The sequence below is a fragment of the Eubalaena glacialis genome, chromosome 3 (genome assembly GCF_028564815.1).
Source record: "Eubalaena glacialis isolate mEubGla1 chromosome 3, mEubGla1.1.hap2.+ XY, whole genome shotgun sequence".
Classification (NCBI taxonomy): Eukaryota; Metazoa; Chordata; class Mammalia; order Artiodactyla; family Balaenidae; genus Eubalaena; species Eubalaena glacialis.
Window position 1 is genome coordinate 99,175,796 of NC_083718.1, and position 120,021 is coordinate 99,295,816.

The window sequence follows — 120,021 nt, forward strand, 5'->3', positions numbered from 1 at the left end:
CTAAAACCAATTCCAGATGGATAAAAGAGTTACCTGTAAAAAATAAACCTATCAAAATGCTCTAGAAGATCGATGGGTGAATTTACAATCTTGGGTGCAAAGATATTTCTAAGTACAACATAAATTTGCAAGCCACACAGGAAAAGTGATGGATTGATCTACATAAAAATTTTATTTTTTTAGTATTTATTTATTTAATTAATTTATTTATTTGGCTCCATCGGGTCTTAGTTGTGGTACATGGGATCTTTAGTTGCTGCGTGCGGGGTCTTTTTAGTTGTGGTGTGGGGGATCTTTTAGTTGCGGCATGCCAACACTTAGTTGCAGCATGGCAGCATGTAGGATCTAGTTCCCTGACCAGGGATCGAACCCAGGCCCCCTGCATTGAGAGCGCGGAGTCTTAGCCCCTGGACCACCAGGGAAGTCCCTACATAAAAATTTTAAATGGTGATATCTATCAGTATTTTAAATGCACAAATACCTTAGACAGCTATGTCCTCAATAGAAATTTATATTATAGAAATATTTGTGTAAGTTTGCACAGGTATGTACCCAAACAATGCAGCATTATTTGTAAGAGCAGAACTCTGAAGATGAGTGATATATAAATTACAGTCCACTGTATGATAGGACACTATGAGGCCAGGTAAAAGGAGAGATTTGAAATGAAGATGTTCCCTTTGCGTAACACATGTGCACACATATCCTTACATTATCCAACGGTATACAAAGATTACATTATTATTTTCTTAGGTCAAAGGGAGTTATCTTGGTGGGAAGATTATGATGCATTCTTTTTCTTCTTTGTAACTCTCTGACTTAGAACTTTAAAATTTCCCGATTTCCCCTTCCTCCCCGCCAAAAAACAGAGATAATTTTTGTAAGTATATATTTATTTTCTCTTAGAATGTTCATGATTATTTTTGTTTGCTAATTTAAACATACATTATTCAGAATTATACAAAATTGTGTTCTTCAGAAGTATCTAGCAACAGTATATGCTGTGAAATCATTCTATTCCTATTAATGACTAAATTACTTTACATATAAAAGAAGTTATGAATTTCAGTTGAAAGAAAAACTGCACTTATAGGAAATCGTTCTATCATACATACAAGTTCACAGTTTTTACTTTTACAACCTTTTCATTTAGAATCATTCTTTCCCAAAACACTATACTTCAGCATTAGACAGATAAGTATCTAATAAGTAATTAGTATGTACATAGGTGGCTGTGAAAAATTACCCACAACTGTAATATACTGTTCCAAAGCTGAAAATATTTCCTTTTAGAAAGCATTTTAACATTTCTTCTCATCATCTACAAAGCAGCAACAATATTTAAATTAAAAATGGCAAATCCAATGATATGCAATCATAAACAGTCCCTTAAGAAATATACTTGAAAAGTCATTATTCCTTAAAATATTTACATTTTTTAAATTACATGACAGCCACAATGTCTTGATCTACTTTAGTTGATCAAATTAATAAGAATCTCCAAATCCCTCCCCTGCTAAAATGCTATTCATCTTTAATAAAGGAGACTTTATCCTTGGGTTTATTCAGCATCTTTATATCATCCAACAGCTTTTTGGGTGTTAAAATATGCGTGGAACCTGGTAGAGGAAAAGAGAAATTTTCAGAGGCCAGCAGTTAAATCAATTTTCCTTGGCTAATTATATTGTCCTGTCCTTCAAATATGCAAAGTGCAGTAGCTTGGGGCAACTTAACAAAATTTCTATAGGATGCCTTCCTGAAATCTGCCTAAACTACAGTATTTCAATCCTTCCTCTTCATTGAGCACACTCAGTAACCCTTCAAAAACACCGCCCACTCCTAGTGCTTTGTCCACTTTGTGCTATATATTGATAAATTGAAGACCAAAACTGGAGGTTAATCTGTCCTCCTGACAAAACAGCAACAGGCACTGTGAGTTCAGTCATAGAGAACTGTTAAGCAGTGCCGCAGATCGAGGCTTGGTGTATAAATGCGGCACCTCCACGAGTCAGGAGAGTTTCGGTATCAGTGGCTTTGACTGAAATTCTTAAAACTAAATTCCATACAGGCCTGGCCAATGTCAGGTCCACAGCCAGAAAAAATTTCAAAATATTTCTGTAGTAGAAATGTATGTTTCAAAAATTATTTAATCACGAGGGCAAGAAAAGGATAGGATGTAATATTTTAAAGGATATATTCTTTATGCAATATTTAGAATATTATAAAGAATATATAATACATTATATAATATATATTATAAAGAATATTATAAAGAATATAATATTTCTGAAGCTCATTCTCTCAAAATCAGAATTTTAATTAAAAAAATCAAAGAAGTCAACCAGGAAAAAACTCTGGTACATCAGATAAAACACACTATGATTTAAAAAATATTTTTTTGCACTCAACAATTTAGTTCTAAATGTAAATTACAAGATAAAGTTTTACATATATATTTTTGCATTTAGAGTTTGTTTTAAAAAAACAGAAAAGAGGAAAACACAAGTCTTACCAATAATAACTTCACAGGATTTATGTGCCTGAGATACTTCATAAGCACAACGCATTTCAGAATATGTAATTCCTCCGATTACAAAAATAATCAGCTTAGACCCATTTTTTCGATCCTCTAAATAATTAGCTCTGGGTTTCTGCCGAGCACTAAAAAATAAACACAAACATGTTAAAAATATTTCCAAAGCCATACTGCTTGTAGTCTTTTAAAAGAGCCCAACTCAAGCAAACTCAAATTTGGCACCAACTGCATTGATTTTAAGGAAATGACTTAACTATGGTATGACTGGAGCACCAAGGGCCAGGCAGGACAGCCCGACTTTAAGTTCAATTTTGATCTACAGAGTTTGAACAAATGGCTCATAATCTAGCTCAGCACTTTTACCTATAAAATACAGCTAAGGCCCTGTCTTATTTATTTCAGATAAAGACATAGTATACCTGAAAAGTCTATGACTTCCTGAAGTTAAAAAAAGGGGAGGGTGGCATTGAAACAATAGGGTTTTAAAGACATAGAGGGGGTTGGGGAGGCACAGGTGCTGCTTTGGAGCTGACATGGTACCGGAACGCCCCTTGCTGGAACTCTACTAGTAAAGTATGATTATAGGAGATATTGAACACATATCTGCACTCCTGTGTTCACTGCAGTATTATTCACAATAGTCAAGATATAAAAACAACCTAAATGTCCATCAATGAACAAATGGATAAAGAAAATGGTACATATGTACAGTGGAATATTATTCAGGCTTAAAAAAGAAGCATATTCTTCCATTTGCAACAACATGAATGAACCTGAAGGATATTATGCTAAGTGAAATAGGCCAGACTCAGAAAGACTGCATGATCTCACTTATATGTGGAATCTAAAATAGTCAAACTGCTCTTTGGTCTCGGCGGCAGAAGCGAGATGACGAAGGGAACGTCATCATTTGGAAAGCGTCGGAATAAGACGCACATGTTGTGCTGCCGCCGTGGCTCTACGGCCTACCACGTTCAGAAGTCAACCTGTGGCAAATGTGGCTACCCTGCCAAGCGGAAGAGAAAGTATAACTGGAGTACTAAAGCTAAAAGACGAAGTACCACCCGGACTGGTCGAATGAGGCACCTAAAAATTGTATACCGCAGATTCAGGCATGGGTTCCGTGAAGGAAAAACACCTAACTCCAAGAGGGCAGCTGTTGCAGCAACCAGTTCATCTTAAGGACTTCAATGACTAGTCGCGCAATAAATGTTCTGGTTTTAAATAAAAAAATAAAATAAAATAAAATAAAAAAGCCAAATTGATAGAAGTGGAGGATACAATGTTGGTTGCCAGGGAATGGGTGGAGAGGAAAAAGAGGCAATGTTGTTCAAAGGGCACACAGTTTCAACTATGCAAGATGAGTAAGTTCTAGAGATCTAGTGTACAACATGGTGACTACAGTTAACAAAACTGTACTGTATATTTGAAATATGTTAAGAGGATAGATCTTAACTTAAGTTTTTATGCCACAAAAGAAAGAAAAGAAAAAAAAAGGAAAAAAAGAAAATGGTAATTATGGATATATTAACTAGTTTGTGGTGATTTCCCAATGTATATGTATCAAAACATCAAGTTGTATACCTTAAAAATATACATTATGAAGTCAATTGTAACTCAATAATGCTGTTAAAAAAAAAGAGAGCCACCTGAGTTTCAACTCTGATTCTGCTTCTTTTTAATTCTCTATGATTTTTAGCAAGTTACTTAACCTCTCTCTAAACCTAAACGGTTGTTTTCAAGATTAAATGAAATAATGTACAGAATACACTAAGTATGGAATCTGGTACTAGGAAAGCACTAAACAAATAGAACTACAGTTTCTACTACCTCCCCCCTTAGATTGCTCTAGATCTGTGCACTGGCCAAGATAGCAGCCACTAGCCACATGAGGCTATTTAAATTTAAATTAACTAAAAATTCAGCTTCTCAGTCATGATATGTGGCTAGTGGTTATCATACAGGACAGTGCAGATATAGGACATTTCCATCACTGCAAGAAAGTTGTATTGGGTAGCACTGCCCTAGGTCATAGAAATCACTATTTTTGTTCCCATACCCCACTGGTAAAAATTCTGAGTTTTTATTTGAAAAGTAAATAAATATTTTAAAATAAACACGTACATCTATTAAAAATATATATTAGTTTATAAATTATATATGTGTACTAGTATATACTAATAAAGCTTAATTTGTCCTTTTTCTAGTGTAAAAATAATACCCAATAGATCATCTTATTACCCGCTTTGGAAACCATACACTAGATGACCTCTAAGACCCTGCAATGTAGGATATCACAGTAAACTTTTTTTAAAAATAAATTCATTTATTTATTTTTGGCTGCACTGGGTCTTTGTTGCTGCACGCGGGCTTTCTCTAGTTGTGGCGAGCGGGGGCTACTCTTCATTGCGGTGCATGGGCCTCTCATTGCGGTGGCTTCTCTTGTTGTGAAGCACAGGCTGTAGGTGCACGGGCTTCAGTAGTTGTGGTTTGCGGGCTCTAGAGCGCAGGCTCAGTAGTTGTGGTGCATGGGCTTAGCTGTTCCATGGGATGTGGGATCTTCCCAGACCAGGGCTTGAACCCGTGTCCCCTGCATTGGCAGGCAGATTCTTTTTTTAAAATAAATTTATTTATTTATTTATTTATTGGCTGCATTGGATCTTTGTTGCTGTGTGCGAGCTTTCTCTAGTTGCAGCGAGCAGGGGCTACTCTTTGTTGCGGCGCGCAGGCTTCTCATTGTGGTGGCTTCTCTTTGTTGTGGAGCACAGGCTCTAGGCACACGGGCTGCAGTAGTTGTGGCATGTGGGCTCAGCAGCTCCATGGCATGTGGGATCTTCCAGGACCAGGGCTCAAACCCGTGTCCCCTGAATTGGCCGGCAGATTCTTAACCACTGCGCCACCAAGGAAGTCCCGGCAGGCGGATTCTTAACCAGTGTGCCACCAGGGAAGTCCACGGTAAACTTTTAATAATGTTCTCAGTCTAGCCTTTTGGATGGTAATTTCCATCTGCCATCTTAAGGAATGACGAGGTAGTAAACAACAGAAATAGTAAAGAGACTTAGTAGCTGGTTTTGAAAGATGAAACAGGAACAAGATACACTCTTGGTTCCCAAACAAAATAAATCAAGGATATACTAAAAGTACAACCTTGGTTTAAAAACTTTCCAAAGAGAGTGAAATAAAGTAAGAAAGCAAAAGAAAAGGAAGTAATATTGCTCAAAATGATTATGTGATTGTAATGATTTTTAAATTTCTGAATAGCAATTTTTGGACAATAGGATTACATTTAATTTGTTTCACATAAATGTGTAAGACACTGTGCTAGTGTTTTACACTCTGAAAGACACATAAATAATGATTAAATCCCTGTATCCTGAAAATCTCACTCTAGAAAGCACCTAGAAGCATTGGTTAAAATAAGAGCAAACATCTTTTTAAAAGCATAGCTGAAAATAGACAAGTAAGAGCAATCTTCAAGGGCCAGCAGCAGTAAAAAGGAAACTAAAAACTAGAGTGGTAAACTGAGTTGAGGCTTGCTCTGCCTTATAGTGTTAGTCTAATCTTAGCAAACAAGGGGTCTGGGTGTTTCCCTGTTTAATGAACACAGAAGACAAAGTCTTGGATATTGTGCAAGGTAGAGATGGGGAGGTGACACCCCTGCATAAGGTCAGGACACCCTCAAAAGCAAGGGGAGATGACAAAGAAGCTTCTTGCCTGATAATTCAACACAGGCCTGTCTCGTGAGAGCTCTAATTTACACTACCTTCATAGGCTGGGGAACCCGAACTGAGAAATTAACACACAAAAGAAAAAAGTCTCTAACCTTGGCAGAAGCAAATGCAAAACCTCTCTGAAGGTACCCACTCTCAACCCTGGCTACTGAAATAAGCTCAGAATCCAAAATTATGAAGCACACGAGGAAATAAGCAAGCATAAGTGTCTGCAGAAATGAAAAGCAGTAAAATTAGACCCCAAAGAATGTCAGATGTTGAATTTAGTAAAAAATAGTCTAAAATTAAGTATGTTGAAAATGATAAATGATAATAAAGTAGAACAGAAAGCATGACAAAATAAGAACAAAGAAGTCCAAGCATATTTGAAAAAGAAACAAGGAGAACTTCTAAAATAAAGGAAAAGTAAAGTCAATGAACATAGAAGCTCAAAAAGTATAGACATTTATATAGTTTACTCAGCAGATTAGGCACAAATTTAAGAAAGAACTAAAGAATTGAAAACTAGATGCAAAGAAAAATTTCCAAAATGAAACACAAAAAGTAAAAGAAATATTAAAACTTGAGAGATTACGAGGCATGAAGATAAAATGAGATGTTCGAATAAAACCAAGACTGCAGAAGTGGCAATATTTGAAGAATTTATGAAAGACGTGAAACCTCAGATTTTAGGAAACACACTGAATCCCAAGGAAAGAAATAAAAATAAACCCTCAGGTAGACACAGCATAGGGAATGTACAGAATACCAAAGACAAAAAGCACCAGAGAGAAAAGGCAAATTACCTATAAAAGTACGACAAAACTGTCAGAAAACACCCCATCCCCATACACACACCTTTCCAAGAGCTAAAATGGAAACCAAGAAACAGGAGAATAACATTTCAAAGTGTTGAGTGAAAATTACCATGAGCCTAGAAATTCAAAGCTATCATGTAAGAACAATGACAAAATGAACACATTTTCAGACAAACAAAACCACAGAGACCCTACCACCAATAGACCCACACTGAAGAAACTACTAAAGGATATATTTCAGAAAAGAAAACAAATGAGCCCAAAAAATGGGATGCAAGGGACTCCCCTGTGGTGCAGTGGTTAAGAATCTGCCTGCCAATGCAGGGGACACAGGTTCGATCCCTGGTCCAGGAAGATCCTACATGCCACGGAGCAACTAAGCCTGTGCGCCACAACTACTGAGCCTGCGCTCTAGAGCCCAAGAGCCACAACTACTGAGCCCACGTGCCACAACTAGTGAAGCCCACGCACCTAGAGCCCATGCTCCACAACAAGAGAAGCCACTGCAATGAAAAGCCTGTGCACCACAACAAAGAGTAGACCCTGCTCGCTGCAACTCCTGCGCGCAGCAACAAAGACCCAACGTAGCCAAAAATAAAATAAAATAAATTAATAATAAAAAAAGGGATGAAAGCAGAAGTGGTGTGCAATATATCTGGTTACTATGCACACACAACTAAAAAAATAATAATGCTCATCATTAATTTGGGAAATAAAAAAGATATAAGGTGAAAATAATAAAGAATTAAGAGAACATTTAAAGGGTGCGTAGTTTGAATTAAGTTGTTCTAAAGTTCTGTATTGTTCATGAGAAGGGCAAAGATACTAATCTCAGACTTTGTTGAGTCAAAGAAGTGTACTAAAATTCTAAGGATAATAGCTACAAAAGCACAAAAAGGCTATATAACTTCCAAGCCAGAAGAAAAGGGAAAAATAAAACTAAAGAAAAAGTCCTCAGACCAAGAGAATCACCCTAGAGAAATACTCAAACACACATAAATGTACAAGAATGCTCATTGCATATTGTTTGTAATGGTGCCAGTTTTGACACAGCCTAAATTTCCATTGTGTGGAAAATACATGAATAAACTGTGATACTCACATAAGAATACACCAACCAGCAGTGAAAATTTATGCATGTTATCAATTTGGGATAAATTTCACAAACATAATGTTGAGGGAAATTTAAAAAGGAAGTTGCAGGAGGACACATACAAGATGACACCATGTATATTAAGATTAAAAACACAGTCAAAGGCAACTTGTGGTCATGGTGGAATAAGATGGTCAGAAGATTGCCCTCCAAGAAAACAAGTATAAACCTGGATGAAATTGTGGGGGGGAAAACCAGTTCAGGTCACTTGGAAATCAACCACGGGCAAACAGCAAATTGAGAAGCATTTACTCTTAAAAAATATGCTAGCATATTGGTAAGAATGGTGGTAGTGACTACGTGACCTTCTAGCCTGAGGCTGCACCCAACCTGCACTGTTCTTCCAACTCAGTCAGCAAAAACTATAGCTTTACTGACCTGAGGCTGGCTGAGAGAACCACCAACTTTACTGCCTGAGGTGGAAGACTTGACTCAAGGTAGGGAGCAAAGGGAGTACAAAATCCTGCAGCTTTGCTAGTTAAAAACGGCAGACCTGGTTTAGAACAGGAAGACCTGCAGCTCTGGTAGTACAACATCTTGGTCCCAGTATGGGATAGGTGGCACATCAGCCAGAAATTTAATGGGGAAATCCTGAACGTACGAAAGCCAAAGAAGACAAAGACAAACTCTCCCCACATCCTTAGCTGACTGCCAAATTATGCCTGTGCCAGGACAAGCCAGAGGAAGCCCAGGGAAAGAATAGGAAAAAAAAGAAAGGGGGGTGGTGGTGGGGGGAAGACTCAAGAACTGACTCCGACTTGTAATGCAGTTCTTAACCCACACTCGGATTGATCAGCAGATGATGGAAGGCATGAGGTGTCTAAACACAACCTCTGCCCAGATAACTGGCCGACCTCTAAACTATTCAGACATAGGGCAACCACTAGGAACCAAGCAAAAAAATTCAATTTAAAATTACAAACCCCTGCAATGACATCAGTGGCTAAACTGCAGGGGGCAGTGATCCCACAGCTTAAGTCCATACAAGTTACTAAAACAAAAAACAATTTAGAGTTGCTACAGTACAGTATCTAAAAGATCCAACTTTCAACCAAAAATTAGTAGATAACGTAAGAAAACAGTAAAGTGTGACCCACACGTTGGAGAAAAGCCATCAATAGAAACTGACCCTGAGTGAATCCAGATGTTGCATTAGCAGACTTCGAAGAATCTATTATAAATATGATCAAATAATTTAAAAAAAACCATGCTAGTACTATGTTAATCAATGGGGAATTTCAAAAGAGAAATGGAAACTAAAAAAGAAGCAAATGGAAATTCAAAATGTGAAAAGCACAATAACTGAAATGAAAAATTCACTAGATGGGCTCAATAGCAGATTTGAGATGTCAGAAGAAAGAATCAAAGAATTGAAGATGGATCAATAGATATTAGCATATCTGAAGAACAGAAAGAAAAAAGGTGGAAGAAAGGTAAACAGAGCCTCAGTGACCCATGAGACAAAGTCAAACTTTCCAACACATGAGTAATGGAGTTTCAAAAGAAGAGGGACAGAGAAACAGGCAGAAAAAAAATTTGAAGAAACAGCAACTGAAAACTTCCCCAAATTTGATGAAAAATATTAACTTGTACATCCAAGAAAACTCAACTACCCCACGTAGAATAAACACAAAAAGAACTCCGCCTAGACACATCATAGTTAAACTGCTAAAAGCCAAAGACCCAGAGAAAAATCCTGCAAAACACAACTCTATAATTTAGAATACAGATATATGTAGAAAATGTATAAAGATACACAGGTGAATGGTAAACACCAAATTCAGGATAGTGAAGAAAGGGAGAATAATAAAAATCAGACAGTGATATATAGGAAGCTTGAACTGTATTTATGATTCATTTGTTAAGCTGGGCACTGAGTATAGGGTATGCATTATAATATCGTCTACAGCTTTCTGAATGTCTCAAATATTTTATCACAAAAAAAAATCATCAAAAAGGATTATGTCCTCTGCTAATGTGAAGGAAAAAAAAGATGAGTGGAGAAATTCTTCTCTAGTTTCATGAAAGTTTTTTTTATAATAAAGGCGCATTTTCATACTGCTTATCTGGACTCATCTAAAACAGGTTACAGTTAAAGAAAAACTGCCTTTTAAGTGACTATATGCTTCAAGAAGAGTTACCAATATAGGAATACCTGTGTACCTTTTCAGTTATTAGTCTGTAATTTCATAGTGAAAATTTCACTGGCTTTCATTTATAGGTTTTACCTTACAGCTCCTGAGCCATTCCATACTGCTGGACACTGGGAACAATATGGCCACTCTTTTGAATCTAATCTATTATCGATGGCATCCTAGGAAAGAAAAGAATTAAAACCATCAAGAAAATATTGTAAATTCCAGGATTTTGTTTGTTTTACATAAAACTCAAAACTTGTGTTTACAATTAAGGAACATAAGGATATATATTTAATAAAATAAGGTTAGCCCTCTTTTTGAAACTCACAAATCTCAATTGCTACAAAAATTAATGAAATCATTTACTTATTAAACTAATATTTATTGCATGCCTGTTATTTCTTCATCTGGAGGGTTCCCACTTTGGTGTGAGAATTCCAGGTACCTTATAAGGATCTTTATCTCTAGAGTGCTAGGAGTTCCTTTTTTTCTTAAATAAATTTATTTATTTATTTATTTATTTAGGCTGCGTTGGGTCTTTTGTTGCTGCGCACGGGCTTTCTCTAGTTGCGGTGCACGGGCTTCTCATTGCGATGGCTTCTCTTGTTGCGGAGCACGGGCTCTAGGCACACGGGCTTCAGTAGTTGTGGCACACGGGCTCTAGAGCACAGGCTCAGTAGTTGTGGCGTACGGGCTTAGTTGCTCCGCAGCATGTGGGATCTTCCCAGACCAGGGCTTGAACCCATGTCCCCTGCATTGGCAGGCGGATTCTTAACCAGAATTCTTAACCAGATTCTTAACCAGAATTCTTCCCTGTGCAACCAGGGAAGCCCAGTGCTAGGGGTTTCTAAATACCATCTTAATCCTGACACACCTCTTAGGCTACTGCAGTCCAGGCCTTGCCCTTCATAGCGGTGGCTCTAAAACAGAATGTGCATCCTGGCCTAGGTGTATTCAAGACAAGCCAATGGGATGAGAGAGGCTTTCCTTTTCATTTTTAAAATTTTCCTTCTTTTTAGGGTTAATATTTTATTATATATTTATGTGTAATTGTATATACTGTACACAGAGTGTTTTATCAATACAGAATTTACATAGTTTATAAATAATCATATACTCTAGGCTCCTGATCACATCTATTATGATTAAGTGTGCATGATCAAGAAAGTTTAGAGACCACTGCATTAGAGCATGGTTGTACAAATGGTATCAATAAGTAGGAATGGACACAAGGAATGGGCACAAGGTACTCAGCAGTCCTAGAATATTTCAATAAAACTGCAAGATGTGAAGAAACCAAGTTTCAGGAGAAACCCTGAAGGCCGTAGACTGCCACTGAGGTAAAAGTGGATTATCTGAATTTAATATGCAAATCCTTGTTAAAGGGTTTGAGAAGGTCAATTCTTATTTTTAAAATACTAGCAAAGAAAAACTACTTAGTTCTATATCCTTGTTATGGATCAGAAAAAAAAAAAACCTTATGCTGCAGAAAAAAAAGTCTAAACTCTTTAAACTTTTCATCTATATTAAGCATGTGTGAATGACACAGAATTAGTCAAGCAAAACAGAAAAATCATAGGAATAAATTGTACACAATTAGTTTCCATAGGAAAGTAGAAATTAAAGTTTAATAAGTTAAAAGCAAATTGGAATAAATAGAACTATCTGATTATAACTGAAGAATCAATGTCATGACTTTATTGAGCTCATGTGATTTTTATTAGTTCATTTTCTAATTTCCTATAATTGAATATTACTTTCTAAAAGTTAACAGTACTAAAGGCATCAGCCATCTGTTGACTATAAAAGCAAACTATAGTGAGGTTTACATTTTTTTTTTTAACATCTTTATTGGAGTATAATTGTTTTACAATGGTGTGTTAGTTTCTGCTTTATAATAAAGTGAATCAGCTATACATATACATATATCCCCGTATCTCCTCCCTCTTGCGTCTCCCTCCCACCCTCCCTATCCCACCCCTCTAGGTGGTCACAAAGCACTGAGCTGATCTCCCTGTGCTATGAAGCTGCTTCCCACTAGCTATCTATTTTATATCTGGTAGTATATATAAGTCCATGCCACTCTCTCACTTCGTCCCAGCTTACCCTTCCCCTTCCCCGTGTCCTCAAGTCCATTCTCTACGTCTGTGTCTTTATTCCTGTCCTGCCCCAGGTTCTTCAGAACCATTTTTTTTTTTTTTTAAGATTCCATATATGTGTGTTAGCATACGGTATTTTTCTCTTTCTGACTTACTTCACTCTGTATGACAGTCTCTAGGTCCATCCACATCACTACAAATAACTCAATTTTGTTTCTTTTTATGGCTGAGTAATATTCCATTGGAGGTTTACATTTTAATCACAAATACATTTCCAAGAATACTGGAGTCTAACACTTTCTAATAGTGGTCATAAACAAATGTTATTTTGTCGAACTTTCATTCAACTAATTTATATTTCTGCTACATATAGTTATTTCAAACAGAGTTTTTTTCATAAAGCATGTGTGTGCTTTTTTTAAAAATATTTATTTTGAGTCAGTCAATGGTATGAATTTGCAGTCTTTAAGGAGAGACTCTTCAAGAGTTTCCTCTCCTCCCTTGACACCAGATACAGCCTTCTTTTGTGAACTCTCCCAGTACTGCAGATAATTCCTGACCCACAGATATGCTCAGACTCACAGATAAATATACAAAGAGTAAAAAAGATTCTACAGAAGGGCACTCAGGGTATAAATAAAATTTAATGAATTTTACCTCCAAAATATCTTTGATAAAAGGTGTCCATCGAGAGAGCTGAAATGTTTCTTCTGCAGACCGATCCTTTCTTAATGGTTTGCCTTGTTGAGACTAATATAATTAGAGGAAAAAATTAAAAATCAGTAATTTTATTTAGTGATATTCTCTTAAGTTTTCTAACAAGATGTTTAATTTACAACAAACACTATGCTGCATTTGACTTAAAACTAAGAGTGGAAAAGCCTACTCAAAAAATCTGAATAGGTGTGGTCACGTAACTTCACAGTATTTCGTGCATTAATGATAAAATTTATGATAGTATCAGAAAATATGTTTACTCCAAAGTGCTTATATAAAACTCGATGGGAAAGAGTGAGATTCTATACAGAGTTCTTCAAATTCTGCTATAAATGAATCATAAAAAGAAAAGCATAAATAGCAAATTACAACAGAAGCTGTAAGATATAAATTCACTAGAAAAATGTACTTGTCCAAATTACTCATATATGGAAAAAACATGAAATTTTTAATATTTTACTTACCAAATCAACAGAGTAAAATTAAGAAGACTGTCCACATGGATTCCCTCATAAGAAAACATATTTAATGCAAATGACCACACATGCATATGTATAAGTATATACAGAATGTAAAATTTCTTACGGGAGGGACAATGGGAACACCAAGGTAACTCCAGTTACGAATCATGTCACTCTCATTTTCTATCTTTACATTCTGGATCAACCTGTCCAAGTTTTCTTCCGTAGTTCCTTAGATAAGTAAAATATGAGTGCACAGTCAAATAATTGCTACCATAATCATTTCCAGGTTTTAGGTACCCAAGAGTAAAGCTTTTTTAAAAAAAGCAAACATTTAAATTATATACCCTTCAGTATGCTCCCAATTTCACATTTTTCCTTTTATTTATCTTAACCAACTTTAGCCACTACTTTTGAATTTTCTAAGATTCTCTTATGATCAAATAGTAAACCACTTATTGTAAAATGATTTTAGAGCTGGGTATTTTAATATATTCAAGAAAATAAACAGTCTGCATTACCATTAATACTGAATATATAAAGTAGGATTGCTCTTATTTTATCATAATTATCATGATTTTTGTTGAGTAGAACTGGAAGGAGTACTCGCATAGCATCTTTGACTTTCTGTCCTTCTGCGTCGGTTCCAAGTGCCAGGTCCTTAACGAAAATGAAATACAGTCAGTAGTCTATGATCCAAATTCATTTTTCAGTTAAAAAAAATCTATTACTAAAACTTGCCAAATTTTAATGGAACACTGATGCCTTTTCACAGGAAAATGTGAGTATCACTCGTAAACTAATACTGTACAAAATGTAAAAAGTCAAAAAATAATTCAGAGAAGAAAATCATTAATCTAAACCTTTGCTAATATGGTAGACATGAGCTGCATGTGGCTACTGAGCACTTGAAATGTGTCTAGTCTGAATTAAGATGTGCTCTAAGTTGAAACACCAGATTTTGAGGACTTGTTTGTGAAAAAAAGAATGTAAAATATTTCAATAATTGTTTTATATTGATTACATGTTGAAATAATATTTTGGAGGTACTGGGTTAAATCAAATATATTAAAGTTAACCACACTCATTTCTTTTTACCTTTTTAATGTGACTACTAGAATATTTAAAATTATACATGACTTGCATTCTATTTCTATTAGACAGCACTGATCTAAATAGTTTTGGCATTATAGAGGAGGCTTTAATTAAACGTGCCTACACAGTACTCTGCAGGATGCTGCCTTAAATGCTGCACCCACTGAAAAAGGCCTGCCAACAGTGCTACCCTGAATTAATGCTCCAAACACTTAAATCATCCCATTCAACCAAAAATGCATAATCACAGATTAGGAGGGACTGCTTACTATGACACTGTGTAGCTACTTGTTAGCGTTGGTAAGGAATGATGTATTAAACCAAGTGGGTGAGTCTCCTTCTAAAAGAGGTTCTGTGATTTAGTGCACTGTATTGAACAAAAAGTTAGATTTTACCTTACAAAGTTAATTCTGGAAATCTATCCTGAACATAGGTATTTCTGACTCTGCACATACCTGTTCAGTTTTGCAGAGCTTTTCTATATTAGGCTTGAACTTATTCATGCAATCTTCTGCTAAATTAAGATGAACAACTTGCTGAAAAACAGAAGAAATCAATCATTTAAAGCATCTTCATTTCTTTCTGTGTAACTGATAATATTAAACTTTTGAGATGGGCCTGAAGGAAAGTATGGGCTTAGGTGGGAAGGAGGTACCATGTAAATCAAGGGAAACATCTCGGGAAAGGAAAAAAGTGAAAATTACCATGATCTACAGGGGATAATCAACAGACCACAAAAAAACAGAATGGAAGGGTTGAATTTGTGTTAGGCTTATGAGTAGTGAAAAATAAGGTGAGAAAAAAATAGTGAAGTCCTTAAAGTCAAGCAGAAAAAGTGTGAATTTATGTTATTGATTCTTGATTAGGGAGCAATATGATAAAAAATATGTAAATATTATTCTGATAATTACTTGTAAGAAGGACTGGAACAGCAAAAAAACAAAACTTTACCTGCCCACACAACTTTAATTGCTCTTAAATCTACTGATATATAACTATTAATTCAGACATCCCTGGTGGCGCAGTGGTTAAGAATCTGCCTGCCAATGCAGGGGGACACGAGTTTGAGCCCTGGTCCAGGAGGATCCCACATGCCGTGGAGCAACTAAGCCCGTGCGCCACAACTACTGAAGCCAGCATGCCTAGAGCCCACGTTCCGCAACAAGAGAAGCCACCACAGTGAGAAGTCCACACACCGCAATGAAGAGTAGCCCCTGCTCACCACAACTAGAGAAAGCCGGTGTGCAGCAATGAAGACCCAACGCAACCAAAAATAAATAAATAAAATTTAAAAAATAACTATTAATTCAACAAACCAAGTATAACAACAACCACTTGTCAATCCAATGTTGACTTTTCTTATTAAGTTGATAAATATTAAACTTTTTCTGTTTGGCTATTCAAGACAAAGATATAAAAAAATTTAAGCTGGATCTGAATAAATCAAGAGTATATACAGAGAGAACTCTATTGGGGAGCTTAGATATTTGGGGTATTTCTCAGACCTAAAGTAAGGTTTTAGCGGACAACTAACACCAAGTATTCCATGACACCCACTGCTAAACCTGACTACAGAACTGGATGGACTAATAAACTAAAAATGATAACATATCTTATATACGATACTGCTTACCTTAGTAATCTGTTTACGGAAATGGGGCATCTTTTTCATCAGTTGGGCAAGAGCACTAAGTGATGTCTAGGAAAAATAAAACATTTTTTAAAACAAACTTATGATTCAGTTACTTTTATATAACAACTTCAAAATCCTGTAGTTTTAAATATTTATTAATTTACTAAATATTTGGCAATTTTAAAAAGAAAACAAATTCAAGAGGTTTCCAGTTGCAGCCATGATAAAGTAACTGATATAAAAATTATCCTCCCTCCATAAACAGAAACAAAATTGGACAAAATAAAAAAGACAACAGCTTTCAGGCAAAGGATTTTTCAAAAATAGCTCAAAGCTAGGTTACTTGAGCAAAGGAAAGCATAGGCGGTGATCCCTGCACTCATCGTGGCTCTTCCCTGAAACATTTTCCAAAACACAGTGAAAGGAAGTAGAGTTTAAGTAGGAAGCAAGTCTCTCTGGGCACAGGAAAAAGAGATCAGAGTTTGGGGCTACTGAGGTAGGGTTTGGGGTCCAGGGTTAATAGAGAAAAGAGCCAGTCACAACATAACTCAAAGACATGTCAAAGGGTTGCCTTAGCATCCCTGGCCAAATACTAAGCTGCACATGTACAGGGCATAACTCTGAAAGGCCTAGCAGAGAACAACTGCAGAGATTTCAGAGGGGTCTTGATGCAAGACAATATTGGCATTCTCTGATCCAGACAAAGTAGACAGTTCTAAGTGAACATCCCAGACATTTAGTCCTGGAAGGACTGTATCTTCAGACTAAATGCAAAAGTGAAATACACTCAACATAACAAAAGCCTGACATGAAGTCTCAACAGAATCAAGGTTATTCACTAGCAAATTAACTGCCTGCCAGAACAGAACTCAATACTCTTTGTAGACAGAACATCATCAAGAGCCTTTGCAACACAGCATCCACAATGTCTAACATACAGTAATATATTACTGGACATGTAAAACAGGAAAAAGTGATCGATACTCAAGTGATGAAACAGTCAATAAAAGTAGACCCAAGATAATCCAGACGCTGGAGTTAGCAGACAAGGACTTTAAAATATCATACTTATGTTAAAGAAAACAGGCAAAAAGATGAACTAAATGGATGAAAAGATGGAGTATTTCAATAGAGAATTATAGACTTTATTAAAAAAAAATTCAATGGATGTCCTAGAATTAAATGCAACTTTGAAATTAAAAACACAACAAATGACTCATACATTGTGGGTGAGACTGTAAAATGGTACAGCAAATTAGGAAAACAGTTTGCAAGTTTCCTAGAAAATTAAATATACATTTACTATATGACCCAGCGATCCTACTCTTATTTATCCAACTGAATGAAAACATCTGTTCACACAAAACCTGAATGTTCACAGTGGCTTTATTTGTAATCGTCAACAACTTGGAAAAAACCTAAATGTTCTGCAACTTGTGAACAGATAAAACGTAGTATATCCATACAGTGGAATACTACTCATCAATAAAAAGTGTTGACGCTCCTGTTACATGTCACATGGATGAATGTCAAGTGCATTATATTAAATGAAAAAGCCATATTGTATTATTCTATTTAGCTGTCATTCTGGAAAAGGCAAAACTATAGGAACAGAAAATAGATAAATGGTTCTGAGGGGATCAGAGTTGAGTGGAGAGGTTGCCTACAAAGTGGCACAAGGCAACTGGGGGGGAGGTGTTGATGGAATTGTTCTATATCTTGGTTGTGGTTATATGAGAGTATACATTTGTCAAAACTCATGGAATTTTATACTATAAAGGGGGAACTTTACTTTCTAATGCAGTTTAAAAAACAGTATGTTGAATGGGTTTAACTGCAGACTGGATACAACAGACAAAAGCAGGGGACTCAAAGTCAGGTTAATACAAAATATTTAATTAAAGCACAGAGGAGGAAAAAAGTGGGAAAATAAGGAACAGAATAGAAGAGACGTAGAATATGGTCCAAAAATCTAAAACACAAGTGAATGGAATCCTAGAAGGAGAGGAAAGACAGACTAGGACAAAATCAAGAAGTGAGGAAATAAGGGCCAAGAATTTTACAAATATGAAGAAAGTTACCAACCCAGTGATTCAAGAAGCTCAACAGGGCTTCCCTGGTGGCACAGTGGTTGAGAATCTGCCTGCCAATGCAGGGGACACGGGTTCGAGCCCTGGTCTGGGAAGATCCCACATGCCGCGGAGCAACTAGGCCCGTGAGCCACAATTACTGAGCTTGCGCGTCTGGAGCCTGCGCTCCGCAACAAGAGAGGCCGCGATAGTGAGAGGCCCACGCACGGCGATGAACAGTGGCCCCCACTTGCCGCAACTAGAGAAAGCCCTCGCACAGAAACGAAGACCCAACACAGCCAAAAATAAATAAATAAATAAAAATTAAAAAAAAAAAATAAAAAGAAGCTCAATAAACCCAAGGAGGATAAATACCAACAATAACACATCATAGTAAGGCATATTATGGTCACATTGCTAAAGATAAAGACAAAAATCTTTAAAAAGACACTTTATCTTCAGGAAATTAACAGTAACATGACAGCTGACTTCTTTAACAGAAATGATGGTAGTCAAAAGGTGACATATTGAAATCTTTAAATTGCTGAAAGGAAAAGAAGAACTGCCAACCTTGAATTCTAAATACAGCAAGTGTCTCTGTAAAACCTGTAAAACACAGATATCCTTAGATAAAAACAAAACTTGAGAGAAATCATCCAGCCCAGATGGAAACACTGAAGAGCAATAAGGAATAAATAACAACAGATTTCAAATTTACGTGGATAATATAAAAGTCTATTGAGAATTTAAAACAAAAATAACATCCTGACTTTATAACACATGTTAAAGTAAAATATATGACAACAACAGCACAAAAGAGGAAGGGAGGTAAATGGAGTTAAACTATTATAAGGTTCTTGATTTCTTTAGGACATGGCAAAAGTATACTTTAAGGTACACTGTGATAATATAAGGATACATTTTGTAATACCCATGATGACTACAAGAAGGACACCAAAAGGTAAAACAAAAGTTTATTTTGGAGACAAAATGGAATAGTTTAAAGAAAAAAAAAAAAGGACGATATATAAAGAAGGCAGAAAAGGAAAAGGATAAAATAAATAGAAAACAAATAAGATGGTAACAAATTCAACTATATCAATAATTACATGAAATACAGATGGACTTAAACATTCTAATTACAAGATAAGGATCGTCAGACTGAATAAACAAACAAACCTCAACTATCAATACAAACTCTTTTTAAGAAGCACACTTTAAACATAAAGGCACAAATTGGTGAAAATAAAGGATGAGAAAAGATATACCATGTAAACACTAGCTAAAATAAAGCAGGTAAGGCTATATTAAAATCAGACAAAGTAGAGTTTAAGTCAAGAAATATTGCAAATGAAAAACAAAATGACATTTTGTATTGATAAAAGATAAATTCAACAGAAAGATAACTATCTTAAATTTATAAAGACTATAATTAACATGGCTTCATCAGTTGATATCACTTTGAAAGTTGACAAGATTCTAAAAAAAATAGACTAATTCACAGCCATAAGCGATACCATTCTCAGTAACTGATATAAAAAGCAGATAAAAAATGAGTAAAGAAATAGAATATTTGAATAACATGATGAACCAGCTTGATTTAATTGACACACATAGAATTTGTATTCTTTTCAAGTACACATTGGGTACTTAACCACAATAGATCGTATGATAGGTCACAAGTCAAGTCTGAACAAATTTCAAAGGACTGAAATCATACACGGCACATTCTCTGACCACTATATAGTTAAATTACAATTCAATAACAGAAAGACAAGTAGAAAATTCCCAAACTCTTTGAAATTAAAAAACATATTCCTATATAACACGTGAGTCAAAGAAGACATCACAATGAGAGTTGGAAAATATTTTGAGCTGAATCGAAATAAAAATAGGTTATTCCAAAACTTGGGAAATGCAGCTACAACAATGTTAAGAAGGAAATAAATAAATATATATAGTAAGAGAAAAAAGGTTGAAAATCAATGCTGTAAACATCCAACTCAAGAAGTTAGAAAAAGAAAAACAAGCCAAAGAAAGCTGAAGGTAGGAAATAAAAATGAGTAGAAATCAATTCAACATAAAACTAACATACAGTAGAGAAATCAGCAAAGCCAAAAGTTGGTTCTTTGAAATACTAATTATGTATATAGGGCATATTAATAGTATATAGGCTAAAACACAAATTAACAATATTAGGATTAAATAAATAGAACACAGCTACAGGTTCTACAGACACTGAAAAGATAATAAGAGGATATTTGAAAATGCAGATGTAATAGACAAATCCCTTAAAAATGAACATCCCAAAACTGATATAAAAAAAATTAAAAATCTGAATAGTTCTGTAACTATTAAAGAATTTGTACGTAAAGACTTCCCCATAAAAATGGAAAACTCCATGCCCAGACTGCTTCAGTTGTGAAGTCTTCCAAGCAATGATGAGACAAGTAATAACAACCTTACACAAACACTTCCAGAGAATATGAGAGGGAAAACATTACAACTCATTTAAAGACCAATATAATTTTGCTGCCAAAACCTGACAAGATTATCTCACTCACACACACACACACACACACACACACACACACACGAATTATTACAGGGAAATACTATTGTTCATAAACCTAGAAGTAAACATTCTAAGCAAAATATTAGCAAATAGAATCCAGTGATATAGGAAAAGGATAAAGTATCATGACTAAGTGGAGCTAATTCCAAGAATGCATGGTTGGTTTAATGTTAGAGAATCAATGAATGTAACTTATCACATTAACAGAACAAAAGAGGGAAAAAAATTTCAATAGGTGCTGATAAAGCATTTGATGAAATCCAACACCTACTGCTGATTTAAAAATCAAACCAAAAAAAACCTGTTGGCAAATATGGAATAGAAGGGAACTTCTTACTCTGACAAAGGATGTAACTAAAATAACCTAAAACTACCATAATACTCAATGATGAAATATCAAACACGTTTCCCCTTAGGTTGGGAATGAGACAAGGATATCCTGTCACCAGTTCTATTCTACATTATACAGCTAGGAGGTATTAACTACTAAGAAAACTAGTTTAAAAGGTATACAGATTCGAAAGGATCAGGCTAAATTTTCTATATTCGCAGATACTATTGTGCAACTTTCTGAAATGATAGAAATGTCCTATATCTTGATTTAGGTGGTAGTTCCACAGGTATGTGTGTGTATGAATACATATATATGTATGTAAAAAGTTATTCAGTATACACTTAAGATTTGTGCACTTTACTTAGGTAAATTATACCTCAATATAAAAAACCTAACAAGAATGCATTAATGCAATTGGCTAAATGGCCTTTTAAAAATAAATTTTAATGGAGCAAGACAGAGAAAATGTTGCTAACTGTTGAGGCTAGGTAATGGGTACATGAAAGTTTATTTTCTCTACTTTTGTGTATGTTAGAAATTTCCCAAAATGGAAAGTTAAATAGATAAAAAATTTTACACAAACTTTAAAATTCACCTTCATCATTATCTTGAAAGTTAAATAACACTCTTACCTTTCCTTCCGTTGCTTTCTTTGTTGATGAAATTTCTTTCATAAGCTTGGGAATTTCCCTGTCAAATTGTGAGAGAAGTCTTTAAATTTCTAAGGTGTAATTCTTTACAAAATATTTTAAGATTACAAAATGTACTATCATGTATTTAGTATTTTAAAAATGTAGAATAAAAATTAAAATGAGTTCACATACTCTAACACAACTGCAATATGCCGATGTCGAATTCTGACCCAGAGGTCATCATCTTCTTCAAGGATTGCCTCCTTTTCTTTCCCATCTGTTTTATATCTACAAGTAGAGAGAAGTATGAACTTTTGGATTATTTTCCCATCCAAAAAGCGAAAGAAACATTTTTATAAACAATAATTTTAAGATACAGCTCAAGAAACTGAAGAGTACATCCACTATTTTGGAGGATAATGAATACATACTCAAAACTAAGGCATATTGCTATCCATACAATAAAGATCAAAGTGCTATGTCTACCAAGACCTTTTTACTTTCAACGTTAGGTTTAGCTGTCATTATTATAGAGTTTTATCTCAGCAAAGTGGTATCTTAGAAACAAAAATTCAACGTTCCACAATCAACTTTAAGAACAAGAGTGAATACACTAACAATTTGTATTCTAGTTGCTCAAAACACTACTTTGACGTTCTAATAACCATCAACTCAACTATCAAACATCCATTAAGAAAAGAAATGTCACCCCCTAGTGTAGCCTATTAAGTACCGAAGGTGTTTCAGAGTTGGTACAAAATTCACAAACATATATCATCTGTTTCTATACTCTTCCTTAACCCTATAACCACATCTCCTTTAAAGAATGGGAAAGGAAATGAGAGAAAAACTAGTGTAGCCATTAAAAACCTTGATTGCTTTAATGAGTTCTACTGAACTGAGAGGCAATTCAAGAGGTTCATGAAATTACTCAAAATGGGCTTCCTGACTGCTTCCCCAAATATAATTCCTCGCTTCTCTTTTTATGCAAATAGCCAGCCTCCTTCCATTTGTGGCGCTGGAAAATTCAATCATCCTTGGGACTGTCAACGTCCTGAGCCAAGATCAGAATGGACAGCATTGAGCTTTCCTAGCACTGGATAGCAGACAATAAATGGAGATTTCTGCTGTATAAATATAATCATTTCTACAATCCCCCAAATTTCAGGCCCCGTCTATAAAACCATCTACCTATTTGGTCTTAATTACAGATGTCCAAAGGCAGAACGACTGTGCTTAATTACAAGACTGCACTAAGGACAGAGGCCTTTTTGTCATTTAAAATGCCACTTTGTACTTCTTTAACCTTTGATTTATAAACAAAGATTAAGGTAGCAGGCCTGACAATACTAAAAGATGATGACAATCCTAAGAGTACATTTGAAGAGGTGACCAAGATGAAGAACACAGTCTGGATACTTAGAAGTTTCTGCTCTGCATTATTTCCATTAAAAATTGGGATGGAGCACAATCCACAGGGAGTTCGTGCTTCCATCTAGTCTTATCGCTGGACTTTTTTGATTCATTCAAAAAATCTCTGACTTCTTTGTTTTTGTTTTTAAATAAGTCTCTCCACTACTCTTAAAAAATTAAACCTTGCTTCGCTTGCCAGCAAACCTAGGGAGATAAATTAAAAAAAAAAAGTGCTAGGTCAGAAATGTCGGAAACTTATGTCAATAGTCTGGAACCAAATTCTTAAGTGCCATCAGTTTAAGTCGTTTCTAAATCTCTTGAGCAACGTAGGTTTAGAGACCTAAAGGATAAGAGAGGTAAACAACATGCTTTCTGAAAATTCTGAATAAACTGCTTAAAACTACTTTTATATTAGAATAACTACTTTTATATTAGAAAAACTAATTTTATATTAGAATAACTACTTTTATATTAGAAAAACTACTTTTATATTAGAAAAATGTTGATCTACGTCATCTAACATTAATACAAATAACAAAGAAAAACTCAGAAGCCAGGATTTGACCAGAATGCAAATAAAATTACAATAGAAAATACAAAATTAGTTTAACAATATTTGGTTTAAGAAAAAATATTAAGTATTATAATTGGCACAAGTTTTTGGATCTTTTTAATTAAAATTACTAAATTAATTTAAACATAAAATTTCAGAAAACTAATTTTCTTTTTCATTACTATGCTCAAAGCAGTAAATCTTAGCTGAAAAATGCCAATTTGGATTTAGAAATTATGATATCAAATAACATGTTATATATATATGTATATATATGTGTGTATATATATATACACACACTCATAAATGATACACAAAGGTACAATAAAATGGTTCCTTAACAGAAAAGTGATTTCATTTTTTATTTAGCTACTTGATATTACTTTTAAAGTTAATATGCTTATATCAGAGTTAAGTCAATAATAGGTGCCAAATTGGTAAGCCTGTATCTATTCTCAGTAACCATCCTAATTAGGTTCCTAGTCTTCTAATCTTTTTAAATACACTATGTTGACAAGACACACATATAGATAACTTTTGGATGTGTGATTCAGAATAATCACAGCCTAACCAATTTGAATATGGTTTCCACTTCAATAAATATAGTAGTGGGCCTGGTATTTACTGAAAAGTACAAATTCCAGCTGTTTAAAATCTGTTTTTGTTGTAGACACAGTTAAGGAAGCAAATACACTGAAAAAGCTTCAAAGCAGTTAAATTACACATTAACTAACAAGGTCAAGATATTTTTAATAGATTATGATTATAGGGGTAAGAGAAGGATAAAGTCTCTGAAGAAAAAAGGTTACAGGGGCTTTAGATTTCTGGTGCCTGCACGAATCATTAAATGCTAATATCCTATCCTGTTTGTATATGCCCTATATATTCCCTTCAAGTTATACTTGCTTGTATGTATCATTCTCAATCGGCAGTAGATCATATGCCATTGCCTGAAAGGTCAGTTCATGCAGGACAGTGGACACAGGATCAAAGCCACGATCAATTATTATGAGCTGGGAATGAGTTTTACCCTGGAATAACAAAATAAAATTATCTTAAGAAACTTCAATTTCTTTGTGTGAACACATTTTTAGTATCTTAGAAAACAAAAGCAGACTTTTCATAAGTTCTGCCCCATTCCTAAGAATGTGAAGTTATATTAAAACAGAAAAATCTGAGTGGTATAACAGGGAAGAAAATAAGACTACAAAACCAAAAGCTTTCATAATTAGAGTAAGAGGCTATACTCAATAATACAATATTGTGAAAATTCCTTTAAAAAAAGTAACATTTGGCCTGCACTAAATCTATTTCCTTAGGAATTCAGCTCCATAAACACTAAAACTGATATAAATTATGAATAGTAGTTATTACTTGAGCTCTTTATGCTACACACTGCGCTAAGCAAGAAATATCCATATTATTTAATTCTTATAGCAACCCTGTGAGACAGGGATTATTAACTCCATTTGACAATGGGGGCATTAAGGCTTAAAATTAAGTAACTTGCCCAAATCACATAGCTAGCTAGTGTGTGGTAGAATGGAGATTCAAACCCAGGTCAGCTTCACTCCATGGCCTGTACTCTTAACCATTATGCATTTTAAAAGGTTACATTGATGCCAGCTAAGATGGTAAATTACAATGAAAGCTTTGTTATCATTAACTCACAAACAGCACTAATCATTAAACAGTGAATAATAGTGCTGGGAAAAATCATTGTTAATATCAGCATCTTCCATACTTCATTTTAAAAAGTAATAAATTCTTTGGATTATTATTTGGAGCAGTGAGAGATAACCACAACTCAGACAAACATTTCTTATTTATTTACTTATAGCAGACAAAGGTAAACTACATAGAATAGATCTTTAAAATTTTTTTTAGTTAACCATTCACTCATTTAAATAAACCTTGAGATAGTACGGTATAGAGATTAAGAGCACAGCCTCTGGAATCAGGTAGATCTGGGTTTGAATCCAGCCTTGACCACTTTCTTTCATTTTTTTTTTTTTTTAAATTTTTTGGCCACGCCACGCAGCTTATGGGATTTTAGTTCCCTGACCAGGGATAGAACCTGGGCCCTCGGCAGTGAGAGCGTGGAGTCCTAACCACTGAACTGCTAGGGAATTCCCAGCCTTGACCACTTTCTTGTTGTACAACTTTGGACAAATTGCTTAACTGGTTAATATCTCAGTATTCTCATTAAAAAACAAACAAACAAAAAATATATATATTTAATCAGAACCTCTGCCCTATAAGATTACTGTAAAGATTAAATGTAATAATACCATGAACACTTAGCACAGTGCCTGGCACTTAGTAAGCCCTCAATACATGTAAGTTATGAGTCTTCAGAAATATGAATAGGAAAAAGACTGTGCAATATAAGTGCTATATCAGGGCTTGGGGTTATGAAAGTATGTGAGAGGAAGAATCGCTTGACCTGACGAGTGAGGAAAGACTTCAAAAAGGAGGTGACACTCTCTCAGGTCCTTGAATGAAGAAAAGGTATCAAGCATTTGAAAGATGTATAATTTCTGAGGCAGAAAGAATGGAAAGGACAAGTTTGGTTTTTGTGGATTTTCCTTTTTCTCATTGAAATCATGAAGGACTAAAGGGATATTAACTAATATAATGATCGTTTATCTCTTTCCTCATTCAACAAACATTTATTGACTACCTACTATGCTATGTATACCGAGCCATCATCTTCATTACAACCAGGACAACAGATTTCACTAGTCCTCCAAACCAAAAACTAGTAACTTTTAAAGTTCTAAACCAACATTACATCTAATCTTACACCCTCCATTCTAGCCAAGTTGTTTGATTGTGAATTTTGTCTTTTTCTCTATGCCTCTGCCCAAAGAATCCTGTTATCCAAGAAAAAAACTCCCTCTTCTGTTATACTCATTCTTCAAGCTCAAGGGCCTCTTCCTCTAGGATGCCTTCCAAGACTCCAGTTACAATAAGATTAAGCCCCAGCCTGTTCCCACTACATTTCATGTATTCTTCTCTCATTCCTCTTACTACATGCACTGTAATTGGTGGTTTCCTTGCCCATCTCCTCTTCTAAACTATCAACAGTTCCTTCTTTTCATTCTTCAGCTACTGTAATATGGCTTCCTAGCCCTCTGGCACCACCTCTGTCAGTCTACTCAAGCTTTTCACTCTCCAACCCAAGCTCAAATGCTAGAATTCCCCAGGTTCTAATCTTAGTCTTAGATTACTTTATATTACCTTGATAAGATAGTAATAGCTATCATTCATTAAACTCCTATTATATGCCAAACACAAGCTAATCTGCCTAATCTTCATACCAACCAAGCAAGGTATATATCATCTGATCCATTTTATAGATGAAAATACAACTCAGAGTAAATAATATGTCCAAGAACACAAAGCTGGTGATAACAGGAAAAATTATGTTTATTAACTGTTTACTCAGTTGCAAGCACTATTCTAAAAACTTTTTATGTATTAACTCATTTAATCCTCTATTTTATAAAATAGTATTCTCTTATTATCCCCATTTTATAGATAAGAAAACTTAGGCACAGAGAAGTTACATCATTTGCTAATTGACATCTCTATGAATTAAATGGCATAGCCAGGATTTACACAAAGTGCTTACTTCAAAACCCTTATCTTCCCCTCTAAGCCACACTGTCTATTAAGACTTCTACTACCACTTATATCAGTGATTCCCAAATCAAAATTGGGGATCTGTGTTAACGATTCTCAAATCAATACTGGAAAATGAATGACAACAGTTTCCTTGGTTTATAAAGAAATAAGACAGACTTTATGCATAACCACTATTTGTCTTTTATATGTTACCTTTATTAGGCTCTTTTCATCAATCTTGTAGTAGTTTTCAAGTTTTTTTTCAACAAGCTGAGCAAGCTTACTGGCATTATCTAGAGGTTTACTAAAAACGGAAAAAATGTTCAAACAATTATCTTTCTTTCAAGACACACTTTACAATATCATCAAGTTGAATTCTAAAATTAAACCATAAATTTATTAATTTAAAAGATTTTATAAACATGGAGAAGTTCAGATAATACATCAAATATAATGCTATATCAATTTGTCTAGATTTTATCAATGTAAACCTTATCATATGTACTTCAGATTTTTTTTCATATGAAGGAAATATTATAAATAAAACCACAGTCCCTTTATTCCCCTCCCAATTCCCAGTCTTCTCCGCCACCCCTAGCTACCGCCACTCCAAGGCAACTACTATCATGAATTTGATGTGTATTCTTCCTGTCATTATTATTATACATATGTTTACTGTTTTATATGTGTTTTAACAGTATGTTTTTACTGTTATATATATGTGTGAGATCTATCTATGTTGACACACATATCAAATTTAATCATTTTAGTTCTATATAGTATTCCATCATATGATTTATACTGGATTCTATGCATTCATTCCCCTAAAGATGGACATTTAAGTCATTCTCAATTTTATACTATTGCAAACAACATTGAAACAAATATCTTTGTACATACATCTCCATGTACATGTTTCTCTAGATATATTATTTCTAAAAGTATAATTGCTAGATTATATGGTATGTACATTTTCAACTTTTCCAGATATTACCATATTACTCTCCAAATTACTTGACCAATTATCTCTCCCACTAGCAGTATGAGATCTCCCTACATGCTCTCTAACATTCAGTCAACTTTCCAATATAGTCTTTTGCATAAAATCTTATATACCACTGTCTTCTAAAATGATAAAATCATACTCTAAATTGTAACTTCATGATCAGTGACATTAGTATAACTTCCGAGTCTACAAGAAATTGTTGGAAAAGGCTCTTCAATTAGCACACCAACCTCAAAAATGGAGGCTCTCCTTGTAAAGGGCTTCAAAGTGTTAAAGGACCTTTAGGTTTTATACCTCAAAAGTAAATAAAGCAGCAACTATAAAGAATAATTTATTACAAATTTTGCTTTAAAATATTTTCAAAAGGAAATAATTTCATATTAGAATTACACTTGAAAAGTCCATGAGGCATAAAAGAATACTTTGTGAAAGAACAGGTAGGATTCTAAAAGCCTGATTATTTAACTATTACAATAACTCCAAACAGGTCCAAAGGTGAGCTATTAAATTATAAATTGGCCTCAGTTATCCCTCAGTATCCACAGGGGATTGGTTCCAGGACCTCACTCAGATTTCAAAATCTATGGATGCTTAAGCCCCTTTTATAAAATGGCATAGTATTTGCATATAAACTATGCATATCCCCCATATACTTTAAATCACCTCTAGATTACTTATAACACTAATACAGTGTAAATGCTATGTAAATAGTCATAAATACAACGTAAATGTTATGTAAATAGTTGTCTGCATGTAGCAAATTCAAGTTTTGCTTTCTGGAACTTCCTGGAATTTTATTTTTTTAATATTTTCAATCCACGATTGGTTGAATCTGAGGATGCCGAACCTGTGGATATATATGGCCGACTATATTACATACTCATTTCCCTGAACAGAGCCAAACACCAAGAGCAGAAGCTTGAACAGAGACTGAACTCTAGCAGGAGATAAACCACTTAAGTTCAGAATGTAATTAGCATATCACCTATAAGAAAAAGAATGTTTCCAACACCTGAGGTATGAGTGAAGAGCCTGTTTGGTCACATCTGAATTAAGGAGATTTACTATACTCTTTCTAAGTAATTAACAGAAGATTTTTTAAATGGTCAAGAATAATGAAACTTAAATATAAAGTACCAGATGAATTTGAAATTAAACAATGCATCCAACTACGTTGACAAATGTCAATGTTTAAGTTAAAGAAACTTTTAAAACAGAAACAAGTGACATAACTTATTAGTAGTAGTACAGTATATTTACGTCTACTAGTTTATTAGTGTCATACACTATTTTGAGTTCTTTACAGATATTAACTCATTTAATTCTAAAAACAACCTTATAAGGTGAGTACTATGATTGCTCCCATTTCATAGATAAAGAAACTGAGAGCAGAAGGATCACACAGCCAGTAAGTAGCAGAGATTAAAATCCAAGCTGTCTGGCTATACAGAACAACATGAATGTCTAAGAGCATAATACTGAACAAAGCCAGAAATAAAAAACATCATAACCCCATTTATACCAAGTTCAAAATCAGGCAAAACTAAAATATGTGTTATAAGTCAAGATAGTAGTTACCTCTGGGGAGGAGACAGGGGGTGACGACTAGAGGGGATCATGAGGGGGGCCTCTGAGATACTGTTAGTATTCTATTTCTTGACCTTGGTGAAGTCAGATGGGCATGTTCACTTTGGAATGATTTATCAAGCCATATAAATATAATTTATGCACTTTGCAGTAAACTTTACTTTTAACAAGAAGCAAATAAATAAAGGTACATAGTACTAAAGTCAAACTTTAACTTTTAAAAAACTCCAAAAATCGGGCTTCCCTGGTGGCGCAGTGGGTAAGAATCCACCTGCCCATGCAGGGGACACGGGTCCGAGCCCTGGTCCAGGAAGATCCCACATGCTGCAGAGCAACTAAGCCCGTGTGCCACAAATACTGAGCCTGCGCTCTAGAGCTCGCGAGCCACAACTACTGAGCCCACGTGCCACAACTACTGAAGCCTGCACGCCTACAGCCAGTGCTCTGCAACAAGAGAAGCCACCACAATGAGAAGCCTGCACACCACAATGAAGAGTAGCCCCCGCTCGCCGCAACTAGAGAAAGCCCATGCGCAGCAATGAAGACCCAATGCAGCCAAAAATAAAATAAATAATAATAATTTAAAAAAAACAAAAAACCTCCAAAAATCTATTTAAAATGGCTACTGGAATTAGATACCATAGATATTTAGATACTATAACCAGTATCCAGATACTATGACTATTTAAATTTGGTGGAAATTCAATAAAACATTAAATGTAAGATGGTATTCCCCATAGGACAACAAAGACATTCTTCTAAGCATTCCTTAAACTCATGAAAAATATACATGTAAACCATACCAAATTTAAGCTCTGAAATTCAGTAATAGAGGCTATTAGTTACTCTGAAATTTAAGCCTTAAACTTTAAATCTCCTATATGTACAGCATAATTTTATAAAGAAAATAAATTCTGCAAATCAACACACAAAAGCACAGAGACATTACTTACCTCTATACCAAAGAGCAAACAGACAGCATAACATATAAAGGCACCACTGAGTGTCTTACCTTTTATATCTTACTCCAGGATTTTCATCCAGGGTAGCACATACTGTAACTATCTGCTCAGCCATCGCTTCCATGATGATATCTTTTCCATTTGCATTACTAGGGTCTGGACTGTAACAGTAATAGAATGCATCTGGTACATCAAGAGTATATACCTAAGTTAGGCCAAAAAAAGTCACACTGTCAATTTAGAAACTTGACTAAAAATATATACCTAGAAAAACACAGCTATTCCTTGGGATTCTAAAAAAATAATACTTGCACCAACCATGCTGTTTCCTGAAACAACTGTGTCTTTACCTTAATCAAATCTCATTTTCTCTGTCATCTTGATTTCATCCTTTATTTCTTTTCTCACTCTCCTTTCCTGCTTAGTCTACCTCTCTCCTTCAATTCTTGTTTCATATATAGATTGTACTCTTTGATTTTCTCTACCTGTGCAGCAGATGAAGAAATCTGAGGTAGTCAAACAAAAATAAAAATCTAAAACCTGGCACAAAGAAATAAAACAAAGCCAAAATTGGTCTATTTATTTGACATACATTAAAATGTTAACCCATTAGAGAATAACCTAGAAATTTTCCAAAGTTGATATATATCTTCAACTCTTTAGCTTATACTCTTAATGTCCTTAAAATAGAGACATACTTCCCCAAAAGACACAGCATTGTGCCAGACATAGTACTGGTCTTACGATATATACGGTGAAACCTCACAGACATTTTTCAACTAACAAAAGCATTTACTTACACACAAAGAATTGGATTAGAGATTTACTATTAATGTGTTATTTGAAGAATGCAAAAGAAAAAGCTCTCTAATTGGAGTTGAGATTTTCCCATTAAATTAATTTTAATTTTGTTTTTTAAACAATGATAGTAATCCCCCTTAGCCTAGGATAATGTACTGAGTGTAAAAGTAGACATGTAATAAACATTATAGGTTAACTAATGAATTATGAATAAACTTCCCTGCACTTCCTTTCACACAAAGTAATTCGTTTCTCTGAACATAACCCATCACTAACAGCAGCAGCCTGAACATAGACAGAGATTTAGCTGAAGCTAATCCACTTATGTCTGTGTTGCTGTATTAACAAAGTCTTAGTTGCTGTATTAACTGCCAACAAGCACCCTACAGCTGGACTGTGGCTTTCTCATAGCATTCTATCCCATTGCAGTAGATAATATCTGTTCAAAAATATTTATTGCCCTCCCTACAGGGCCTCTCCCTATGGGAGTATACTTCCCACTCATTGATATCAGGCTTGCTATGGTCATTGGAATGTGAGTAGAAGTGACATGTGCCACTTCCCTACAGAAGCTTTAAAAGCCATTGTATGGCTCCACCATTTCCCTTTTCCCTCTGCTATGTCCCAGACAGGGGCTACTCCTTCAGCCTAAGTCCCAGAATGAAGAGGATGTAGAGCAAAGCCCCAGTCAAACCACAATGGACACTAACATGAAGGAGAAATAAACCTTGTTGTTGTAATGCACTGTGATCTGGGGAGTTGTTACCACAGCTTAAATTAACCTTAGCTATTATCTAATACTCTAATGAACCAAATACAATTTTGGAGCTGGTTTTCATTCTACACTCACATCTTCCCTTTCCTTCCTTCTCCTCCCCCCACTTTCCATCACCACCATGACATGTTCCTTTAGACTATTACTAAATGCTTTCTTCATCTCCATGACCCACAATCAGCTCCTTAAATATAGGAACTCTCCCCCCACAACCTCCACCTACTTTTCTTGCTAAATTATAGCCAGCTTAGCTCTGTTTCTACCTAGATACAATCTAGCACCCTCTCCACTAACTATACCAGACTTTTTGTACTCCCTGAGGTCCACTGTAAACAAACTCCCTTATATTCTTTAATGCTTTCCATCTAATTGCCCTAACGTATATGTGACAGCATTAATTACCTTAAACCCTTTGAAAGAGAGCTTTCTTTAATCCCTTTGACTCATGGATTCAGGAGGAGTCAACCACTTTCCTCTCTATGCAACTTCGAAATATGATGAATGTCCAACTTCTCTTCTTCGGAAGACTATCGTATCTGAATTTACCAATTTCTCCTCAACGATCACCCGACTTCTACTTTTCCTTAAAGACTTTAGGACTTTTCTGTACCAGCCCACTTTCTGCCATCACTCTTGATGGAACCTGGTGCCTCCTACAACCTGGTCCCAACCTACCTACAGACACAGCCTTATCTATCATACCATCACCTATTATAATCCTTATTCCTGCTGCTCCCCTGCACTTTCCTGCTTCTGTATCTTTGCACTCACGCTATTCTCACTTCTTAGAATATTTCTTCCCTCTTCATTACTACCTTATGAAATTCTATCTATTTTTCAAGTGTTTTCTCATTTTCCTAGTAAGAACTAATCTCCTCTTGTGGCAGACTATGAGCTGCCTCCTATAAAACCATTGTTCCCTTACTTTTCAGTAATCATACCAATTATTGGGGGTAAGCAGCCATATGCTCGGCTAAAAGACTACATTTCCATTTTCCATGCACTTGGGTATTGCCATGTGACTAAATTTTAGCTAATAAGATATAAATGAAAATGTACTTTCTTCTTTCTCTCCTTCATCCTCCTTCCTCAAATGAGAATGTAATAATTCTACAGACATCTTGGATCATGAGGGCCATCCCTAAGAGACCAGGCCCCTGACAATTTTGTAGAGCCAGCATACCGGCCTTATATAGCCCACTTCCTGACTTTTTGTATATTAGCAAGAAATAAATTTCCAACTTGGTTAAACACTGAAAGTTTAAGTTGTCCTGTTATATGCAGTTGAACCTAATCTTAACTGATGTTGTTTTGAAGATGTGTAATACTTTGTATCTCTTTCACAGCTCTCGGATGAGGGTGGGGCACATATCTTGATCATCTTTTCATAGCATACTCTTTGCATCTAGAAGACAATGTCCACTGCACATGATCTTGATAAATGCTCACATAGGCCTTTGCTTACAGCTCAAAGCAGTTAGCAGTATTTCATTTATATCTTCACTTGCAAACAAACAAAAGGTCATAATACAAAACTGAGAAAATTACAATTTTCACTGTAATTTCCCCATAACAGTTAAATTTATTAAGTAAACTCCCTTAAGATATTTATCAAGGAAGTAAATTAAAAGAAAAAACTTCTTAGGGGAAAAACATAGCCAACAGATAGGACCTTAAATAATCACAACATTTTGCAAAGACTGGTAAGTAGAAGAGTCTCATGAGATTTGTCTATACACACAAAGACAAGTTATTTCCATCAGCCATCAAATTAGTCAGATATATACACAAACCTCTCCTTCAAATACAGCAATTACTGAAATTTACTGAATTCTGAGGCAAAAACCATATTTATCTTCTGTGCAGCAAGATGCTCTGGACACATTTGTAATATTTATCACACCATTATTTAATCCCACATCATTTTAGGAAGCCCATTTTCACCCTACACTGAACTTACATATCATATTAAAAAGAATAAATCTAAAGGTAACCTTTGGAAAACAGTTTAATGTTAAGCAGATATCTTAAAATTTTACAAACTTGATTATGGTCTTTCTTTGTCAAAAACAGCAACAGCTTAGGGACTTCCCTGGTGGTCCAGTCGTAAAGAATCTGCCTTCCGATGCAGGGGACACAGGTTTGATCCCTGGTCGGGGAACTAAGATCCCACATGCCACGGGGCAACTAAGCCCACGCGCCACAACTAGAGAAGAGAAAACCCGCATGCCACAACTAGAGAGAGAAAACCTGGGCACCGCAAAGAAAGATCACGTGTGCCTCAATGAAGATTCCACGTGCCACAACTAAGACCCGACACAGCCAAATAAATAAATAATATTAAAAAAAAAAAACACACAAAAAAACCCCCCAAAAAACCCAGCAACAGCTTAAAAGAAAAATTTATTATCCAGGACCATTCTATTTCTTAAAATATTGACCTTAGAGTTCCAAACAACAGTAAACTATTTCAATTCTATGAAATGTTGGAATCCAAACACAGAGAACAGAGCTAAACAATGCACTAGCTGTGTGATTACGGCAAGTTACTTAACCTCTTTGATTTCCCCATCTTTAAAATGTAGATAGAATTATCATCTATTCATAGGGCTATTGTGAAGATTACATGCATACATTTATGTAAAGCATTTAGGAAAGTGTCCGACACAGAGAAAGTACTATGTGTTTGCAATTATTAACTGAAGGCTCATTAACTATTCCAAAGGCAAAACAAATCTACAAAAATCCTTCATTTTATAAATTAAAATAAATAATAGTTTATATAACATTATGTAAAAAGTTTACTAAAGAACTTTGTTTTAATATCACAAATGGTTACAGAAGCTAAAAGTATTTATCTCTTTGGAGTCATTTAACAAACATTATGCTAAAAATCTTTTGGTTTCATAATCTGATAGGGCTGTAAACCTTGACACACACAGGACTTAGTGGGAGATGTGAAATTTAAGTCCACTTTCATTATTAATGTTATATTCCAATTTAGTACTCATGTTCCTCCCTTCATCAGAGGAAATGTTTATTTGTGGATTGTTCAAACTTCACCAAATACATAACATATAAAACATCTTTACGATAAACCTTATTAACAAATAAGCTCATAAAACTGAATTTTAAAATCCACTATAAACTAAACTTAAAAATAAAAGGCGTTTGGGTCTTCTGAGCACAAGCTGCCCATTCTCCTTGCTTGACCCTTGTAACAAACCTTTCTCTGCTCAAAAAAAAATTTTTTTTAATAAAAAATAAATTAAAAAAATAAAAATAGAAAGTACCTGAGATTCAAGTGGAATGAAGGAAATATTTATTTCTTTACATCTTCTTATTGTCTTGGAGCAAGAAGCCTTAATTTTGTTAAAGAGACTATCAGGGCAAACTGAGAGGGAAAAAAAAAAAATCAAAGCATATAACTGCATCTAAATTTTCATTCTTTTGAGTAAATCATTCCAACATCCAAGAATATTTATTTTTTATATATAATTACTGACTTTCACAAAGTAATTTACTATGAGGACAGAGATAATATGTAAATACTGTTTTTCACTTTATAGAACAGATGCATTCTAGTAATGAGGGCTGTAACAGAAATTCCACTTTCCCCATTCATATCCACTGTAACCTAAGATATATTTCCTTAGAGAGCTGCTAACACAGCAAACTAAAATTGTTAGGAAGGAAAATCAAGTCCAAACTAAGGACTTAATAAACTTTCACAGGACTTTCGGAACTTCTTAGGAATTTATACTACTTTTCTAAATCTGCCACTAAGTGCAGCCACACCACACAAATTTTTAATTTTCCCTTGAATTACAGGATATCCTCTAGTGTCAGGAAATTCTAAGCCTCTAAACTAGTAAGTTCTGGACCTTAGAACCTGTCTTTTCCCCCCTTTTACCTAACTGCTTATATAGTTTCACTAAAACTAGGTTGGAGTATCAACCACTGGTTTCTGCTGTCTTTTAACATGTTGTTCTTTACCCTCAAAATTCCTTAAATTAAAAGAGGCTTCATACTCATTAAATTTTATCAATTCCATAAACATGAATTTCTGTATAATAAGGTTACTTAAATGACAAATACTTATGATATGGCCTTTTAAAAAATGCAAGCTACTACTAGGTATGAGATAAATAAAAATTTACAGGAAAAATAATATAGAAAGCTGCTTTTTATTTGAATGTACAGCACAGAAAAAGAAATGTGATAGGTTTTCTCCCTTAATATTAGCAAACAGATGGCAGTTTCTTCAGTGCATCTCCCAAAGGGTCTTATTTTTTTTATTATATAATCAAATCCCCAGTTGAAACTTTTATTTAAAGAAGAATTCTTCCTGTTATTGGCACAGAATTTGAGGGATAGCCCTCTCCATCAACCCCCTCACCCCTGTATACCAGCAAAAATGACTATCTTTTGAAACTAGTTTGGAATGATTTAATTTTCTATCACCTTACCATGAATTAGCATAGAAATAATCTTATATTTTTAGATTCTTTCTAACCTAATTAGAACAAACAATAAATAGTCACTAGTACTAAAATAGCATTACAAGAAATATTTCATAATTAATAGGATTTGAAATAATAAAGCAATAACTTTTACAAAGCTACTTACAGTCAGTGAAGTAGATATACGCTGCTTTGTATTTGTTCTCCGATTTACTTCCGAAATCACGTAAAAAACAGTCTACAGACTTAAAAAAGGTTAGATGTTAATATATATTTTATCAAATACTAATTTAAATATGCTAGCTTTTGAAATAACTAAGATTATTTTGATGATAAAGTAAAACCTTAACTGTCAAAAGATTAATTTATAAACTGATTTTTTAAGATGCTATGTTGTCTAGCCAGAAGCATAGTAAGTAGTAAGGTAAAATGTATGAACAGAGTGCTGTTTTAGTGATGAGGAGCTCTAGGAATGGTCAAGTGACTGAGAAGCTGAAGCAACATAAAAGACAAGACCACTGGAAGATAACAGATCAAGGAACTGAGAAGTCAATGAACGTACTGAAAGTATTACCTACAGGGAAAATGAAACCATCCAGACTATGACTGGAGAACTGCTGAAGAGACTGACAGTGAGCTAGGAGCTAAAATTGTCAAGGGGGATTAGAATGAAAAAGCCAAAGGTTGGCAGACTGCGAAGAGGAGGGAGAGCAGGTAATATAGTCTAATAGTATTTGCCTCTATGCTGGTAGTTTTAAAGATACAGTAGCCTGAAAGCAAAAATGAAGAACAAACAATTTAATTCTCTCTCATCCATCTGTTCCCTTTTCTTCTCCTGCAACTCCTAGAACTAGTATATTTCTGTTAGAGCTCATGAATCTATCCTGCAAGTCCCTTATCCTTCCCCTCATGATTTCAATGATTGTTTCTTTGCTTTGAGATACTCCATTTTTATCTTTTAGACTATTAATTCAAATTTCCATAGTGATTATCCTCTTCAATTAACTATTTAACTGAGAAAATACACTTCTGAGTTTCAGAAAGTTTATGTGCTATACCAGACTCTTAAGTGTACTATTTTTCTGTTCTGGTTATCATCCTTCCCTCCAAGCCCCTATATGTTGCTAGATGTGCCCTTTTTTTCATTCTTACTAAACCGTCTCTCTCTGGCCACCTGACCTACTTAGATGTGTGGTTGCTTCTCTTTGTCAGCTCACTTGAAGCTTAGGTTTAATTGTTGGAGTATCCTAAATAGAGGCAGTACCATAAGAAGAGGAAGGCGAAGAGGAAGGCAAAGAAGTTTCTCCTCCTGACGGCTGTAGGTATAAAAGCAAAAAAACCACCCAACTGACCTTTCCCCTAGGGTTCACAGATCTCTTATACACAAACTCTTCCTGAAATCTGTCATTTTATGACCCTTGCTTGGGAACTCTCTGATGCTGGTCTCCACGCGCTCACCCAGCCCCTGAGGAAGGAAATCTCACACCAAGTTTCTCTACAAGTACCCAAGGAGCCCAAGGCCTCACATGCACCCAGAAGCCTATAGAACCCAAGAGGTAATTGATTCAGGACAGGAAGAGAAACTGGAGTTGGTTGTGGTAGATAAAGGAGTCACATTCAGGTACCATTTTCTCTGAATCCTTTGATTCTTTACTGAATACATAATTTTGTATCCTGCTTTTGTCACTAACATTAAACATGAACATTTATATAGATCATTAAAATTTTCTAGAAACCTCATTTTCAATGGCCACATGGTCTTTCATACCAGTATTTGTTAATGTTAAGAATTTATCTGGATATCTTTATTGCTTTTGAAATTTAGTTTGACCATTTATTTGATTTTTTTTTTTTTCAATAAACTCTAAGATTCAGAACGTTTCAAGGTTCTTGACATGGCAAATTATTTTCCAAAAAGGCTGTATTAATCTATACTCCCACTAGCAGTATATAGTAGTTTCTACTCCATTAACCATTGATAATGGGTATTGACAGCTAGAATAGGATACATAGATAAATAAATAAATGTCTACATATACACACTTTTTTTTAATCCCTCTGCCAATTTAGTAGGTGAAAATGGTGCTTCTTTCATTTTTTCCGATCATGAATTTTATGTTATAAAATTATACTACGGATAAGATATAAAACGTCATTAAAATCCACCAGCAGCCAATATGTAGAGACCATATAGTAAATGTCTGGGTTTTTCCCTACTGTCTGCTCTGCTAGAGTTAGAAGAAATGAAATTGGAATTGCCAAATTAACATTCTTATTCTAAGAATAAGCCAAAGGATGTGTTGGAAAATGCATTCTCAGATACTATACAGAATAAACGAATTTGATACTTTATATGGCTCTAAAGTTTTGGCTTTAAGTATGAATTAAATCATGGTTAGATTATAAAGAAATTCCTTTCCCATAAAAAAAATATATATACATACATATATGCATATATACATACATATATGTGTGTACACCCATACATATATGTATACTATAGGGAAGTCACTAAGATAAAAGAAAGATGAATCCAAGACCATTTCTTTTACATACATTTCCATCCTCCTAAAAATTATGGTTGAATAGAAACTGCATGGGTACAAATTATTGAAAGAAACTCTATCATTTTATATAATTAAATTCTGCTTTAATAGATAGGGAGAAAGGAATTCTTTCACTTAAATATTCTCATCGAGAAGAATGCAAATGAAACAATCTTCTAACACAGGGAGACTCTCCGAAGCATCTAATAAAGGACATTTTATTACTTTGAATTTTCTAAGAGAAAATCATGTCAATGGTGAAAATTTTGAAGAACATACTTTTTAAAGATTCAAAACACTCACCTTTGATGTTGGAGAGATAAAATAAAGAGCTTTCATTTGTCTGACAGGTTCTCGATTCTTATAAATATTCTCCACAACTAACCAAAAAAAAAGTCATTTTATATAACCAAATATTTATACACTTGAAACAATTTTTAAATGAAATTCACTGTACTTCTTTATTTATAATAATATAGAAAAACAACTGTATATCCTGGGCTTAACATTTTCTTCGTCTTCATTTGAAAAATTAAAAAGTCCTGAAAATGTGTCTTCCCTAAACTCTGGGCTAAGTGCTCATCATGAGAAAAAAAGATAAAGCAGCTATTTGATAGTTAGGTCTACCAGCATAAGCAATCAACATGCCATGAAGAAACCAAGAAACTGCATTTAAAATTAAAATATGTATTTCTTTTAAAAAATATTCTACTATAATAATAGAAAATATAATATCAGAAATCAGGCTAAGCATGAATTATCTGTTAAATCTCATAATAACCCTTTATGTATTTTACAAATGACATAACTGAGGCTTAAAAAAGTTAAGAAACTTATCCAAGTTACACAGTAAGAAAGATTCCAACCCACATCTGTCCAACTCCAGAGTCTAAGTTTTTAACTGCTATAACATTCTTCAAATAAATTGCCAATTAACTCTTTTTCTTTTAAAACCACACATTAATATAAATCATTTTTTCAACAATGAAATATCGTCATAATTTAATCAATTATATTTTTATTATTGAAATTAAGAACTTTATAAATAACTAATATAAAACAAAGTGAATTTAAAACTAGTAAGCCCTAAATTGTCAATTTAACTATGAAGCCTATATTAAAAAAATACTAACTTAAAGTATCATTCTACAAATCAAGAGAACCATCTTTCAAGATTCACGCTGGCAAAGGGCCTAGAAAGAATTTAAAACATTAATGTGACATGCAAGGAAGGCTACTGTTGGACTTCTCTTTTAAATATGATTCATTTTCTCATCCCTAAATTTATACTAGTATAGTATAGGTTTATTATAGCTTCTGTTAGAGAGGATATCAAATAAGATTTCCGAGGAAATAGTTTTATTTTTATCTCCATGCCCAACAATTGTAATTTCACCTTTAAGAGATTATGGTTAGGGGCTTCCCTGGTGGCGCAGTGGTTGAGAATCTGCCTGCTAATGCAGGGGACACGGGTTCGAGCCCTGGTCTGGGAAGATCCCACATGCCGCGGAGCGACTAGGCCCGTGAGCCACAATTACTGAGCCTGCGCGTCTGGAGCCTGTGCTCCGCAACAAGAGAGGCCGAGATAGTGAGAGGCCCGCGCACCGCGATGAAGAGTGGCCCCCGCTTGCCACAACTGGAGAAAGCCCTCGCACAGAAACGAAGACCCAACACAGCCATAAATAAAAATAAATAAATAAAAGAACGTGAATTTCTTTAAAAAAAAAAAAAAAAGATTATGGTTAAATCTGTGTTAATTTACTTTTATTGTTTAGTGCCCAAAATAAAGTGTTTTACAGTCATCTTATGCTGTACATACTATGTATTGTTTGGTGAGTAACGTACATGTTAAAATGTTGTAATATGGGGGCTTCCCTGGTGGCGCAGTGGTTAAGAATCCGCCTGCCAATGCAGGGGACACGGGTTCAAGCCCTGGTCTGGGAAGATCCCACATGCCGCGGAGCAACTAAGCCCGTGAGCCACAACTACTGAGCCTGCGTGTATGGAGCCTGTGCTCCGGCAACGGGAGAGGCCGCGACAGTGAGAGGCCTGCGCACCGTGATGAAGAGTGGCCCCCGCTCGCCGCAACTAGAGAAAGCCCTCGCACAGAAATGAAGACCCAACACAGCCAAAAATAAATAAATAAATAAATTTATTTAAAAAAAAAATGTTGTAATATGATTTAGAACACAGACTTTGAAAAGATTCTGAAATGTCTGGTTATCAAGAGCAGAAAGTGCCACTTCTTCAGTTCACTGAAAAGTGGATATCTATTAAATGATAAAAAAGGAAAGGGTTTTATGATTACTCCTATAATAGTGACAAAGGAATAATCTAATTCCCAGTCTATTTTTTTTTAAAGGTTTTTACTTGACTTTAGTGGAGACACTGAGGTAGCATCACACGTATATTTTTTTCTCATGTTTTTTAAAAGTTCCAAGACACACTGAATATTTTCACAAACGACCTGAACGCAGACAGAAAGTCTGATCACTGAACGGCCAATGCAGGTGAGCTGATGTGGAACTCAAAAGAAATGTGACATGTTCAAGTTAGTAGATATGATTATGATTAAATCAGAGCAAACCTAGGTGACTGGAGGATATTGAGAACAATCCACAGCAATATGCTCCATGATGTACAGTCCTATATAACACTTCCCAAAAAAAGCTTCTGTGGTCAAATAAGTTTAGAAAACTGAATACTATACCTATTCGCAGGGGATCCACATTATCTGCTAGCATATAAAAAACTCCAAAAAGTCCTAAAGAAACCTGGTTAGCTTTGTTTAATGCTGTTTCCCAAACTAACGTGGCCACAGAGTCCTTTCCTTGAAGAATATCAATCAACACTGAACACACAGTAAGAAACAATGGTCTATAAAAATTCAATAAAACCTCCTTACAGTGCAAAATGGTTCTGTAGCTTCATAGTGCTGTACACACATTATCAAATGGTTCTCTAACTGCACATCAGAGAGACCTCTGGGAATGTAAAAAAACTTAAGTGGCTTAATCAATATTATACTTATCTAGTTAGTAGAAAAATCAAGGCTTTAATCTTCTAATTTCTAGTTCAGAGCTTAATTTTCTACTGAAGGTCATAAAGACCACAAACTGATTATGTAATCAACAATAAAAGATTATTTTATTAATAAATATCAAAAAGTAAACATTGCTAAATTTTTTAGGTAATCCTCTCATTCTACACAATGCTCACGCTTTCTTGAATACTGGGTGTACTTTTGAACCTCACAAGTTAGGAGTGACAGAGGATACAGATACTATACTAGAATCCAAAATATAAAAGAATTATATTTGACTTTGAGTCCCAGTTTTCACTTTACAAATCGGGATATTAATATCTGTCTTTAAAGGGCTGTTATGAAGGCAAATTTAAATAGATGAGTTATATAGATGATGATATGATTATGAATGTTACAAGATATTGGTATTCTCCCCAAAATGTAAGGGAAATTAAAATCTCATTAACACAATCCTGCCCAGTGGAAGATAGCAACTGTGGTAGTGTGATTTTTTCCCCATAATCCCACACTAATGCTGATTTAAATTTACAATTAATAGCCTCATTTCTAGGTAATAAAGAGAAACTTAAAGTCAGTATTATACACTTGTAAATATGTACAAAAGTTGATTTTATGACATAAATCTTACTATTCATTTAAAAACAATATATGAAAACCACAAACATTAATCAAAATACTAAGGTAAACCTAGTGCATCAGCATACAAAACTGTAACAAATACATAAGAGTAAAAAATTTGAAGAACAAACTCAATAAGGCAACTTAGTCTTGGTTGGGGTGCTTAATTGTATGTCTCAGCTGAGGGAAAAAACTCTGACTTACAGAGGTTATTCTGAAGATTCAAAAAGAAAAGAATGTCCAGTGTAATTATTATGGCTAGAATTACTAAAAAAATAAAACATAACCCCCTGAGAAACACAATTACTAAAATTTATTAATACTTCAAACTCTCCCAATCATAATAAAAAAAGTTTTTCATGATAAGTATTTGTAACACTTACCAGTTATACCCTCTGCTAGAAGATCTGTCATTTTGCAACACGATGCCAAAAGCTTAGTGGTAAATTCATCTAGAAGCATTATCTTAAAATGAATATAAATTAAGAACTACTATCAGCATTTGACCGCAAAGAATTCACAAAAGACGGAATTTAATGCATTAAACCTACTCAAACTTATAAACTTTTTATAACATAAAATTAAAATATTAGGACAGTGGGCAAAATTATCTCAATTCATTTAACTTGCATGACCTAGAAATTTATTTCCTCAATATACGGACATACGATATTATACATAAGTAAGCAAATAGAAATATTTTCATTTTGAAGGAGAGAACTTGTTCATTTTAAATGTATGTTATGTTTAACATCAAATTTTCTTAAAATTATAAAATGCCACTTGTAGAATAATAATTGTTCTAGGCACCATTTTAAGCATTTTACATGGATTAATTCATTTAATATTTACAACTACCCTATGAGGTACTTCCATCCCCATTTTATCAATAAGGAAACAGAGGCACAGAGATGTCAAGTAATTTGCTCAAGAAGCCACAGCTAATAGAAGGTAAAGCTAGGATGTGAATACAAGCAGTATGGTTCTAGACCCTATACTTTTATAGAAGTATAATAAGTAAAATATATAGAAGTCCTCAATAAAGGCTTCTAGCTTCATGCAAATTCTATGTGAGTATGCAAATTCTACCTTCCATTCGCCTTCTTTCTTGCAGTCATCAAACACTGTTGCTTTTATCTCTGCAAAGAAAAAGAGAACTATTTAGGAATCTTAATCAACAGTCAGAATAACTACTCAAAAGGTCCAAGATGGCTGGGGAAATATCAACTGGAATTGCTCAGCTACATAAAAAGCATATTCACTTGTTAAACTCGAAGTAAAAATCCAGTTCTCTTTAATACATAACCTATATGGTACATTTAAACCGTAATATATTTTTAATCTTTGAGAATAAAAATATTATTAAAAAGGCTAGGGACTTCCCTGGTGGCGCAGTGGTTAAGAATCCGCCTGTCAATGGCAGGGGACACGGGTCCGAGCCCTGGTCTGGGAAGATCCCACATGCCGCGGAGCAACTAAGCCCGTGCGCCACACTACTGAGCCTGCGCTCTAGAGCCCATGAGCCACAACTACTGAAGCCAGTGCACCTAAAGCTCACGCTCCTTAACAAGAGAAGCCACGGCAATGAGAAGCCCTCGCACAGCAATAAAGAGTAGCCCCCACTCGACGCAACTAGAGAAAAGCCTGCACGCAGCATCAAAGACCCAATGCAGCCAAAAATAAATAAATTAAAAAAAAAAAGGCTAACATATTTAATTATATAAATATATCTGGAAAATATTTCTGAAAGTATTATCTGACTTGGTTTTTCCTATTTACTTAAATCCTAAGTAAACAAGATGAAAACAAGAAACTGGGACTTCCCTAGTGGTCTAGTGGTTAAGACTCTGCACTTCCACTGTAGGGGGCAAGGTTCGATCCCTGGCTGGGGAACTAAGATCCCACAGCCACCGTGGCCTGGCCAAAACAAAAACAAAAAACCCACAGGAATAGCCCTAACTGGCCCATTGCTAAAGTACATCTGACAATCAAAACTAGGTAAGTAAGTTTCTTCCTGATTTACTACAATTTTCAAAAATGTGTCACAGCATTAGGATACAAATATTCAGAATTTATTTATAATCAGTAAATATTTATTAATGCGTTCCTTGCAATGATTTTCAAAATTAATCTAAACATATATTTTAAATTACTAAATAAAATACACATAGGCAATTCACACAAATACCTGTTATTCTACTTTGTAAGATAAAAATTTCCCACATTTAATGTTTTATTAATTCTCAGTTAACTTTGAAAACTGTAGTAATGTAACACATAAAATACAATTAAACGTAAATTACAGTAACTCTTGTTTTTCATTAATTCTATTTTTTTAATTTATTTATTTTGTTTACTTTTATTTTTGGCTGTGTTGGGTCTTTGTTGCTGCATGTGGGCTTTCTCTAGTTGCGGCGAGCTGGGGCTACTCTTCGTTGCAGTGCGTGGGCTTCTCATTGCGTTGGCTTCTTGCTGTGAAGCACGGGCTCTAGGCACGCGGGCTTCAGTAGTTGTGGCATGCGGGCTCAGTAGTTGTGGCTCGCGGGCTCTAGAGCACAGGCTCAGTAGTTGTGGTGCACGGGCTTAGTTGCTCTGCCTGTGGGATCTTCCCGGACCAGGGCTTGAACCTGTGTCCCCTGCATTGGCGGGCGGATTCGTAACCACTGCACCACCAGGGAAGCCCCATTAATTCTTGATAATGAGATACTTATATATTCATTTAAACTTTTCTATTTCTTAATTTATATTTAAGTTAATGCTTTTGGAAACTTACCAACAAGTTTTTGGCACCATGTTAAAAAATGACATGTCCAAGCAGAGGGTATATTTAATAAGGGCTACTGATACTCATCATAAGAATTGTGATCCGAAAGGTTTTATTGTTATTGAGAAGGTGTGAAAGTGTTAAGATATATTAAGAGGCTTATATATGTTTGTTGGGAAGATTATGATGTTATATAAGATTTATGGCAAAAGCCTGAAGTATTTAACCATAATTTAAGCCTAAAGCAGTGGATTCTGGTATTCTACAGGCAAAGAGGAAGGATTTTCTCAAGTAGCACTGAGGCACTGAAACATTATGGTACTTCCCTTTCTAAGCTTGCTTTATTCCTGTATACCTAAAACAAGCTGAAAATCAAAGACATTTTGCTAATTTTTGCCAAATTTATGTCTTTCTCTTAAGAAATGAATGCTCATGGAATTTATGATGGAGCAGACTGAACAGCTCCCTAGCCGAACTCATTCCAGTCTTTACCACCTTAGAAACTGCACTATCATATATGGCAGAAACTAGTCACATGTGGCTACGGAGCACTTGAAATGTGGTTAGCCCGAACTGGGATGTCCTGCAAGTATAAAATACACACCAGATTTCAAAGACTTAGTACAAAAAGAAATTTAAAATATCATTTTGTATGTTGATTACATGTTTCAATGATAACATTTTGGATAGATCAGGTTAAACAAAATATATTTTAAAAATTAATTTCATGTTTCTTTTTACCTTTTTTTTTGATTTGGCTATCAGAAAACTTTAAGTAACATATGTGGCTTGCCATTATTTCTAACTAGAATCTGAGGATACCTTGGAATCTGAGGATACCAAGCCAGTCAGTGTTAGCATCTCAAAAATAAATGATAAAGAGATAAATAGTTTTGTGGACGGAGATTAGGGGCATCCATGAAAAGTGATGTGGTTACAGGTAAAATGTGTTTGGAGGAGTCAAAGGAAATCACATCAACTAATATTACAGAACTAAAAAGGTATTTCCTCTAATTATTAATGAGAATTATTTAACCTTATAATCCATTTCTCTTGCACCCTAATATGGATACATCCCAAGATTCAATTCTCTTACTTTTACTCTTCCTCAGAGACCATACTCATCATCAAAGTTTCCTCTAACAGATCTGCCCTTTAATTTTTCCAACTTTATTGAGATATAATTAACATATAACATTTTGTAACTTTAAGGTATACAATGTGTTGATCTGATACACATATACTGCAATATAATTACCTCTGTAGTGTTAGTTTACACCTCCATCACCTCACATAATTAGCATTTCATTTTTGGGGTGAGAACATTTAAGATCTACTCTCTTAGCAACTTGCAATTATATAGTACAGTACTGTAATCTATAATCACGATGCTGTGCATTAGACCCCCAGAACTTACTCATCTTCTAACTGGAAGTTTGTACTCTTTGACCAACTTCTTCCTATTTCCCCCTAACCCCCAGGAATCCTTCAATTTTCCACAAATCCTCATCTCTCCTTGGACTTCTTTCCATTACACAATACAGGTTTAAGCACCTATGTGCCTCAAATTGAGATTAAATGCCCTAAAAACTGCTCTAGACTTCTCCATTTCTATGAGTTTTATTGTCATCTTCTTAGTCATAGTCTTCGGCTATTTCCTCTTTCCTCCATTTCTAATCATTAGGCTGTACTGACTGTTCTTTCTGGTGACTGCCGCTGTCACCAGCATTGCCTTGATTCTCATCATCTCTCATTGAACTACTGCAATAATCTCCTGTCTGGATTTCCTGCTTTCTACCTCCAACCCCTTTACCTTTTCCAATCCATTTTTCACACTGTTGTCAGAGTCATCTTCCTGAGGCACAGCCCTGTTATATCAATACCCACCTCAAAATTCTCTCAAATGCTCACTGTTACCTATAGAATAAAATCTAGACTCTTACTATTCAACATCCTCCATCAACTGGCCTCCACCTAATCTCTAAATTAATCTTCCACCAGTCCAGATGGTACCCAATTAATGACCTATTAATACCAATTACTCTATCTTTGCTCCTTCTGTTTCTCCTATATATAAAAGGAAATGTATTTAAAACTGTAACACAAAAGAGGATGTGAAAACACTGAAAGGAAAAATAAAAGGAGAACTAACAAAGTAGTGTATAGCATCAGCAATGCCAAGGTATACTTGCACAACTATCTTTAATCACAGAGAAAACTAATAAACCTGATAAAAATGCAAGAAAAACTGATTTGTCTGGAAAACAGGAAATGAACAGGTAAGAATCTTTATAAAGGTAATCCCAGGGGCCTGGGACAGAGGTAAAAGTAATACTCATTACTAGTTGAATAAAAACAGATTGACCTGTGCTTCCCTGGTAGCGCAGTGGTTAAGAATCCACTTGCCAATGCAGGGGACACATGTTTGAGCCCTGGTCCGGGAAGATCCCACATGCCACGGAGCAACTAAGCCCGTGCGCCACAACCACTGAGCCTGCGCTCTAGACCCCACGCGAGCCACAACTACTGAAGCCCGCACGCCTAGAGCCTGTGCTCCGCAACAAGAGAAGACACCGCAATAAGAAGCCTGAGCACCACAACGAGGAGTAGCCTCCACTCGCCACAACTAGAGAAAGCCCGCGTGCAGCAACGAACACCCAACTCAGCCAAAAAAAAAAATAAAATAAATAAATTAAAAACAAAAAACAAAAAACAGATTGACCTGTTCATGGGAAAGACCACTTAGGGCTTTCAAGGTTTATTGTTTAAAAATTTTATGAAACGGGACTTCCCTGGTGGTCCAGTGGTTAAAACTTTGCCTTCCAATGCAGGGGGTGTGGGTTCGATCCCTGGTTGGGGAGCTAAGATCTCACATGCCTTGTGACAAAAAACCAAAAAACATAAAACAGAAGCAATATTGTAACAAATTCAATAAAGACTTTTAAAAAAATGGTCCACATCAAAAAAATCTTAAAAAAAAAATTTATGAAACAATATGAACAATATGAAAACTGAGGACTAGTATAAGACCACCTAAATATATACAAAGGCAAATATTAAAGCAATTATTTCTAGGTAGAAATTTAGTAAATTCTATATTTATTCTTCAAGCAAATACTTTACAATTAAAAGTCTGAAGGGGGACTTCCCTGGTGGTCCAGTGGTTAAGAATCCACGCTCCCAATGCAGGGGGCCTGGGTTCCATCCCTGGTCAGGGAACTAGATCCCACATGCTGCAACTAAAAAAGATCCCGCATGTGGCAACAAAGACCCCGAGTGCCACAACCAAGACCCGGTGCAGCCAAATAAATAAATATTTTTTAAAAAACCAACAAACAGCCTGAAGTGTTCCTCTCTTAAACATAAGGGTGTAAAGGTAAAAAGCCACCACTATAAAATTGCTTGATGGCAATGTAAGTCAGAACAGTAGTTACTCTGGGGGAAAGGGTGGAATTTGCCCTTGGAAGAGTTATGGGGTGCTTGGAAACATTCCATACCTCAATCTAGGTGGTAGTTACATGAATAAAAATGTATCCATCTGGGACTTCCCTGGTGGTGCAGTGGTTAAGAATCTGCCTGCCAATGCAGGGGACACGGGTTCGAGCCCTGGTCCAAGAGGATCCCACATGCCGTGGAGCAACTAAGCCCGTGTGCCACAATTACTGAGCCTGTGCTCTAGAGCCCGTGAGCCACAACTACTGAAGCCTGCGCGCCTAGAGCCTGTGCTCCACAAGAGAAGCCACCACAATGAGAAGCCCGCGCACCACAACAAAGAGTAGCCCCTACTCGCCACAACTAGAGAAAGCCCGCGCACAGCAACGAAGACCCAATGCAGCCAAAAATAAATAAGGACTAATAGCTAACTAATAAGGACCTACTGTATAGCACAGGGAACTCTACTCAATACTCTGTAATGACCTATATGGGAAAAGAATCTAAAAAAAAAAAGTGTATATACATATATGTATAACTGATTCACTTTGTTGTACGCCTGAAACTAACACAGTATTGTAAATCAACTATACCCCAATAAAAAAAAATTTAAAAAAAAATGTATCCATCTGCACATTTAGCATTAGGGCACTTTACGCTAGCATTATACTTAATGAAAACTTTAGGAACAAGAAAATGACTTCCTTTCAGCACTGTTCTAGTGAGTCCCCAAAATGCTGATGACTGCTGTTTGAGAAGGAGGAAAAAAAACCTTTCAGCTTTAGTAGCTCACCACTGCTACAGCATGTCTGAACAATTTAGCTCCAACCTACCTTTTAGTCTTCATCCCCCTATTTCTTGCAACAAATACTCTGTACTCAAACAAAAGGAATTATTCCCTCTTCCATAAACAATCACATACTTTCACATCTTTGGGTCTTGGCTCAGATCTCCCTGTCTGGCAAAATCCTACTACCTTTCACTGTTACCTCCTATTTCGAGTCTTCCCTGATCCGCTCACAGAGAGGAAATAATTCCTTTTTCTTCTCTTCTCCTATGAAACTTCTTCATGCTGCTAATATAGCACTTAGTACCTATGTACCTGTCTCCTCCCACTGAATTGTAAACTCCAGGAGGTCAAGGAGTATGCACCTAGAATAGTGGGCAGCACACGGTAGTCAATAAATACTTATTTAAAAGAATACATGACTCTGCAAATATCCAAAAAGTAAAAGAAGAGAATTTTGCTCAACAAGATAAACTTAAAGAAGTGAGCAGAATGAAAAAAGACATAAAACAAAGATAATTGATTAAAACAAAAAACAAAAATATATTTTATACATGCTTATATTTGCATAAATAAGTTCTCAAGGAATTTATAAGAAACCTGAGTGGTTGTCTCTGGAAAAGGAGTCTGGGGTCTCGGTAGGGATGAAGATTAATTTTATTTTACAATCTTTTCTGTTATCAAAATTTTTTGCCACATCAAGGTATTTAAGAATGATTAAAATTGTTAATTACAACGATTTCGAAGGAGGAGGAAAAAGTTATGTTAATGTTAACTGTTTAAAAAAAGGAAGTCACAAAATGACAAATAATAAAAAATATATCTGAAGCTATATAAGGACTAGAAGAAAAATGTGAAAAAATCCCAAAAAGCTTATGATTTAATGTGTAAAGAATTGGCTCAGATAAATACATTCTGATTACTTTTATTTGTAATTTTACTAGGTTCATTTTCTCTAACATTTCCTCTAAAATATACAAGGTGAATTACAGACATTAGACTATTGTTTATAGACAAGAAAGAAAATAGGCTATACTGAATAAGGAAAAAAATGTCATAGGTGGCTTCAACTTGCTTTATGGTCGATTTAATTACTATTGTTTTCCTGTGTGTTTTTCAAATAAAGTTCATCAAATTTTTATTTAAAATCTTTTATCAGTGATATTTTTATTACCATTCCCCCCTGTAGCAAAAAGTGGCAAATGAGCAATACCAAGCACTAGAAACTTTTACTGATTTTAAGTACGGGAATTAGTTTTGTAAATAAATGTAGCCCTTTGCATTCAAATATTAAATTTTTAAAAGGGGTTTTAATGTGGTCCCTAAAGGCTGATTCCTTCTCATGTTTTAGGTCTCAGCTCAAATGTCACCTACTCAGAGAAACTTTTCCTGATCCACCTACCTAGAACAGTCCCTTTCTATATACAGATATCACAGACTGAAATAATCAAGTTTATTCTTTGTTTACATACTTGTTTTCTATTATTCCCCACTTGAATGCAAGATTCAAGAAGGCTGGGAACTTGTCTGCCTTCTATTGCTGTATTCCCACAGGAATTCAGTAATATTTATTGAATAATGGGGGAAAATTACAAAATTGATCTACTGTTTTCTTTTCCCCACTGTTTACTTTTCACAAGCATTATTATCCATTGCATTCTGCCAGGGCCTGTTTGGAATTTAAAGCTCTAGAAGAGGGCTTCCCTGGTGGTGCAGTGGTTAAGAATCCGCCTGCCAATGCAGGGGACACAGGTTTGAGCCCTGGTCCGGGAAGATCCCACATGCCGCGGAGCAACTAGACCCGTGTGTCACAACTACTGAGCCCATGCACCACAACTACTGAAGCCCATGCGCCCAGAGCCCGCGTTCCGCAGCAAGAGAAGCCACTGCAACGAGAAGCCCTCGCACGGCAACCAAGAGTAGCCCCCGCTCACTGCAACTAGAGAAAGTCCACACACAGCAACGAAGACCCAACGCAGCCAAAAATAAAATAAATTAAAAAAAAAACAAAACACGAATCTACTTTCTACTAATCTCTATAGATTTGCCTATTCTGGACATTTAATATGAATGGAGTCATACAATATGTGGTTCTTTACAACTGGCTTCTTTTCATTTGGCATAATGTTTCCAAGGATCATCAATACTGTAGCATGTTTCAGTACTTCCTTCTTTTTTATTGCCCAATAATATCCCATTGTATGGACATAACCACATGTTATTTATCCATTCACCAGTCCATGGACATTTGGGTTGTTTTTGACTTTTTGTCTATTAAGAGTTATGCAGCTATGATAATAGATGTATCAGCTTTAACATCTGTTAAAGAGATAATTCTTATTGTTTTGATATTTGTAAAGAATAGTGCCTGGCACAGAGTTATGCTCAAAAAACATTAATTCCCTTCTCCCTACTTTACAGGTAAATTGAAGGTTAAGTTATTTATCTTTCTAACCTGACCTAACTATACTACCTTCACCCTAGCAAAACCTTTTCCCAGTCAAATATATGATTCTCCTACCTCTGAGGAGATTCCTCCATCATTTCTTTCAGACTTTGTCATCTTTCGCTAACAGAACTCAGAGGCTCCCACTTCTCTTTCTCTCTCTAATTAAACTAAGTGTTGAATGAATATCATCTTATCTTTTAGTTATGTTCCTATTTCCACAAAAATTCGAAGAACTATTTTTTTTAATCTGTATAACACTTCCTTCCATTCAGTGTCCCCTCTTCTTTATCTTACACTCTATGTGGGTATCCTGGTGCTACCTCAAGTTAACAGCACAAGACGGAAATTTTGTTACCTGTAAACGCTCCCTCTTGCCTAGTTTCCATGCTATCCATACCGAGGTTACTATCATTAACCTTTTTTTTCTGATAAATGCTGATGTTAAGGACCATCTTGGAAATTATACAACACAATTCATTACCCATTTTCATATAAATGTATTTAAATGCCACTGTGATTTTAAAACATTACCAAACCTTAAAAGGGACCCATGTAAATTCTGAAAAAACAAAATGCTAACCATATAATTATCCAATTAAAAAAATATTTTCATAACTTTTTTTCCCCTTCTATTTATACCCTTGTTTTTAGTATGTTAAGCAGTATGCCAGTTACCGATTTGGAGTTTTACTTTTACACAGGAACTCTGTGACTCCCATAATTTTGTTAACTCAGTCACTATTTCTGTTCCTTCCTCAACAAGCTGGAGCCAGAAATACTAATTAGATGTTACCCCTTTCCACTACTAGACCATAATTACTTTGAGCCCAGCAATGCCAAACAATGATGGTTCTTCCTGTTTGGCGGTTTCATTCCTTCTCTAAGCTGGCAGACCAAGGTTTGGAGTGATATTTATGAAAGTCGTAGATGATACAGCAGAATGGCAGAATATCAGTAACCAATAAGTATTATAATACAGTCCTAGCAGAAGGAAGTGGCTCCGAAAGTGGAAAGGAAGAGGTGAAGGTGCAGATTTGCCCCGAGATTTAATCATTCCGATGGTCCCTTCTCAAGAACTCTTTAGAAAGTGGGTTCTTCTAGAAGGGAAGAAGGGTCTGTTTAACAGTGAGGTTTTCTTTTTGTTTTTTTAAAGGACAAGCACTGTAAAGTACGGTTGTAAAACTCTCGCTGATACTAAGACGAATAGCAGAGTAAGCAGTCTTGGAAAACTCAAGTAAGGGGAGAAGAGGAGGGGCGGGATAGAGAAACACAGCGCTCAGACTGTCTCGCGTGGAGAGACATCGCCGACTGGTGGGGCCCCGGCGGCAGCGCGAGCGAGGATCCGCGCAGGGGCCGCGGGCGGAAAAGCCGGGCCCGGGGCCGCTCACGCAGGGCGGGGTTTCGGGGCCAGAGCCCGGCCGAGCCCAGCCCAGAGGGTGCCGGACGCCTGCGAGAAGGCCGCGTCCTCCCGCACCCCGCCCATGGTTGGTGCTGCCAGAACGAGGGCTGGGAAGGAAAGCAGGAAGAAGTGCTAACATGGACGTGCGAGCCAAAGCAACGAGTGCTCGTGGCGGCTCCCCAAGAGACTGCTGGTCTGGGGCAGGAAAGCAGGGCCCGGCGCCGCGGCCTCCTGGCCTTCCCTCTCTCAGCCCCTGCCCCACCGCACTCACTCTGCCACACGATGCTCTTCAGCCCCCGGTCCGTCACCGGCGGCGCCATCTTCCCAAACACCGCTGAGGACCAGCCGCCGCCTCCCACTCGCAACCCACCTCAGCTGTTAGAGGTGGTTCGGACGGGCCCCGCCCGTCGCTGAGGAGAAGGCCCCGCCCACACCCACGGGCCGCGCCCCCCGGTGACGTCACGGGCGTCCGTAAGGGGATTCTCGCCCACCCCTGGACTGAGGCTGCGCAGTGCGGGTGGAATCTCCGTGGGCAGTTGCGCGCCCTCTAGCGGGAGGCTGTCAACCGAATTTCGACGTCCTGGGACGTCAGAAAGCGAAAGCGTACCGACGGATTTTGAGCTAATACCATTTTAAGAAATGCCGAATTGACGCATACGATTCATGAAAAAGGAAGGGATTCTTCGCTTTACAAAAGAGTTCTTCACTTTGCGAAGCGGCTTGTAATAGACTCTTCACTCAGTCAGCTACCGAATAGAAAATTTATTTTATTCATTTTTCAAGGACATAATCATTGTATAGAACTATGAGGTGCCGTCCACTGTGCCCAGAACTCTGCAGGACTTTCAGGAAAGTCAAAGAAAGGAGACCCACTAATGAAGAATTTAAAATCTAATTAGCTCAATTCCTGGCATGCCGAAGGAAGTCAAAAACTGGTTGAAGTAGCGAATGCCTTAATGGTGACAATATACATAAATGAACCAATAAAATAATAATTATTCAACAAACATAAATTCATGTGGGAGGGGCTATCAATGCTTTAGGATTTAAAACAAGGGAATTATTGCTGATTCACAAAGGAGGTGATCGGAGCTCAGACTTAGAAAGTTTAGGCAGAGATCTATTTCCTGAGATGCTTCTTTTAAGACTTGAAATCAAAGCAATCATAGGGGAATTCCCGGGCGGTCCAATGGTTAGAACTCCCCGCTTTCACTGCTGAGGGAGTGGATTCAATCCCTGGTCCGGGAACTAAGACGCCGCAAGCTGCGTGATAAAAACAAAAACAAGTAGTCAATCATGAATTAAAAGAGTTTAGTTGCTGAGAACCGCTCCCCCCAACTGTAACATAACCATCGTATACTGGTGGAAAGTAGACTTTCCCACCCCATTTGCAAAGAACCAATGGTTCAAGTCGGTCACATAGGGAAGTGCAAATGGTTAGTCACTACTAGTAATAACAATGGCTAACATTTACTGAGGGCTTACTATATGCCAGGCACCACGCTAAGTGGATTCTCTCATTGATCCTCAAAGCAACCCTTACAGACAAGGAACCTAAGGCTTAGTGAAGTTAAGTAACTTGCCAAGGATGCACAGCTAGTGGTGCAGTGGGAACGAGAAATCAGGCTTGAGCTACACAGAAAGCAATAGGGCAGTCTGTGGGATAACTGGCAATTTTTGCTTTTTAGCTTTTTAGGAGAGAGAAGGAGAATGAAGAATAAAAACAGCCATAAAATGCGTTCAAGCAAAACCTATGGCATGAATGGTTTTTCCATGCAAGTCTTGTATGGGCCAAGCTGGAGCTCTGGCCTCTTTCAAAAGTATTTTGAATGGACTTAGGTGGTCAGAATTTTAAACAAATGCACACATTACTTTCCTCTCCCTTTTCAATTTTAAATCAGATTCTACTTAGTATACCCGGGTTGAGGCCCCAGGGATAAGAAAAAGACAAAGTACAGACTCACCTTCTAAAATGGAGCTCTTTGCCCTAGAGGGTCAAACCAAGACAGAAGAGTGATGTGGGTGGAAGTGCCTCCATCCTCTACCCTTGAGGAGAATGACCAGGTGCCATGGGATAACATAGAAAGGCCCTTCTGGGTTGGAAGTTTGACTTGGGTCACATGGGGTATAGCTGTGACTCATGCCCCTGAAGGCCAGATTCCAAGGTGGCAGTGTGAAATAGTGGAGCAAATGTGGGTGTTAGCAGCATATCGACATGGGTCCACAAACCCTGGCTTTGCCTCTAATTAGCAGTGACTTGAAACACTCCAGTGTCATTGCATTTATTTGTTGAATATGAGTATAATCTCTCAAACTTCACAACAACCCAACAAGATGATAATCTTTATTGCCGTTTTACAGATGTGAAAACAGATTCAGAGAAGTTAAATCACGTAAGACCTCAAGATGGCTCCAAAACCATTGCCCTTTCCGTCGTACCACATTGCCTAACCTCACTTGCTCCCCTAGTTTCACATAACCTCCCTGAGCTGTCTCTCTAGTCTCCTTTAGTTGTTTTGCCTAAACAGATTGAACAAGGAATTTGAATTCCCTGAACACGACACAGCAGAATGGAAGGTAAAATCCACCAACGCTGGTCAGAGATGAAAAATCTGCTTTGCTTAATTTGTAGAGCTGATAAATACCTACAATGATCGAGGGCTGAATGTAAAAGCTCTTGAGTTAGGGCAGATCACTCTCTCACCATCCTATTCCCAGGTCTTCTTCTCTAATAATTTATCACTTAATCATGATAACCCAGAGAAATATTTTCCATAAAAATATCATGGATTAGCAGGTCTGATCAATGGCCCCCTGATAATTTGTGTTTCAACTGGTTAGCTGTGAGAACATGGATGAATTCCTTGACCTTTCTGGGTCTCATTTTTGTTATATGTATAAAGGAATAATATTATTATCTAGCTCACAGGGTTGTTATGAGAATGAAATGAGTATGTGAAAAGCACTTAGAAGCACGTAGTATGTGCTACGTCCATGTTTTGATTTTATGTTCACCCAGTGGGGACCACATTGTCTTCTGTGGAATTCTGACCAAAGCAGCCCAGACTTAGATGCCTAGCTAAGTAGACAGGCCATTTCATTTTCTGTGTTCTGGTATTTATAGGGTATGAGTGTACTGGTCCCAGCCCCCTGGTGTCCTAGAACCAGGGATCCTGGCCTTCCATTTGGCCTTTGCCCTCGGCTCTTTGGCTGTTCCAGTCAGCCATGGACATAACTCTTTTCAGAGGGCACACCCTGCCAGCAACCGGGCTCAGCACGCAGTCTCACATGGGCTCTGAACCACAGCCCAGAACGCTGCCCCAGTTCATGGTTGCCCTCACAGGGCATGGACCCACTCTGAACCCTCCAGATCTTCTCACCAATCTTTCCTCACATGCCACAGCCCTCTAACTACTGTTAAGTTAATTAAACAAGGAGGCCATTAGACTGAGGTCGTTCTCATACCTTAGCCGCCTTCGTAAGCAAACAAAAACCTAAGTCTGTAAGGGTCTCGAGGTTAAGAAATCAAAATCTAAGGACAACCAATCACAAACAGCCAACTAGGGTTTCCCAAATAAGGCAACCACTATAGCTATATAGCTATTGGCCATAGCTTTAGAGCTACTCAAATAATATCCTTGCTTTGCTTCTGCCTCTTCTCAATAAAAGCCCCACCACCACCAACCCCCGCCCCCAGCACCTGTCAGTGGAGCGCTCCTAACCATTTCTGTTTTGGTGCTGCTGAATTTGAATCAATTTCTGCTCAAATAAACTCTTAAAATTTTAATATGCCTCAGTTTATCTTTTAACACATCTCAGCTTCCCATCACTGAAATGTTGCTTCAAGGAAGAACTCACCAAGGCAAGCCTTTTAAGGTTCCCAAACCTGGCTGCATGTCAGAATCACTTGGTGAGTTTGTTAAAAATATAGACTCCCAGGCCTGGTCCCAAACCTGCTGGGTTAGAAACTCCAGGGGTGGTACCCGGAAATCTATATTAAGTAATGGGTTCCCCAATCGATGTCGATACACCTAGCCCAACTCCTGTTCAGACACTGGTATTTAGGAACAAAAGTGAACTAAAACTCGGCCTTCCTCTGTGTGTGCTCTGTGACAGCAAATTCCATTTTTCGGAAATGTGTGTCTTTGTCTATGTCCTTTTCAAGTGCAGTTGCTCTGGGGAGTATCTCTCATCAGTCTTATACAGAAAGGGAAAGCAGACATAGAAAAGGAAGTTTGCTGTTCCCTCCTAGTGTACCTCAAGGCTAATTCCACGCTCCAGTTCCCTCTGGGCAGAGTTTTATGGCTGTTCCTAACAACAGACGTTCTTAGTTCTACAGCTATGCTTCCGGGGAGTAAACACTTTAGTTACGTGTGTGTTACACAAGTCCTACTCGCACTATCTTTTAATAAGGTTACTGGCATTTGAAGGACAAAATTTTTTTAGGTACAACAGATTTATATTATATATCATTGCCTTTTCTCTCCAAAGATTCAAAAAAAAAAAGCAGTTAGAGTGTAAGCAGGGGATACAGCCAGCAAGACTGATGGTCCTTCCCTATGTCACTCTGCCACAGTTTGAGGCTCCGGTCTGGCTGTCCCTCCATCTGAAATATTTGCTTATTCAAAAACATGACCACAGTCCTTCCAGCAACAGGCCAACAGCTCTGCTTTCCCAGACACACACACAGAGGTCTCATCACACGATGCTTTGGCTTGGTGAAGGCTGCAAGTGGCTCAGCTTCCTCCTAACTTGAGCTGAGGGTGTTTGTTACTACAGGTGGCCCTGGCAGCTGCTGCTATCCAACCTCGGCCAAAGTCCTGGTGGAGGTTCGTCTTGGGTGAGCGCTGTCTATGTGTGGTGGCTTGATTTCGACTTCTCTGGGAGTGGACGTGTCCAGCTCTTGAATGGCTAGAGGCCCGCACGGCAAGTGCTGGGGTCGATGAAATGCTTATGAAGTGGGTGTGCTGAAGTCTGTAATATGTCTGGATGTGAAATCTCAAAGAATTTCTGCTAAGCAGAACTTTCACATTTCCAGGACTTTCCCAGTGTGCTGGCTCACTCTGGCAGCCTTCCAGAGGACTTTCTGGATTCATTTCTCTACTGAGTCCTCTCCGCAGCCGATCTTGAACTCCTGTGCAGGTGAGGACACACCTTCCTACAGGAAGTGGAGCTAGAGTGGTTCTTCTAAAGGCCAAAAGGGCTTGTCCTATCCTAGAGGCATTTTGTACTCTAATAGATCTTTTCCATCTCTAATCACACTAACAATTGAGGAAACTCTGAAAAAGATATGGGAAGAATTTTTTTAAAGCAAAGCCAAAAAAAAACACCTTTGCCTTTGAATCATACCATTTCAATTTAAGTTACTCACTAGTCAAGTCTCTGTTTTTATCCATGGTTCACTATGTCACTCCGCATTTCTCTTCCCTCTGTAAATCACTGAAAAGGCAAAGAAGGGAAGAAGTGAAATGCATTAAATTTGCATACATTTTCTTAAATTAAAAAGCCCTTAAATGTCTCTGAGGTTCAGATTACCATTTTGATTTGAAATGCTATTTTTGCAGCACTTCACAGAAAATAAACAGAAAATTAAGAGAATCTGAACTGTTCAAAGGGCAAGAAGAAACTGACCAGCAGGTTCTAACTAAGCAGGGTGTTCTCTCTCCTGCTTGATGAAATGAATCCTCCCCAAGAGTCTCTTTGAGCTCAGATTACTGACCCAGGACAAAGAACTTTCCTCTCCACCCCCAGGCCTTCTATTAATTGAGCTTACTTTGGGCCTGTCATTGTGTCCTACAATTTATATCTCCTTTAATCTTCATAACATCTTATGAGGAGTTTTTTCCAATTTTCAGATGAGGAAACCTACACTTAGAATTGAAGCAAGTTGCCTCAGGGTAAGGGATAGTGGCCAAATTTGAACCCAGATCTGTCTCTTAAAAAAAATCCATTCATGCTGTTGAAAAGCTTTAGGATAATCCAAGAGTCAAGCAAGACCAAAAGTCCTAGACAAAAAGATCCCCAAGGCTTCCCTTAGCATATCTGGAGGCCCCATGTCAGCCAGGGACCTCATCTGACTAGTCCTGTGTACAGAGAGGAGAAATGCTGAAATTGGAAGCAATTTAGAATCTCTCCCTTAATACAGTGAATTCTGTATGATGTAGAGGCCTCCAAATACTCATTTTTTGAGAGTCTTGCAGGATTTCTACAAGGATCTCCTTAAAGAGAGGGTCAGATCTCTTCAGGTTGAAGACTGAAACTTGCTAAGGAAGGGAGAAGCAACGATCAGGGCCAGCCCAGAGGGACAGAGGAAGGGGAGAGTAGTGACCTAGAGCAGTGTTTCTCAAACTTGGAGAGTCAGAATCACCTGGGAACCTGACAGAAACACGAAGACCCAGGTCTTACCCACGTCAGCAGGCCTAGTTCTCTACATCCTTTATTAGTTCTCCAAGAGATTCTGATGCACACCAGAGTTTGAACACTACTGTCTAAGCAGTGATCCTCAAACTTGAACATGCCTGTGAATCATCTGGGGATTTAGTAAATCTGGGTGGGGCCTAAGATTGTACGTTTTGAACAAGCGTTCTGGTGATGCTGATGAACAGCAAGGTTTAAGAGTAATGGTTTTCAAGCATTTAAAAAAAAAAGTACTGCGACTCTTTCTCTAACAAAATCTTAGGGAAGGGACTTCCCTGGTGGTCCAGTGGTTAGGACTCCGTGCTCCCAATGCAGGGGGCACGGGTTCAATCCCTGGTTGGGGAACTAAGATCCTGCATGCAGCATGGCGTGGCCAACAACAACAACAAAACAAAATCTTAGGGAAGACCAGAATACAATACCCCACTCCTCACCTCTTAGGGGCCCCCAAGACACTTCTACTACCCCTCTGTGGCTCAGGGGAAACACTGATTTAAAATGGCCATAATACTGGAAATAGTTTCCAAGAATGCAGGCCCAGGCCCATGTACATTTCACTGACGACCAGGGCTTATGGTCATTAGTACTTTGGGAGTTTTTTAAAGTAATTTTTTATAATTTAGAACTTTCCTCACAGTTTTTTTTTTTTTTTAACATCTTTATTGGAGTATAATTGCTTTACAGTGTTGTGTTAGTTTCTGCTGTATAACAAAGTGAAATCAAAAAGAGAAAAACAAAAACCGTATGCTAACACAGTTTGCTTTTAATAAGCCAGGTCTGTTTCCCTGTAGTCACTGGAAACAGAAACTCTTTAAAAATTAATAGAGATTATTCTTATTTCAGACCTGCAGGTGGGGCAAGAATTAGAAAGCATGTGTCCTGCTGTGCTCAGAGAAGTAGTAGACTGGGAGAGGAAATAGAGAACAGGCAGCGCAGAGAAGCATGTGTCCTGCCAGTGGAAGGAAGTGTCGGAGGGGAGCTGGCCCAGGCTGGGAGGCTGTCTGGTGGGCTTTACTGGTAGGAAGACTTCATTTCCACTCACACTCTCTGAAGTCAGCCATGTCTGATTGTGTGCATGTGTATGTGTGTTTACATGTCCCGTCTGTACTTTGGGGTTGATAATATTCCCTGGGGGTTTTCCCACGACCCCAAATCAAGCAGGCCTTCCTCGTGAAGCAGTACATGCTACTTATTGGGTCAGCACACACAGCTCTGTGTGGTCATCTCCGCGGCCCCAGCCAAGAGTAGCCTCTGTGGGGCACCCTGAATAGCCTAGGCAGGATCAGCCATGAGCACACCTGAGTGGCAGTGAGGGTTATCTTTACTCCAGCTGCCCTTTCAGCACCCCTTTTCCTCTGCTGGCCATGTCCACCCATGCAAACTGGAAGCAGACATCCTAGCTCTCTGCAGGCTGTTAACAGATTCCAACAGCTGACTACTAAAAGTGAGGTCAGGGGCTTCCCTGGTGGCGCAGTGGTTAAGAATCCGCCTGCCAATGCAGGGGACATGGGTTCGAGCCCTGGTCTGGGAAGATCCCACATGCCGCGGAGCAACTAAGCCCGTGCACCACGACTACTGAGCCTGTGCTCTAGAGCCCGTGAGCCACAACTACTGAGCCCACGTGCCACAGCTACTGAAGCCCGGGCGCCTAGAGCCTGTGTTCCGCAACAAGAGAAGCCACCGCAATGAGAAGCCCGCGCACCGCAACAAAGAGTAGCCCCCGCTCACCACAACTAGAGAAAGCCCGTATGCACCAACGAAGACCCAACGCAGCCAAAAATTAATTAATTAATTAATTTAAAAAAAAAAAAAAAAGTGAGGTCAGACCAGCAGTATCGGCGTCACCAGCATCACCCGGACCTTGTTCGTAGTGCAAAGTCTCAGATCTTTCCTACACCTACCAAATCAGAATCTGGTTTTAACAAGGCCCCAGGTGATTCGGATGCACAATAAGGTTTGAGAAGGTCTGCTCTAAAGCAGCAGTTCTCAGCCTTGGCTACACTTTAGAATCACCCAAAGAGCTCTTAGAAACCCTGATGCCCAGACTTTACCCCAAACCCATTAAATCAGATTTCCTGGGGATAGAGCCCAGGCATCAATTACTCTTAAGCTCTCAAAGTGACTCAGTGTATAGCAGGGTTGGAAACCACTCTCTGAAGTGAGGTATGAAGTGGCTGCCTCTCTGAAACATATTTACATTTTCCTGTGGGACCCTGGAAGACTGAAAAAATTTCAGAATCCAAAGGAGTTCATCTCCACTGGTGGAATCTGAGGGGAGACAATCTAATAGGGGAGAAAATGTTATGAGAGAGGAGAGCAAGGACCCCTCACATCACAGAATGAAAGCATTTGCCTTTCTCATTGAAGTCAGCTTTGTTTTTAACATTAATGGCTGCACGAGCCTTTGTTGTTGTTGTTGTTGTTTTTAAATTTATTTTGGCTGCACCAGGTCTTAGTTGCGGCACATAGGATCTTTGTTGCGGCATGCGGACTTAGTTGCAGCATGCACGCGAGATCTAGTTCCCCCACCAGGGATCAAACCTGGGCCCCCTGCATTGGGAGCGCAGAGTCTTACCCACTGAGCCACCAGGGAAGTCCCTGAAGAGTCAGCTTTGATCCTGACTTAAGTCACCTTAAAGAGCAACAAAAAAATTCCTTTCTACTGTATCCATGAGAAAAATGACTTACCCATTCCAAGTGTACTTCCAGAGCAGGTTACTGTAATAAATAAAAACACAACTATTTAAAATACATTTATTGATGTATTTGAGATGGTGAAGATATAATTTAAGAAAGAATAATAGGAAAGTGAACCAAAGAATGAATAAGAATCAGCTTAGGGGATAAGAGAAGGAGATACCTGCTAACAGTATGAACTTGGACAAGTTACTTGACTTTTCTGTGCCTCAGTTTATTTGTTAAGTGGTAAGAATAAGAATGCCAGCCTCGGACTTCCCTGGTGGCGCAGTGGTTAAGAATCTGCCTGCCAGTGCAGGGGACACGGGTTCGAGCCCTGGTCCGGGAAGATCCCACATGCTGCGGAGCAACTAAGCCCATGCGCCACAACTACTGAGCCTACGCTCTAGAGCCCACAAGCCACAACTACTGAAGCCCGCGCACCTAGAGCCCATGCTCCACAATAAGACAAGCCACCGTAATGAGAAGCCTGCGCACCGCAACAAAGAGTAGCCCCCGCTCGCCGCAACTAGAGAAAGCCCACACACAGCAATGAAGACCCAATGCAGCCAAAAAAAAAAAAAAAAAAAAGTCAACCTCATAGGGTTGTTATAAGGGTCAACTGAGTTAATACATGTAAAGCCCTTAGAATAGTGTCTGGCACACAGCACTCAATAAATATTAGTCATTATTATCATTTACAGTATCATCCTAATTATAGGATTAAGGCATCAATGATATTGGAGAAAAAACACACACACACATACACACACACACCCCCCAAAAAACAAAACCAAAAAACTTCCCCCAGATGCATGGTTTTTACTAGGGAGACAGAGCAAAGGTAGATTCCTTAACTTGAGTCTAGACACCCAACCCTTACTAAAGTGAAATGGCTACAGGCTTGAGATAACACCCCACCAAAGGTATTAGAGTTCCAACTAACAAACCATCAGAGGAATGACTCTCTAAGTTTTGAATTGTGAGTATGAAGTAGAAGAAAGAACAAAGACTTCCATCACTCACTTATTGGCTGTATAATCATAGACAAACACATACACTCTTTTATTCATTCTTTTTTAAATTTAAAATGTATTGGGCAACAGTTACATGCAAAGTACTGAGAGTCCAAGAGATTACCATTTAGCAGAAATAACACAAATTCAACTCACAGTAATATGGTGTGGTGAAGATAAGAGTGAGGTGGAGTCATAAAGGAGGGAGATAAACTCAGACTATGAGAATTGGAGAAGACTTCAGAAAGGAGGGGGAGTTTGGGCTGGTGGAGTTCCCTTGGTTGAGGTGGGGTGGAAATCCAGGCAAAGAGAGGAGTGCTGCATTACCTCAGAAACATGATGTGCCATGGTATGTGTGTGTGGCAAGGGCAGATGTGTGTGAATTGTTCCATGTGACTAGACTAGAGAATGGATTCTTCTCAGGAGAGACGTTGCGGAATGAACCTAGAATTGTACTGTCCAATACAGTAGCCACTTACCACATGTAGCTATGAGCATTCCAAATGTGGCTACTCTGAACTGAGATGTGCTGTATTAAATAAATGCACACAAGATTTTGAAGACTTAGTATAGAAAAAATATATAAAATTGTTATATTGATTCCATGTTGAAAAGTAGAATATTTTGGATATATTGGATTAAAATTAAAGTATACTATTAAATTAATTGCACCTATTTCTTTTTACCTTTTTAACATGGTTACTAGGAAATTTAAAATTTTCAAACTTGCATTAAATTTCTATTGGATAGTGCAGGTGTAGAAAGACAGATGGGGGACAGATTGTAAGGGACCTTAAATGCCATGCTCAGAGGATTGAATTTTATTCTATGGGGCAATAGAAAATTTCTGAGGATTTTGAAGCATGAAAGAAAGACAGTTGGGTCAGTGTCCTAGAATGACAACTCTGGCAATAGTATGAAGACTGGCAAGAGGGCAGGAGGACAGGACTGGTGTAGTAGTATAGGGGAGAGGTAGTAAGACCCTGAAATATTGAAGTAGCTATAGGAATGAAGAGAAGAAGTTGGATTTAGAAACCATCATGGAGTGAACAGGACAGGGCTGGGAGACTACTAAAACATGGAGGGTGAGGGAGAGGGAAGCTGACTCCTGGGTTTTCAGCTTGAGTACTTGAAACAAGGATGACAGAAGATCAAAAACTGCAGAATATCAGAAATTCCTTTTGGCCTTGAGGAGTTGAAATGCCTGGGTCATACCTCTAAGTAGAGATAACACATTTGCATATGGATTTAGAGGTTAGAAGAAGAGAAGGGTTGTAAGTAGAGATTTGGGAGCCTCTGAGTCTCAGTTTGCTCATTTATATATTGGAGATAATAAAATCTGTTGAACCTACCTCATAGAGTTATTTTGAGCATTCAGTGAAATATTGCATATGAAAATGCTTGATAAATTTCAAAACATTATGCAAATATAGTGAAGTATTTTTGTTGACCTGTAGGCTCTTCTTCCTAAGAGCTCATCCTCAGCCCAACAACCTATTCCTGGCCCTTCCCATAGGGCCATGCTTTGGGCCAGCTTGTCCTCTGGACAAGATAATGAAAAAGCAAGGAATCAGAGCATGACAACCAAGGACAGCAAGAACACCCCCTGAAGAGGACCGGGCCTGGTTCCATCACCAGGAGCCATCTGGAACCTTCTTGTCACCAACCCATAATTGGAAATTTTAGATCCTGGTTATTAGTAAAGTTTCTGAGCCAATATTTATTCCTCTTCTTGTGTTCACCTGCAAAGTTCTAGGGCTTCATCATCTCTTCATTTTATTTTATTTTAGAAATATATGAAAAATACATGATTATGCCCTGGGCAAGGTAGCAGAACGTGTTGGAATACAGAGCAGGAAAATTGCTAATGTTTTTCTGCCAGCTCTGGTGAGATGGCAGTGGCTGACATTCGTGTGTTTTGTGATCACAGACTGTCTGCCCACTTGTATTTCCAAACCTAGCTTATGATTTATAAATTTGTTTTTTTCTGGTCCTCTAACTCTCCCTCAGTCATAAGTCTGAATCTGTGCAAATAAAGGTTCAAGTTTCTTATTTCAAACATTCAGGTTGTTTGTCATTATCTCTAACACTATGTTACAAACCTATCCCCAAATCTCAAAGCAGAAAATCATTTTAAATCTGCTTTACTGTTTAAGCAGCAAGCATCTGGTCCTTTTTCTGAAGGAGAAAAGAGAGAGAGGGATGAGAGGAGTGTCTCCAAATCAAGTAATAATAAAGCATCACAATTCCAAAGAAGCTTGGGGTCCCCAGTAGCCAGAATCTGCCTGCAGGATGTACAAAATGTCACGCCCTCTTTGACCTTCCTACATAGCAAATAAGTGTGATTGTTCTGAGTCTTAATTCACAGATTGAGCTGAGGGCTAGTTTTAAATAAAGGGTCATAATTTGCCCTACCTGAATATATTTTTTTTGGACAGAAAGTAAGCTTCAGTCCTGTCTCAGCAACTGGGGAGACTATCACGGTATATACATCCCCGCAGGGTATCTTGGTGATATCACAGAAACTGAGGCCAGCGCTTGGGGCACACGTGAAAATGCCTTTGGAACCATAGAGGTCAGTGCTGTAATTGGCAGAGCCCCTGGAGGCCTGCCAGTAGATCCGGATGCCATTAGGGCCCAGCCTATATAATTTCACCCCCGAAGGGCAGCAGGAACCTGAAGGATAAAACAAACAAAAACAAACACATCACTATTCCACCATCACCACAAACCTGGCCTTTGTTACTATGGGGAAACAACATAAGTAGCCTACTCAATAATAAATGATTAGAGCAAGATTTGAGGGAGTATTCAAGTTCCTTCTGTGGTGGGTCACATGATTAGAAATCCATGTGTGAGGGTGAGGTGGGGCATGAGTTTTTAATAGAGAACAATGGTGAGGCCAAAAGTCCATGCTTGGCAGATATGTATTACATATGACTCAAACTTTATGAGTCAAATGCACAGAATTCTTGTCAAGATCCCTCATAATGCCTTATTTTCACATGATTTTAGTGGGATTCAATTTAAATATAATTAAGTGCATTCAGCATTAACTGAAAAGACCTATTTTGCTGAGCTGAGTAGCATGACGCCTGTCACTGGTCCACTCTTCATCCATGCTAGCTGACTGGGTACTTTTCCTTTCTCCTTTCCTGAATACCTTGAGCAGGTCACATATTAGGTGTCAAATGGTGGATTCCTCAGTAACTAAAATAAAAATGTTATTGTATAATAATAAAAAAAAATTCAGTTACAGATAGACTTCTTTGATTTATTCTTTAAAAAAAAAATGGTTTTTTACGTGTGAAGGTAAGCAATGGGCCATATTTCCAGAACTGGATATCAAGGTGAGAAATTAGGCAGCAAACCTAATGAAAGCTAATGGGCCAAAAGGAATGATAATCCAGCTTATGTATGTGTAGCACATTTTAAATGCTTTCATATCATGATCATTCCTATTTGTCTTACCAATGAGGAAACGGAATCAGAGAATAAGATAACGCAGTGCAGCTTAAGAAGCCAGGTCTTTAAACTCCTAGTTGAAGACTCACTCTACTGCCTTTGGGATGCCAAAATTATATTTCAACTCTCCCACCCCATGCCTCGGGGCAGATACAGCTAACTGGTCATCGTACTGTCTCCCATTAAGCCTGAGAAGCATCCTCAGAAGATTTTTTCAAAACAGTTCTCCAAGCAGCCACTTCAGTGGACTAGAATTACACCAGAGAAATCTTATTTGCTAACCCTGTACCGCTCCCTACTTCTCCCGCTATTTCCTAGTGGCTTGGTCTTTGTGAAGAACAAGATGCAATACTGTGCTCTGTTAACCTGTTGAAATAAGAAACCATAGAAGAAGGTGGAGTGGTTTAGAAGAGTGAGGTAGTAGCATAATAAGAAGAAGAAAGAAAAATTCAAGCCAAATAGAATGTGTGATCTAAATGCTTTCTGAAAACTCTGCCGGACTGAGTTACTCTGTGCTGCAGGTAGCTGGGTCATAGAAAAACCTACCCTTCTTTCAGAAAAAGTACACCTGAACCTTGTTACCAGGGGAGTTAATTCACCAACTACTAACAGAAGCCTCTGAACCTTTGAGGTCCTAAGTCAAGAGGAAAACTGTAAACATTTTAGAAAGTAATCTGAACTTACCATGCAAGCTCGGTGGAGATGCAGCATCTTTTAAAATGAGATGGAAAGGCTATATCTGGATCTATAATAGTCAAGGTCCTGTTGATACTCTAGAGCTAGAGGTTAGAATTCACTTACTCGAGGAATAACTTTGGTAGCCACAGTCCGCAGTCAACCCAGTGGCACTAATTGCTTTTAATGCCACTGTGTAATTGATGCCACATGTGATGCATCCCAGGAGGCAGTGGTTTTGATGGGTGTGACACTTAGACTGTCCAGTGTGTGACTCCAGAACTGTCACATAGGTTTGGGCACCGGTCCCAACAGTCCAGCTCACGTTGATTACCGATTGTGTGACCTGAGTTACTGTCAGACTGGCTGGACAGCACGGCACTTAAATGAGGAAAGAGAAAACATTGGGGATTTATTTCCAATGAGGGTTATTTGTGAAAACTAACCAAGTATGGTATTTTGCCTGTGTTTCATTCAATATCCTAAATTTCTCAAACCTTCAACTGTTAATCAAAATGTCCTTAATAACTGTAAATGGAATATAACCTTTAAAAATTGTGAATCACTATATTGTAACTTCTATGACATTGTACATCAACTATACTTCAATAAAAAGATAAATTAAAAAAAACTTTAAAAATTTTCTTTTGTTAAGTAAAATCTCATTCCCTCTGATACGTTATTTAACATCACTGTATATAGCACGTGCTTTCCCCAAGAATGCAGTGCAATAACTGGCTATGGGTAATGTGAGATTCTCCCCAATTTTTTTCAGGATAATTAAGAAACCCTTTGTTGTTCTCCAACTTTAACAATTCCAACTGCAAATTTTAAAGCAATGGTTGCATTCACCTTTTCTCCCAATATATCTTACATTTGCAATGAAATGTATTTTGCCTTTCTCATGCATTTCATAGTACACAGCTGATATAAAAGCTCAAAATATTCTTAGCCACCTAAGAGTACCACAACCAATTCTCAACTTTTCAAAGATCCATTATACAGGATATAGAATATCGGGAATCTTCCTGCGTATTTGGCATTGTCTCTATTCTGCCGCTCTTTACGTTTCAACTTATCTAGTCTAAAGTGCCATCTATCGTTGTATATAAGAGAAAATAATGTCCAAAGGCTTTAAGTAATTTGCTAAATTTCATTCACACACAATGCTATGAAGCAATAACAGCTTTCGTTTATCAAGCTCTTACTGTGCATCAGGCACGCTAAGCGCTCTGCAGCATAAATAACGTAATAGTCACAGCCACCTGATAAAGCCATTATCCCCTTCTAGCAATTAGGAAACTGAAACTCAGAAAGCATTTTTTAGAGAAAGATTCGAAAGGGCTGAACCAAAGAAATAAATAATAAACTAGCTCATTTGGTCACTTGTTAGTTGTTTTGGTAGATTGTGTCATGGGGGAATACGAATTCAAATAAATGTTTTTGCAGAGTCAATGTATTCCTCCATTGATGTTGGTATTTGAATATATTAGAGCCTTCAGATGATACTTTTACAGAACCTGTGTGAAAGTTTTCTAAGACGGGGGCTCTTTGAAAGGCCTCTCTGAGTTTAAAGTATTTCTATCACACTTAGGGTAAATCAAATAAGAAAGTTCATGTCCTAAAACAATTCCTAAGGACCCCACTGAAGTTGAGGTTCAGGCTGTGGTGGCTACATACCCGTTTCTAAGGGCACACTGTAGCTGGGCAGGCTCCGTCCTGCTGGTGTTTCAGCCACAGCGGTGACGGAGAACACTGAGCCGCAGGGCAAGCCCCACAAGGTGCAGGACTCTCCCGTGCTGCTGCACCGGTGCAGCCCTTTCTCTCCCTGGGCAGTCACCGTGTAAGTGGCCTCATCGTTAGTGGATCTCCAGTACACGTTAATCACGGAAAAGGCATCCTTCGAAACATTTTTGATTTCAGGACTGCAAGGAGCTGAGAGATTTTAGATTATGAATTGAAACAGTCAGAATCAAAAATATCACACGTGCCATTTGGTCTAAAACTGACCTTTCCCCCCGAAATGAGATCATTACTTTCGACCATACCATACATGTAGCGCAAATTCATAGAGCCTTTGTGTGGAAACCTGGTTGACATTGATGTATGGTATTGGGTTCCCATAGCGTCGGACTAATTGGAAAATGTTAAGGAGCCATTTGAACTCCAAAAGCAAAAGTAATTAGGACAAACATTTGTGGTCTTAACCTTCATGGTGTGAATACAGGCAGGTGCCCCAAAGGTAGGAGGAAGTGAATGGCTGAGCTAATCACTAGCAAAACCTTCCACTCTCCCCATGGTCTCCTATTTCCTTTTTGTCCTCTTTCCCTCTTCCACCTCCTCTTCTGCCTCTCCTTAGTAAGACAGGGGCTCTCAGGGTCACCACAACAGGGTGGCTAATGGTAGTTAGCCTTTTTACCGTTTTTTGCCGAATGCCCTTCCTGAGGGACATAGCTGGGGGGAGCCATTCTGACATCAGTGAATGAAAACTTTGCTGTATCATACCTGTGGTTATAAATTGGGAAGTACATGACGTATTGCTGCCCCGGACTTCACTGAAGGAATACACCGTGATGTTGTACTTGGTGTCACACTCTAGAGCAGAAAGGGTGCAAGCTGGAACAGTGTCATTGCACTCAACCACGCTGAACCCATCTACAGCCTTGGTTTCATAAAGTTCGGCACCACGGACGGGAGACCAGACGATCTCTACTCTGTCACTGGACACCAACACAGGGTTAATGTCACCAGGGCAACAGGGAGCTGAGAGCAGGAGCAGAGAGAGAGCGGAGGTCAGTGCAGGAGCCATGCTGTCAGAGTGGCCTTGAGTCCTGGCGTCTCCGTGCCCAGAGCCTCTGCACTACCCTCCTAAGTCACTGCAACAATCTCCTACGGGTCTGTCCAGCTCCAATCCTGGCCTAACACCCACTACGTAGAGGGTAAATTCTCTATGCATGACATGCAAGGTTATTACAAGCTCTACCCAGTCGATATGTCCAGCTGCCCCTCCCCCATCCCCTGCCCCACCAGACCCCTCAATTCCCACACGCGCTTTTATTTCCCTATGCCTCAAAGATTGTGTTCGTGCTACTGCAATGTGGTTCCCTTCTTCTGCCTGACAAAATCATGTTTAGTTTAACTTTAGATCCTATCAGTCTTTCCAGACACTAAACTAGATAAAACTAGGGGGCGGAGGAGGGGAAGAAGCCTTGTATTAGTAGATTTTAGAAGAGGCCCTACACTACCTCACAGACAAATTCTGACAAGTGTCTAACTCACATGGGGTTTCTCTGGAATGCTCTTGCCCCACCTACATTCCATCCATCCTTAAAGATCCAGTTCAAGGCCACTCCCTCCGGAAGACCCTCCTGTGCTCTTGAGACCTTATTGATAGCCTCTGACTCTAAATTCCAAAGGCACCAATTATTTGATTCCTTCATCTTGGTAAAAATGTAGGGGCCTAGGTTCGATCCCTGGTCAGGGAACTAGATCCCACAAGAATGCTGCAACTAAGAGTTCACATGCCACAATTAAGGAGCCCGCCTGCTGCAACTAAGACCAGGCACAACCAAATAAATAAATAAATAAATATTAAAAATGTATTGTTATTTATATAATTATATTATAGTATTCTTGTTTGTAAATATAGTTAATTAATTTTGTCACTCACTCCATTCATTCTTTAAAAATCGAGCATCTCCCATATGCCAGTCATACTATGATAAGCATTCAGGATGAAGAGATAAATAAAATACAATCCCTGCCCTTTGAAGACCCAAGCCTAGTGGAGAATAATAGTAACAATAATAATGATGCTAATAAAAATATTTGCATTGTGCTTTTCTCACATACAAAGACATTTTCATATTCATGTTCTCATTATTATTTGTCCCATTTTGCAGTAGCAGATACTAAGGAACTTAACAAGGTAGACATCATTATTCCCATTTTGCAAATGAGTTGGTGGTCAAGTTAGGACTTAAACCCAGGTGTCCTACTCCAAAGCCCTCCACACCATGTAGAATCTTTGCCATTGCATCCCTGTTTTCTGGGCTTGGGGAAAGAGTGAACTCTGAGACCTAAGTATCACCTCCCCTTCAGCCTCCAGCACAGGGCTGAACACTGAGTAGATCTTGGTGGAGGGTTCAACTTTTCAGAGCAAGCTTGAATAACAACACTCTTTCCCTTCTTTTCACTCCTAAACCTTGCATTCTTATTAAGCTTGAGTCCACGGAAGTCCAAATTCCCTAGTCTGGAAAGAATGTGAAAGAAAAGATTCACTTTCCATTCTTGGCCCTAGAATGGCTCCCAGGTGGTCTAGGTAAGTCAATAAGTGCAATGGATGATCCATTCTGCTGCTGAGTTTAGTGAACTCAGAACTCAACTCCCTTTACAAGCATCAAGTGCAACTCACCTGTGGTATAATTAAACACATCACCCAAAGGACTCTGTCCTGCCTTGTTATAGGCAAAAACACTAATAAAGTAAGTGAAGCCACACTCAGATAAGAAATTGCACTGGGTGAGGGAGGTGTTGCAGTGTACTTCCAAGCCATCGTCACTCTTCACAAAGGCCACATAGTAATCACCCAGATGCACACTGGACCAAGCCACAGACAGGTGGCCAGGGGGATCTTCTTGGATTGTCACCCTTCCAGGTGCACAAGCAACTAGGAAATGATAAATAATAAACAGTTGTGAGAGTACTGCAAGAGATTTTCTTTGCATCTTTGCATAGTAGCTCTTCACTAAATGTTAGTTCTCATCCCCAAAACACACAGATATTTCTAAATTGAAGCGTAGACCTCCACATATGTATCTCTTTGTCTCTTTGATGAGAATGAAAGTGGGAAGATATCTAAACACATATTCCAAACTATAGACATTCCATCTTTATCTTAAAAAAATAGCTCCCACCAGGCCTAGGTCTGTGAAACACGATGTAAATAAGAGATCACTATCTGTACTGCACAGCTAGAGTTGTGTATCACTCAAACTGGATCCTAGAATATTTACAACTTTACAAATGCAAAAGAAAATAAACTAATTAGTGAAAGATCTGGAATAGGAACCAGGTTTCCTAATTTTCAGTGTTTTTTCCAATGCACGAGATCTGGTTTCACTATCAACATTATTCAAACTCATCAGAATGTCCAACTCAACACTTTCATTTAGACCAGGCCTTCATTTTTGTTCTAGAGTGTTCTGGAACATTGTCATGTGATTATTTGTTTCCCTAATGGTAGTCACTTTGGCTTGCCAACCCCCCAGTGATCTGGGGGGTTTACATACCAGTTTTCAGGGTCACTGCTGAAATTGATCTGCCAGATCCAGCATCATTAGTTGCTAAAACTGAAATCAGGTACTCGGTTCCACACTGGAGAGAGGAGATGGTGCAGGAACTGAAAGTCGTACTACAGCTCAGCCTGGAAGAGTCACTCAAAGCCATCACGGTATAGTTGAAAGCTCCTTCTGTCGGTGCCCATGAAACAGATGCCTTCAGAGAACCACTATCAAAAGAGACTTGAATGTTGGCAGGAGCACGAGGACCTACATTTTTGAGAAACAATTAAGATTTTCGCAGTAACCTCAAGAACCCAAGTAAGATTTGGCCTAACAATATTGCAGAGCTTGGAGGATGGGGTACTCCAATCACATGATACTTGCAAGTGTACAAAGCATAAAACTGGGATTTAGGGTACCTGAGAACTGGTAACACATCTCCCATTAACTATGCAAACTCATAACTAGCTATATGACTTTGCCATGTTATTTAATCTTTTTGTTATTTATTTATTTTTCTCATCTGTAAAATAGATCCTAGCACATATAGGTGCTAAATAAACATTTTGAATGAATGAATGAGTGAATGCACCATTTGATAAGTGATAGAAATAATTAAATGAAGTTATAAATGTGAAGGGCTAAGAGGGCCATGTGGGTATATTATCAAGTGGTAGGTCAAATATTCTATTATAGATTGATGAAGTTAAACAGATTAGTTTCAACAACATTCCTTCTTTACTTTTGACACATGCTAAGACATGTAAGAGCTTTTAGGTCACAGCTGTTTACAGAAGAGCAGACTTTCTATTCTAAATCAAAGGGAAAAAAGGAAAGTATCAAGTGTGATGGTCACACAGGAAGGCAGTTTTTTAGCATCTCCAAAACGATTTCCTCTGCATTCTTAGAAATATGCCTTCCTTTCCTCAGGCTTATCCTCCTAAAAAAGCTTGAGGCCCTCAATAAATGTTTGTGGAGAGAAAGAATGAGTGAATGTCTTGGAAGAGGCCCAGAGAGACTGGTTTGTCACAGACATCCTGACTCACCAGGCCCATCATGAATCACCTTAGGGCCACCTTGCTCTGATTTCTACCTGGAGAAGTAATATAAAAGGCAAACCCTTCACTTCTCCCTACATTTCTGCTTCGGCCTATAGACAATGGGGCTTCCACTCCCCTCCAAAGTAGGAACTGTTGGAGAGAACATTTCTGGTTTCTTTCCACTTTCTCCTTGGTCCTCCCCAAGAGATGAAACTGCTAATCTGGTTGGTGAGTCCGGCATCTACTAGGCCATATTGTCAGAGGATGACTCACTCTGCCTCAAGAGAAGGAAAAATCCCTCTCCTTCCCTCTCTCTCCATCTCGTTCTTTTGGATCAGAGCAGCAGCTCAGTTTGGGCATCTAGTTATCACGCAGTAGGACGCCCTGGTCAGGTATCCTTGCAATGGGGATTGTGAGAACACAGACGATGCATCAGCTTCTCAGCCTACAGCTGGAGGAAAGGTGGTGGGAAGCCCCTCGTTGACCTCAGGCCCAAACTGAGGACTTTGGGAAATATATCTGAAATATTGATTCCCACCACGGCACAAAGTGCCATAACAGGAAGTTTGTTTTGTTTGTTGCTGTGCCTCTAGAGCAATGCCAGCTGAAAGTTGGGACACACTCATTAAATGTCTGCTGAATAAATTCTTGTTTGGCCCAGTTCTTTTTGTCTCTACTCTTGGTCTGAACCTATGAAGGGACAAGAGGTGACTGGTAAACCTAATAAGAATTATCTCCTGCTGTGTGATATTGAACATGTAAGCTGAAAATAAGTTGGCTCTGGGGGGGGTGGTGCCATGCGCTGTGCACTCTGAGCAGCATTTCTTTTTTTTTTTTCTTTTTTTAAGCAAGCATCTGCCTTTTTTGTTTTTTTTTTAAATTAATTAGTTTATTAATTTATTTATTTTTGGCTGTGTTGGGTCTTTGTTTCTGTGCGAGGGCTTTCTCTAGTTGCGGCAAGCGGGGGCCACTCTTCATCGCGGTGCGCGGGCCTCTCACTGTCGCGGCCTCTCTTGTTGCGGAGCACAGGCTCCAGACGCGCAGGCTCAGTAGTTGTGGCCCACGGACCTAGTTGCTCCGCGGCATGTAGGATCCTCCCAGACCAGGGCTCGAACGCGTGTGCCCTGCATTGGCAGGCAGATTCCCAACCACTGCACCTCCAAGGAAGCCCTGAGCAGCATTTCTTTACACGTGCCATAAGCATTTAAACCACTGAGGAGGAATTATCAGGACACTATAAATAAGCTCATAATCAATTTAAATAGCTGCTGCCAGCTGCTCTGTACTTACCACTTAACGCTGCTCTCAGTGACTGCAATGCACAGCCCTTCTCACTAATCAAAAAGGAGAAGGTTGGGACTGAGCTGCGAAGTCCTTACCTGTTCTCTGATTGCAGGTGGAGTCATCCCCAGGTGTTCCGCTGGCATTCCACGCATAGGCCTTTATGGTGTAGAGAGTCCCAGCGTTTAAACTGGTGAATGTCAAGGAGGTGTTGGTGGTATTCTCTTTCCATATTCTCCCCAAACCATTAGCTCGCATAATGGACACAGAAAATCCAGTTGCCATATATACGCTTTTCCACCGCACAAGAATAGAGTCTGGACTTGGAGAGCTTACTTGTAGAATTGGTGCAGCCAGCACTACAAAGACAAAAACCTGCGCATTTGTGTTATGAAAGTGCAAGAGAGGCTAATTCAAATTTAGGAATAGTAATTTGAGGTTGATTATCCATATTATAAAAAAATTATTTGCTTTGCAATAGGATTCATGGCAGAGTTCCATTAAACAATTGTTATTTAAATGTGTATTAATTACAGATGACTCAGCAGAGGAAGGGGGAACAGAGAAATTCTAACATTAGGCATACCTTCAACTGGAAGTTGGTAAGAAATTAGATAAAACCTCCCTGTAATCATATAATAAATCAATGGGGGGAATGATAGTTTATACTATTTTAACATGCATGCAACCTTTCAGAAATATGCCGAGGTACAACTTTATCAAATCAATTTAAGTCATGCTGATGACAAACTCTAAATGGTTTTATTTCAAACAAGTCAAAGTGCAGCAAAATCTCTTCTATGTGTTCTTTATTCCACATGGTCTTTATTGATAATTGAGGTTAAAAACAGAAATCCCTGGGCTTCCCTGGTGGCGCAGTGGTTGAGAATCCACCTGCCAATTCAGGAGACACGGGTTTGATCCCTGGTCCGGGAAGATCCCACAGGCTGCGGAGCAACTAAGCCCGTGCTCCACAACTACTGAGCCTGCACTCTAGAGTCCGCGAGCCACAACTACTGAGACCGTGTGCCACAACTACTGAAGCTCACACACGCTAGTGCCCATGCTCTGCAACGAGAAGCCACCTCAATGAGAAGCCTGCGCGCCGCAACGAAGAGTAGCCCCTGCTCTCCGCAACTAGAGAAAGCCCGCATGCAGCAACAAAGACTCAATGCAGCCAAAAATAAATAAATAAATTTATAAAACAAACACACAAAAAATGAAACAGAAATCCCTTTTTCAGAGATTTAAAAGCACGGATGCTTTTAAAGATGCCCAGAAATGGGTTTTATTTTCCAAAGCATCTGGAATTTACATACCACCTCCTCCACAGACATGTGAATTCCAAAAAAAAAGTCACTTGGTGGCTTTCACTTCTGAGCCCTGAATCATAGACATTCACATGATACAAAATTACATCATGCGTTTGCATCCTCAGTGTAATTGATGCAGGTCACAAGCGATTGCTCAACAGAGGATGAGCATCCAGCTACCTGTCTTTGCCTGTTTTGGAGGCGATGCCTGGCTTCTCCCAGCAGGACTGATGGATCTGATGGTGATTTGGTACAAGGTTGCAGCCTTCAGGCCCGTCACAGTGCCTGGGGAATTGGCCACCACGGTTTCAACGACAGTGTTCCCGTCTCTGGCCGTGAGGAGGTAACCGGTGGCCCCTGGCACTGTAGCCCATTCCACAGTGATACTGTTGCTGATTTTTGAATACGCCTGATCAATAGTGGGTATTTTGGGAGCTGAAAGAGATTTTGAAGGTGTACATTAGCTAGGGTACCTGTAAGGATTACTTCTTTCATCATTTTACTTTCAAACTAAGTCATTCTCATGTCATCCTTCAGACATAAACCTTGCCCTTATTTTCCAGATCAAGAAACAAACAAACAAACAAACAAAAAAACAGAGGAAAAGAAAGGCAAAGCTACTCTCCAGAAGAGAGCAAGAAAGCTCAAATCTCCCATTCAGGAATGGGACTTCAAAGAGGTTTTTCCCAGTTGCCTCTCGGATAATTTGCACTTTTTGTACTTTTAAAAGAGTTAACTAAGAGTAGGGAGTGATTTGGGAGAAGAACTCTGAGGGGAGGGAGAGAGTAACTGAGGGCTTCCATTCTGGAGGCTACTTCAGTCTGGCGTTCTGTGAATCCCCCGGCATGCTTTGTCATGGGTCTCCCCTTCCTGCCCCACCTCTATGCGACTCCGTCTCCAGCAAGGGTCCACCTCCATCCCCCACCTCTGTCGAGGCTGTGATTTCCACTCATGCACTTTGCACATTTTCCAAGTGGCATTTAATCTAATGGAGGAAGGGGGAGAATTGAGTTCTTTGCTTCATAATTGAGCGTACTGTCTTTAATATTATCAGAGTGTAACAATTTTCAGATTCTTCTATATAAAATAAAAATAAACTTTATTCTCTCCTTCTCTATCAAAACATCTGCCCCAGCCTAAGAATGAGATGCCAGGGTCCCTCCTCACCTGGGCCTGGCCATGGTTTGCCAGGAGGCCGTGAATGCTTATGTCATGAGTTTACACAAGGCATTCCTATACTTTGGGCATGGGGTAGAAGATACAACATGGTAATCAGATTTACTACTCTGCAAAACTCCACGGACTCAAAAATGCCCTGGGTGTAGGAGGTCCAAGTAGAAGAAAAGGTCAAACAAAAATATCTGGGTTTTAGGTTTGAAGCTGGCAATTGGTCTTTTATATTTAAAGTACTGCATTTGCTGGGTAAAATCACTATATGCCAAATTCAAAACTAAAGTGCAAAACAAAACTCTAGGGCAAAGAGGAGAAGTAAATACCGTCCAAATGTGTGATTTGTCAGTATCAACTCCCTCCCTCCAACAGACCCCAACCTGCAAAACCCCATGTGCGTGATACAGACAACTTCTCTTTCTGTACCCATAGCCCAGAAAGTTGGCTTTGGCAGCATCTCAGAAATAACCATGCTGCAAGAATGAACAAAGAGTCCACTGTGCACTGGCCAGACGTTCCTTCGACATCACCCAGGACTGTCTCCTTTGCCATCAAAAGAAAACTATGATGGTTATAAATGCTGGGGAAAAGTTGCAGGGGCTCATCTTAGCCATTTGCCAGCAGAAGCTGACTCTGCGGGAAGCGCCTATGTCCCCTCCCTGTTGTAGGATAGAAAGCCCCCACAGGGGTCTCACATTTATCCCTCCTACACACTCATCCCTTTTCTGCTCCCCCAGTTATTTGTTCTCTGTTAATGCCTTCTTTCCTCTAACTTTGCGGTGTCTCTCAATCCCTGCTGCTTCCTTTGTCCCCATTGTTCATCTTATCTCCTGTTAGCCAGTCCTGCTCATTGGAATGGACTAATTTCCTGGACAAATGACAACCAAACTAGACATTGTCGTGACAGTGCCTTCATGGAGTGGCTTGAAAGGCATCTAAAAGGCTGGCATGGCACCGGCTATCTCCCCACAGGCCTGTCAAGGGGCCTGAGGACTCCACAAAATTTGTCGTATCGAATTGAGCTGGGAGGGGCACATTTGCCCAGCATAGTAGTACATGAAGCCAGTATCAGCAGGATGAAACGCGGGGCTTCATGATGGGAAAATAGCAAAGGATTTGGATTTCAGAATGCTGGGTTTGAGCCCTGGCTCTGCCATTTACTTCTGTCTATGAACACGTACAAGTGATTTAACCTCTTCTAGTCTCAGTTTTCTTCCTTGAGTATATGGAATATTAATAATTCCTACATCTTTGAGTTTACTTTGAAATGTAAAATACTTACATCTTAAGATGGTAAAGATTAAGTAAAATAGTGAATGTAAGGGCACATTGAAAGGTAGGAAGGGTTAGTGTGTGTGTGTGTGTGTGTGTGTGTGTGTGTGAACCAGGACGAGCAATTTTGGGGTTTGGAAAAGCCTGACTGCATGGCATTGCCATGGAGTGGGTGCTGCCAGGGAAGGTGGGATTATGGAGACTCTGGGGTAAGCACAGGCTGGAGAGACAGATTGCCTGTTTACACATGGTTCTAGAGCAGGATCTGACCAGTAACAGCAATGAAAAAAGATCAACACCTCTGTACTATGTTTCCCTTAAAGACATGAGAAGATTGAGCAGGACGTGTAAGTCTCCATAAATCAGCAGCGGTTCTTCACTCTTTCTTTGTTCTGTATTTGGCCCGCTAACTGCACTGATGAAAGAGAAAAATTTATTCCCTAGATTTGCAATCAACCACTCTGATTAGTCAAAAATGAAACCCTTTGAGTCACAGCATCTGTGCATTCTACCAACTCAGAGATCTAAATTAGCCCATGTGGCCCCAGTGGCCAGACACAGATAAACAGCCGATGCCAGAGCCCAAAAAAGAATCAGAATACACACACCCCAAATGAAACCTCCTATACAGTATCAATAAAACACATCACATCTATTGAAAAGACAGGATGAATCAATTAACAGCATCACCAGTATATCAGTCTGCCCCATTCTTTCTCTCAAATAGTGTGGATAACGTGGGACTAAAAAGAGGCCCGTTCTGAGGGCTCAGTGTGTCCTGTGGTCCTGGGACCCTCTAAGAGACAGCAGAACTAGATTTTGTCCAATCGAAGGGCCACTGATTTTTTAAAAATAACTTTGTTTATGGCCAAATAGTCCTTCTCACAGCTTCCTGGTCAATCCTGAAGGTGTCTCAAGAATAAGTGAGTAAGCTACAAAAAAAGAAAATTACAGACCAATATCACTGATGAATATAGATGTAAAAATCCTCAACAAAATACTAGCAAACAGAATCCAACAACACATTAAAAGGATCATACACCACGATCAAGTGGGATTTATCCCAGGGATGCAAGGATTCTTCAATATACGCAAATCAATCAATGTGATACACCATATTAACAAATTGAAGAAGAAAAACCATATGATCATCTCAATAGATGCAGAAAAAGCTTTTGACAAAATTCAACACCCATTTATGATAAAAACTCTCCAGAAAGTGGGCATAGAGGGAACCTACCTCAACATAATAAAGGCCATATATGACAAACCCACAGCAAACATCATTCTCAACGGTGAAAAACTGAAAGCATTTCCTCTAAGATCAGGAACGAGACAAGGATGTCCACTCTCACCACTATTATTCAACATAGTTCTGGAGGTCCTAGCCATGGCAATCAGAGAAGAAAAAGAAATAAAAGGAATACAAATTGGAAAAGAAGAAGTAAAACTGTCACTGTTTGCAGATGACATGATACTATACATAGAGAATCCTAAAACTGCCACCAGAAAACTGCTAGAGCTAATTAATGAATTTGGTAAAGTTGCAGGATACAAAATTAATGCACAGAAATCTCTTGCATTCCTATATACTAATGATGAAAAATCTGAAAGAGAAATTATGGAAACACTCCCATTTACCATTGCAACAAAAAGAATAAAATACCTAGGAATAAACCTACCTAGGGAGACAAAAGACCTGTATGCAGAAAACTATAACACACTGATGAAAGAAATTAAAGATGATACCAACAGATGGAGAGATATACCATGTTCTTGGATTGGAAGAATCAATATTGTGAAAATGACTATACTACACAAAGAAATCTACAGATTCAATGCAATCCCTATCAAATTACCAATGGCATTTTTTACGGAGCTAGAACAAATCATCTTAAAATTTGTATGGAGACACAAAAGACCCCGAATAGCCAAAGCAGTCTTGAGGGAAAAACACAGAGCTGGAGGAATCAGACTCCCTGACTTCAGACTATACTACAAAGCTACAGTAATCAAGACAATATGGTACTGGCACAAAAACAGAAACATAGATCAATGGAACAAGATAGAAAGCCCAGAGATAAACCCACGCACCTATGGTCAACTAATCTATGACAAAGGAGGCAAAGATATACAATGGAGAAAAGACAGTCTCTTCAATAAGTGGTGCTGGGAAAACTGGACAGCTACATGTAAAAGAAAGAAATTAGAATACTCCCTAACACCATACACAAAAATAAACTCAAAATGGATTAGAGACCTAAATGTAAGACCGGACACTATAAAACTCTTAGAGGAAAACATAGGAAGAACACTCTTTGACATAAATCACAGCAAGATCTTTTTTGATCCACCTCCTAGAGTAATGGAAATAAAAACAAAAATAAACAACTGGGGCCTAATGAAACTTCAAAGCTTTCACACAGCAAAGGAAACCATAAACAAGATGAAAAGACAACCCTCAGAATGGGAGAAAATATTTGCAAACGAATCAACGGACAAAGGATTAATCTCCAAAATATATAAACAGTTCATTCAGCTCAATATTAAAGAAACAAACACCCCAATCCAAAAATGGGCAGAAGACCTAAATAGACATTTCTCCAAAGAAGACATACAGACGGCCATGAAGCACATGAAAAGATGCTCAACATCACTAATTATTAGAGAAATGCAAATCAAAACTACAACGAGGTATCACCTCACACCAGTTAGAATGGGCATCATCAGAAAATCTACAAACAACAAATGCTGGAGAGGGTGTGGAGAAAAGGGAACCCTCTTGCACTGTTGGTGGGAATGTAAATTGATATAGCCACTATGGAGAACAATATGGAGGTTCCTTAAAAAACTAAAAATAGAATTACCATATGACCCAGCAATCCCACTACTGGGCATATACCCAGAGAAAACCGTAATTCAAAAAGACACATGCACCCGAATGTTCATTGCAGCACTATTTACAATAGCCAGGTCATGGAAGCAACCTAAATGCCCATCAACAGGCGAATGGATAAAGAAGTTGTGGTACATATATACAATGGAATATTACTCAGCCATAAAAAGCAACGAAATTGAGTCATTTGTTGAGACGTGGATGGATCTAGAGACTGTCATACAGAGTGAAGTAAGTCAGAAAGAGAAAAACAAATATCGTATATTAACGCATGTATGTGGAACCTAGAAAAATGGTACAGATGAACCGGGTTGCAGGGCAGAAGTTGAGACACAGATGTAGAGAATAAACGTATGGACACCAAGGGGGGAAAACTGCGGTGGGGTGGGGATGGTGGTGTGCTGAATTGGGCGATTGGTATTGACATGTATAAAGTGATGTGTATAAAATTGATCACTGATTAAAAAAAAAAAGAATAAGTGAGTAAGAATAAAGCATGAAATAATAATTTTTAAAAACCTATTGTATAAGCACGGATTTTATGGCTCAGCCAAAAATCTATATCAAACATTTTAATTGCCTTATTTATATTTCCTTTTCTGTGGTATATACAAAATAAGAAATAAAATTTGTTCTTATTTGTGCTGAATTACTAAGAGAGTTTATTGGTGATATAATTGATATTATATGGTTCCTTCAGATCATCTAAATTCCATTGAACATAAGTTTCCATTCTAGGGACTTAAATTTCTAGAATGTATGAACCAGGAGAGGCCTGTAGAGAAATTATCCTTGCCTTCAGTCATTTATTCAAGAAAAATGGTGATCAAATCTCTTAAAAGAAAGCCTTTTTCCAGCTCTGGGTTTTCATTGTCTATATTTTAAGGATGCAATATTAGAAGTATAAAATCTTTTTTATTAGAGAATCTAATCTTTTTATTAGAGAATCTTTTATTAGAGCATCTTTTATTAGAGAATTTTGATCAAAACTGTTTCTAGTTTTCTCCTCTAATTCCTTAGAAGACAAATAAGAAAAGTTATATAAATTAGGCTCTTCACTAAAATTTTGTTTCTTTGACTGGAATGATGATCATTGTAATACTTTACTAATGGTTAACCGTGTTTGAGAAAAGCTATGGCTGCATGACTCTATACATCTCAGTACTCAAGAAGAATATCTTATGAGGATGTATCTTTAAATTTTGATCCATGTATCTGTCTTACCAGTTACACTCACAGTGTGAGTGTTCAGAAAATGTTGAATATTTTTCCTGGTATAGCCTTTATATTTCAGGGTAGCCCAGGAATTAACAATGGAAATTAAAATCAAATATGGGGGGCTTCCCTAGTGGCACAGTGGTTGAGAATCTGCCTGCCAATGCAGGGGACACGGGTTCGAGCCCTGGTCTGGGAAGATCCCACATGCCGCGGAGCAACTAGGCCTGTGAGCCACAATTACTGAGCCTGCGCGTCTGGAGCCTGTGCTCCGCAAAAAGAGAGGCCGCGATAGTGAGAGGCCCGCGCACCGCGATGAAGAGTGGCCCCCGCTTGCCACAACTAGAGAAAGCCCTCGCACAGAAACGAAGACCCAACACAGCCATAAATAAATAAAATTAAAAAAAAAAAAAAAAAAAAAAAAGAACCGTGTGCTCTGACATATCTCAAAAAAATGGAAAAAAAAAAAAATCAAATATGGGGAGGGTAAACTTGCATTTCAGAGAATGTTACCTGTTTTTGTTGAAGCAACCTGAAAAGGAAAGTTTAGAATATTAGAACCATAAAGAAAAACACCATTTGGGGAAACAATAAAACCTAGTAAAACCTAAATCAGAGCAGTAATATACTTAGCACAACATGTTTATACAAAATGTGAGCAATCTTCCAATCCACACACAGTATTTATTTGCACAAATTATTTCCCAACACTCAAATCTACCACAAAGCAATCCTAAATAAAATTGAGAGGATGGAGACAGATCACATTACTGTTTCATTTCTCTCCCTGAATCTGCCTATTGAACTAAGTCAGTAGCTGCTGATGGATTTTTCAGAAATCTTTGTTCTTAAAACATAATGATATTCTTGTTTTCTTTCACTAGTAAATTGCATTAAATTTCAAACACACAAACATATACAATCTTGGTATGCCTCCAAAGTATTTTGATTTCCATCTCCCCACCCCTGAGGCCCTCAAAAAAAGAGAAAGATATTGAATGTATCTTTTTTTTCCCCCTGAATAGTTGCAGGTAGGTCGGAATGGTGAACTCACCATTTTAAGGCAGATAAGACTGAATCCAATCACAGACAAACATTTCACCTGTCCACCAGCCGTCCTGTTGGACTGAGCACTCACATGGCACACAGCAAAGTGGGCAGGGTCCTCTTTGGTCCCCAGGTGGGCAGCACTGTTTGTCGCTGGGATGTGGGGCTGTGATTCTGGGAACAGACCCCGGGAAGTAGCTCCTCCCCTTCTGTGTGTGGAGCTGACCTGTAACTAGGGGCACCTGGAGACTGGCAGGTACAGGTATTGCAAAGACTGAAAAAAAAGAAGAGAGTGGAAGAAAGCTATGCCAAGCGGGTCAAAATGCTACGGTAACATGGGTTTCAAGGTGATGTGTAGAATGCTCCCCTTTTCTATTAAAAATGCTTTTCTAAATAAAAACTTTACGAAACTGTATAGAAATTATTGACATGGTGAAATGATCCTTTTAAACTTGGGGATCCTGACCAGTTTTATTTTTTCTTTTTCACCTTTATTTGTTGTTCTTATTGTTGTTTCAGTACAAAGTGATCGGTTCTGCTGTCGGCTGGTGTGGAGGGATTGGGGAGATGTTGTTTAAGGGTACAAACTTAAAACTAGTAGATAAAAAGTTCTGGGAATCTAACGTACAACATAGTGATTATAGTTAACAATATCGTACTATAAACTTCAAAGTTGCTAAGAGACTAAATCTTAACTGTTCTCAACACAAAAAAGAAATGATAATTATGTGACGCGATAGAGATGTTAGCTAATGCTACTGTAGTAATCATATTACAATATATAAATGTATCAAACTAACACTTGTACACCTCAAACTTATGCCTCAAACTTGACAGTGTTATGTGTCAATTACATTCAAGAAAGGAAGGAAGGAAGGAAGGGAGGAAGGGAGGTTGGGAGGAAGGGAGGGAGGGAGGGGGAAAGGAAGAAAGAAAGGGAAAGGGCAGCAGCATGTCCCTGTGCTGAGAAAGAGAGTGGGAGGTCCTTAATGAGCACATTAAATCCATCCATCCCCAGTACCTCCCTGCCATTTACAAAAGGGATTACAAAAGTGGGGAGGAAGCATATGTTCATTATCTGAATTATTGTAATGGTTTCATGTGTGTATACATATGTCAAAACATTGAGTTTATATTATAAATATGTGCAGTTTATGGTATGTCAGTTTTACACCACTAAAGTTGTTTACAAAAATCAGTCTAACTCAGCGTTCTAAGATCCTTCCACTAAACCACTCCGTCTTCTATGAGTTGACTACTATGAATTCAAGGCATTTTCATTTGTGCATTTAACAAGTATATATGGAGTACCTACTGTATACCAGGCATTGTTCTGGACACTGGGGATATAAACATAAGCAAACCAGACCTCTGTGCTCATGGAAGACACACTCTAGCAGAGGAAGGCCAAAAGAAGCAGCTAACATTAGAACTATCTAATGTCAGGTGTTGCTAAATGTTATGAAGAAAAATAAAGCAGAGTAACAGGAGAGAATATTGAGGGATAGAGTTTAGTTTGTATACCATGGTCAGAGAGGACTTCTCCAGCAATGAGGTGCTTGAGCATGGGCATCAGGGAAGTGAGGATGAGTCCCTTGGAAACCTAGGAAAAGAGCATGCCAGGCAGAGGGAAGAGGAAGGGCAAAGGCCCTGAAGAGCAAGAGGGCTTGGCCAGAGCAACATGAGCACTCACGCTCCCACCTGCCAGAGTGTTGGTGGCTGACTCTCTGGCTGAGTCTTTCTGAGGCTTGCCCTTAGCTAAGAGCTGCCTTGCTCAAAGTCACACCCTCTTCCCTGGGGTGCCCACATCTAAAGATTGGGAGACGAACAAATATAGTTTTGCCTTGCCTGATTTCAGGAGGGGAGAGCTGAACGGTGCACTATGGCATCTACCAGGGTCGGGGTAGGGTGAGACTAGAGAGGCGCCTAGGGAGCAAAATTTAAGGAGGCCCCACTCTCAGGTTCACACAAACCCAGAGATCCAGAGGTTTATGGTCACGAATTTAAAGAGATGCCAGTCAGCATGATTGTGTATTTTTTCTGGTCATGTGCAGGCACAGAGTAGGCTGAGAGTTGTATTTAAGTAGGACTAGGGTATTACTAGACAAGTATGATGGAGAGAGACTGCAGCAAGGGAATTGAGAGTGTTTACAAGGAAGTGATTTATAATATTGGAATGTGGAAACTAAGCTGGGTGGGCAAGGAAGTGAGGCTTGCTGCCATGTCTCACTACCACGGAGGCAGTGGGGACTGCAATGCAGAGTGAAAAGTCAGCAGGAGCAATAGGCTGGAGAACCCAGTGGAGTTAAAGTATTGTCGGAAAGGATATGAGAGGGAAGTAAGCAGAAAATGGAGGAGTTGGTGAGTAGAGGATGGGATGTTTGAAATGGAAACTCTGGAGAAGTTTCAGTTATCGGTGATGGGCTAGTTCTAGGATGTAACCATGGGAGATGGTAGCTGAGGTCAGGTGGAAGAAAAACATCATTGGAAGTCAGGTGATCAAGAAACTGAGAGGCCGGAGAATTGGAAAGATTGTTCAATGGGTACTGGAATTACTAAGAATTCTAACAGTAGTGAGGAAAGAGGTATTGAGACGTTTGTTAAACTCTAAGGATTAAAATACTAGGGGAATACCTTTTGAGGTCTGTGAATGACATGAACAACTGAGGGATAATGGATGGTATAATCTGATGACATGAACTTTAGAGGAGCTGGGAGGTTCAGGGAAGAGGGAGAAACAATGATTTGGAAGTACAATGATTTTATGTTAGTAACTGATTTCTGGCTAATGTCAACTTCTTAGTTGTTGTCAAACAGGTTATGTGTTATTGCTGAGCAGCTCCATGGGGAAACAATGTATATAAAGCACTTGTTTTGTAATATAAATTTACTTTAAAATTTTGAATTATTAAGTTTACCAACTGTCTGAAATTCTCCTTTCAGGAACGGGATTCTACAAAGCAGTAAATGCTTGAGTTTTCGTCCTGAGGGATACAGAGCTAAGACGATGAAGAGGTGAAGCGGTTATAAGAGTGAGTCTGTTTAGGGAATTCCCTAGTGGTCCAGTGGTTAGGACTCAGTGCTTTCACTGCCAGGACCAAGTTCAATCCCTGGTTGGGGAACTAATATCCTGCAAACTGCACGGTGTGGCCAAAAAATAAATAAATAAATAAATAAAATCAAGTTTAAAATTAAAAAAATAATAAGAGTGGGTCTGTTTAAACATTCTTAGTGTACTAATGGGGTAATACTAGGAAAATCAAGATTAGTCAATCATCCAAAGTCCAAGAGAAGGGCTGAAAAATAAAAGATAAAGACAAGGACTTCCCTGGTGGCGCAGTGGTGGGGTGTCCGCCTGCCAATGCAGGGGTCACGGGTTTGATCCCTGGTCCGGGAAGATCCCACATGCTGTGGAGCAACTAAGCCCGTGTGCCACAACTAGTGAGCCTGCGCTCTGGAGCCTGTGAGCCACAACTACTGAAGCCCGCAAGCCTAGAGCCCGTGCTCTGCAACAAGAGAAGCCACCGTGATGAGAAGCCCGCGCACCGCAACGAAGACCCAACGCAGCCAAAAATAAATAAATTTTTTAAAAAGTTAAAAAAAAGATAAAGACAAGGGGTTGGAATGAAAGAGAGAGAAAATGTTAGGATGCTGTATAACAAGTCATCAGCTTTCTAACCCACAATACCTGTGTCCATGTTTCTTGACATCCAACCTCCTTTACTAAGCTAACGTTAAATATTTTAGTTTTTGTTACTTAGTATACAATTCCAGATCTCAAATCTGTAACGCTAGGATTTGTTTCGCTGAGAGTGACAGAAAACCTATAAAGAAAGTGGCTTAAATGGAAGTTTCTTTCTGATATAAAATATTGGAGCAGAGCATCCAGGAGTGTATGGCAATTCTAGTCCATGGAGTCAGAGACCCAGGCTCCTTTCAATTCTTTAGTTGGCCATCTCTAGAATGCGGCCTTCTTTTTATTGATCCAAGATAAAGCTCCAGGTATCATATCAAATTTCTAAGCAGCAGAATTCAGTAAGGGGAGAGGGAAAAGAAAAGATGAACTATATGCCAGTAAGCTCTTAAGAAAGGTTCCTTCTGCCACTTACATCCTGTTGGTCAGAAGTTGGTCTCATGGCTATGTCAACTGAGCTGAAAGGAAAAAAAAAAAAAAGGCATACACAGTCAAAAAATTCTATTGCTATGGAAGAAGGGAAGAATGGAGACTTAACAGTGGGCAGTCTCTGCCACATGAATGAACAAATAAGGTATAAGCATAAGGCATAAGCTTAGGGCAGAATTTGCAACATTTAACAGAAGGCTAAAGAGAGAGAAGTAAGGAGGAAAATGGGATAGATGTGACTGCAGCTAATCTTATAGTTTGGGGAAGAGAAGGCAGCAAGTATAGGGACTTTTCACTTGATAGTCTCTATGTGAAGTGAGTATGAGTATGGAGGTGGAGTAGGGGACTTAAGAAACTAGTGAAGATTTGAAATACCCATTGTAGGGGAAATAAAAAGAATTGTTTAGTGATATAGAAGGAATACAGAGTAGACTTGATTGTCCAGGAAAAGACTGGACACTATGAGATTTATGGTTGTCCTCATTCATACTCCATTCTTCCACTATACCTGTACCTCCCCCTTTTGCTTTTGGGGAGACCATTTCTACCAAGGAAAAGGAATTGTACCTAGGACTTCTTTTTTGACTTCCTTGCCAAGTCCAATCAAGTAGATGACATTTTCTTACTGGTGCCGAGCGCAGATAAGAATTAAATGTCAAGGAAATTGACAGGAAGACCTTCACTGATCAGGGATCCCTGGTGGTTACAATAAAACAAACTAGAGTTAGGCTCATGGTTCCAAGGAAGAGAAACTCAGGCTATCTTATGGGAAACAGAGAAATTGCAAGAATACCCACTGACCATACTGGAAAACAAAAAACGCTAGAAAGCCAGCAAGAAGCGAGGCAGCTTCAGGTAGTTATTTATCGTGGTATCTCTTTCACATGAGCCTCTTCATATCACAACTATACAAGTCTTGTCCATTCTTCTAAGGACTGGACAATTCTTAGCTCTCAGTCAAAATTCTAGAAGGGGCCAGTCTGATTCACTTACATAATTCTCAACAAACTTACTGGGTTGAGTCCTTTATACCGGACTACATCAGGGTTATCAACCAAACTAATGAAGTGGCTCCCTTATGATTGGTATCTTAATCCACTGTATCAGTCAGGGGGGATACAGAAAACACACAGTAATTTGAACAAGGAAAATTTTGTATAAAGAATTACTAACCAGCAACGGGGGATTAATTACTAAGGGTAAAGAAAGCTCTTAAGAATACAGAAATAGCGGCTATAGGAGCAGCCACTACCTCTAGGACTGAGGCAGAGGACCCAACGAAGGAGCAAATTTTGAAGTTTCCATTGCAAGGCTGAGATTCAGATTTTGTTGGAGAGGGTGTGGCTGCAACCCACTGAAGCCCAGGGCTGGAGAGGAGGGCGTGTCAACAAAACTAGTTAGGAAGCCACCCCACTGGGTGTGCCGAGACTTATTGGGAAGTTGCCAGCTGGTGCACCAGCAAGACATGCTGGGAAGCTGGCAGGGGGACCAGTGGACCTGCTGGGAAACACCCTCTTTTGAGGTGCCACTGGGTGTCCTACATGCCACTGGCCCCTACACACTGCAAAAGCAAGAAAAAAGAAAACACACCGAAAAGAAAACACACAATAACCAGGAAGAGAAGCTCCTTTCTTCTGCAGCATCCCTTCAGCATCTTCTGACAAGCTTAACAAAACTTGCCAGCAAGCAAAAGAGAAATATTTAAAGGGCTCAGCTCCTGTATCACAAAGCAGAGCAATGAATGGTGGACTTAGGAGCCAAGAAATAGATAACCGGCACATCCACAAATCAGTGGTGGTCCCTACACAAGGCTCAGTATAATGCAATTTCCCAGAACAGGGGTCAGAGACAGAGCACTTCATTCCGGAAGAAATGTTCACTGGATCAATACTTGGATTGGCTTAGATGAGTCCAGCATCTAAGAAATTTCCTCTTTTGGTACTATTGAATATCAAGGACACTGGTGATTACAGAATTTCTAAATAGGAGGGAAGGAGAGAGGGCAAGAGTACTTCTCTTGCCAGCAAGCACTGTCATTTTTCGTTTTCACTTAGTTTATTCAAAATGTTAGGAATTTATTTGTGGGTGGTAGCTAAATCCACTGACTCAATAGAGAAATAATTCGGCTTCAGAATGGCTAGAAAAAGTACTGACAAAGGAAAACAAGCTTTATAGACTAGCGGACTTTAGGTGCTTGCATATCAGGGAAGCTTTCATGAGGATTTTCCTGATTCTTTTTTTTTTTTGGCCGCACCACGCGGCTTGTGGGATTTTAGTTCCCCGACCAGGGATTGACCCCAGACCTTCGGCAGTGAGAGCAAGGAGTCCTAACCACTGGATTGCCAGGGAATTCCCTACTTTTCCTGATTCTTGTAATAAAACATCATGGCTTGTATGTTACATGAAATGCAAAAAAGGTCAGCTGTTTATCTTGAACAAGTATAACTCATTTTTCCAGTAGGCTGAAAAGACACCACCCCCCAAACCTGAATACATTTTACCTGTGCAATACATTATGGATCATGATTATGTAACAGAAATTCAACTATCAATGCTCTGAGAAACAGAATAATGGATTTCAAGTCAGCTACAACGGTAAAGATTTCCAGTTGATTGTATTCATGCTGTCATGTTTCCTACAGTTGACAAATGTTGATGGCCAATGATCCTAAAGTGAAAAATGCCACTTCAGAACTATTTGCAAGGTTCAAGGAGATCTCACAGGATATGATGAAGGAATTTTAGAGACTATCAAGAAGTGTTCCTTCCCTATAAATTCAGCTCTACCTTAGATGCTGTCATTGGGTTAGCCATTCAAGGCTGAATCCAACATTAACAAGATGATAGAAGCAGATCAGGACCAGAACCAACTTAAAGTCCACCAGCTGAACAATATAATCAGTGAGAACTGACCAACTAGTCAGTTTATATCGAGGCTGCACACTGGAAATCAGCTGAAAAACTTATAAACTGCCAGTGTCTGGGCCTCATTTCCAACCGTTCAAATCAAAAACTACTTCTATTCATAAAGAATAACTTTCAGGGGAAAGGGAATTAAGTGAATGACATTAGCTTTTTTTCCCTCCCACTTTGTCTTTTAAGTAAAAAACACCCCAGCAGCTATTGCCTTTGGGACACTCTCAGGTCCCAAATTTGCTGTTTATTCCAAACTACAAAATACCTAATCACAGATTGAAAAATCTGTAGCTTTCATTAGATTCCTAAATAGGGGCCTATAACTCAGGTTAAGAACCACTACCTTAGAAGAACTAAATCCAACTAATAGATTATAAATTGGGGAGTATTAAAATGCAAATTTTGTATTTAAATCTCAAGACTGATAATATACTAGCTCATGTATAGGATTTAATTGCAAATTGAACATTAGAAAACAGATGAAACATACTGATACATGGAAAGGTGAAATCATTTTAATAAGTTGAGAAAACTGGATGGAGGCTGCTAGTTATATTAAACTATCAAAAGCTTTTTAAGTTTTCTCAGATTGCAAGAAACAATCCTGAGACATCTTTCAGAGCCACTTGTTTTTGCAGTCTTTTAGAAAGCTACTCTCCAAATTAAGTCATGCATATAACCGGCATTAACTAGTAGTATTTACATGTTCTATATACCAAAATGCTCCTCAAAAGCAAACTTTAAAAAAAAATCATAGGAAATCAAATGCTGTGTGATATTTTCGCTTCTATTTAAAATAGTTTCCACTTTTTACCAAAACACACCACTGAATTAATTATATTTCAGGTAGAACTATATTCAAAGGAGTAGCACCATCCATTCAGGTATGCTAAAATTTTCAAAGATAAATCTATTGGCTTTCATCACTCAGGAACAGTTTCTAATTTCTACATGTGTAGTGTTAATTCACTTGATGCTCAGTTTAAAAGATGACTGAATACTCTTAAAAGAAAAAACATAGCATTTTCATAGAAGAATTCCTTCATTTAATGAGATTTTTCTGGAGTTAGGCAGGTACAAATGTTAAGCCCACATATGAAGGACTTTTCCAAATGTACTCCTTTGTTCCATTTAACACTTTTTGCAAGGTGGCTTCTGGGTGCCCATCAGTTGGCCAATATGAACAGTGAGATAAAAGAAAATGTTAATATGGTGTACACTGCGAGGAAGACTCACTTTTAGTCCTAGCAATGACTGAACAAATCACTTTGGACCTCTATTTCTCTGTTCTAAAAAGAAATGGATGAGTTATCTTTTAAAAGTTCCTTCAAGTCCAAATTTTAAATGATTCTAATATGTAATCCAAGTGCAAAGTCCCTCAATAAGGACCTCTGATGTGAAACTAAGTAATCACCCAAAGAACAACCTAGTGACACACATAACACCCAAGGACAAAGGGAACTGCCATTAAGAACTGTAGTAAGGATTACTGGCTATCACATACATCCAATTCTATCTATACATTTAAAATTCACTTGTCATCTGGGCACTAAGATATCCCTCTACACAAAGTGTGACTCTACTAACATTCTATTTCCACAGTAAAAATACCTTATAAATGTTAACAAATGGGGGAAAGCCAACACCCAGGATAAAGGATTTAATCCAGTATTTATTCCACACTCATGATCCTTCTCTGTAATCAGAATACAAGTCATAAGAACAATCTATCAAATAATTTGCTGATTATCTTAAATAATGCAGCATAGCATTACTTTTAATACTTCTCTGTTCTAGATTAAGTTTAAAAACTCAAACAGCAATCTTCATTATCAATAAAAAAAGTTTTGAATTTAAAAAAAGGACACTATATCAAGCTGTTTCATAATTTAAGTATTTTCCATTTATAAAAATGCTTTGGAAGCTTGAGGCTTACATCTATTTCTCTACTCATCTGCCCCACCCTCTCCCAATTTCACGTTAGTATAGGGTTGCTGCAAGAATGCTAGGCTTTCGACATTAATTTCTCCTTTTATATAGTACTTTAAACTCTGAAAAATTCAAGAAAAAGATTACATGTCATGTATTTTTTCAAATAAAAAAGGAAAACTAAGTGAATAAATTTTAGGCATACTAATAGTGTCCCTCTGAGGTAGAATGCTAAAAGGACTTTTGATCAAATCACAGCCTAACTGAAACCTCTGCAACAGAAACTAACTTCTCCTAAATTCTCTCTAAACTATGGAGAATATTAAGTTTAACATATTAACAAGAGCCTTCCAAGATAATATACAGTGGACAAGAATGTTAATCCTACAACTGCTGCCTTCATGTACACTGAAAGCACGAAATTCTCCTATAATAGACATCCAAGATCCATTTTCATAGTTTTTAGCATTCTATTAAGAAAAGCACAGTCATGCTAACTTCAGTACACAAACCATAATCCCACACCTACAAAACAAAAATAGAATTAGTGGCATTTTATTGCCTTATACAAATTTAACCAACATGGCAACCATGCCAACAGAATTAAAACATTTTCAGGACATATGTACAGACTGTACATCTCAAAAACAATTAAACAATAAAATGCAAGAACAATCTGTGCATCATGTATCAAACTCAACAGTTGGGTGAAAACATCAATGCAATAAATGGGATTACAAAGGCACTTCCCTACACAAAAGAGGAAATGAAAATGCAGCCTACAGGGAGCTTGAAGAGTGTGTAACTACTGCACAATCTCAACTTGGGAGGAAAAAAAAAGCAGATTTAACCCAACATTTATAGGATTCAATGTGATCCACTTTTACAAAAAATTTTCACACAGTCTCGTCTTTGTTTTTATGTTGTTTTTCTTGGCTCTCTGATTCTATACTTTGGCTCCTTCGGCGATCACGTTTGTCAGACTGGTCCTTACTATCACTGTGATCTCGTTTGTGGGAACGTTCTTTGCTTCTGCTACGCTTCCTAGACTTTTCTTTGCTGGGGCTATGTTCCCGTTTTCTTGATTTTTCAACACTGTCAGTTCTTCCTTGACTGCCACTTCTACTCCGTTTATTTGATTTTTCTTTACTTTCATTTTTATGTTTACTTGATTTCTCTTTGCTCCTGCTTCTACTTCGTTTCCCTGCATTTCTACTTCTACTCCTACTTCTATGTTTTCTTTCTCTGCTTCTACTTCTACTATGTTTTTTCTCTTTCTTGGAATCTTTTTTGTCATCTCTATGCCGCCTATCATCTTTGTCTTCTTTATATTTCTTTTCTTCTACCTCACCCCTACTTCTCCGTTCCTTGGACCGTTCTCTTGACCTCTCCTTTTCTCGGTCATTACCTCTTTCCTTATCATAGTCACGATCTCGTCTTCTACCTCTCTCATTTTCTTTCTCTCTTTCCCGATCCCTGTCCCTTCTATCCCCTTTCCTATCACGACTTCGACTACGGCTTCTATGTCTTTCCCTACTCCTGCTATGCCTGCGTTCTAGCCCCCGATCAATACTTCGGGATCTTCGCCTTTCTTTTTCCCTTTCTTTGGCTTCACGCTCTAGTCGCTGGCGTTCTTTCTCTCTTTCTAATTCTCGATCAAAACTAGAAGACCCATGGCCCTCCCGATGATGGCTTCTACTTCTGGATCTTCTTGGGGACCTCCGTGGACTCAGTGATCTCCTTGGAGACCTAATATTTAGGAAAGTGGGGGAGGGGGAGAAAAAAACTTGAATGAATAAAACATACCATAAAAATTTAACTTCCATCATTGTTACATGTTAAGAATAATTAAAGCAAAATATTTGCCTGTTCTCATTTACAGATGCATAATTTTGTTGAAAATGCCCTGAAGGGCAGAAAGTGGGGAAAAGGTGACAAATAGAACCTTTGTGTAAAGCATATTTTAAAAATAAGTGTAACTCAAGAGTTACATCACCTTGAACGCCTGCGTTCAACATGTCTGTCTATTTCCTCAGCACTTTCCTTTCCATCTTTCTTGATTTTTCTTGGTCGGGTTTTAATCTGTTGATCGATATTCTTCTGAACTGGAACCGGAATTCTTGGAAACAAAGTAGAAAACCACTCCAGTTTTGTGAGAAAAGACCGTAGCATTTCTCCAATGGTCATTACACAGCCTCCACCAGCCTTCACATCTAGGTCCTACAGAAACACAAAAGATACCCTGGCCGTCAAAAAAAATTATCTCAATAAACACAAGAATACTATAAAAATATAACCATCTTTGGAATCTCAAATACAAAAAAATTCTAACAGAAAAATTTCAATTTGTGTACCTTTCTAATCTGGTAATGAATGATACAGTGAAATATCTGGGCTTAGTGTGTGCATGCAGGTGAGAACAAACCCTGCAGCCTCATGGACAGAAAGAGAAGTGACTTCACTCAGTTAACAAGAATATGAAACACCCCCCTACATTACTAAACTATTTGGAACAATCAACAATTTACATTCCACATACCTACTAGGTATATACTTTATTTCTGTGGACACGTTTGCACACATCATTCCTAGCAGTGTAACCTAGCTACATATGAACTACTTCAAACAATTCCTGTCTAAAGATTATCTTTTAACAGCTCTAATATAAAATGAAGCCCTAATAAAACTGGAAGCAATAGCAAACCAACTGCCATGAAGCAGTGAGGTTTCTAATTTAGAGTTATGTAGAAAATAAATAAATGAACAAATAATTGGAAACGCATAATCCATGATGACCATTGTCTCTGAAAAGGGTCATTACCGCATGAAGGCCTTCTTGCTATGCCCTCTCACAGCTCAGGACATGTTAGTCAGCTATTGTCAGTCCCAAACCTATAGTGCAAGCACACAAGGAAAGTGAGATTTGTTATCTAAACAGGAAAACAAGAGCTAAAGGTAAAACTGCTTGCACTCACACACATTTAAGTGTTCAGATATACAGTATTTCCAAATATAATCGCTGCAGATATCTAAGGAAGAAAACAATAAGTTAGCTTAAACAGAGAGCCTCAGGTTTGTAAACACAATAAAAAACAGATTAAACAGAAGCATTCAGAAACAAGCCTAATACCAATTATGAAGCGGGACATGCTTTTTAAATATAGAAGGGAAAAGCGCCTCAGCCTGAAAAATCTCATCTAAAAAGAAAAAAACTTTATAGATTGTGATTTATCACCTAACACACTTTTGGCCTCTTCTGAGATATTAAACAGCTCGTAAATAGGCCAAAAAAATGCAGAGAAAAATTCTCCATGTCTACATGAGTGAGATTGTTTTAGCTATGCATGTAATAATAAAAACACACCAGAAAGATTTCCATTAGAACTATCCTTTAATTCAACCAATTCTTTGGATAAACGTTTTAAACAGGTCGACTAAAACACCACTCAGTTTACTTTATGAACCTTAAAACATAAAGTAGTGGTGGGGATTGATATATGGACAACAGTGCTCATTGTTAAGATCCTTTCGAGATCTTGGACTTTAATACATGTATGATTTAAATCTGACACAGTAATGTTTTCTAACGTAACTTTCTGAACATATGTAACAAGCTCAACCTTATTAAGCTTGAATGGCAAGCTAGTTTCATAATTTAAAAAAAATTCTAAACTATTAAAGAAGGTTTCCTTCCAACTTTATAAAAATGTATAGTATAAAAGAGTTAGAAAGCTGGAATTGAAATATTTTGATCACCTCAAACAAGTCATCTAAACCCTCAGCCTATTTAAGTTCCACCCAGCTCCTCAATTCTGCATCCCTATGCAAGTGGGAGTATTAATGTTTGGAAGAAGTTACAGGATAAAGAACTGAAAAGTTCCAGAAAAAAACCCAATAATTAATATTTCTATGTGCATGTCTTACCATCTCAATCTTGAGCATGGCCAATTTTAAAAACTCACTATCAACTGTACAAGTCAAGATCAGTACAATACACAGAACACAATTAGGAAGAGAAAATTTTTAATAGTTACCAAAATACATCTAAACAATTTTGAAATGTGAAAATCAAACTTAAGAAATTTAACCTAAGACATATAAAATCCACCCCAATCTTAGTAACAGGACATTAATTCCAAAAGTATGTGAGTGAAATAAATTTAAGCACAGAAAATTCTGGAAGATGTTAAACCACCAATATATAAAAGATTATTAAAAAATGAGAGTAATCAGAAGAAAACTAACTATTACCCTTGTTGACATACCTCTTCATCATCAAGGAAGGATTCAAACCAATCCCATAGATCTGTAGGGGGCTGTGTGTACCTAGAATTATGAAAGAGTGATTAAGCTTAGGTCAATTAAAATGAGATAGTTATTGAAAATGTAGAGAAATGCAGGCTCACCTTATATACATAAATCCAAGGGCTCTAATATATGGAGAGTCTGTGTGTGTTATAAGACCCATCACTTGCTTGCGAGTTAACTTCAGAGTAAATAATTTGTATAACAGGCAAAAAGCTGTAGAAACAATTCCTCCTGTCCCAACGCCTCGAACCTTTAAGGAAAGGAATTAAGAAAGAGTTGTAAAATAATTAACAAAGATACTTAAAACCAATTGATTAATCCTGTTAGGTATTAATAACAAGATATAATCCAGAACTGAAAACAGAGCATAAAAAAATGTTTTTCTAACCCCACAGAACACTTGAATTTAGATTTTTAAAAAACACAAACTAATTGTAATTTGGTATGAAACTGAAAGACTTTCAGTTTTCTGAACATAAACTTAGTTATCAGACACAGAAAAACTGAAAAATGCACGTACTTCTACTTACCCCTCCGCACATCCCTGTTTGGCCAGCTGTTTTCCTGCTTCCTTTCTCCCATGGTTCAACATGTGTGACCTGAAAATAGAAAAGAGAAACACAACAAACATTCATACTTCGAATTTTTTTAAACAGTATGATTCGAGTAAACCCCAATCCATAATAGAGCAGCTCTTCTAAAAGTCTGGAAGTTGGGTATTTTGACATGATGTATGTATTTTGTTTACACACATTAAGTATGTAAACCATCTTTGAAAACTGCTTATTTAAATAGCATTAATAAAGCTACTAGGGTTTAACAAAACCTCAACAGGTTTACAGCAGAAATCCCATTAAAGTAGCTTTGTAGAGAGCAGATACATGTGGAGACAGGAAATGTCTAGTCTCATACACTTGTAAAAAAAAAAAATGATAATAATCAATTTTGTATTTTATTATGAATTGCTTAAAAAATAATTCTCATTTTAAAATGGATTTAATGCTCCAACTTAAAGCAAAAAGTATTAACAAAGTTTAAGTATTTATTCCAAAAAAACCTTTCAAATAAGCTTAATATTTCAATTTTATGGTGATTTAAAATTCCACATTATAAAATAAGGAAGAAACTTGAAGAAAGCATGCTAAAACAGTAACAGAAATTACTTCTGATGCAAAATCATGGAACCTTATTCACACATTTTTTTAAAACCACAATCAGGCATTATGTTCATTCCTGATTGCAGATGAAGTTACAAAGGCCATACCTACACGTATGTCATTCTTGTTACTGTATACTTTATTTTCAGCCTAATTATAGGAACTAATTCAATTTTTTCCCAGAATATAAACTATCAAAAACTGAGTAACTGTGACTTGTTATGTTGAGTATGCTCAAAAATACAGGTCTTTGCTAAGGTGGGGCACCCTATAAAAACCACATACTTCACCTAAAAACAGCAAAGAAAGAATATTAGCTCTACAACAGATATGACAAAGGTATTTTAGAAAGATAAGATCCATATTTGTTTCTCAACTTGAAACAACAAAAATGAAATCCTGTTCGTTCATTATGTATTTCTAAAACCTTATTTCCACCCACCCATGATTACACGCCATAGTCTTTTTCAGTGGCTTCAGACAGAAAAGCATGCACTTAAATGTAAGCACTACACTATTTTGTTCAGTGTACTACTGCACTGCTTCACTGTTTCATCTTCTTTCCCCAGCTTGCTGTAAAAAAGATGCTTCAATTCCTTAAAGGCTAACCAAAGGGGTGGATGCCATACAAAATCGAGTTACAAAATTGGAAGCCTACGTATTTCAATGATTATTTGATATGGACAACAAAACCCGAGTCTTTAGTTTTATAACTAAATTTAAGTAATTTGTAGTAGAATCTTAAGTGTTTCAAAACACAGTATGTGAAATTTGAAAACAAGCTTTTCCTCTATCGCATTAACACCTGCCTACGTTATTAAACAGAACCTGCCACAAAAAGAGCAGGAACCCTATTTTCAACTGATTCAAGTTTACTACATAAATAAAGCTAAGGGTTAAATATTCGCCATATTGTATCCATTCTGAAAAAGGCCTTACCTTTTAAAAAAACTAGTTCACAGTATTACAATTACTTACAATACTCTTGTAAGAGAACACCAAAATTTCAGTTTACTTTATATACCCAAAGTTGAACTGTATTCTCAAAATAAGATCTTCTATCAAAAGTAACTAATATCTCAAAATCCCTCAGTAGGCCTTAATTGGGGAAAAGGTGGACAAAACAAAACCTACAAGCAAATAAAGAAAATTTCCTTAACACCTCTACAGATATATTCAGGTCACGGAAAATACTTTATGTGGTCTGTCAAGTGTTTTTAAGAGTCAATACAGGCAAAACGGATTGTATTATATCAGATGTCCTAGTTTAAGTATTTAAAGATTGTTAAGACTTATTAATATCCTTTAAAATATAAATTTACCTTAGGAGGCCTGGAATATATTTTTAAAACTACATAATTTGCAGGTAAGTGGAGAAAACCTACCAAATTCGTGAGGAAAAGACCAAAACCAATGGCCAAAAAAAAAAAAAAAAAAAAAAAAAAAATCTAATTAGCCGTTCATTTAACCAGGGAAATGCATTTATGGCGATTGAGCATGATTAATAATGCATACCTCTACCTGCGACCCTGGGCTGCTCCGAGCCTCGCTGCAAGACTGAGTCAATCCTGCTAACGAAACAAGAACTGAGACAAGAGTGCAGTGAGGAGGCGCCAGGTGAGCTCCCCAGCACAGCCAAGCCAGCACCGACCCTGCCGCAGAAGCCCAGGGCCCAGATAATTCTAAATAAGCCCAATGCACAGGTGACTGAGACCACTTACTCCTGACTTCCTGCTGCGAAAATTTCCAGGCCTTCGGTACATCTTTTTCCACTTGTACCTCTCCACCCTCAACCCTCCCACCCCACCCGACAAACACACTGACCATTTCCCTGTCTGGATCGGACAGTGAATACCAACAACACGAGGCCAACACTGAAGTCAATACACGCCCTGGCCCGGGGTGAGCGGGAGAAGCACCAACAAGTTGGCGCCGCCGAGTAGATCCACGTCAAAATAAATAAATTTAAAGCTGTAAACTGGAGAGACTTCAGTTACTCGTTTCTCCTCTCCCCCACTCCTCCCGTCCAACTCCCCCCCCAGGGGCGGGCTGGAGATTAGGGGAGGAGAGATCAATGGCGGCGGGCTCTCCCGGCCCTAAAAATCTGAAAAGGAAATGAGAGGGCGGCCCCAGTTTGACCCCTCCCTGGCGGAGTACTGGCCACAGCTTCCCCCTCCGCCCAACCCTCCCCCATCTACAAATGATCAGACCTCGGGGGCCGCCTCCGCCCGTTTCCTCCGTACCCCCTCCTCGGAACTTAGTCCCCACCTCCCAGGTCCAGACGCTTCGTACCTTAAAGTAGATCTCGTCCACCACCTCGTGGTAGGTCTTGAGCTCGTAGAGCTGCACTTTGAAGTAAGGCGACGACAGGATATTGGTCAAGATCATGGGGTTGAGATTCATAGTCTTTTCGTTGCCCCACAGCGGCAGCACATTGCCCTGCTTGCCCGAGACTGCCGGCTTGGTGGCGCCACCGCCGCCGCACTGCTGCTGCTGCTGCTGGGCCGCGGCTGCGGCCGCCTGGTGCTGCGGCTGCGAGTTGCCTGTCAGCGCGGGACTGTTGTTAGCCATGTTGCGGCGGAAGGAAGGAGGGAGGGAGAAGGGAGGGGGAGGGGGCCAAGCTCAATCTCGCTCTTCGGGACAACGGTCCGGGACCCTACTCCATGGAACGCCGTCGGAAGATGGGGCCTCCTCGCTGTGCCCCAGCCGGGTGAGGGAAAGCAACCGGGACACCGACGAATGGACCCCGCGTCGAGAGCAGAGGCCGAATCGCGGGCCGCGAGAACTCCAAGCAGAAAGCGAGCCGGCGGCCTGGGAGCGCGATCTCTTCCGCCAACTGCCCCTGGGAACAAGATGGCGGCCCCGGCGGATGTGACGCCACACGCCCCAGAGTTCCAAGCTTAGCCGGCGGCCAATCAGTGACGCCCAGGTTGGCTGGCGATTCCTCTTCCTAGTTCCGCACGTTTAGTGCAAGCTGTGGTAGCGGCGCTGGCCTCAGCTGCTTAACTCTTAGGACGTTTGTGCTCGGAATTTGGGGGCCGGGGTGGGGTTTTTAGGTCCAATATGTATGTTTTAATGTTTGGACTGCGGCCCCGGTTTCTCCTGTCGGAAGCCGAGCAGGGAAGGCGTTCGCATGGCTGTGTGCTGGCCAATTCGTGACTCTTGACTCCTGTGGAGTAACCGAGTCTCCTGAGTTCACAGTTTTCGTATTCTCTGGAAGGGCTGATAGGACCTCACACCTTCATGTGTGATTCCAATGCAAAGTCTTTCTGTCCTGCGCTAGGCTGTAGTGTCCGACTGGAGATCTTATTATTTGAGCCTAAATTTATTCAACAGTAAGGGGATAACGTCTTGCTTGGCTGTTAAAAAAGCATTTTAGCATTAAAAGAGCTACTGTACCTGTAGCGCCATTTGTTACATGACTTCTTTCTTCCCTACTCGAGTACTTCCATTCTGCGGATGCACTCTGAGTGAATGGGGATAGAGGAGGTGGAAGACGGTGGTGGGTACGAGAATGAGTCAGAATCGGTCTCATCTCTCAAAAGCTACTGTTAACCTAGAGAAGATTCATGGTGTTTGGGAGCTAAGAGAAGGCTACAAAAGGCACTGAAGTTTCTGCAGGTATTCATGGACTGGGCAGTTTTATTGACAGCAGCCTGAGTATATATAGAAGAAGGGAAGATCAAGCTTGTTAGACGGTAAATAGTCTGGTTGACAGGAGCCAGGAAATATGCTTATGGGAGAGTAATGACTAGAGAGGAATTGGGCCACCTAAGTGCCTGGAATGCCAAGATTAAACATTAGGAATTTTTTTAAAAAATTTATTTATTTATTTATTTATTTTTGGCTGTGTTGGGTCTTCGTTTCTGTGCGAGGGCTTTCTCTAGTTGCGGCAAGTGGGGGCCACTCTTCATAGCGGTGCGCGGGCCTCTCACTATCGCGGCCTCTCGTGTTGTGGAGCACAGGCTCCAGACGCGCAGGCTCAGCAATTGTGGCTCACGGGCCTAGTTGCTCCGCGGCATGTGGGATCGTCCCGGACCAGGGCTCGAACCCGTGTTCCCTGCATTGGCAGGCAGATTCTCAACCACTGCGCCACCAGGGAAGCCCTGAAACATTAGGAATTTAATGACATTTAAACCCAAGGGTTACATCTATGACCCCAAAGTCACTTTAAGATGCTAATATTTATAACATTCTCTGGCTCCAATTCATTCTTCACAGAGTGTTGCCAGAGTCATCGTTCCAAAAGTGCAGCACTCCCTACTCAAAACCTTGGATGGCTCACTCAGTGTTATCCTAATTGCCAAAATCCAATGACGTTTTTCATTCTCCATCCTATTTGATTGCTCATCGTGGCACTTTTAATCATTTATTCTTGCCTAGGAACTGTTGAAGTAGAAAGTTTGAAGGTGGAGATCTTAATTTGTGGCGTATACACAGAGGAGGGGAAAGGGATAAGACAGAAACCTTAGGGAAAATCCACACCTGATGAACTTGAACCAGCAGGAGAGAAGAGACAAGCAGAGAGGTAGGAGGTAAACTGGGAGACAGTGGTATGACAATGCAAGGAAAAATAAATGAGAAATAAATGAATGATTGGAGTGATTAATATTTATAGCTGGGCAGTACAGAAGTGATCATCCTGTTTAGTTCCTTTTACATTGGAGAACTAAAGCTTTCAGAAGTGGTTTTTAACTTCCTAGTAATTTCTTGTTGTTCTATACATTAGTTTATACCAACTTACTTCCCAAGGAAAATAGATGATCCAGCCTCTAATGAGTTACTAAGTTAAAAATACAATGAAGGGTCTTCCCTGGTGGCGCAGTGGTTAGGAATCCGCCTGCCAATGCAGGGGACACGGGTTTGAGCCCTGGTCCGGGAAGATCCCACATGCCGCGAAGCAACTAAGCCCGTGCGCCACAACTACTGAGCCTGTGCTCTAGAGCCTGCGTGCCACAACTACTGAGCCTGAGTGCCACAACTACTGAGCCCGTGAGCCACAACTACTGAAGCCTGCACGCCTAGAGCCCGTACTCCACAACAAGAGAAGCCACTGCAGTGAGAAGCCTGTGCCCCGCAACAAAGAGTAGCCCCCGCTCACCACAACTAGAGAAAGAGCGTGCGCAGCAATGAAGACCCAACACAGCCAAAAATTAAAATTAATTAATTAATTAATTAAAAAAAATTTTTTTGAGCCCAGTTCTTCTTCCTTTATGTGTATTTTTTGCCTTGGTAATAACTTCTTTGAGTTTACCCAGTGACACTAATTGCCAAATCCTACTAATTGCCTAAATCTTTAAAAATTCATTTACCCCTACACTCTGAGTGAAAAGCTTAGTAGAGAGGTTGAAGTTTGATATCTAAGTTTCAGTGGCATCAAACTAAGTATCAAACCAGGTAGTAGGATAAAGTGTTTGACATATTCAATGAATCCCTAAAACAGTCTGAATATATAACTATTATCCCCATTAAAAAAAGTTACATTTAACTTAAGAATACTACATTGTACATAGATAAAGCTGGGAAGTTTTGGTTTGCTTTGTTTTGACACATGTACCCTCATTGTCTTAGTCTTTTTGGGCCATAACAAAATACCACAGACTGGGTAGCTTATTAACAACAAAAATTTATTTTTCACAGTTCTGGAGTTCTGGAGAGTCCAAGGCCAAGGGACGACTCTCTTCCTGGTTCATGGCTGACCCCTTCAAGCTGTGTAATCACAAGATTATAGGGATGAGGAAGCTCTCTGAGGTTTCTTTTATGAGAGCACCAATCCCGTTGGTGAGGGCTCCACCCTCATGACTTAAGTACCTCCCAAAGGCCCCACCTCCTAATACCATCATCTTTTGGGGTTAGGGTTTCAAATTCTAACTTCAGGGGTTAGAATTTTGAGGGAGGCTCTTAGGTCTATCTCAGTACCCATTAAACTATCACCACAATCAAGGTAACAACCATACATCACCCCCAAAAGTTCTCTCGTGCCCTTTTGTAATCCAATCTCTCCTTCCATTTACATCCTCAGCAACCACTTTCTGTCAATATAGATTAGTTTGCATTTTCTTGAATTATAATAAATAAATGCAGTCATACACTAGGTTCCCTTTTTACCTGGCTTCTTTGACTCAGAATAATTTTGATATTCATACTTGTTGCTTGTATCAACAAGTTGTATGTGTGTTTGTTTTATTTTTTAAAATTTTTTTTGTATTTTATTTTATTTATTTTTTTATACAGCAGGTTCTTATTAGTTATCCATTTTATACATATTAGTGTATATATGTCAGTTCCAATCTCCCAATTCATCACAATTGGGAAATTTTTTTACTGAGTAGTATTCCATTGTATGGAATTACCACTATTTGTTTATCCAGTTATCTGCTGGTAGGCATTTGGATTTCCAATTTTACACTATTACAAATAAAGCTGCTATGAACATTTGTGTACTAGTCTTTGTGCAGATGTTTTTGTTTCTCTTGGCTAAATACCTAGACATATGATAGGTATATGTTTAACTTTTTAAGAAACAGCCAAACTGTTTTCCAAGGTGATTGCACCATTTTACATTCACACCAGCAATGTATGAGAGTTCCAGTTGTTCCGTATCCTCATCAACACTTGGTATGATGAATTTTTTTTTTTAATTTTAGTCATTCTTAAGGGTGTGCAGTGGTATCTCACTGTGGTTTTAATTTACATTTCCCTTATGGCTAATGATGTTGAACATCATTTCAGGTGCTTACTGGCATTAGTATATCTTCTCTTGTGAAGTAACTTCAAATCTTTTGCCCATTTCCTTATGCGTTTGTTTGTCTTATTGAGTTGGAAGATTTTTTTACATGATCTGGATATAAGTCCTTTGATACATGTGTTGCAGGATTTTCACACAATCTGTGCCTTGCCTTTTAATTTTATTAATGGTGTCTTTCAAATAGCAGTTTTTTATTTTAATGAATTGCAAGTTATCAAATTTTTGTTTTGCTTATGATTTGTGCTTTTTTCATTCTAAGCGCTGCCAGCCTTAACGTTACAATGATATTCTCTTATATTTTCTAAAAGTTTTATAGTTTGGGATTTGACACATTTTGAGTTAATTTTTGCCTATGATGTGAGATAGAGTTGATTTTCATTTTTTTTCCACATGGATATTCAGTTGATCCAGCACCATTTGTTGAAAAGACTTATTTCCCTATTGAACTGCTTTAGCACCTTTGTCAAAAATCAGTTGACCCACCATGTATGGATCTACTTCTGGATTCTACTCTGTTCCATTGATCTTTATCTTTTCACCAATTCCAAACTACCTCGATTACTGCAGCTCTATAGTAGGTTTTTTAAAAAATTTATTTTATTTTTGGCTGCATTGGGTCTTTGTTGCTGCGTGCGGGCTTTCTCCAGTTGTGGCGAGCAGGGGCTACTCTTCGTTATGGTGTGCGGGCTTCTCATTGCAGTGGCCTCTCCTGTCATGGAGCACAGGCTCTAGGCGTGCAGGCTTTAGTAGTTGTGGCTCGTGGGCTCAGTAGTTGTGGCACACGGGCTCTAGAGCGCAGGCTCAGTAGTTGTGGCGCATGGGCTTAGTTGCTCTGCGGCATGTGGGATCTTCCCAGACCAGGGTTCGAACCCATGTCCCCTGCATTGGCAGGCAGATTCTTAACCATTGCGCCACCAGAGAAGCCCTCTGTAGTAGGTTTTGAGATCAAGTAGGTTAGGTCTTCCAACTTAATTCTTTCTTTTAAAAATGTCTTTGGTTACTCTAGGTCCTTTGTGTTTCCATCAACTTCTTTCTTTCTCTCTCTCTCTCTCATTCATTCATTCATTCATTCATTTATTTATTTATGCTGCACCAGGTCTTAGTTGTGGCATGCAGGCTTCTCAGTTGTGGCATGCATGTGGGATCTAGTTCCCCCACCAGGGATTGAACCCGGGCCCCCTGCATTGGGAGCACAGAGTCTTACCCACTGGACCACCAGAGAAGTCCCTCTATCAATTTCTTTAAAAAAAAAAAAAAAAAGCCTGGCATGTAGAAGGTGCTTGATAAACATGTATCATCTATGACTAAATGAGTAAAGAATTAAAATAATTGCCATGTGTAACTAAAATAACATAAATTAGATGTTCTAGTGTTTTGAACATTTTATTGTTCAAAACAAACCACAATTCTAAAGTAACAAAAGAAGCCATTGACTAAAGTACCCAAGAACTAAAAATCTGAAACAATTCGTAGGTTGTAATAACAACAGTCAAAGATGTTAGACAAATCTACCCCTGTTTCCTTGGTTATGATTTCAAAGTACTGAATCAGATGAGGTATGAGTTGAGATTTAAGAACTTTAGGTGTTAGCTGAACCTATTTTAATCATTTCACAATATATGTAAATGAAACCATCATGCTGTATGCCTTAAACTTACACAGTGATATATATCAATTATTTTTCAACAAAACTGAGGGGAAAAAAGAATTATTAGGAGTTATCTAGGCAAAAAATTATATTTTAGTTAGAGCTAGCCTATGCAAAAGCTTCTGAGGCATGAAAGAAAAAAGTGTGTTTGGGGAATTGTTTGTCACCATTATAGTACTTAAATTTTTTTCCAGGGTGATATGAAAAATCAGTACAGCCATACAAATGCATACTGGCCAAATGCTAGTCCTGAATACACTGTAATTATCTGTTTATTTGTCATCTTCAGTGACCAGAGAGGGTCTAAGTCTTTCAGCTAATTATTCCCAGCAGTGGGCAGTGATTGACACCTTGAGGGTAGTAAGTAAATATTTAAAAGAAAACTGACTGCTCACAACACATTTGACACCAAATGTTTGAGGTTTCCCCTGCCCCCACCAACCAATTTTCCAGCTCTTTGGACATTAACTGCGTCTCCTATAATTTAATTAAATCCGGACACTAACTACTCGGAGTTAGCACACACTGCACAGGTGAAGGGCTCAGTTCCACAAAACTGCCCAACTTCAGGCACCAGTCACAAGCAGTGGTGAAGTGGAGCAGGACGCCGCGGGGCCCTCCTGGCTGCCAAGTCCTCTCTGTGCCCCCTGTTTCTTGTTTGTAGGAAATAGGCTTCATTCAGCCTCCTTGACCTTCCCCGCGTTCCTATCACAGCTCACAGAACTCAGAGAAACACTTTACTTACTATTACAAAGGATATTATAAAGGATATTATCCTTTATTATAAAAGAATAGCCAGATGAAGAGGTACATAGGGTGAGGTCTAAAAGGACCTCAGTGCAGGAGCTTCTATCCCTGTGGAGTTTGGGGTGCACCAGCATACGGGCACATGGATGTCTTCATCAACCTGGAAGTCCTCTGAGCTCCATTACTTAGGGGTTTTGTGAGGTTCCATTACCTTGGGATGCTTGATTAAATCATGGGCCAATGAGGTCAGGGGTGGGGCTGAAAGTTTCAACCTTCTAATTACCTGATTTGGTTTATCTGACAACCAGTTTGAATCTGAAGCTATCTAGGGGCCCACCTAGAGTCACCTCACTAGCATATAAATGACACTCATTACACACACACACGAAAGATGTTCATCATTCCAGAGATCTGAAGGATCTTAGAAGCTCTTGTTTTTGGAACTGAGGACTAAGACCAAATATTATACAAAAGTTCTCCTATCACCCCTATCACTCAGGAAATTAACAAGGGTTTAAGAAGCTCTAGTGCCAAGAACTGGGGATGAAGACCAAATATATATATTTCTCAATATATACAATATTCTTGAATGAAGAAACAAATGAATGCATTATTGGTTTTACTTGGTTGGAGAGTAAGACTGATCCAAAGTCTTCAATGAATGTGAGGACAATCCAGGAAGTCAATTTATGCCATGTCTGAGAAGGGTAGACATGTCTCTCAAAGATGCAGCAGTTTTATTCAAGGGTGGAGGAGTAACCACAATGTAAGATAACATATTCATAAGAATGAACCTGAATTATTTAAATTATGGTTATTAAGGCATGGGATTATTTTAGAAAAGGCATGTAAATTTCAGAAAAAATTTACATAAAATTATTAAAGTTATTTAAGTTTTAAATTATTAACTCCTAGTTATCTGAAAAAACCTTATCTTCATCATTTCACATAATTGGGATGTTGCTGTTAAAAAAGGAGCATAGTCAGTATAACAGTTGCTAAGAGCACAGACTCCGGAGCCAGAATACCTAGATTTAAATTCTGGCTCTATCATTTTAATTTGGGCAAGTCACCTCATTTTTCTCTGCCTTCATTTTTCTCTACCTTTTCTCATCTGTTTAGTTGAGGATGTTATTATTACCTACCTCATAGATTTTTTTATGAGTGTAAGCAGCTTTGGGTAGGAAAAAGCTCTTTGCAGGAAAGAGCTCACTACAGGAGGCACCCTTTTGTCTTGTCACTAGCCGTAAACCAGGCACCCCCATGCTATACTCATCTCTGGCCCTAGCACACCTTTCAAATCTTTTGATCGCACAGTACTTTGCCTAACCTGTTGGTTCTTTCCGTAGATCAAAGAAGTAGAAATGAAGAATAAGTAATTAACAGATGACCAGATCTCTTCCCTTACCTTCCCCTTCAGTAATCTCGAGAGCAAACTGTGTGAGCAAGATAACACCTAAAGAAAGATCATGAGGAGTTGACAAGCCTGCACACAGTGGGGGATGGCAACGACTCTGACCCCCTATCTCAATGATTAACTGAGGTTACTTCCCTGTTTTCCATTTAAAAGCTTTCATGGCCGAGCAGAATCTTTGGAGGTGTTTTTTGGGGGACGTTGAGTCCACCATCTCCCCAGATTGCTGGCATTCTGATTAAAGGCAACTTTCCTTTTTATCAACACTTGTGAGTATTGATTTTGTAAGAGTCGAGCATTGGGACCCGATTCAGTAACATGAGGATCAAATTTCTTGATATCTATGTAAGTGCTTAGAACTGTAGCGCATTCTGTGGCATTAGTGTTTGCCATTACTATTTTCTAAATAGCATATATATATTTTTTAATATTCTAAATGCACCTTGAAAATGTTATTGCAGTCTTACTTTCTTCCTAAGTCTCTAAGTTAACTTTTTACTTCCTATTAGGAATCTAAATTCTGATACAATGTTTTGCCAGAGACATTTCTGAGTGGTTGCCAACTATACAGCATGGCCACGGTTACAGATGGGAATGATCTACTCAGCAGATGGGTCATAAGCTTGTTTTTTTTTTTTTTAATAACTTTTTTTTTAGAATTTCCAGTTGCCTTTCTTCTTGCAACATCTTTTTTAAAAAAAAATATTTATTAATTTATTTGGCTGTGTCAGGTCTTAGTTGTGGCATGCGGGATTTTTTTTTCATGCGGGATCTTTTCGTTGCGGTGCGTGGGCTCTTCATTGTGGCGCACGGGCTTCTCTAGTTGCGGCGTGCAGGTTTCTCTCTAGTTGTGGCATGCAAGCTTCTCTCTAGTTGTGGCCCATGGGCTCAGTAGTTGCGGCCCAAGGGCTCAGTAGTTGCGGAGTGCGGGCTGAGTTGCCCCGCAGCACGTGGGATCTTAGTTCTCCGACCAGGGATCAAACCTGTGTCCCCTACGCTGGAAGGCGGATTCTTAACCACTGGACCACCGGGGAAGTCCCTCATAAACTTGTTGATAGCAGATTTGTTTTAAGCTGTTAACAAGAAATAGGAATATTTAGGTTTTATCTCAAAACTTTGAAAATCATACAAGGGGTAATAACTGTCAGGATCAGTCCTTTCTCTATTTGGTCTCTGCACACACATTGCCCCTTCTAAGTGAAATACTCTCACTCACAGTGCTATTGATGGGGCAACCACATATGGCCATGATTTATACCCAGCACCCTGGCTCTCTGGCCACAGCCACTGGACCAGAGGTGGTACTGATCCACATGCAGCCCAGTGACCCATGACATGGCTCGCTGTGAGTGAAATGAGCTGGGGCTTCCAGATCCTCCTAGGAATTTGAATGGGGAACATGGAATCAAGCGGTTAGCGGTAGGCACTAAAGCAAAAGGAATGGAATGAGATAGGGAAAAAGCCATGTGGATTCACCCAAGATCATACTTAGGTTCTGAGAGAGCAGTAACAAAGAATGAGCAAGGACCTATGAGGCAAAGATTAAGTACTCCAGTGGGTGTACCATGGAAATGCAGCATAATCAATATTACCCTTTAAAAATCCCTTTAGTCAGTAAATATGCAATATATCAATACATGGTTTTATGAGGTATGCCTGCATACAGGACATTCATATTGTTTTAAGGGATTTGCTTTCCAGATCCTCAACTTCCATATCTGTACTTTCCTAGAACCAGTCTGCTTGAGATCAATGGTGTAATACTGGTTCTCTCTTCCCTTCTCTTCCTGTTCCATAATAGGACTCTTCTCCCAGTTTGCAAAAGAAAGGTACAGTGGGGGAATTCCCTGGCGGTCCAGTTGTTAGGACTCAGTGCCTTCAGTGCTGGGGCCTGGGTTCAATCCCTGGTCGGGGAACAAAGATCCCACAAGCCACGTGGCATGGCCAAAAAAAAAGAAAGGGTACAGTGGTCCCTCAATATCTATGGGGGATTAGTTCCAGGACCCCCTGCAGATACTGAAATCCATGGATGCTCAGGTCTCTTTTACAAAATGGCATAGTATTTGCATATGCTCTGCACATCTTCCCTTATACTTTATTTTTTTCTTCCCTTATACTTTAAATCATCTCTAGATTACTTACAATACTTAATACAATGTAAATATTATGTAGAGTTGTAAATACAATGTAAATGCTCTGTAAGTAGTTGCTGGTGTTGCAAATTCAAGTTTTGCTTTTTGGAACGTTCTGGATTTTTTTTTTTTAAATAATCAATTTCATTTATTTATTTCATTTTGGCTGTGTTGGGTCTTTGTTGCTGTGCGTGGGCTTTCTCTAGTTGTGGCAAGCGGGGGCTACGCTTCATTGCGGTGCACGGGCTTCTCATTGCAGTGGCTTCTCTTGTTGCGGAGCACAGGCTCTAGGTGTGTAGACTTCAGTAGTTGTGGCTTGTGGGCTCTAGAGCGCAGGCTCAGTAGTTGAGGCGCACAGGCCTTGTTGCTCCGCAGCATGTGGGATCTTCCCGGACCATGGCTCGAACCCGTGTCCCCCACATTGGCAGGCGGATTCGACCACTGCGCCACTAAGGAAGTCCTTTCTGGAATTTTTTAAAGACTATTTTTGATCCATGGTTGGTTGAATCCACGGATACAGAACCCCTGGACATGGAAGGCCGACTGTATATGTATATCTCACCTATCCAAATCTTACAACAGTGCATTGACCTGGGGTATAAAAACCTCAGGGTGCCTAACAAAGTGCCATTTCTAAATAATGATGTTGGCATTGGGGTTCAGAAAGTGAATGATTCTAATGACTAGATAAAAATTCCTTTTGTAAGTTAAGTGGTTTCCAACATACTGCTTTCAACAAAGTAGGAGGAGGACCTAATCAAATTATCTATTTAGAGATCATTAAAAATCATTTTTGATGAAAAATCACCAAGTCAATTTGGCATATAACTTGGAAGAAGTTCAAAGAATCAAGTTACAATGCTATAACAAAACTCCTTTCAGATACATCTACTCATTTACATGAATGAGGTTTTTCAGCACTTATGTATATAAAAATGCAAAAATAGTGGGAATTCCGTGGAGGTCCAGCAGTTAGGACTCGGTGTTTTCACTGTGGTGGCCCGGGTCGGGGAACTAAGATGCTGTGTGGTGAGTCCAAAAAAAAAAAGGGATAGTATTGATACGATACTGTATCTCATCTTTTTTTTAATTACTATTTGGCTGCACTTCGGGAGACCTTAGTTCCCTGACCAGGAATTGAACCTGCACCCCCTGCAGTGGAAGCGTGGAGTCAACCACTGGACTGCCAGGAAGTCCCCTGTGTCTCCTCTTAGAAATCAGTAATATTCCTAAACAACTATATGTACTAATTGTTTAAAAAGATATATCTCATTAAAAGATGTATTTCCAATAAAATGTTACTTTTGTGTTTAATAATCATTTATCAATATTTATAATATATGCTATTTTGATCAGTTGTGCATTAATAGTAACTGATAAAACAGTCATATAGAAGAAAGAAGTTAATACTTAGAGCCTTATAATCCTAGGAAATTAAACATTTTTTTCCTTAACATATATTGTTCTGTTTAGAGAGAAGTACAATAATGTGATCACTAGGAGATGTGTGAACATAAAAATATGTCATTCAGAAAAAATTTTGTAAGTGGAATGAGGGACTTCCCTGGCAGTCCAGTGGTTAAGACTCCGCACTTCCACTGCAGGAGGTGTGGGTTCGATCCTTGGTCAGGGAAATAAGATCCCGAATGCCTTGAGGTGGGGCCTGAAGAAAAAAAAAAAAAGACTTGGAGCCTTTCATATAAGTGGAATGAAAATACTGGATAAAGGAGGAAAGAATAATATAAAACTTCTCACTTCAAATGGAGGTTTTTCATGTCTTTTTTAAATGACTAGTTGTATCAGCTATAGTATTAAATTTCATTGAATATATTTTTAAAAGTGGTGTAAATATTATTTTCAAATGTAAATATTTATAATACATAGCAAATTACATCCGTTACAACCACTTAAGCATTTGATGAAAAATTTGACATCAATTTAAAAATGTGTGAGATCAAGAGAACAAGAAGACAACATGAAATTTCTAAAAATCTTATACGTTCTGGTATAATGTTATAAGTCATAATTCTAGTTATTACTTTAAAATGTATATCTCAGAAATAACTAAATTTCCTTGTCAATTGCATTATTATGAACTTTCATCAAATCTTTAACCGTGGTCATTTTTAAGTCTTTTGTCATTTACAGACAGTTCTGGGTGTACTCTGATGCTTTTGCAAATATGTTCCTATAAAAGGGTTTCATCTTCAAGGAATTCATGGAAAAGACTCTGACAAGTACAGGTTTCTGGTAACTGACTGTACTGCTGAACTGAATGAATAAGCATTTTCAGAACTCTAATGAAAAACTGATGAACTCATAAAAGTGCTAACAAAAGATCAAGATGAAAAAAAAAATTAATTACATGGGACTGAGTGAACTGATGAGGATGATTATAATTTTTGTGACTTTTTGTTTGAATTTAAAAAAAAAATCCCACAAGGACTCAGAGGCAAAGAATATACAAATCAATTTTCACTGCAAAGTAAAGGAGCTGTTACAGTGGAGGATTACTGGACTGAATGTCTATATTATGACATAGTATGAGTGTGTTTCGTGTTTGGTAATTGCAATCATTGTTGCTTTTGTTGTGGTCATCCATTTACAATGCTTGGTGTCAGTCTATTTATCTCTTGTAAAAATAAAATACAGTGTGTGTGTGTGAAAAAAAAAATATTTTTGAGGTATCTGAACCAAAAATGGCAGAAGTTTTTAAACTCCTGGTAGTCAGTAAAATGTGATTGTTGCGTGATTTTCTAGATAGTTAAAATAAATAACAAAATAAGAGAAACAAAAGAGAAACAACCAAGGAAGATTTATACTGGCATAATATTGTTAAAAAAAAGTTTAAATCAGACCAGCCATGTTTATCCATCTAATGTGACGACTGTCAGTTTCTGGCTGACTGAAAGTCTGTAACCTGCTGTTGAACCTCTCCACTTGTTCTGTCTGTGGGAATACTCTTCTGTAGGACAAGCCAAGGCAAGTCTAGGGTGATTCCTGTACAAGAGTTTAGGACTGACTGTAATTTAGGAAAGTCCGAACTCCCAGCCAGGCAGTGCAGTGCATGCCCGTTAGGAAGGAGAAGCATGGCATACGATGGATGTTCTCTGTTTCCCCTCCCTAGTAACTCGTTAGCCTGCTTCTCCATACTTTCATGCCCCAGAAGGCAGCCCTTGTAGTGAACTTAAACAACTGGAGCACCGTTGTCCTCTGGAAAATCTATTAAGTCAGAAACTCAAGTATCCTATTAAATTTGATAATTCTTGTAAGGTGACCATATCCCCAACAAGGCTCAAAGATATTCTGCAGCAATACCTTTAACTTGGGACTTAAGCCATGGAGAGTGTGAGGTCCAATTACTGAAAGTACTAATTACCTTCATAAACTAGTTGGGGTTCGGGGCGGGAAACCTAAGGCCCAACCTGGGAAAACATAAGCTAGGCATCAAGTCTCAGTGGGTCCTAATATTTCTTTCCTGATCCATAATTGCTAATTCACTTAAGTAAAACCAATATTTGGTCTCACAGGTGCCAACCCAAGTAAGCTATTGCTTTGCTTGGAGTGGCTGAAAAAGTACAATTACATTACTGTCATGAGCATTTCTCCTTCTTGAAAGAATGCAATTAACATTGGAAAATGACTTGCTGCTGGATAATCTCCGTCTCTTAGGTGTACGAAAAAAATGTCAATAATAAGACATACGTTTCTGAAAGCACAGAACTGTATCACATAGAGACCTGGTCTAGATATAAAAAAATCAGTATTAATCATAACTTTGGCCTGTTTTAACTGAAACATCCTGATACCTCCTACTGCAATAATTTGTGAATGCATTGTGTCTGCTCGTCCACTCGGTCCAAAGAAACGTCCACTCTTTTAGGAAACAAATTCCCTCAAACAACAGCTGCTCCTATTAGTACTCTTACGGTAGAAGGTGTTATATTGCCTTTAGCACATGTCCCTAAAAGTCTGCATTTTATAAGTTGTATCACTTCATATGATAATTGGATCTGAAATAAGATTGAGCAGTAACGCTAGTATTAGTTCCTGGGTTAATAAAGCCATTTTGGAATTGGCATTCACGGAGAGGGAGCCAACATTTTAAAATAAGAATGTTTAAACAAGTTTGCTGGCTCTATTTTTAGACTAATACATTTATGTCTGTATTAAAACTGCATCTCTCATTAAAAAAAAAAAAGAAAACAAGAAGACAAGCCACAAAGTGGGAGAAAATACCAGACACATCTGATAAAGGACTGTTATCCAAAATACACAAAGAATGAAAATCTCAGCAAGAAAATGAACAACCTGATTAAAAAATGAGCAAAAGACCTGAATAGGCACCTCACCAAAGAAGATATACACATGGCAAATAAACATGAAAAGATGTTTAACGTCATGTCTTTAGAGAATTACAAATTAAAACAATGAAATACCACTACACACCTATTACAGTGGGCTAAATCTAGAACACTGACAACACCAAATGCTGATGAGGATGAGAAGCAGGAACTCTCCTTTGTTGCTGATGGGAATGCAAAATGCTACAGCCACTTTGGAAGACAGTTTGGCAATTTCTTACAAAACTAAACATACTTAAGGATTCTGATCACCCATTACAGTGTGTGTGGGGTGGGTATTTCTCCGCACCATCAAGCAATGCTCCAGACACCAACTTCGTGTCCTACAATTCAAGTTAATTGTGACACTATCTACCTGGAGATAATATCAGATCCCACAGGTTAAGGGCTCCATCCTACAAGACTGCCACCACTCCCCTCAGTAAGACACTGGTCAAAAGTCTGAGCTGTCCCCTGTGCTTCTGACCAACCAGATGTATAGATTGTAGGCTCCAATGACCCCCTCCTCTGGTTCTATTAATTTGCTATAGTGGCTCATAGAACTCAGAGAAATATTTTACTTACTAGATTACCAGTTCATTACGGAAGAATAGAACTTGGGAACAGCCAGATGGAAGAGATGCATAGGGCCAGGTATGGATAAAGGGCATGGAGCTTCCATGCCCTCTCATAGCTCGTGAAGTCTCCTTGTGTTTGGGTTTTTATGGAAGCTTCATTATACAGGTATTTTGATTAAATCCTTGGCCACTGGAGATCAGTACACCTTTCAGCCCCTCCTTCCTCTCCCTGAGGTGGGAGGGAGGAACTGAAAGTTCAAACCCTCTAATTACACAGTTGGCCCCCATGGCAACCAGCACCTATCCTTAGGTGCTTTACAAAAACTACCTAATTAACATAAAACCAGCTTCTGTGGAAAGGGTCTTGTTAGGAAAAACAAGACATCCAATTCACCCCTTATGGCTCTAAAGGGTTTTCAGGAACTGAGGACAAGAGACCAAATATTATTGAAACTACACAACTCAGATGGGATTTGAACCCAGCCAAAATTCAGATTGGAACTCGAACCCACTGTTTTTGTTTTTTTGGTTTTTTTGGTCGCGCTGTGTGGCTTGTGGGATCTTACTTCTCCTACCAGGGAGAGTCCTAACTGATCTCTAATAGCCTTGGCCGGCAGCATCTTGAAGCAGGATTTCCGTTCCCTGGCCAGAGTCAGGCTGTGGCAGTGAGAGCGCTGAATTCTAGCCATTAGACCACCAGGGCCAGTGTCCAGTGTTAAGGCCCTGGCCCGTTGGCTTTGTAGAAATGAATTCACACAAAGAGACAGAAAGTAGTGAAACAAATAAAGTGTTTATTAGGAGGAAAAAGGGTACGTGTGAATAGACTCACACGGGTGGGCTCAGAGATAGAGCTGCGCCCTCGTGGTAGTTTGAATCACTTATATGGGGCATTTCTTCCAGGTTTCCTCTGGCCAATCATCTTGCTTTGCCTGGCTCTGAGTCTGTATTTGGTATATCTCAGGGTTCTCCCACGTGTGCGGACACATCTCTTAGCCAAGATGGATTCTAGCGAAGAGGTCTATGGCTAGGTTGACAACACCTACTATGGGGTGGTGCCCCCTCACTTTTTGACCTTCAAGGAGCCTTTCTGTGCATGTGTAGTTGGGAAGGTCTCCTTGACCTTGAGAATGAGAAATATGTGATCTCTTTATCTCTTACCTGGGCAGGGCTCAGCTTCTCTCTCCTGCTATTGTCTTCACATTGGAGTGTCTGTCCACAGGGGACAAACTCCAGCCGCTCAGTCTGGGGCCCATCTATCTCCTGGCTCATAACCACTGACCACCAGGGAATTCCCTTGAACCACTGTCTTTTAATTAAAATCACTCACGGGGTGTCAGGACTTACTGAAGTTCAGGTTCTTTATGTCTCAGTGCAGAAGGAATTCAGTGAGAGGCAAAGTGATAGGTAAGAAGTGAATTTATTAATGTAGCATGCTTGTGATGGATACAAGTGAGCAGGCAAGAGGCTCTGCCCCAGAGCTAAGTGGGAAAGCAGGTTTATTTAGGGAGATACACACTCCAATAGTCAGAGTTTGGGCCATCTTGGAAGGCGAGAGGTCCTGGGAGATACACATTCCAAGGACAAGGTTGTTAGGGGAACCACTGACCAAAACCACCCGCCCTGGCCAGCCACGACAGTAACCACTTGCATGAGTTATCCTACAACAGGAGGTCCTGGTAAGGAATGCAGAACTAACAACCTACCACCGATTGGAAGAATTTGGGAAAGGTCAAAAGGAGAGAGGAGACGCCAGTCCATATTTCCTACCAACCTCCCAGAATCCTTCTCACTGGAATCCATCTTGGCCAAGCAATGCGCATGCCACCAGGAAGGACCCTGAGTCAGAATGACTGGCCAGAGATAACCCGGAAACTAACCCCATTACCATAAAACCTGAGACTGTGAGCCACGTGGCAGAACAGTTCTCCTGGATTCCCTTACCCTCCTGCTCTCCGCCCGGGCGCCCCTTCCCAGTAAAGTCTCTTGCTTTTTCATCATGTGTGTCTCCTTGGATAATTAATTTCTTTTTTTTTCTTTGAATTTTTGAATTTTATTTTATTTATTTTTTATACAGCAGGTTCTTATTAGTTATCTATTTTATACATATTAGTGTATATATGTCAATCCCAATCTCCCAATTCATCACACCACCACCCCCGCCGCTTTCCCCCCTTGGTGTCCATACATTTGTTCTCTAATCTGTGTCTCTATTTCTGCCCTGCAAATTGGTTCATCTGCACCATTTTTTCTAGGTTCCACATACGTGCGTTAATATACGATATTTGTTTTTCTCTTCCTGACTTACTTCACTCTGTATGACAGTCTTTAGATCCATCCACGTCTCTACAAATGACCCAATTTCTTTCCTTTTTATGGCTGAGTAATATTCCATTGTATATACGTACCACATCTTCTTTATCCATTTGTCTGTCGATGGGCATTTAGGTTGCTTCCATGACCTGGTTATTGTAAATAGTGCTGCAATGAACAGTAGGGTGCATGTGTCTTTTTGAATTATGGTTTTCTCTGGGTATATGCCCACTAGTGGGATTGCTGGGTTACATGGTAATTCTATTTTTAGTTTATTAATGAACCTCCATACTGTTCTCCATAGTGGCTGTATCAATTTACAGCACCAAGAGTGCAAGAGGGTTCCCTTTTCTCCACACCCTCTCCAGCATTTGTTGTTTGTAGATTTTCTGATGATGCCCACTCTACTGGTGTGAGGTGATACCTCATGGTAGTTTTGATTTGCGTTGCTCTAATAATTACTGATGTTGAGCAGCTTTTCATGGGCTTCTTGGCCATCTGTATGTCTTCTTTGGAGAAATGTCTATTTAGGTCTTCTGCCCATTTTTGGATTGGGTTGTTTGTTTTTTTAATATTGAGCTGTGTGAGCTGTTTATATATTTTGGAGATTAATACTTTGTCCGTTGATTCGTTTGCAAATATTTTCTCGCAATCTAAGGGTTGTCTTTTCGTCTTGTTTATAGTTTCCTTTGCTGTGCAAAA

At 38.4% G+C, this 120,021-nt stretch overlaps 4 protein-coding genes across 5 annotated transcripts; 1 reads left to right on the forward strand and 3 right to left on the reverse strand.

The window, feature by feature from the left end:
- Window positions 1-875: 875 nt before the first annotated feature.
- On the reverse strand, window positions 876-54,621 carry STXBP3 (syntaxin binding protein 3). Of its 2 annotated transcripts, XM_061186236.1 has the most exons (19): window positions 54,473-54,620; window positions 44,460-44,509; window positions 43,754-43,835; window positions 40,010-40,086; window positions 37,327-37,405; window positions 35,991-36,091; window positions 31,172-31,326; window positions 27,780-27,870; window positions 24,843-24,967; window positions 22,163-22,258; window positions 21,971-22,028; window positions 16,361-16,426; window positions 15,183-15,263; window positions 14,154-14,292; window positions 13,757-13,863; window positions 13,112-13,204; window positions 10,446-10,531; window positions 2,513-2,661; window positions 876-1,619 (listed from the first exon to the last, which is right to left on the reverse strand). In XM_061186236.1, exons 1-19 carry the CDS (start codon window positions 54,519-54,521, stop codon window positions 1,525-1,527), a joined length of 1,779 nt encoding a protein of 592 aa, XP_061042219.1. In that variant the 5' UTR covers window positions 54,522-54,620; the 3' UTR covers window positions 876-1,524. The 2 variants fall into 2 exon arrangements, with proteins under 2 accessions (XP_061042219.1, XP_061042220.1); XM_061186237.1 differs by lacking the exons at window positions 876-1,619; window positions 2,513-2,661 and adding an exon at window positions 4,788-5,549 and having other exon boundaries at window positions 54,473-54,621.
- Window positions 3,425-3,718, forward strand: LOC133088350 (large ribosomal subunit protein eL37-like). The gene has a single exon (XM_061186238.1). It carries the CDS (start codon window positions 3,425-3,427, stop codon window positions 3,716-3,718), a length of 294 nt encoding a protein of 97 aa, XP_061042221.1.
- Window positions 54,622-59,584: 4,963 nt separating the features above from the next.
- FNDC7 (fibronectin type III domain containing 7) lies at window positions 59,585-91,613 on the reverse strand. Its single transcript, XM_061183880.1, has 14 exons — window positions 91,591-91,613; window positions 89,076-89,118; window positions 84,974-85,198; window positions 84,433-84,451; window positions 77,547-77,801; window positions 76,152-76,412; window positions 73,742-73,999; window positions 72,865-73,119; window positions 70,956-71,213; window positions 70,131-70,385; window positions 68,577-68,831; window positions 66,726-66,986; window positions 63,307-63,336; window positions 59,585-59,640 (listed from the first exon to the last, which is right to left on the reverse strand). Exons 1-14 carry the CDS (start codon window positions 91,611-91,613, stop codon window positions 59,609-59,611), a joined length of 2,430 nt encoding a protein of 809 aa, XP_061039863.1. The 3' UTR covers window positions 59,585-59,608.
- A 1,441-nt stretch (window positions 91,614-93,054) lies between these two features.
- Window positions 93,055-102,256, reverse strand: PRPF38B (pre-mRNA processing factor 38B). Its single transcript, XM_061183770.1, has 6 exons — window positions 101,692-102,256; window positions 98,773-98,841; window positions 98,341-98,492; window positions 98,200-98,260; window positions 95,931-96,154; window positions 93,055-95,683 (listed from the first exon to the last, which is right to left on the reverse strand). The coding sequence occupies exons 1-6, from the start codon at window positions 101,968-101,970 to the stop codon at window positions 94,831-94,833; spliced, it is 1,638 nt and encodes a 545-aa protein (XP_061039753.1). The 5' UTR covers window positions 101,971-102,256; the 3' UTR covers window positions 93,055-94,830.
- Between the last annotated feature and the right edge of the window lie 17,765 nt (window positions 102,257-120,021).

Excerpts from the sequence above, each read along its gene's own strand:
- LOC133088350 (XM_061186238.1), top strand. The coding sequence starts at position 3,425 with ATGACGAAGGGAACGTCATCATTTGGAAAGCGTCGGAATAAGACGCAC.
- STXBP3 (XM_061186236.1), bottom strand. The coding sequence starts at position 54,521 with ATGGCGCCGCCGGTGACGGACCGGGGGCTGAAGAGCATCGTGTGGCAG. Across the intron at positions 37,406-40,009 it reads TTATCTCTCCAACATCAAAG|TCTGTAGACTGTTTTTTACG; the intron begins GTGAGTGTTTTG and ends ACCTTTTTTAAG. Across the intron at positions 22,259-24,842 it reads ATTGAGAATGATACATACAA|ATATAAAACAGATGGGAAAG; the intron begins GCAAGTATAACT and ends CTCTACTTGTAG.
- PRPF38B (XM_061183770.1), bottom strand. The coding sequence starts at position 101,970 with ATGGCTAACAACAGTCCCGCGCTGACAGGCAACTCGCAGCCGCAGCAC. Across the intron at positions 98,261-98,340 it reads CTTGGATTTATGTATATAAG|GTACACACAGCCCCCTACAG; the intron begins GTGAGCCTGCAT and ends TCATAATTCTAG. Across the intron at positions 96,155-98,199 it reads CCTTCCTTGATGATGAAGAG|GACCTAGATGTGAAGGCTGG; the intron begins GTATGTCAACAA and ends GTGTTTCTGTAG.
- FNDC7 (XM_061183880.1), bottom strand. The coding sequence starts at position 91,613 with ATGATCCATAATGTATTGCACAG. Across the intron at positions 89,119-91,590 it reads ATCCATAATGTATTGCACAG|CTCAGTTGACATAGCCATGA; the intron begins GTAAAATGTATT and ends TTTTCCTTTCAG. Across the intron at positions 85,199-89,075 it reads CAACTTCTGACCAACAGGAT|TTACAGGTCAGCTCCACACA; the intron begins GTAAGTGGCAGA and ends AGGTGCCCCTAG.